Source organism: Netta rufina, assembly GCF_964035555.1.
Source record: "Netta rufina genome assembly, chromosome: 20".
Classification (NCBI taxonomy): Eukaryota; Metazoa; Chordata; class Aves; order Anseriformes; family Anatidae; genus Netta; species Netta rufina.
The window spans coordinates 7857045-7960216 of NC_140144.1; the positions used below are offsets into that span (position 1 = coordinate 7857045).

A 103172-nucleotide genomic window follows, 5' to 3' on the forward strand; every position below is an offset into this window, starting at 1 on the left:
TTAGCTGGCACAGTTTGAAACAGTTCTCCAAAATAGTGTAGCAGATAAAGTTATAGAGGAAATCTCTGTTGAACGTGTATGTTCCCTTGTACGGGCTTGAGAACAGATTGATAAACCTGGTAAGAGATGATTAATCAAAAGGCTTTGGATCAGGAAATGACAAGGAAGTCAGAGCTTGCTGCAGAGGAATGTGAAAAGATAAAGCCTCTGTAAGAGAAGAAAGTCATAGAGTGATTAGAAAAGGAACCTCAGTAGCACATGATTACCAGGGAAGGAGAGAAAGGTGAGAACAAGTGAAGTTCATGCTTGGGGTGGACATCTGCATGTGTGTTTTAGCTGTTTAGCTCGCTTGGTTTTGGTTGACTCACTGTCTCTAGAATAAAGTATGGGAGTTTCCATCTTGAGGTAGTTCCTGCAGACAAGTTAAAGTGTTTGCTGTTGGATGAATTAATCTGCCAGGTCTGCCCAGCAGGAGTGGAAGGAATAAGCAGGAGGCACAAGGAATAAAATAGGTTTTCTTGTCCAGGAAATGGCTAGTACTTGCCTTTCCCTGTCCTAATCCTTAGGCTTTATAGGCAATACTCAAGAAGGGAATCAAAACAGAAAGCCACAGTGGGGAGTGTGGATAAATGACAGTGACATGAAGGTCTGCTGCAATTCTGGAATGAGCAGCTTTGAGCTGAATGACAACGTGTGCTGTTTCTCTGATAGGTTGTGCTTCTTTTATCGGATATGCGGTTGTTAACACCTTGCCATGAAGGTGCAGTCTCTGATGAAACTCTAGAAAGGTCCTTTGGTCTTGAAATTTGCTTAAGCCCTTCCTTGCTTCAGCTTTTGCTACGTGTAATGTGGTAGTTAACAAAGGGCTCAAGAAGAAACATCATATGAGGACGGAATCAAAGAAACAGCATTTCTGTGGTTTTGTTACCAGCGAGCAGTATTCCAACAAAGCACTAGATCATTGGCATCATTTGGATGAGAAAGCTGTAAATAGCCCTGAGGTGCCATGGTCTGTTCATTCACTGAGGTTCTTTGCATGCTTCTTTCCCAGCCTTTATATTTAAAACTTACACATGATATATAGAAGCTTTAAAGGTGTCTGGGTCACATTTCAGCTTCTTTCTGGTAAGAGGAACAAGCACAAATGCACATTTTAACTCCATAACAGAACAAGTGCTATAGGAAGCTGGAGACCCAGTCCTGACTGCTCCCCACATTAAGCACATTTATGGTCTGTGAGCTGTGATCCATCAGGGAGGTGCATGACAGCTTCTAGAGAAAGCTTTCTTGGTCTCTTAAGGATTCCCGCAAGCATTATTCAGCCATCAGATTCACAGCCTCTGTATCAGCACTTACCGATGTATTTGGCTTAAGTGAAGACGAGCATATATAGAAGTCTGGCTCTGTTTAAAATAGTAGATGTGTTTGAGACAGGAGTCTGGGATCCAATATTGTGCTGTTTGAGAACAAGCAGGTTCTACCTCGCATCCAAATGTTTCGTTTGTTTGTATTTCAATCTTCAGCTTCACTCTAACCTCAGAAGGTGACTGGAATTAATTCTTCTTGTGTATAAAAATTGTACATGGAGTTTTGGAACTGGAGAGTTCCAGACCCTTGGGATAATACTTTCCATTCTTCTCCACTCCAAAAAGTGAAGGGAATATTTCCATGATGTGATGAGAATCTTCATGAGTATACAAGAGAGCATCTTCACCACAGAAGGTTATAGGAGGCTTGGGACCAGAGTGGCACTTTTCACGAAAGATCTGTCCCTTCAACACCTGAAGTTTTCCTTTACACCTGGTGTCTTGAACCCAGTTCCCGTAACACTTCGTAGGCTGAGCACAAGGAAATTGCTTTTGTATGCTGTTCCCTTCTTCTGGCAGGAAATGCCTGGTGTCCATAAGCAAATTATCTTCTAGCAGTTTATCTCACCACTTAAAAGGAAATAATTAAACAGCTTTAGAATGAAAACAGGTTTGCTTGACACTGCTCTTGTCCACTCATTTTGCATTTCTCGATGCAGTTCAGAATAGATACAGCAAGGTACCTGCAAAGAGCTTAGCCCCACACGCGATCGATATCAGAAAAGATAAATCAGCTGCAATTGACTACAGGCTGTACTGTCACTAAGTGACGATGAAAAATGATCACTACTTGAATACACTGCATTTTTATCTTTAAATCTTTCAATAGAAGCAGTGTCAATAACAGAGCACTAAATAATCTCTAGATAGAAGGAAAATCTTTTTTCTTTTTTTTTTCTTTCTTTGTTTCTTTTTTTTTTTTTTTTTTTTTTTTTAAGATGGAAGATGGACGTGACTTTTCTGGAGATCTTAAATAGTAAAGTATGGAATTAGACCTGCAAATCTGCAAATTCCAGAAGTGATTGTCTGTTTAGACAATGTCTGTCTCATTTTAGGAAGGACTGGCTTTATTCTGCTTGAAAACATAGCTCAATTCCACATAATGAATGCACCAAGGTAGCTGTAAGTGGAATATGCAGGAATAAAGTACATAAGGATTTTACTTCTCATGTTCCTTTGGGGATAATATACCTCTCTGAATTGGATACAGCTGCCAGAGATGGCCTTTCTTCACTTTAAAATGCCTCTGACCTTTTCCTGAGCTAACTGGACAGTTTACCATATTGGCCCAAGTATAAAGCAAAGTCTTTTTCAGATAACAGCCTTGGGAAAAAATCCAGCTTGCTCTGTGTCTGGTGACGGTGCCACACACGGCCCTGGTCCTTCACATGCCTGTGGATGATGTTAGCTGCCGTGTTAGTGCGGCAGGCCAGCACCTACAGTGCACACCCCTTCAGGTTGCTTTTGGGTCTGCTGCTCTTAATGGAGCAATATCCACACAGGGCAGATGTGTGCTGGGGCTGCTGGCAGCAATGTGACCTCCGCGAGTGAGTGTGTTTGTGTTTCCATCCTGAGAAAACAAAGGTAGTGTTTTATTTGAAGCCTATTTATTTCCACATCATATGGTGCCTCCACTGTTACCAAGTTTTTACCAAGTTTTGGTGTTCCTTTTATCCCATGTTCTGAGATGGCAAGAAACACTCCAGAACGCCTTGAACACCACCAATTTTTTTTTTTTCTCCTACAGGACATTTTCCATAGCGATGTCGGTGTGAGGTAGCAGCTGCTGGATAAATCCAGTCCAGTGGCGATTTGAGCAATGCCAATTGTGTCCTGCTAACACAGGGAGTGCAGCAGTGACTTTTGGATGCTCTACACAGTTTTTAGAGCTGTGCTTCCCACATGGAGCCCACTGCAGAGGAAAGGGCCTTTTGGCTGCAGACTCTGTAAATGGAGTTCAATTTAGCTGCCCTACAGATTCCAGAAGCAGAATCTTCAGGCATGCAGCAGGGCTGTAGAAAGGCTTATTGATTTAAAAGTCCCGTTGTATCTACTTAAAGTTTGGCTCTGATACTTTGTTTAATAAAGGTCAAGATGAAGCACTGAATTCCTGAAATACTGAAGTTCTGAATATCCCACAGCTTTGATTTATTCTGCCTGTTTTGTCTGGATTTCTGTTTAAAAAAAAAAAAAAAAAAAAAAAAAAGCATGGTTGTCTGTTCTTCATAATGGGTTGATGAACAATACAGCGTGGAACAGCTTGAAAGCAAATCTGATCTATGAAGTAGCTAGAACTGCTTGACTTGTCTGGAAACTGCATGTTTCCATGCTCTCATTCAGCCTTGAGCATATCTGACTACAGTTATCTTTGTTGTTGGTCTCTCTGTTATAACTGGAAAATGAAGGCATACCAGAAAAGCTAAAGAGTAAAGAATAAGACCTTGCTGCTGCAGGATGGCTGATGCTTTAAAGGGAGATCAGCCCAGTTTCATCTGTTAACAATCCTGCTGAGATTGATTGGTTTATGGAGAGGTGATTATAAAAGCCATCAAGTAGTTTAATTAGGGTGAAGAGTCAGGAGAAGTAGCTTGGCTTTTGTGAGAAGTACTGGAGCAAATGGCTCTTGGCAAGTGGCTGGTGGAATGGAGAAAGCTAAGCTCTGGAGTTAGGCAGCATGGTTCCTTGGCACACTCTGATCATATTTAGGAGGAACAAAGCTGAAGATTGCAAAACTTGTGCCTGAATCTGGTTCATATCAAGTTTTATTGTCCTTGTAGGCTTTTCTCAAGTAATATTTACTAATCAGAACCTTTAGAATGCTTTGAACTTGTCTCAGTGGTTGTTACCACGTCAGGTTTTTTAAAGAGACGGGGGAAAACCAACCTCTACTTTCTTAAGCTGCATGTTTGCCCCTGCCAAGAAGCACTACCATATATTGTACAACGAATTCCATTATATTTACTATCACAAAAGTAGATACACAGCCATTTAAAACTTTCATTTGCCTGTTCAATAAAGAGCAATAGCTCGTGGATGTGCCCAATCATGCACTGAATAAACAGCATGTTTCAAGCTTCTCCTTGCCTGTTGCAAAACCCTAACTCTGCAAGAAACTGGTAAGGAGTAGAATTGAAGCATCCAAATCTGCTGACTGCTGCTAGGCAGTGACGTTGGAATGATTGTGCCAAATCCTGGCCCTTCGTGACAAGGGAAGTGGAATTTTCCCCAGAGCAAACCAGTGTCAGAGAGAAAACCCAAGGCACAAGACAGAGCATTCAAAAATACAGCGCAGGAATAATAAAAAAAAAAAAAAAAGGCAAATAGGTTTTAACTAGTTAATTTATACAATAAAGGACCATCCCAGAATGATGTAAAAGCCTGATCTTGCAGTCCTTGAATAGGGGAAACATGTTTAACTGATTCTAATACTGCAGAATCATCAATACAAACAAGAAGCAGTAACTGGGTCATTCTGTCTCAGCCACTTGCATATTGCAGAACTACTTGTCTGTTCCTGCTACTATTTCGTTCCCTGCTAATGTCTTATTTAACCTGCTCAGGATAGTTGTCATTTTGAAAATGTGCAAAATACATTAAATTTTAACTACATAACTTATAAATACATGTACTTGTGCAGATTTTTTGAAGTGACTAGGATCTGAATGTATAGGGCAACAGAACATGACTCAAAGCCCGATTTAAAGAAAGAAGTATGTTTTGAGCAAGCATCAACAGTTAGACTGAAAAGCAAGGCAAAAGCATAGGTTTTTTTTAGATGTTGAGTGGACTAAATGCAATGTGAATTTATCTGCAAACCATCTGTGATTTCTGGTATTTTTGATGCCTTCACAGCTCTAATTTTAAGCAGTTATGTAGCCTTTAAATAATGATGGTTTCTTCCCATTCGGCTTTACATCAGACTCCATACTTGATCGCTGAATGTCTAAAGAAAAGAAGTGGCTGAGTATAATTCTCTGCAGATTGCACACATACAGAATAAAACAGCAGCCTTTTATTTTTGCAAGTAAAATTTGACATATTTTGGGACAGAATTTCCACACGCATAAAATGCACCATGAGTTTTGCTGGGTATGGTTTACTTTTTGTATTTTGCTTTACACTTCTCATGCAAATTCAGTGCTGGGATAAGGTGTTAGGTTGACTTCCCCAGAGACTGAAACTCCAGAAGCAGCTCAGCATAACAGCAAATCTCTTTGAATTATCTTAAAGCTGATATCAAGGGTGCCAGTTTCATCAGACACAAGGGAATCTGAGAGTCATAATCCATCCAGTCCTCAGTGGCTCTGCAGACAAATCTGTTCCATGCTGAATTTTTTTTGTGTGTGATGTGGACACTTTATAACCACAAACTGAAACAAAACGCTGGATAAGAAACTGAATAGCCCTCCAAAAATTGTAGTTCTTACAATTATAGTGACCCTTAAGGGGACTGGAAGGCCTCCAGGTCTGTTTTCCACATACCATGTTGTAAGGAAAGATCATTTCTAATAGGAGCCAAGTCTCCTGAGAGCCTGAAACAATACTAAGCTAACTCCATTCATCCTACAGAAAATCTGATGATAACTACATCATTGTCAGCTCAGTTCATTATTTCACTGTTTCTTCTGGCAGAAATGTTCAGATAAGGTTTTCACTCACTATTGTTGGATATAGTGGGAGATTCTGATTCAGGGAACAATAGGAAAGAAATAATACTGAAGATCAAGGCTCCCCCACATCTGAAAATGCCTTGCCATTTCAACACTGTCTAAAAGGAGGCAGGATGCATTCCCCTCTCTTGGCAGAAGCCTCACACATGAATTGATAAACCCACAGCTTCTTCTCTGTTCCAATGATGCATTGCGTAGTAAACTCTGTGGCAAACTGAAGACTGAATACCTGAAAGAAATTAATGTAAAAATAACAAGAATATTTTACTAATTGCATTGTTGAGCCTCACCGTTATTTGAACAAAAAACCCACATCAGTTTATTAGATTTATCTGAACTCTTGTCAAGATCGTAGCAATGAAGCATGAAGAAATGAAGAGGCCCTTCTGATGATTATCAGTCCAGCTTGCCACAGAATAAATATCAGCATTTATCTACTTCAGAGGAAGATGAAGATTGTTTCTTATGACGTCATTTATTGCAAATGCTGAGTCCTATCCAAGCATTTCATGAGAGATTATCTGCACTTGCTAGGAAACCCAATAGTCACCATTAGTTTTGTCTCCTGACAACAAAATTAATTTCTTTTAAATGAGAATGCATTCCTAATTGGGTACTTTCTTCCCTAACAAATTGTTTACAGTATCTCTGCAAGGATTCTGAAAGCATCCCTTTTCTTTGGTGTTACTGATTAATTACAGCCCACTTGGATCTTAGTAGCTGCAACTGGAGTACCATAACGTACTTTGCTGTGAAAGGTTCATCTTAATTACATGCTCCCCAGTCAAGTTTCTGCTTTGGGAGAGAACTGTACTTTTGTCAAGCTGCATGTGATGCCACTTTGGATTGTTACTTCTTCCCTCCCGCCTCCTCACCCTTTCACTCCAAATGAGTTCAGAGCTTATGAATGTTATGAGACTGACAGCACCCAAAATGAAATTCTGTCTTTAGCCACAAAACAGAGCCAGAATTGGCAGTTCAGTGCAGTCTTCTCTATTCCATCTCTTACTCTATCTACATGGCACAATGCAGCAGTGTGTGCAGATAACTGGGCTAGCTGAAGTGTAACCGTGTTAGCATAGTGGTCTGCCAAAGCTAATTAGCAATGCTGAGAGGCAGGGTGAATTAGTCTGGTCAGAACGCTGAACTAACAGAGCTGACTGCTTCCAGGACTGCAGCTGCTGTTTGCATCTCTACATGACACTGCGTTGTGCAATGTGGATATAACCCATATGCTTTAAATGGGATTTTTTTTTTTTTTTTTTTTTTTTTTTTTTTTTTTTGAGGGAGATCACTGGGTTCTTGAGCTTCTGGCAGAGATGTTCAAAAGATGTCAGTTCTGATGCTTTCTTAGATGTGGATATATGTCCATGTTGGGCCACCCAAATCATCTTGCAAAGCCCACTCAACAGCTGTCAGATAGTAAAGAATTTTGCATGTTTTGAACATAAGTTGGATTTTTTTTTTAATGTTTTACCAGTGATTATAAGGCTAAAAGTTTTATTTATTTATTTTTATCAGTAGTTTTTTTTACCTTGGAGATACTGTGGTTTCCTGTACCTTATATCCATAATGACAACTTAGGATATACATGTAGTGAAGACAAAACTAGCATACTGCCATGGTTTGGACAAGATGATACTTAAGGAATATTTCTCACAAGAAGATGATACTTAAGGAATATTTCTCACAAGAAAGAAGTGAGCAACTTAGGCAGGGCAATCCCTACAAATGAGCACATGAAACTATGCAGTCTTTTCCTCCTATATGTAGCAAGCAGAGGGTGGAGTAATCAGAAGAACTGCTCTCAACTTTAGCCATTACCTTTTGGTGTGGAAGTGGAGTCTTCCTTAACTCCTTGCAGAGCCAGGGGAGTTCAGGAGAACTTGGCTCCTCATTACTGCTCTGGCTGAGATAGTCCTGTCCTTTCTGCCTCTGGCTTCTGTTCCTTGATGCAGTACTTTTTTGCATAAAGAACAAACTATTCCTATCTTGTTTGCATTTGCCTTTCTAAGTGTGTTCAGTCCACTGCTGATTCTCTGCAGTACAACACTTTACATTTCACTGTTTATGTAGGCTGAACTATATTGCTTCAGACCATATTGCTTCCAGTGCTGCTTTACCTCTATGCCTAGATAGAAGAACATTATCAAGATCCGAGTAGTAGAAATGCAGCCTTTTCATTTTCCCAATCTTTATGCTAAGTAATAGGGTTTCAGTAATCAATACCTTGTATGTTGTCTGAGAACATTTATTTGATCAGATGCAATTTTCAGAATCTGCTGCATGATAGACAGAAAAGTGTCACTGAGTGGAGAGCAAAGCCTCGCTTCACTTGGCCAGTGACACATCTGCCGTTCCTTGTCATACTCATTTCCATTTTACATATTAAAAAAAGCATCCCCGAGTAAAGGATGTGTGTGAATTGTGCTTACTGAATTTAATTAATACCTGTATGAAAGAGGTGGTTATTTATTTTAGAAACTGAAAAAAAACAACAAACAAACAACAAAAACCAACCATCCCGGTGCTGCAGTTTACTCTGTGTGGAGTGACTACTGGCCTGTGCAGCGCTTCACTTATTTTAGCTTTATTTATTTTAGCTGCACTTGAAGGGTGAAAAAAGAGCTGGTGGTAGGATCAGAAACATAATCAGCTCCTACAAAATCAAACCAGTAATCCTTGGCATTATGACAGCACTTTCAAACTCCACAGTGCTTGGCAAACATTTGATAATTGAGGCTGGGTCTCACCCTGTTACAGTAACTCAGGCCCTAACCTTAAAAACTTCATTGTGCCCATGAGCGTGAGGCTTACAGAAACATTCTTGCCAGGCTAAAACTAAGCGCAGTTGTTGCAGAAGGACGGGGGGGCTTCCTTTCTATTTTAAATGATTTTATTTCTGTCGGAACGCCTGCTAAAATCCATACGGTACATCAAAAGGAGGGGAATACACCCCAGCTCCTGAGGTAGCTAGGATACTACTAGCAGCGAATGATGCAAAGCATGGGAAAATAGAAAGAGAGAGGACACCTGACTGGAAAAAAAAAAAATAACATTTTGAGGAAGGAGACAGGTATGTCGGAGCTACACACACCAGTGCTCACTTTTTTTGCCCCAGGGTCAGACAGACATTTCCTCAGTTTCTTCTTTCACACAGGGCGGGCGCGGTTTGCGAGAAGCAAACCTGCCCTTCCAGAAGAAACCCCTGACGTTACGAAGAGACGAAAATAAATAAATTAAATAAATAAAAAAAATGCTGAGGGAGGCGCCTGAGGGCAGCACGGCCCTCGGACTACATTTCCCAGGCTGCTCCGTGCCGCCGCGGCCTCGGCACGCTGCGGAGCGGAGGGAGGCCGGGCCCGGGCTAAGATGGCGGACGGGGTGCTGAGCCCCGGGGTGAACCTGGAGGCTTTCTCCCAGGCGATCGCCGCCATCCAGGCGCTGCGCTCCAGCGTGACGAGGGTCTTCGACTGCCTGAAGGATGGCATGCGGAACAAGGAGACGCTGGAAGGCCGCGAGAAGGGCTTCGTGGCCGCATTCCAGGAGAGCCTGCACTCCGTCAGCCGCGACCTGGGGTGAGCAGCCGGCCCGCCGCTCCCAGCACCCGGGCGGGGAGAGGGGTCCCCGGGTCCCCTCGGCTCCTGGAGGAGATTTGGGGCGGCTAAAGGTGAAAGCGCCCCGCTCCGTGCCTCCCTGGGTGCTGCCTCCCCGTGACATGCCCTCCTGGAGCCTCCAGAGGGATGAGCCTCGCTCAGATGTTTGGCTTGTGGATAGGTGGCTGGGGCACTGTTGTGGCCGGCTGGGTGGTTTTGGTGGCAGAGGGATTGTTCTCTGTTTTTCTGAATTTTTTTTGTTCGAAAATAATAATAATAATCGCTTTTTAGACTCTGAATCATCAGCAGCATCCAAGTGGTTGAAGCGTGTTACCAAAACTTGACAGGCTGGAAAGTTGCTTTGTGTAAATGTAGTTATTTAGGACAGGCTGGTGCACTTCACAGAGGTGAAAACAACTCTTGAGGCTGCTGCTAACTGCGGCCCTGCTCAGTCCTCTCGGGTGTGCTGGGGCCGGTGCATCCCGGTGGAGCCCGCGGTGCTGTCAGGGACGTGTCCCAGCACAGGGTGACCCCTTCCAGGGTATCCTCAGGCCTCCAGAGGTGTCCAGTCCAGGGTCTTCAGGAGGAGAAGCCCTGTGTTTTTCGGCTAATAGGTTTTGCTGATTTGTAGTTTGTAATAGTTGATGATGTATATAATCTCTTACCTGTTTGTTGCTTTCTATAAGGACAGAAGGTAAATAATCAGTTTTGGGAATGACGCTGTACGCAGCTTTATAGACCTCTGTTGTGTCCCGTTGGTTTTTATGGTTTCCAAGCCGATGAGGCTTTGTTGTTCCCAATGTGGAAGCTGTGCCATCGCTTTGGTCATCCTTCTTGTTTTCTCAATGGCTTTTTTAAGGACTCTATAGTGTAGAATAACCCGAAAGTCTCGTTTCCAAATGATAACAGATAGCAACAGCCTCTGACCTCTTTTCTCATGTGCGCTGTGATACGCTTCTTTAGGTTGCAGTTCATCATCCGTTGTTTTGGTGCTGTCAAGTTCTTCAGCAACTCTTTGCAGTTAGTCTTGTCCCTAGCACCCTACATGAGAATAGCTTCATCATAAAGCTTTACCAGTTCCTTTTTCACCCTGTTTTCCAGAACATTAACGGATATGTTGGTCAGTACTTGATGCCATTTCTTTCTTGATACCTCTAGATCATGTTTTTGATAATTTGATATAAATTTAATTTGTCTTTCTGAAAATGTAACTGCTCAAAAATAATGTAATTTATATAACATCTTAATATTAGATAATTCTGTTTTGGTTTTGGGAAGCATTGGTTTTGAGTAGTAAGTGAACACTGCAATGTGTATTGAAGTTAATGCTACCTGTGGACTTTGGCGTGAGTCATGAAAGTATTTACTGGAATCCTTGTTCAGCAAATTCTTAATTATCTTGTCTATTCACGTTTATTGTATAGTTCTGTCAACAAATGCTAAGTATGCTCATGAGTGATCAAAGCACAAGAGACTTAGTGTAGGCCATGGAAGCTTGAGGGAATAATGATTAATAGAAAAGAGTTTTGTGGTAGGAAAGCATAGAAGTTACTTAGTGGTTAGTTCCTTGGTCATTAACATTTATTTTCATAACTTTCATTAAATGCAAACAGATATTTGGGATTTTTCTTCACAGAGATTTCCATAAGTCACGCTTTAAAGGGGCTGAATCCTGCTCTTAATTTAGTGCAAGGTTTGAAGTTCAATTAGAGTAGGATTTGATGTTCATGAGTCACAAGGAGAGGCACCTGATTAGTCATGTCATTTGGAAAACTGCATTTTATATCTGTGCAAAGTAGCCAGTCTTTCTTCTCCAGCTGATTAATGCGAGTTTTTAACATTGCCTAACTCTTGTTATTATTAAATGTAGCGTTTGACAAATGAGATATGAAGTAATAATAGATCATTTTCACACTGATCGTTTCTTCATGGAAAAATGGTGCTTATTAAGCTTTAGTTGGGTATTTTGTACACGTCTACAGATGTACAGGTTGCTCATGGAAAACAGAAGATGTTTCCTTGCCCTGACAACTTGGAATGTGTTACAACAGTCACAGTCTTCGGAGGACCACCTCCAGGATTAGGACTAATGCCAGTTCATATGTATATTTACATGAGGACAGTGTTAATTTCTAGTGCATTATGGAAATTACAAGACATCTGCCTGCTTGATAATTCTCCTGTTGTCCATAGTATCGCAGCCAATGCTTCAAGTCAGAATTTTGTGGCTTCTGAGGGTGTGCTTTGCTCAGAAGATGACTTAGGTTCTGGAAATGTTTGTAAACAGGACGCGCCATAATTTGATTCTTTCCTTTCTGTCTTACAAAGACTCTTGACTTGTACTTTCTCTACTTAGAAGCAATGAGCAGTGATTAAGCTGTTTGTTTTTTAATCAAATTGGGCAGATACGTTAAGCATACAGATACTAAAATAGAGTGTAAACATGATTGCTGTTTCTGTAGGAGGACCGCACATCTTAGGTACACGTATCTCCAGATCTTCAGAAAATGCTGTTGTATTTTCTTTCAGTGAGCTGGAGCGTCTGAGCAATCTGGTTGGTAAACCCTCTGAGAACCATCCCTTGCACAACAGCGGACTGTTGAGCCTAGATCCTGTTCAGGACAAAACACCTCTTTACAGCCAACTTCTGCAAGCCTACAAATGGTCAAATAAGGTAACAACAGAGTACATTGATGGAATAGAGTTGTGTGTTCCTCCAGAAGGACTGATTTGTGGTACAGCAAACCTCTGAATATTAAAGGCTGTCAAAATTGCTGATTTTTTTTATGAAGTGGGGAGCATAATACATACCTGGAATTACTTTCAAGTGAGATGAAAAATGGTATTTCAATTGAAAGGAAACTTTCCTGCAATTTAAGTGTTTCCATGTTTTTCTAAGGGAGCGTTGACTCCAAGACGGAATAATTCTCTTTGTAATAGCTGTTCAGTATCTTGTCTTATGTAGATATTAAATAAAAGTATGTTCTGTCCTCACACCTGTCAGTAATCATTGTAGCAGAAATTGGTGGGATATTAGAGCAGAGAATCATAAGCTTATGTTATGTTGCATCTAAAACTATTTGTAGAAAAACTCGGAGGGAAGTTGTCATCATCAGGAATGCTGATGGCTTTCTGTATCATTTGCTCCTGTTAAAACCATTTCTGCCTGATTTCAGAGCTAACTCTGTATCAAACATCTTTGACATAGCTAATGTTTTTTGCATTGTATATGTTATGGAATTTTAAGTAATGCAAAAAGAAAATGCAGATAATACTATTGCTTTTTTTTTTGTATTTTTAAGAATGAATTGTTTTTGTTGTAAGAAACTTCTGATGAAAATCAACTCAATAATCTTGTGTGCTGAATATGTTTAGGGACGGAAGCTGGGTAGGTATCTTTGCCCTGGACATAGTCTACTTATGGTGGGTACATCAAAAATACCCCTTTCTTCCCATCCGATTTTATTTAATAAGTAAACATTACATTATTGCAATTAATATTAATCCCTGTGTGAGCACTGTTATGCTTCGGTTTGCCTGTTCCCATCCTGAATTTTTAGAACATGTACGTTACTTTTTATAGAAATACTGAAATGAATCAGTATTTAAAAGTTTTCTTAAGATTATTTTTGAAGTGTTTAGTGAGCTGTTGCAAAATGTAGAGGATGGATTCATTTCTGTTTTGGAACTGCTGTTAGTGAGAGATTCTGGAGTTGTGGCTCTTAACAACTGTGTACAAGACAGCAGGAGTAAGCAAGAATAATAAATCTGAAAATAGCTGGGGCATTGCAAGACAATTCCACTCTAAATTATTTATTGCAGTACATGAGCAAGGAAGACTTTCTGGCTACACGAGTACTTGGTAGGCAAATTCTTGTTATAAACTGAGCCAACCGATTTAACATTATTTGGAATTAAGATTGACTACTACAATGATTTTTGTATGAATAGCACCATAATATTTATACAGCCACTTTTCAGAATGCAAATGTGTGTTATGTCTTCTAAAATCCGTAGAATTCAGCATCAGTAGAAATTTTGGTATGATTGGAAAATGGGGGACAGGAGAGATGTTAAAGTAGAAATTTGACAGTTGAGAATTTTTTTCTTGTTTGTTTGTGTTTCTTGCTGTTATTCAAAGTGATTATCGGCACTGAAGAGGAAATAATTTGCTACTTTCAGACAAAGCCACTTACCATTTATACTTAACTGCATGACAAGTTTAGAAGTTTAAGTCTTCAGTGATTTAATTCTTTCTTTAGGATATTATCAAAGTAAACTCTGATGATAATGAAATAGTTCTGGAAGAGTTATTATATTGAAGCTTTTTATTAACTTAGAGTCTAATGGAGGTTTGAAAAACAGTTTTTTAATACTAGCTCCTGATTTCAGAAAGCAGAAAGGTTTAGCATCCTGTGCACTCACATTTCAATTTTCCTAGAGAGGGGGGGGAAAGTTTTTTTTTTTTTTTTTTTTTTTCTTCTAGCTTTGTTATCATTTTTTTTTAGCTGTAAAACAAGTCAAACATACCATTTCATTTGTATTTCAAAAATTGCTTTCTACCTAGTAGTTCTTCAGAATTTTACTACAGTCTTTTCTAGGGTTTGTAATGACCAGCAGACATGAATAGGTTGCCCCTCTTTCTAATAACAGATGTTACCTGTGCTGAGCATAGATACTACTATTAGCACCAAAGACCCTGGTGGTGCCTGTGTAGGTTGCTGCTTAATTCTTCATTGCTAAATACATTTCTGGGATAAGTATTATTTCATTACATGTTTTGGCCACCTTTTGTTTTCGTTATGTGTGCCTGGTGTTTGCTGTTGCTTGGAAGGGAGGATTTGGATGTGGTGATTTGTCAATACGCTTTATGCCTGTTCACATTTAATTTTTAATTTGTGACCCCTTTGTGGCTTGCTTGCTTGTATTTTTGATGAGCTGAGATAAGGGCATTTTCCTCTCTCTGATTGTTCATGCATTACTGATGGCCTGAATAGCCACGCTGCTGCCAGGGGAGGATAGATGGAGTAGTTTCAGAGCTTATGGTGCAATTCCGAAAGGACATTCATAAAATACAGGGGAAATGAACGCACACACAATTTCAGTTGCATGTTTCAAGGCATGCTGTTTATTTCTAAAACATGGGGAGCATGATAATAAAGTAGCTTGTAAGGCAGTTATAAGTCAGGTCGGTAATAATAGCTGGGCTATTTCATGAGAAGCAAATTGGTTTTTGCTATATCCAAGTACTGTATGTTTTTTAAAAATGGCTTTGATACATTTTTTAATTATTATTTATTTTTATCTAAAGCTGAAAGAACAATTAAAGGCCTGAAATGGTATGCTTTTAAAAAAGAAATCAGAATTTCAAAAATCGTCCTATATAATAGTCCGGATAAAAGCTGAGATATATTTTTTGATCCATTCATATCAGTATATCTGTTTTGTAATCAATCTCTGGCAGTTTTTGGAGACTGCAGTGATAGTAGTCTTCCAAATACCATAAGCCACATGAAGCTCTTTAAACCACAGTAGTACTGTCAACTTGTTAGAGTAGTTACTCCTTCAGATTAACAGCTTTATTTTTGATGCTGGGTCAAGCAAATACCCAGTCTTGGTTTGGTGATGGATGCCCAAACAAGTTTTTTGAGTTAAGTGCTGGGAAGTGTAGTGAAACTCATACTCACAGACTTTTTCCTTACAGGATTGTGTTATCTTGGCAGCTCTTGTTATTTATTAGCATCTGCTATCCTGATATTTACTTACTGCAGTTTACCCAATAGTTCTGCAGATGGTTGAAGTTGTCCATATAATAGAAGCAGCTGTTTGGGAACTCAACAGCTTGTCAAAGGCATTAATTACACACACATGCAGCTGTAAAGGAACTTTACTTTTCCAGGTGTTTAACAGAGCTTAAAAGCTAGAGCTGACATAAACATGAGAAGTTTAAATCGATCTTATTGCAAGCAAAAGCTAAGTGATTTTGTCTTTGCTTTTGCTAACTGGCTTCTTTTATAAATCAGTAGAAATCATACAGGTACAACAGTTTGACTGTGGGTGCACAGCAGCATGCAGTAGCTTTGGATCAGCATTTAGGCCGGCTTCATAGTTATTTTATTTTCTCCTATTCAATTTTATTTAAGAAAAGAGGTTTCCTTTGTTACGATTGACGTGCAGTTTCCCAGAAGGATCCTTATCTGCCCTCTAATGTAATACTGAGGATACGATATTAGATAAGACAAAAATGAGCAATCATTCGTGCGGGTAATGCGATGCAGCCGAGGTATTCCCTGCAAGTTAGGGCGCTTGCAGAAATCAGACGTAGTCCTTTTGATGCAGACCATCCCTGTGTAATAGCTGTAGTTGATTTATGTCTGAAGAGTTTCTGTGCTGTTCTGGGACTGTTCCTCAGCACTCGACCTGCAGGGTGATGCTGCCTTGCTTCTTGTCACCTGCTGCCTACTTCTTGGTGGTATTAGGAGGCGAGGAAAACTACAAGGGAAACAAAGGGTTTTGTGGGCAGGAGTGTAATTATTGATGATGCGATTAAAGCAATATAACATGGATATCTCATATATAAAGCATTTAATAAGCTTATGCTGGTATGGTTGCCTGAGCCAGCTGTAGCAGCCAGGGTAGATGCAGGTTTTTGGAGTCCAGAAATTTGAACTCATTCTTTGAGTAGGGAATTTTTTTTTTGTCTGCTGCTTTAGTGAGGTTATTTATTGCCTGTAGTGTATATTTGTTCATCCTCTTTGCCCTTGGCAGAGCATTTGTATACCCTCGCCCCGTGCATGCCCGAGGCAGTGTCTGTTAAGGTGTTCCCTTTGACTCCAGTGGAACAGAAAATACGCAGCATATTGTGTGTTCACTGAGCTAGGCAAATGCTTTCGGAGGGCAGGTTTCCCCTCTCTTAGGGGGTGCTGTCAAGTACTTCATGCCCAGCATTTGAGCTTTAATCACCACTATAGATTCTGGTAGAGGTTTTTTACTTATTTGAGTGTTGGGTTTTTTGGTTTGTTTTGTGGTGGGTTTTGTGTCTTTGTTTTTTTGTGTTCTAATTTTATTTGAAGAGAATGCACCCAGTGAATCAACTAGCAAATTCCATAGGATCACTCTTTCTGCCAGGCTTAAAAAACATTGTCTTTGTTGGACAGCAGCAACCAAGTCTTTACTGATCTGCCGGGTGACTGCAGCATTAGCAATTTCCTTGCCCAAGTGTGTTGCCTACAAGCCTTCTCTCCCTACCCCCTTTTTTTTTTTTCTTGGTAGAGTTTATTTTCAGACTTCCAAAGAATACGATTAACAGCAGCACAGATGGGAGAAATTTAGAATAATTTTGGTACTGAAAAGGTGATGTTATCTTAATTTTTTTTCCTGGACTTCAACTTCATGGAAGCACAGTGCTGTATGTTGCAGTGAGCTGGGTAAATGTGTGCTGAGTTTGTCTGTTTGCTTTTCTCAGATTCCAGCCTTTCTGTAGTTTGAATCAACGTGTGTAGGTTTGGTGGTGGTGGTATTGCTTTTTGTTGTCGTGAGATGGCATTTAACAGACATGGCAGTGGTGTGTTTGGGAAGGCTGTTAGCTACCACTTCAAGCAGAAAGCAAAAAAATCAACTTCTCAGACTTTGTGACTCTCTGGGTGAGTAGGATTTAGGTGAAATTATTTAATTTACTCATCCGTGACAAGACTATGGCAACTTCCATGGACTTTACAGTATGAGTGGTACTCATACCAAGTGAACAGAGGTGGATAGTTGCTGTCATGAGTTCGTTTAACTGGCAAATACAAACCTAAAAGAGAGATTCCTGTTGATATGCATAGTGAAATACATTAAAAATATTTCAATTTAAATTTATTACCTCATAGCTTCCTCTTGTTTTTCACATGAATTTAAAATCGAACTGTTAAGATAATCACCGTTAATGAATTAAAATGATTTTCGGTCACATGACAAAATTAAAAAAGGAATACATAGTTTTTGTATATTAAATTATCTTGATGTGTTCCCTGATAAATTGTGTAAATTGTTTGTTGTAGGTCTCAAAAAAAAATACTAATAAAAAAAATCAATAGAGCCTGTAGAGAAAGTCCAGACTTGTTAGGCTGCCCTTGGTAGCTTAGTATTGATTAGACACAAATATTGAGTTTAATGACAATAAATGCCATTAAATGTTAACCATAATGGTAGAGGAAGACCGTCAAAGCAATTTTTTCTTGTTCTTCCTGATTGTAAAATGAAGTGCTCGTTCCAAGCAACATTAATTTTCATTTTTGGATGCGCTCAAACATTTTGAATTTAATGTAGTTTTACAGTAGCATGGACAGTGTAACTGAATTATTGTGCTGGCAGTTGTCTGGAAGTGCAGGCAGCTGGCCAAGATTTTGTCCTTTCAGGACTTTATTCTGTAAGAATGCAGCGTTGTGATAGCCTGGCACACTGCTGTGTGGAGATCCAGCTGTTTTCTGCTGAGATTTCTTCCATCCTAGTTGGGGAAGGGTTTTTGTTCTCTCACATCAGTGACACACGTGTACTATCAGGACAGACTGTCCCCATACCTGGATCAGCTTCTTGCCCAGTGCTTCTGGAGGCTGCTTTGGAAGATCACCTGTGCTTGCTGGGGTAGGAGGAGGAAGGTTTGTGGTGAGTAGGAGCTCTAAAGAAGTTACTTAGGGAAAAGAGTTGAAGTTGCTAAGTCCTTTGGTTTGATTACAGAAGGGATCAAATGGAAAAAATAAGAATTGAATTGAAGCTGAATGGCTGCAAGCAGAGTGTCTGCCCCAAGAATATTTCTGTAGCGCTCTGAAGAGCACAAATTACTTTGTAGGAGCAGAAGCAGTGCTCAAAGAGGGACTGGGCTGCAAAATCTCTTCTGGATTACCAGGGGTGAACTCCTTTCCTAAGTAGATAAGCCATTGGAGTTGATATTCCTGCTGCTGGAGAAATGAATGATACACGTCCTTGTGTTTTCTTGTACACAGAGCACAAAATAGGAGCTGGGCCACTTGGTTTCTATTCTTGCCTTTCTTATTAATTTTTGTTGTAACCTTGAGCAGTATGCATGATTTCGCCGTGCCTCATTTTTATTATGGATAAAGTGGGATAATACTTAACCTACTTCTCGGGAGAGTTTCTGGTCTAAATGTGTCCCAAGTGCATTGGGTTCTTTGGATGGAAATGCATTGTAGATGCCAAGTATTGTATAGTTAGTGACTAATGTTGTTTGCCTGGCAGTCTGGAAGAACGCCCTTTAATGGGCTTTTAATTTTGTGTGATTTTAGGCAAATGTTTTGGTGAAATGCCCTTGTTATTCAGAATTACATTAATATTCCTTTCATTATTTTTTTTAAATGACAACAGGTGCTTACTACTTTGCCTGCAGCTGCCATGGATATTAATTATTGGTCAGTTGTCTGCATGGAGAATATTTAATTTTGTTATTGCAGGGTTGATTTTACTGACCAGCAAAGATGGGGTTGGAAAATGCAGGTAGTGTGCAAATTATCCTTAATATTACAGTGGTGGTGGAAGAATCACTGGAAAAGCTATGAGGAAGGAAAAAACTGCTTGTAGCTTTGACTCTCCCTAGAAGTCCTGCCCAAAGCAGCACTGGGGGCATTAGAGATGGGTAACAGCAGCTGTGTCCATCTTCTTCTTGGGAGGGTGCATCTTCCCTCCTCAGCTGGATGTCCCTGAGATTTACAGCTCTTGGGCCCCGAGTTTCATTGCCTTTTATTACTATGCCGTTCCTGAACAAAAAGCTCCAACCCAGGGCTATCCTGCCTCGTTTATTGTAACTGTGAAAATGTTTTTGACAGCTAATAATCGGAACAAAAGGAAATGAAAATTACCAGCCTCTTTTTTCTTTGCATTACTGCTAAGATGCTGCGGCAGGTGAGATTTTGCTACACTTAATTCCTTGGCAGGTCAGTTGAGGTTCATTGACATTTTAGTAGACTGAGGTTAGTTTGTTCCTTCAAGAAGAGGAGAGTGACAGTCAGTACTTTGTCACTAAAAAAAAAAGAGGGAGACATAATTAGCCTTTGATTCTGGCTTGTTATGTGGTTTTGATGTTTTATATCTGTGATCTTCCCAGAGTTATAATTGTAATAATTCACACTAGGATGTTATTGCGAGATGAGGTTATACGGGTCCAAATGGAGTTTGCCTTTCTTGCTGGGTTGTGTTAGAGTACTTCATTTCAAATCTGAAACAGCCTGAGAGGATGGTAAGGTGTTTTGCTATTGTGGTGCCTGGTGTTTGTTGTTTTTCAACAGTATTTTGTAAAGCTCCAATCCAAATAATGCTGTAAGCAGTACTGGTCTCACTTTTCCTAATTATGGGAAGTGATACATCAATACACACTGTCATAAATCACAGCCCCCTTGTCAGCTGGTGGGAATTGTTTAATGCTGTGCAACACCTCTATGGGCTAATGAGTATTTTTCTCCTGTTTCTGTGCTAAGTATTAATGCTCTAGCTGTTAGCCTATTTCAGGATGGAATTGATTGATGTCGGTCTATTTTAACCAAAACACTTCTGCCCACTCCCAGTTCTTCCTCCCCTAACGCCTTTTCTCCTCTGCAGGAACTCTTCAAACAGTTGGTGCCGGATGGCGAGTTGTGTGATGTGTAAGTCAGTGATCACGTCCCCTTCTAACCTGTGTCATGCTGTCATCAGGCCAAATTGGTTAAAACTGCATTGATAATATTAATATCAGACTTGGGATCAAGCTAAGTCATGCACACACAGAATTGCAGTATGCAGATGAATAAGTCATGGTACCGACATTAGGTTGGAATAAAATGCTTTACTTTTAGAAGCTGAGCAATACAGCAACGATACAACGTGCTGTCTAGGGATTAGTTGAAGAATATGGAATAGAAGAATGGGACTGCAGAACTACAGGAGCGTTGTCACTAACCCTCAGAGCCAGCTCTCCTCTGAAGTTTTGGTTTGTGTGCCCTCCCAGGGGCTCAGCCTGACTTGCTGCTGGTGATGAAAGCCTGCCGGTCTTCCAGTGCGTGGTGGCCACCATGAAAGCACAGAGGATTTTGTCAGAGACTCCAGTCCCTCTAATTGCCCCAGCAAAGAGTGCAGTAGAAAGAGAGCATCACCAAACCTTCATCGTCATCCGAAGAGCTTGGTATTGTAAAGCCTGTATGTGCTTAAAAAACTTGAGTTGTTTATTCATCCTCATATAAGAACCAGGCAGGGATTGTTAGCTGTGGAAAACAGCTTTCTTCTGTTTCATTGGACAGAATAAAAACCTTATTCTCTCTGGTAAATTAATACAACTTCCTGAATTCTGTGGTTGTCTGTAAACTTGTCTATGATACATAAAGACTGGGCCCTTCTGTATTATTTTAAAATTATTTTTTATGTACATGGCAACATTTCCAGAGGAAAAGAAGGTCCACCTTTATGTTAGTTTCCTTTCTGTGTGGAAGGTTGCACAAAAAATCCCAACAAGCAGACGATTTTATCATGTGTGAGATGGGGGATTGGACTAGATGATTTTTCGAGGTCCCTTCCAATTCCTAATATTCTGTGATTTTGGGGATTTCTGTCTTTTTTCCCCCCATCTCATAGTTGCCCAAACACTTTGTTTTATTTTTCTGGCTTAAATTGTCTCATAAGGCATAAACCAGAATCTTACCCAAAATAGTAAGATGTACCTGTGGTTTCACTTGAGAGAATTTCCTGAGGTCTGGCCCCCGTTATTTGTAGTTCTTCTAGACTAGGTTGTAGGGTTTTAATTGCATGGGAAAACCAAAGATGCTTCTGACATTCCCCATTGCAGCCTGCAGGTAGGAGTGATAACCGCTTTGGGGTCCTCATCTCTCAAAGGAAGCTGCGTCTCGCTTTCTTTGAAGTGAATTAAAGATGCTTGTAAAGTGTTTGGGGACCTTCATATGAAGGGTATTCAAGGAATATGAACACTAATATAAAATAACTGATAAAGCCGATAAACATCCTATTGGTATTCTTTCTGTGGAAAAGGTTTTTTTTTGTAGCTTCTGAAGGAAATCAAACAAAATGGAAATTTTAATGATGTCACCCTGATGCTCTCCGCTATTGTTGTTGTCTGATCTTGCGCTGGGTCTGTTATTCGGGTTTTATGCAGAAGTGCACTCATCTCTAATCTCGTTTGTGTTTCTTTTTTTGGAGTTACTAAAGCTGATCCCCTCAGTTTGTGGAGGGACTTGATGGTTTGAATTGCATATGAGCAATACTCAGCTCCTCCCCGTTGTATCTTGATCAGACTCTGCTAATAACTGGGCTACTAAACATGAAAGTTGCCTAAAAGCTAATAAATGTGAAGATGGTCTGGGTAAGGAGCTGTGTGTAATCAAAGTGCAGTTCAGACAACTAGTTTGGATACCGTGTCATGGAAATTTACATTTGGTAAAAATGTGACAAGGATTTTATGTTCAGGAGTGGTTAATTCTGAGCTTTGACTATTGGAGATGTGTAACCCAGAAAGTCCATGGCAATTCTTGAAATCTCTAACCTCAATACATGTGCCTGAGTGCGTACTGCTTCTGATTTTCCTCAGATAAAAAAAAAAAAAATGCCCTACCCTGCAGTAGCATTGTCATTTTGTGGCTCTGATGCTGTGACAATTGCAGAATGGGAGGAAGAAATTCCAGAGCACAACAGTGGTACCCGTGCTGTTCCCACAGATGCCTGCTTTTTAGTTGTGATACAAAGGTGTAGTGCAGAGGATGTGCAGTTGGTCTTAGATGGCCTTTGAGAGAATTTGATGCTTCCAAAATATTTCTGTTAATAAAATGAAATGGGTGATGATTTGAAGAAAGTTGTCTGTTCTCAAAGGTGTGAGATTTCACTCGTGACATTGGATAAGCCACTTAGGACGTTCACACTCTGCCGTAGATGCAGTCATTTCACATTCTCCTGGGTGTGTGTGCGTGTGGGGAGCCGTTGTTTATTTTTGCAGGTGAACTTTACTTCAGATCTGGCCAGATATCTGACCCAGCTTTTAGGGATACTTCAGTTTTGTGCAGTAGGCTTCTGTTCTGCTTTGTGAAAGAACCCTGATGGATGAATGACTCTTCTGCAGAAAACCCAGAGCTGACTTCGCTTCTGTTGTAAAGAGCTGCTGCTTGAGAGCCCTGTGTAGAAGTCTGAGTAGTGCTACAACGGGGCAGTCGGGGGACTGGGAGATGGAGAACAGAGGATAGGTGAGAATATGGGTGTTGCACTCAGAGCAGTTTTGCTGCTAACTCCTCTTGTGGTTGGTACCTGTTGTTGGTTTCAGCTTGCATTTAAAGCAGAGTTGGGCTGTCCTGGGGGCTACAGCTGAAGATGACTTATCAGTATGTGTTGTCAGCTTCTCTGCCAATCTAAGGTTAGCCCAAGTCTGAGCAGTTTATTTAATCTGGTTTTAAATGTCATGAATATAAAGCTTCCACTTGCACAAGAAACAGAACTGAATGAAGTATTTTAGCCACAGACATTTGTTCAGTTACAGTACATGCAGGAAAAGATGTCCTCTGGATTAATAGAAGAAGATGTAGTGAAAGCTGATTGATCCTACTAGGTGCTGGTCTTTTACATTTTTGATCTTTTCACAGCAAGATCAAAAGGTTTTGTACCCTGAGCAGCAGTTACCTTGTTGTGCTCTGTTGCAAGGTTCTTGGCTTAGTGCGGAGCGTGCAGTCACGCTCTGGTGCTCGCTGAATTTGCTGAGAACTGAAGTGCTCGATTTAAACACCTAAAGCTAGACCGTGTGAGTAATCTGAGTGCTGAAATGGCTCATAACTGTAGTTGCATGCTTGCCTGGTGTCTTTGCAAACTCCAGGGAATGCATTTTTAGCTTGCTTTTTTTTTTTTTTTTTTTTTTTTTTTTTTTTAATGCTCACGAATTGGCTTGTTCCCAGATAACATTTCTTCAAAGGCACACACACTGACAAGCTGATAGTAATAACTAATATACTTATTGGGTAGAATTAGTGTATATCATTATGTTATGAAAAGTAATGAACGTGTTGAAATGCTAAGAATATTTTCAAGATTACTTTAGATTGGGTTGGAGAGCGGAGTACAACGGCTACATCTTAAAATACGTAATAAAATCACAGTGGTCTTTGATGTTCAGACTTAGCCTTCAGAAGAAAGCTGTATTCAAAACCACTGCCAGGCCTGATTAATTTGCCTGTTGTGCTTGGATTTGCTAAGTAAGTTTTTATAACTGGCAGCAACGTAGTGGTATAGGTACTCTATATATTCTGTGGGATATTAGACACAAATGAATTATATCTAGATGTGACATTCTACGGTTCTAAAATAAATGTGTTTATTTCTCATTACATGAAATTGCAATTCCTGTGGAAATCGATATTGAAAATACTAAAAGCCTCCTAGGATCTGCAGGCATGCACAGAAAGGAGCCATATACATGTGCTGTTACTCGCAAGCGTTGGGTTAAAGTGACTTATTTTAATCTTTTCACGTCAACAGCAATTGAGTATATTTTCCTTGTTGCAAACATCCTGTCACTGCTACAGAAAACGAAGAGAATGGGGACTAGAGCAGAAAAAGTGCTCAGGTGTCTTTTAAACTGTTTTAAGCTGCCCATGGCTTGAAAATATTCAAGAATCTGTGATATGAGCTGTTTGACATTTTTCCTCTTCCAAACGCTCAAAGAAATAAATCTACATAAAGAGCAACTCACTTTTAAAAATGAGAAGAGGCTTTGCGACAGCGTCTGGAATCTCACAGTGTTACTTTATTTCCCTCTTTTGGCTGACCACCATGATAAAACAGCTGAATCAAATACATTCTTTTATGTATAAAATATATTTTTTGGGTCTTGACAGCTTGTTTCCAGTTTTAGTCTAATTCGGTTTGAAACAGCTGTTCCTAATCTCTGCAAAACAGTTTTTTGATGGAAATCATGACATTCTCAACTACAGCAGTGTTACAGGGCTCTCTCTCCTTGCAAAGTTGGCTTTTCTTTATGTTAAAAGAATTCTCCATTCAGAGAAAAAGCCACTTTTACATCAAATAAGCTGCATTCAAAGAATAATAGCTTTTCCCTCCCCCTGAAGTCCTCTCTCATTGAGGCTGGATGTACGTTTCTCTTCCTACGTGACTTTTAAGAAGAAAACATCCCTGTGTGTTTTCCCATTAGTGCGATTTTTATTCCCATGTTCCCTGCCTTGCCCATATGCTTTCGGTTGGGTTCTATTTAGAGTTTTCTCTGCAGTTGTCTCTGCACTCAGACTTAGCGAGTTTTCTGGCTTGCCGCATGGTTCAGTTTTACTCCGGAGTCAGATCTCGTATTTTCAGAATTTTCAATGTAGCATTTTCAGTTTGCTCAGTGCCATCATTTTTTTATTTTTTTTTTGGGGGGGTCGTCAGCTGCGTTGCTGGGTGCATCTTCCCGAGCTGTTTGTGGGAATTTCACAGATCACAGAGCTGATCCCATCTCTAAGCTCTCTTGTGCCTGAGAAGCAAAAGGTAAAATTCCTTTCCAATTTCCTGGGTCTTGTGGAAACCCTAGCGTGTAGTGTGGTGTGAAGCTAGTAACTTGCTGCAGAAAAGAGTTTGCTGTCTGGTTGACTGTGTGAACACAAGTGTGTGATGGTGCTGTGCGTGGACATCTCAAAACATTTCTGAAGGGAAGGGGAAGGCTTCAAGAGTAGCAGGATTGCCAGGTTCCTAATGGCACGGGAAGGACTTGGGAGTTGAACGTCCTCTTTCCTCTCTCCTTAGCTTGCTGGTTGAATTTCACAACTCATTCCGTTCTGCATGTCTTTGTCTTCCCACCTATACAGTGACGGTGCTGCAGGAGTACTTGGAGAAACCTGAGCGAGGCAGCGTGCGAGGAGCGGGATTGCTGGCAGTGCTGATCCTGCTTCTGAGCCCGCTATGGGCTCATACCATCCTGAAACCTCTCCAGGGTTATTTGTTAAGGCACATTTTATCAGCTGAAATAAAACCTGACATCGAACATGACACAAAAGCTTTACTACTTAAAGAGCTGTTAAATATGTGTTCGCTTCCAAATTCAATGTTTTGCCTGGCAAATACTGCGGAGCGTTTATCATTTTCCCTGAATCTTTTTTTTCCCACAGTCCAAGGAACCTGACTTGGGGTTGTGTTAGGATTAAGTGAGATTACTAGCATCTTCTCTCCATCCCTCTTGAGTACCTTGTATGAATACATCCTAATAACTATTGATATCGCATTCATCCTGCGAGAAGCTGAGACCTTTAGTGTCTGCTGATGCTGCAGTTCTGATGTTGTGTTTTTCTTGCAAGTAAAATCAATTGAGACAAATCTTAGTAACTTTTACAGCAAAATAAAACGACTGTGCCAGGCAGCCATTGAAAGTTTCTTTTTTTAAGTATGGATATGCTCTTAGATCACACGTACAGGGTTGTTCCAGCAGAATTGATTGGTTGATCCCCTAGATTTAAAGGTCAACTGTAATCACATTTCGGCAAGATTGAAGAAGATATAAAATTGCTACTACGCTTTTCTGAGTTGTATACCCTCATCTGATGCTCTTTGCTTTTCCCCTGTACATCTTAATTTACTCAGCTGGAGCATCGATACATAAAGGGCGCGAGTCAATGTGCCTGCTTGCTCCTGTCGAGGAGGGAGCTGGGCAGATGGACGTCCTCCAAGCCAACACCTTCCCTCTGGGGGATGTGAGGCGGATGGAAGGACGCCCCTACAGCCTACAGAGATGGAGGAGATGAATCTCTTTTTCTGTGAGGAGATCTGCAGCAGAGCTGGCGTGTCAGATGTTGCTCAGTTGCCAGAGTTAACGCATCCAAGAGAAGGCATTGTCCCTTCAGAGCGTGGCACAGATGGAAGGGAGACGCTGCACAGCCCTCTGACGGGGTGGACACCTTTGATAGTGGGGAATCAAAAGGAAATCTCATCACTAGTGTTTTATGTGACAGCTTGGTGTTCTGTAGTTCATAGAGACAAAGCAGTTTTGTAAACGTGGTGTTTCAAAATCATATTTCCATGTAGTAGACAACGATATCTGCATGCAGATGTGAATAAATTCCTTGATAATTTTTGCAACAACATGAATGAGCCAGCTGCTTGCCACAGCACACTGCGTGAACTAGAGGCAGGGAGGGCATCCAGGGGCTTGGGTGTAATTCATTTTTCCTGTAACAAAGAAAAAGGAATCCTGGAATGGCAAAGGGATTGGTGGAGAAAAAGGAGTTTTAGTTTAAGCTGATAAACCAGAACATGTTTATGATTCTTAGAGAATTTTCCTTCGTGACAATTTTGTTATGTTCTGGTTTTGTACAGATAACTTTACTGTTCTTCTGTCTGGGTCTTTCACAGAGCAACAGAAGAGAAAAAGTGTTTAACATGGAATTGACTTAAATGGCAGGGAACTGCTCCTGCACTGGAGGCTGCTGCGTTGCAAATGCTTTAGCTAACCTTCAAGCAAACTGCCAAGTAACTTTGTGCTGCTCTGGTGTGGTTTGCGTGTATTTGATCAGAGTGTGCCAGTGGTCACGCCATAGCAAGGGCTTTGCAGGGTTAACAGTACACAGAAGGATGACCCTTAGAGTTACTTCTTAAACATGCCTGCTGTAGGGAATGTGTAAGTTACATTATACAGATGTTATTGGTAGCAGGACTCCAGGAGTCCAAATTACCTCCCAAAGCACTATCCTTAGTGCATTTTCCTATGTGCTAACTTGCAAAATGCGCTAATTCCCAAATGCATAGAAATTGAGGGTTTGGAGCTTTTCTGTAAGCATCCTGCTTTTAAAAGACACTGACAGACAGCGCTAGTTGAGGAATGTGCTTGAGTGGACTGAGAAGACATTTATTGTGCATTTATGGAAGGTGGCCTCTTTCTGAGGCTTGCAGTGCTCCGATGGCCTTCTAACTTGGGTGTACATTTTGCTTTGTCAGCCACAACGTGAGATCGGGGAAGCTAATGTCTCATGTTCGCTACGCTTGTGGTAAATACGGAAAGAATATTTTCTAAATAAGTAATGGACCAGGCAAAATTTTCGGAGGCTTGCATGATCAAATCAGAGTAGCAGCAAATCCTCTGTGACTCTCCCAGTAGCTGATGAAGTCAAGCAGTGCCTTGACTGACTGGCTTGGGTTTTGTTTTCTCGTGAGTTGCTTAAATCTGTTTATTTCTTAACCCTTGGTGGTGTCTGTCCTCAATAAGAGGATACCTAGGCAACGAATTTTTTAAAGCACAGAAGAGGTGTGCGTAGACTGCTGGAGCTGTGATTGTTGTTTTCACGCCTGCAGTTGCATGTCCTCCTGATCAATAGATGAGAACAACACCTGAGGGCTCTTCAAAGAGCTTAAAACCAGGAATATATCGTATGGTCATGAAGCTTCCAGATTTCAGGGAAGCGTCAGGTTATAAGCGATTGTTTCTGTGTGAAAAGAAGTTTCCAAGTTTTGTTTTTTTTTCTTTAAAAAAAAAAAGCCCCCTCCCTGCCCCAGCAGGGATGTTACACTGCAGTGCTGGCTTTGTTTTTTCCTCCTATTGCTTTCTCTTCAAATCTCAGGGCTCTGTCTTGAGTTCGGTTGTCCTAACGGCAGATTGCTGTTGTGAATGAAAACATTTTAATACAGGATCCATAAGTTGCTGACATAAAATGCCTATTAGAAAAAGGAAAGAAAAATCTCTGTATTGTCAAGAGTATTTAGGGAAAGTAGGTATTTAATCAATCTTAATCATTTGTTTTCTTGAGAGGAGCAATACTGGTGGCAGCTGTCATGGAAGGCAAACACCGTGAATATACTCGCTGGTAATTATTTTGCAGGTTTTGTTCCAATTCTTGTTCCACGACATACAATCAGGCTTAAATCCAGAAGTAAAGAAATGCATTCTGAAAGCATATTCCCTAAAATGAGTTTATTGTAATGCCTGTCTTGATTATCGCTTTAGGGAGCGGTAGTGCTTGGTTGTTTACTGAGTGCAATAACAAAGTTGTGCCTTCATGCCTGTACGAGCTAAAGAGAGGGGCTGTCAGCTGTGTTCGAGCGCTGACTTGTTGCAGAGCTCTGCCCTGTCACTGGGCTTTGGAAATGCTGCAGCCCATTTATTCTGCATTTTTTTTAAACTCCACTTGTCCCCAGTTGTCTGTCTGTTACTCTCTGTGTCACATCGGTGTATTCACTTGCTGGCTTTTCTCATCTGCAACAGGATTTATCTTGGAAGTTGTCTTCTAAAAGTTGTCTCAGCCGCACAGGAAAAGTTCAGATTTTGGAGAACACGGAGAGGTAACGGTACTGCAGAAACGGTACCTGTGATCCCATTCCTGAGCCATGGGAAGTTTAGTGAGGAAAGTACTTCTCTTATTGACGACTTACCTTTCTCCTCTGATAGAAATTAACCCCGCTGGCTTTATGGCTGCTCAGGGTCCCCCGTTGTTACACTTTTATCCTCTGACTTCACTGCAGGCGGGTTGTAAGAGGTTCCTGTGGTCAGAGCACAAAGTGCTTTGGTCTTTCTGAAAAGTCACAGGCTAAACTTCTAGCTTCATAGAAGTCCTTCCACGACTGGTGCATCTCTTAGGCATGATGGCTTTGAAATGTAATACTTTAAGAAAACTGAACTGAGTTAACTCACCAAATCCTTTCCTGATCTTGGTGTATACGTGTGCTGCATGTCCCCAGGTCTGAAGTGGGACTTTGTGTGAAGTCAGTTGGCTGCTCGTCTGCTCCAGCCTGCAGTTGCAAACGTCCCTTGCCAAATGTTGGTCTTGTTCTGCCCAATTTAATAAGTTTTCCAGAAGGAAAACCAAAAGATACAGCCCCCACCCGCTGGTAATGCTGCCCCATCGCAGTCTGTACCATCTCCATGGTTTTGAGCCTTCATTATGCAGCTCTCACTCAGCACACTTTTATTTAAAGCAGAGCTAAAAGTAGAACTGAATAGCTGACGTTCCCGGCCGTGCTGTGTGATGCAGGATTACCGGGAAGGACGGGACAGGAAAAGGCAGGCTGCTAGTGCCGGGCAGTTTGTGCTCCTTTACTTGCCCAGAACTGTGCAACTTAGTCTAAAAAAAAAAAACTGAATTAAACCAAGGAATACAAGCTTGCTGAAGTCAGAAGTTCTGTTCTGTTTTACTTGCTGTTTTTTTGTTTTGTTTTTTTTTAATGCCCAGAAATGATGCGGTTCCGTTTGCTGTGGCTGTTGCCACAACCAGACAAACCATTGCTGCTACGTTCTTGCAGTGTCCTGGTGCCGATTGCTTTCCCTGAGCCATCTCCATATTGCAGAGCCATCTGTTTCCCTTACTGTCCAAGCATTAGGCTCAGTAGTATAAATTACTAACTGCTCCGTGGCTTTTGATTGTTCCCGCTTGCTTAGTGTGCCAGGAGCGAGTCTTTGGCTCTTTCAGCATCATTTATAAGTTTTACTTGCTCTTTTATTTTTTTTTTTTTAGTGCCTCAGGCAAAAACCTGCAGTTGAATGAATTGTTCATTGTTTGTATCCCTAAATCATTGGCCTTGATAAAATAAACTTTGGGAGGTATGTAGGTAGTGTCCTCATTTACAAAAGTCTTTGTAGCGAGAGTAATAGAAACATGTTAAAACATCCTGTGGACTTTTTGTTGTTTTGTTTGTTTTTTTGTTTAACAAAAATCAGAAAGTGGGATTTTTGCTTCTGCCAAGTCTCCTAAACCAGCGGGATGCTTCAGAGCTTTCCATCCCAGGATAGAGGGCCAGTTCTGATAATAAACCACACAAGGAATTGAACAGCAAGGAGGACATTTCTTCCCTCTGTGTGTTTCGGATCCAGTGCCTGACAGCTGCGAGACCTTTGGGTCCCTGGAGCAGCCGACACCTCCTGAGCTGCTGCTGCTGTTTGAGTCAGTGCACGAGGTATGGGAGTGGGGCACAGGGCTGCTGCCCTTCTGCAGGGGTCAGGCTTTTGTCAAGAGACCGAGTAATTCAAATAATTTTTTTAATCTCGATTTCACCCCCTCCCCTCCACACCGGTAATGGGGAAAAAAAAATCATAAAAATGAGAAAAAGACCAGCCATGTCTGTTTGTTCTGAGCAAGGTACCATCACAGCTTGTAGGCAGTTGTGCCTTCAGTAGAAAAGGGAGCAGTAGCTGAAATGATCACAGAAGTTGGTTGTACGGTTTGATGGAGGAAACGCAAGGCTCAGACAGGTGAAGGTGTACAGAAGATTACCTATTCCAATCCCATCTTATTATTTAGTGTATAGTGCTGCGGTCATTAGCACCCCTAATTTACCTTCCAGTAAATACTCCAAGTAAGCCACCATGGCCAGCCATGCTAAATTTCTATTCCTTTTTTTTACGATGGTCGCCTGAAGCAATACATTAATGTTTGCAATTTTTATTTCATTAATAATGAAGCCCACACAGCAGTGAGAGGGCTGTTTGCTTCCTGCCTTAAACAGGGGTGCGGAGGAGCTGTTGTTTTGTGACCCTTGGAGATTTGCTTAGTGATTAGCAGGAGGATATAGAAAGAAGGTACGTCCAGATATAGATGGAGCTGAAATGTCTGCGGGTTAGGTGGTTGACAGGTAAGGGGTAATGGTGTTATTGAAGAGTGCCTGCAGGACAGCTGAGGCGTGAAGAGTCAAATGTATGCCAAACTCTTTTGAAATCCATAAAAATTAATCATTTAGCTTTTCCTGTGGTTTTAACTCAGTCCCACAGCAACTTCAAAACGGCTCAGTCTCCAAGTTAAAGCTCTTTTGATAACACCAGTGCAAATTCCTAGCTAAACAAGGAATTTGTAGTGTTTATTGTTTCCAAAGTGCAACGTTTCAATTCTCCCGTGGCAATTAGTTCTGTGAATATCCTAGGGCTTGGAGGGGGGGCGCTTGTGCTGAATAGTAGCAGCTGCGAGTCTGCTCTTCAGAAACTTGGGGTTGGCCCCGAGTATCATCGTCTCTCCCTCCTCTCTTCCTATTTTGCATCCAGTAAAGAGAAGCATATGCTTTCTTGCATCAGACACATTGGTGTTACCTTGTGAAGCATGACAAGGTCAGGCGTTTGTATGGCAAAAGCGGAAATCTCAAATTATCTTTGAGCTATCTCAGGCCTGCTTTTTCTCTGTGATGTATGAAAGATTTCCATGATGCACACGGTTAAATTTCCATTCATGTAGGTATGCATGTGTTGATGCTACATTGCTGTTCCTGAAATTGGTACTGTTATATTATTAATATTGCAGATCATGCCAAGGAGGTGTCTTGAATTTAATATACAACATAAGAAGCCTTGCCTACAGAGTATGAAAATCTTAAATTGGAACTGAAGATGCTATAAAAATTTAAAGGCAACAAGGTCAGCCTGAAAATTGCATATTTTAAAAGCAGAAAATCATCTATTTTTAACAATAAATTTTCTTACCTGTTAGTACCTTTTCTAATAACACTTTCAGTTTTTAAACCTTGAAAATGGTTTTAAGCCTTATTTTAATTGTACAACTATTTGGTTACCATTTGTTCAAATGCCTGTTAAATCTGTGCTCTCTGGTTGAGAGACGTGAGAACTGATTAAAAGCATTTGGGTTCATGTGCTCCCTCTGTATGATCAAACCAGTTCAATTTATACCTCTCATAAAAGAAAAGGTAACGGATGAGTCGCTTGTTTTGTACCAGCATCTTTACGGGGTCGGGATGGAGGTAACAGGCTTCTTCATTTTAGCAAGGAAATGTGATATATATTTGAATATATATATTTGATATATATTTGTTTAATATTTGAGAATAGAAGTTTATTCAGACTGCAGTGATGAGGTGCTTGGTGCTCATGGTAATGAAGCACTGGAGAGAAATAGTACGAGTTTTGCCTTCCTTGGAGGACTTCAGTGGTGAGCACATCTTTTTTTCTAGCTATGTTAGCTAAATTCTAAAGACAGAAGTAGCTTAAGTTAGGTAAGAAGCAAGACCAAATGTTCACAAAGGTTCTTTTAGATTGACTTAATATTTCCTCGGAAACTTGTGCCAGAGTCAACTCCAACTGTCCAGGATCTGACCCATAGTGCAGTTCATTCTTGTCCCTGCTGGGCTCACTAACTATATGCCTTCTGATTTGAGGACTTAAAACGTGAAGGGTCAGTATCCATGAGAACATGCTGTCCTCCAAAGCATAGAACTTAACTGAGATTCTTGACTTTCAAATTTTTAACGTATTTTCAGTGTATAGGTAGCAAGATCTGCTTCAATGCTGATTAATGGCTAGCTGAGACATAAAGTAATGGTGAAATGCTGCTGACCACTCCTTTATTTCAAGTGGTAGAAGGGATGTAAAGATTCCAGTCTTGCTCACGACCCAACATAAAGACTCTTTGGGCTGCTTTGAAGAAAGAATTGCTGAGCACCTGCCCGCTGCTGTTGTCTGTAGGAACCCTACACCACTTTACTCCCAGTGTGAGTGGAGTAAGAATTCTGAAGGCAAATTTAACAATATTTATAAAATAAGATAAAGCAGGAAAACATACAGAAGACATCTGAGAAGATAAGTGTGGGCACTGTGAGGAATACTGTAAATAACATTTTGTGCATGAAAACGGGTGCTGAATAACTGCCTGTTTCACCCATGCAATCCTGCAGGCAGTGGTAACTTGAGGTCCTTTGGAAAAAAATGTGTCATCAGTCTGAATCCTCACCAGAAGCAGACTGATTTGGATTGTATGGGCGATATCAAGTTAAGCATTTCCTAGTTATTGAATGCTTCATTTGGAACCTTAATGATTTTGAATGTAACGTTCTTAGCATATATAACAATGCATGAAAAATCACTTCTCTCTTCCTGTATGTTAGCCTTTAAATATGAAACGTTTCTTGGGTCAGCACAAAAGCTCAGATCCCACTATAAAGGGTGTGCTGTAAATGCCTAGATAAATACAATAAAAACCTTTCTGGAGGGGGTTTCTTCCTTTTGGTGCCAGCGAGAGAGAGGGGTAAATAAAATAATTGACATGCCCTGTTAGCTGTCAACCAAGTTTCGTGTGGCATGTCTTTCCTTTGGCATGCATATAGCAGCAGCGCATTTTAGCACCTCGCCTACAGCATCCACCTCCTGACAGCAACACTTGCCAATAGAAAAGCATTCGGCACTTCATTATTTCTACAACCTGAGTGCATTTGCAAATTAATTGATGTGTGGGAGGAAAGGCATCTGCTATTGTAGAAGCCCTGAACTATTGCGGTGAAACTAGAAATAAACTGGTTAGCTGTAGTGAGCTGGTATGCTGTTGCAGGTGTTGAAGCCTCCACTGAAGTGGTGTCCTGACCATTTTTATTGCTGTCTTTGATATATTTTACTTCTTTTTAAAAAGAAAAACTGCTCACTGAACAATAAACATGGAAACAAATAGCATGCTAGAGATAATAGATAATACCATGTATACTTATGTAGGGGTAGTTAGCAAGTGGTTTTATATTTCTTGCTGGCTCAGCACCAAGAGAGTTTTAATTAGGCCTGTAATGAATGACTAGGAGCATTTTAAAGGCTATTAATCTTGTGGTATGATTGAGTTAATTACAATATCATTATAAGCTCCCATGAAAATAATACAAAGTGTATTCCATTTGTTTTAATCCTTAAAATCTTTGTGAGGTTCCACGAGCTTCATCTGAAATACTCCTACTGAAATCTTCTACGCTGACAGAGAAAACTGTAAAACCACTTTCTGTTGCATTCCACCAAATGTTTCTGCTCAGTGCATCATCCATCCTGTTCCCATTTTGGGGCTTTCCAAGCTGCTGCTGTACCTGCAAACTGTGGGTAACTTCTGCACTGGAGCTTGTCTCCTTTAGTTTGCATTGCACGCTGTAGTATTTCCTTGTTTTTCGGATTTCTGGTCGCTTAGCTTACCTGAGTGTGGAAGATGAGAGTGTGATCTATTTTCAGAAATAAAGATTACAGCAGCTTTTGAACTGTTACTCTTTGTGCTGCGGTTTGGGGAAAAAAAAAAAAAAAAAAAGTGAAAAGTGTAGCAAAAGAGGTGTTTTTGCAAAGCATATGGCTTTTACACTAGTTCAGACTGCAGTAAGTTTTGGATTTGGTTGTAAAACAACTCTCTGCTTTTTGCACTCTCTAGTCAGAGTGTGACATCTTCAACAGATGGACAGATAAACTTTCCATAATCCATGCCTTTCCTTTCAGAAGAGGAGATGAGATTCTCATTTGTAAAAGTTGTTGAGGAAAACCTCATCTGTATAAGTCTGTTGTGTGCTCAGATGTCAGGGTGTGAAAATTGGATGGATCCGCAGCTAAGCACTAGAGTTATTGATATTTTTGGGGCTCTTTCTGCTGCTGCAAAGTCAGCCCTGCCTTTGCATGTACTTCAAGCATTATGGATCATTTGCTTTATCTATTTTCAGAACCCTGTGCTTAATTGTGGAACACGCACGTTATTCAAATCCACTTTCTCCCCGTTTTGGCTAACCTATGGTCTTGTTTGCTTCGTGTAACCCTACGTTATCAGGATTGGTTTGGTTTTGTATTTTGAATTCTGCCATCAGGAGTCATTTCCAACCTTAATTAACCCTGCTAGGGTGGAAGAACCGCCTTTTTTCTTTCAGTAACTTTTCTGGTCACACTTCTATATATTCCATCCTCTTGACTATTACAGATTTTGTAAATAGTTTAGAAATGCCAGCCAGTGATGTATGAGCCTCTTTAACATTTCTTTGATTTATGTGCACTGTGCAAAAAAAAAAGCAGAGGAAGCATATTATTCTGGAGAAAATGTTGCCAGTCTTCAGTTTTTTCAGTCTTAGTTAAAAGCTACACTTTTATCAATCAAACCTGATAGTTTCTGTTTTCAGTCCTGAAACCATAACTTAACTCTTTGAAGTCTAAAGAAATAATTTGTCTGAGATTTTTCTAAGCACCTAGTTTTTCAATGCTCAGCTTGGAATTTCTTTTAAACTGATTTTTCAAAAGTGGAATTTTACGTGTAGTACAGTCTGATCATCTAAAAGTAGAGACATTCAAAAATCACTGAAGGTGGGGAGTTTGATTTTTTTTTTTTTTTTTTTAATAAAGTTTGGTCATATTTCAATATTTTTAATAGCGCATTGCACAAATTGATGTAGTAAAATCTATTTTGATGCCTAGTGCTAAGGAGTAAGATTTCCTTACCATGTGTACAAATGATGAGGACTGCAGGTTTATGGTTACCCAGCTTCTTGTGTCAGTGTTTAATGAAATGCAGAATGTTAATTTTGCTCAAGTCTGGTGTTTTATTTCAGATAAAATTCCTGAAAGTCCATATTGTAAGCCACAAATGGCTACTGTGAAGAATTAAAGGAAGGTTACAACTACTAGCAGATACTGTTTTAGCTGGAGAAGACTTTCAGTCAGACTCTCCAGGAGGAGGAGCACTCTGCTGCTGGTGATCACTGGAATAGCTGCATCACCCAGACAGAAGTCAATGTGAGGTTGAAAACCAGGATTCAAATCTGTGTTGTTCAGTTTTCTGTGTTCAAAAATGGAGTAAGGACAGAAAAACTCATTTTAATTACTCCACGGCAAAACCAAAACAGTTTCAGATTGTTGGCCATTACATTTCAACAGTCTGCTTGTGAGTGCCTTAGTTGTGGTCATCTCCAGGAAGATTCTAGATGTGTCCATTCTGGGTTGTGTGTGATGCTATAAAGGGGCAAAATGTGCCATTACTTTTCAACATTCATCTTCTGGAATGCAGCAGACCCAAGGCTTGCACCTGCCTATGGTGATTGTGAGGTTTGCCTGTGTGAAAATCCGTGGTGTTAGTAGTGATGGGGTGGAAATCTCAGTTATCTTTAATTGCATATAACTGACCTGGACTGGTTGTTCTTTTGTCTGAATGCTTTCTGTGGGTTAGCTTATGCTGTCTTGAAAGGAGTATAAGTTAAACTGGTCACAAATACTCTGAAGCTATTGCTGAAGTGTTCATATAGGGAAATAGGCTGCATACGCTGTTCTAAATCTTAACTGTTGCTTAAAACTTTTATTAGTTGTCCTTGCTAGCTGGCAGGAAATTGGCTTTCCCAGCAACGTTGCGTCGTGATGCCTACAAGATGTAAAGAAAGACAGGTTCGTGTTTGGCGTGCTAAGAATGAATGAGAAAACTGAGTAAAAAAAATCAAGAGGAGGGGCAGCTTTTTTCTTCTCTCCTTTTCTACTTTTCTGTATTAGCAAAAGTAACCATTTAAGCAAGAATTACCTCCTGCTTTGGCAAGTTCAGCCAGAACAGCTTAAAGAGTATTCACACAACCCCTTCTGCTGCTGTGGAAGTGTGATAATCCGCTGTAGAAGTGAGCGGTAACATCTGGCGCAGCTTTGCAGAGCGCATCCATCTGCCTGTGGCATACCTGTGTCAGGATGAACTATAAGCTGGAGTTCAGCTCTTTGAACACAACTTCCTCAGGAAGGCCACGAGAGACTGCATGAAGCCAGGTTTCAGCCTGCTGGAAGAACAAACAGTGGCTAGGCTGACAGCTGTAGGATACTCGGTATGGGGGTTTGCAAGACTAAATAAATTGTGCATTTTAATTATTGTGCGAGTGACCAAAGCTAAGGAAAGGCACTTAGCAGAAGTTAAAATAATTAACTTCGATGTATTAGGTGAGAACACATGAGTGGTGCTAGTGTAGGGTCATTTCTGCTGCCTTGCTCCATCTACTAACAGATGTCCCTCTTGTGTTCTTGGACTGTCTTCCTTCCCTTTGCCTCGTTGCGCACTTTGGGCTGGTTGGATTTGCATAAGCTGTATACTGACATAGCTGCCACCTGAGCCCCTGACACCAAAGATTTAGTCTGGGGCTTTAGAAGATAATAAGTTTAGCATCAGAGCAGTGTCTTCAGTCCAGAGTTCTGGTGGCTTTTTAAGGGATCACAGCAGCACTGGGGAAGATACAAATCGTGTCCTTGTTCAGTCCTGAGTTTTAATGTTGGCTTTTCCCTGCTGCAGATTATTTGTCCTAAGCAAAGATAGTCTTGTTGTCAAAGAAGAATTTAGGTTTTCTGTTGAATATTGGTCAAGTGCACTTCTTGGGTCTTTAGACTTCAGTGAAATCCATGAAGTGAACACACAGGTGTGAGTAGGTGTGTGCCATACAGAGTGACACCATGTCTGCACTAGTGGGTTTGACCACCACTGTACCAGTTACTGTCCTTGTACTCGGGGTTACCTGCAAGTACTGTTTGATGATGCATGAGTTTTTATCGTCATTTACAGGCAGAATGCAGTAGAATAATTTTATTCTGCTTTCTGTGATGCTCTTACGTGTCTGGGTTGTAGTTACATATCCAGTGAAATGCCAGTTTATTTCCATGTAGTTACATTTCAGGAAATAGTTATTTTCAAAGCCTTCAGAACACCTGTACTTGTTTATAAGCATCTTAAGCTTAAAATAATTCTTCTGAAGAGGTAAATGTTGTATGTAGCCCTAAATTATGATTACTCTGACAGTATCCATTTTAAATACAAAATCCCTTTGAACCTCAGAGCCTTTGGCTGTGCAGTGTCCTTTTGTGTTGACGTTATTCAAAAAGCACGAATATGTCACTGGTGTAGGTATGAAATGTATTCCAAAACACTTCTTAAAAAAATCAAACCTGAGGAGGAGGAGTGGCTTTTGCAGAGACTTGGAACAGTGCAGCTGATTTTATTGGCAGCAAGGATGCAGATGCTGAAGTTTTGACCAATTTCTTGAAGAAAGTGCCAAATTTGCGCTCTTGGCATGGTAAAAAGCCAAAGACTTGCAAGCAGTATTGGAATGAGGGAACATTGATGCAGTCATTCATCAGCAGAACTTCAATGTTTTTGGAAGAACAGTATGGGATGAACACAGTTTAAGGCTGAAATCTGACACTAATTAAAACAGTGCTGTTAGCAAAAGTATGAATCCAAAGACAATGAAATAAAAGATACAGGGAAGACAAGGCATTAAAACGGGGAAACGTATTGATGCTTTTCCTACTATTGCATCATGTATATGCATGTCACAACTTCTTTTTCAATTCCGGAGCCTCAGGTGGAGAGACCTAAGGGGGAAGCCAGCTTGCTCGTGCAGGGGCACGTGTAGGTAGGTAGATGTCCACAGAATGCTCCACGTCTGCTGCGTTCCCGGCCAGAGGAGGCACTGGCACCGTGCATCTCCCTGCAATGCAAATAAGAGCAGTTGCATGCAAGAGGCTTTTAACAGAAGTGCGAGCTCATTAGTTTCACAGTTTAGTTGGATCAGGGAATTCAGGAAAAGAGGGAATAACTTCTGTATAGGGATATAAGAAAGCACAAAATGGGGGTAGCCTTTGTTCCCATCATGGATGATCGGTATTTGTTAAAATAATCGTGTAAACTAGGAAGCGTTTGGGGGAATAAATGTTTTAAAAAATAATGAAATAGAACAAAGTATCCTAATTAAGTTGTAAACTAGAGCAAAAGCACAATGTCTAGCTTTCCTATTAATTGAAAAGCCTGCAGCCCAGTTCAACAAGAGGAAAAGCAACGCGTAAATAAATTGGAGACTCTGTTCTTTTGGTTTATTGATGCTGTTCTGGCCAAGTTAAGAATTCAGCCATCCGAAAATGATCAAACATTGTTTGGAAAAAAAAGAATTTCCAAACCAGCCTCATTATCTGAGACAAGCTTAAAAAATATCAATTAGGGTAGTGTAATTTCTCACTTGCCTACTTTAGTTTGCAGAGATTAAACTGTGGGAGTGTCCTGCTTGCTTGCTTATTGCTCTTTTCAAAAGAACCACCAGAGTTTTATCGTGATAGACAAATCCCTCGTTAGCCACGAGGGAGAAATAATATAATGATGGGGGGCAAAGAACTGTGCAACTTAAAAGGAAGCAAATGTGCATGCATTTGGCAGTATTGCAGTGAGCTCAGAAAATTCCATGATGAATCAGTATGTTGGCCACTTCTGTAAAATTCCATTTCTCCAAGTGCAAATAATTTCTTTTTAATATTACTTATATTTGAGAAAATGCCTTTCTGTTTACATGTGTGGTCTGTACATATTTAGATAAGGATCTTTGGAAAACATGTCACTGCGGGGTGCTGTGATCACAAACAAAAGTCATCCTTCTGATTTCACTTTTTTTTAAGCAAACCAACTGGTGCTTAAAAAGCTTTGAATAATGGTAATATGTAAATTTAATGTGCAACTGAGAATTGAGATGATCAATTGTAAATGCTCCAAGTGATTATTTCCCCAACCCACGCCCTAATTTCTGCAGCTTTACGTGGCCTTGTAAGTAAGTGGAGTGTAATGACTTGTTTGGTCAGCAGTCAGCGCAGGCAAAATCTCCATCCCATAAATTATGTAAGCAAAAGACCTTTAGACCAAGCATAATTCTAATAATGAAGCTTTAATTTAAAAAGCTTTGAGTTAGCACTGTGTACATGTATGTAGCTTCATGACATACACTGTAGGGTAATAATCTGTCCAGATGATGTACGTATATGTTGAATGAAGGGACCCAAATGTGTTGTGGTTTGAGCCCCTTGGCAGGTAGGCTTAGCAGAATTCTGTCTACTCCAGACTGTAAAGATGATCTGTGCAAGGTAGTGGGATCTTCTGGGGGAAGGAGGAAGTTCTTTGTTTTGGTGGTTTTAGGGGGTGAATGGCCTTGATTCTGATAAGGAAAAAATCACCAGGATAGAATAGGTAGAAGATCCTATGCGATTAACTTTTGAAAAATACACTTTTGGAAGTAAACCCAGTCTGTAATTCTCTAATAAGCTTTTTTTTTTTTTTTTTTTTTTAAAGTAGTTCATGTTAAAGCCAAAGACATGTTACGTGAACGAAGAAATTGCCCTCCTAGCATTTCAGCTGCGAGAAAAGTGACTCCTGAGTGCTTTGTTATGATATATTTGACTTTGTGAGGAAGATCGAGCACCATTAATATACGAATGGAGTTTTCATATACTCAGACACTGTGAAAATGTGACTTATGGCACCTGTAAAACATTAGTGGCAATCTTTTCTTTCTGAAAATATAGGCCATGTTGCCATTTAAGAAAAAAAGTGTGAATCTCAAAAATAATGAAAAATAATCCAAGTTCTGTTTTATTTACCTTCAGGTAAAGCTTTTGTATATATTAAAGTATTATTTTCAGTAGTTTTTTGATGTTGTTAAGAATGAGAGTCTCTTTTGATTTTTAAAATGTGGAATTCACACATCCCTGAAACCACGGTTGAAAGAAAAATATCAGCTATCATGAAACTGTACAAGTTGGCACTGGTGTATATCTTAGCTGCTAACTGATATAAATTGATTTTTTTGTTGTTGTTTTATTTCTTAGTCTTCTGAAATAGATTTTATGCTTCATCTGCATGTATTGGGGGGGAAAAAAGGATCAATCTTGGTGAAATTTTAGAGGAGTATTTCATAAGGAAGTAAAGAGTTCAGCGTTGTGTAAACCACTTGGAATTCCCCCGGGCTGAAGGATGTGGATGCTTGCCTCTGAATGCTGGGGCTTCTTCAGTGGCTGATAAAGAAACGATTGACAATACACCTACACCTAGTGCTGCACCAGTACCGGAGTTTAGTGTATATTTAGCTATTTTATGGATAAAGCTATTGCAGTTTAATGTGCTGATGGTTAAAACAGGCACAGCAGTCATAGAGCCATTAAGGTTGGAAAAGTCAAAAGCAGGTGTTGGGTAACCTCTAAGGGTTTGAGCTCATCTTGGCTTCCCTTGTATCCACGTGAGCTTTTCAGTACCCATAATATCTTCTGACAGTACGTTTTGTGTGGGTTCCCTGAGCAAAGATAGTTTGTTTGGAAATAGCATTCTCTTGTCTGTAAGCAAATATTTTGAGGGGACCGTTACGATTTTAGCTAAGATTTACTGTCGTGGGCAATGCTGGCAGAAAAGGGTATTTATTTTGCAGGAGGAAAAATGCACAGAATGGGACTTTCATTTCATGTACCATTGAATCTCCTGGTGAGGTTTTTGATGCTACCAGTGCTGCTTTGGCACTACTTTCAGCCTTGTTTCTGCTCATCAGAACAAACGATTAATAAAGAATTTCGCAGTCTTTTCAGTTAACACCCTTCTGCCCCCAAAAAGGAGTGTGTTCAGTGCAGTACAGCTTGTGATGCTTTAATTATGTATAAATCAAGCTGGACAGAAGCTGCCTGTCAGTTTTATTAACTTTGACCTTTTCTCCCATTATAAGGCTGGTTCGGTAAATATTTAATGGGCCCTTATAGATTTTGACAGTTGGATCTGCATTCTTGGAAGCAGAGGTAGATTGTGTATAAATACTTATAATTAATAAAAATGGCTTAATCACTAGGAGTCAGCCTTCAAGGACAGGATTGTTTTTTAGAATATATTTATTTTTAATTCCTATTTTTCTCGTGCCTGACCGCGAAATGTCAGGCTAGCCAGGAGGTTAGGAAATGTTTTCCAAAGGTTACATTTAAAATTCATCTATGATTAGCACCTGTGATTACGTCTGTCTTTGAGCGAGTGACCACACGATGTTATTTGCTTGGAGTACCTGTCAATGTCGTTCTGAGCAGAGGACGTAACGGGGTGGTGTCACCAGCATGAGATGGCTGAAGGAGCACTGCTGTAACGAGATGCAAGAAATAAAGGGAAGGGCACAATGCTGGAGTCAGAGGGGCCTTCTGCCAGAGCTGTCTTTCCCTTTATCTCCCCGCGTATTGCTCTCGCTGCACATTCCAGTGGTGAAGATTGAAAACTAAGCCCTTGACACTTTGAAACATCGCCTTTCAAACGTGTGCTGTCCATTGCTCTCATTGATTTTCTGCGTTCCAGAAATCTGTAGGAGAAAAACAAATTCGTGCAAAATTCATTGGCCTAAGGTGAGCTGTTGGGGCAATAAACCAGCCCTCCCCTCGGCGGCTGAGTGCCGTTCTCTTCCCGTTAGCCACGCTGTGCATCCTTGTGCCCTGCCATGACTGAGATCACATAGCAAAGCAGCCACCTAAGCCAGGGGACTGGTAGAAAGGAAGCCTTTGGGTTGCCCTAAATAATGGTGTTTGGGATTGATTCACTGGATAGCTTTGCTCATTTTAATCCCCGTTTTCAGGTAGATTGCTTTACCAAGCTGTTTCCTTCATTTTCGGTCAGTACCCCCCAGAACAGCTTTGCCCAAGACCACTTCGTTTTCTGAACGTTTGTAAGTCCCAGTTTCCTATCTAACGAGGATCATGGGATCGGTGTTGGTACTGTTAAACAGGTCACCTTCTTCAGAACAAATCTGTGGAGTGATGGAAGGGGCTGCATTTGTGTGACACTGCATCGTGAGCTTCTGCGCCCACCTTCCTGCTCCAAACGGGGAGCTGAAAGCGTGCAGAGGTGAACTTGAAACTTGTTGCACTTGAAGCTGGTTGCAGGACAGATGCAGTGTTCTGGCTGTTTTTAGATCTAAGCAGTGAGAATGTGCTCCAAAACTTGTAAATTCACGTATGTCCTTCATAAATTTGTTTTTTTATTGGCAATTAAAATAAAAGGTTAGAGGAGAAAGCTACTGAATGTGAATCTTTCTTCTGCGATGCTAGTGAAATGTGTGAGTAGGTATTTCAAAGGCTAGGTTTTTCTTTAGAGGGCAGAAACTTCTTTGTGAATGTTGCGTATTTTTGTTGAAGAAAAAAAGAAAAGAATGTTATTTTAAAAAAATGTTTATACAGTGAAAGGGTCAAACCTTTCTTCCTCTTACCTTCCTTTAGATAGTTTGGATGCTTGATCCCTTGAGAGGAGGAGCTGTCTAAACGTTTAAAAGCAAGTCCAAGATTCAGGAGAGTTAGGACTGGAGAAAGTCTTTGATTCATCATCTTATTTTCCCTGTGGCATAATTTCCTTGTAATATCTATTTTACAACAGGCTGTTTTTATATGCTTTTGTTCATATCATCTTCTATCCAAGCAATACATGAAATAGCATACATTAGCTTGCCGGCTATAATTTTAATAAAGTGGTGCAGGTTGTAGAGGTCTGACACAGAGTGCTGCATTGGTGTATATTTTAATGTTTTTCTTTTTTTTTTTTTTTTTTATTATTATCCAGTTGCAGTACCATGCAGGGCTAGCATCTGGCCTTTTGAATCAGCAGTCTTTGAAGCGGTCAGCCAACCAGATGGGAGTATCTGCAAAACGCAGACCCAAAGCCCAGCCAACGACTCTCGTCTTACCCCCTCAGTAAGTAATGGACTATTTTGAAGGGCTTGCTTGGTGGGGTTATTTTTGACTTTTTATTGTAATTATTTTTATTAAAAAATCCATAATAATGAAAATGTTGTGCTTGCATTTTTGTTTTCTTGTGGGTGGGTGGGGTACCCTATGGAAGCACTATTTTGTTTCTTCTACTTTTGGAGGCACTCTGACAACAGAAAAGTTGCAAGGATTCTTCTTCATAACAGGGCATATAAGTTTTTACAACACGAGATTGTCATTGAGGAATGATGTTCCCTTGATTAGTATGACTTGGAGCTTCAAGTAGCACTTTTCTGAAGGTCCTAAAAGGCTGAAGCCAAAAAGTCTTTGGTGTGAGTACTTTCTTGACAAATGTCTGTTCTGAGTCCATCTGTTCACCATATGTTAATTTTGCATTGGATCTAAACCTCTTTTACAGGTGACAAGCAATTATGAGGACACTTAGAAACTGTTTGAGGACATAGAGTATCAACACTTTAGGCGGTCTGTGTACTGATGCCAAAAACACAGAGCTGTCCACAACTAAACTTAAAAAATTAATAAACTGCTTGAAATATTTAGTTGCATATAAGAAAATGATTATTATGTAGAAAATGAAGTGCTAAGCAATTATTCATTGTACTGAACATATTTGTAGTGTGTGGAAGCTGCGTGTTTTTTCACAGAACAAGAGTCACTGATGTCTAAACACTATGCTACTAAAAACTTGGTCATAATGATAAAAGTCCTTGTTGTCACTGGAGTCCACAGGGCGAAGTTGATGAAGGAATCAAAAGGAGGGTAGATTTTCTTTTCTTTATATGAAATGATAACAGATCCCAGTAAACAGAACTCTCCCCTTGTATATTAACTTTAAAGGGTTGCTAATTCAGGAATCCATAAAATGTTCTGTCGCTTTACTGGTACATCAGTGGAACAGGAAAGGTTAGAAGGGCAGCTGTAGCAGAACCACAGGTTTGCAAAACAGATGCTTTTTCTGTTACGTTTGTGAAAGAACAGTGGGGGATTGTGACAAACTTTGGTTCAATAATTGTTTTCTTTGTTGGGGTGTCGAGTTTTGAGGTTAAAATTTCTCTGATTGAAGTCTGCAAACTAGAGCACTGTGATACCAGTTGTCATGAGTTTTATTCAGAGGCCTTAAAATAAAACCATATTTATCATGGCTTCCCCAGTTACTAGCGGTACTAATAATGAGTGAGAAAGAGCTGGCTTACACTTTTGCATGTAAAAGTCTGTACCTGTATATTCTATGTCATGAACAAACAACAACAAAAAAACACTGAAGAGTTTCAGCTGCATAAATCTTAATATGGGGTGTGCGGTATACAAATTGAAAAGTATTGTATGTCTTTTTATCTGCAGGTGATTTTTGCTTTTCATTCAATGCTGCCTTTATCTGCAATTTGGAGATAGAATTAAATTTGAACACCGTAACTAAAATTTGGCTAGTCTTTGAATTATATTTTAGTATATTATCACCATTTCCAGCATTATTCACAATGAAAATATGTTTGTACTGAGCTGAACCCTTTATCTATCCCTGGTTTCTTGTTCTCTGACTTCTTTGACCTTTCTGTTTTTGTTCTTATTTGCTATCACTGTGTGTCCTAAAAGAGAAAAATAGTTATATTAAGTCAAATCATATAGCTGTTGAGCTCAATACCATGTCTCTAACACAAGGCAGAGGCAGATTATGAAAAGACTTATGAAAATAGACTTATGAAAAAGTGTTCTGAAAAAAAAAAAAGGTATGGCAAATGGGATTTTAACATCTTGATTTTGCTATAGTTTCATGCAAATAATGATGAATAATTCTGTGATATTCTTTTATTCATTCTCTTTAAAATGCAAAGGAAGAAAACATTCAGGTACAGAACTACGTATCTCCTTGAAAGGGCATCTTAGGGAAAAAGGTGGACTTTTCTGACTTCAATGCAAATTTTCCCATGGCAATTCAGGAATTTTATTTTATTTTTTAAAGCTTTATTGATTAGGCAGGAAAGGGGTAACTATTTTTTGTCTCTTTTTGCTTTGATTTATGCTAATAAAATAAAGTTCAGTGACAAGTCTTCAGGCTGAGTAACAATGTGCTATGAGTCAAGCATATATTAAATGTTGTTCAGAACAACTATATTACCTAGAGCTTTTCTTAAACATAAGTAGAGAAAACTGGCTATGTACCAAGACGTCATTTTAGGATTGGAGGAAATAGCAGCACTGCAGTAATCCTTTTCAGTCAGTAAAGAAATGCAGGAAACACTCTTGCTCAGGAGGTAACAATGATTTGGACAAAGTATCTTCAAAAACCTCTTTATTTCGATGCTGATTCTGGATACGTATGCTTTGATATCTAATGGCTTTATTTTAGTCACATCAGAGAGCACGCTACTGAAGTTTTTATTTATTTTCCTGTTTCTTGAAGAAACTGCGTAGGTAACTTTTGCTTTTGGTATTCATACCTGCTGTATTCTAAATGGTAATGCAATCTGAGCAATTATCTTGCTAACCCTCTCTTTGGTCTCCGTTGTTGTGTTGAGACTTGAGTTTTATCCCCCATGCTGAGTATTGCCAAGTGGTATGTCTTGGAAGAGTGGGGATGCAAAACTTGATTTTTGTCTTGTTTCAACTCATTATTCACTTGAGGCCTTGGTTTTTCTCCTTGATCTTTTTCTTCTCCTTTCCTCTGCAAAATACCTATTAAGAAAATATATATATAACATAAAAAACTTCAGCCTGTCTTACATGCTAAGTGATTTCTTCCTACCTTCTGCTTGCAGAAGGAGCTAGAGAAGGGGTTTTGCTAGTGGCCAAACTGATGCTCAGTAGTCTTGCTCGTTTGTCCCATGTCAGTCTTAGGCCATCTTTTGATATACTCTGGTTTGGGAGTGAGAAGCTCTATGTTATCACTAGTAGATATCTGTAACAGCAGCAGCAATTTTGAATAAGGTACTTTTTAAAATGGAAGGTCTCTGTCCTATGTGACTGCTCTCAGTAAAATTTCCATTTTCTCACTGTTTTTGTAATCTGAGGGCTTCTGAGGGTGCCGGATTGAAACAGGCAGCTTAGCACATCAGGTGGCATCTCTCACCTGATTTTGCTGCATCTCGGTTTTGAAAAGAGGCCTTTTGGTGCTCCTGTTTGCTTTTCAGTATTCGTTTCCACTGGCTCTGAAAGTGCAGAATACTGGCTTGCTGTGTATCGCGTTTCTAGCCAAGTGTATCTGTATGAGAAAGTGACTAACTGCTGGCTGCTTTCTCTTCTTGCTTTGTCCCTCCTTCTGTCTTCTATTAACAAGACATCTCCCTGTACTTGCTAATAGATGCGTTCCCTCACATGCTTCTCATCTGGCTGCTGCTTCCTTCCTTCTGGTACAGAATCGCGGAGCAGCGTGTGCTGAAGTGCTGAAAGCTGTCAGCTCCTTCCAAGTGACTAGGGAAGCGTATACATGCAACACTTCGGGAAGCCAGCATGGCTTATTTTTGGGGGGTCTGAGCTGGGGGTGGAGTGGGTTTGCTTTATTTTATTTATTTTAAAAAAAAAAGGATTCTTAGGTTTATTTTGTTTGTTTGTTTGTTTGTTTTTATCCCCCTTGAAATATATTCATTGATGCGGGTAATTAATCTTGTATTATTCTACAGCAAGTGTCTGAAAAGCAAATTCCTGCTGGTGATGTCGGCTCCCCGAGCCCTGCAGGAGCTGAGCACTGTGCCCTAAGCATTCCAGGAGGGCCAGGAGCAGCGAGCCCACACAGGTCCCTGCCAGCACATGTCCCTGCCAGCTGCCACCCTGCTGAGAGCCTGGCAGGCTCGGCTGTGGCACCGTGCTGCTGAGAAATGACAGCAGCAAACCACTGCGAGGTGAGGAGGAGGAGAGAAAAGAGGAAGCGCAGGACGTTGGCTTTGTGCTCTTGCAGTTGTATTTGTTGGCACACGCACAGGAGAGTCAGTTAGTATTAATGGGAATTTTTAGGGGTCTCAGCTGAAAACCCTGGGACTCTGATAGCTCTGTGGCATGGGGTATTCGCGGTGTTCCCAAATTAATCATCTGCCTTCCCTGCCTGGAAGGAAATTGCCAGAAGAAGAACTTGCTCACCACTATAAGTACTGAGACTCTTGCCCTTTGTGGTGCCTTCTAGGGTCATTTGTTGTGACATTTGTAGTTTTGCAGAAATAAGGACACTATAAACAATAAACAATTGCAAGTCTGCTGCTTGTTTGACAACTTCAAGCTCAGTGGATAGAGAGGCTTGAGTAAAAATGAGTCCAATTTTTTGTTTTAGGACACTTCAACTTGTCTTGTAAATCTCGTGTGCTCTGATGGATTTCCTAACTTGACAGTGAAAACATTTTAATAGATTGAGTAAAAATCTTTGTGAATTTAAACTGTATTGCTAGAAGCAGACCAACAAAATTACTTTTCCTTTTTTTTTTTTTTTATTAAAAAAAAGACATGCTGCCCATAATGCTGTTGTAGATAAATGAGCAACAAAAAGCCATGAAGATAATTTTTCTTTTAGAAGGGAATAAGGACTTGAGGATAGAGTGCTGGGTAGGGACTCAGGAGGGCTGGTTTTTTAGTGGTGTAATACCAGTTTTGTATAGTCTCAAGGTGCCATATAACAAAATTCTGTTCCCACATCATGTATCCACAGAATGCAGAGTCTTAAGCACTGACTTCTTCCATCTTTCTGGTTGTGTAAGTGGCTGGATTAATAAGAAATCTTCTGTCAAGATTGCTTCCACAATTTATTGTACCCATGCCATCATCTTTTGATGGCTTCCATTCCCTTTCTTTTTCTAGAGAAGATGGATATATTCAAAAGAAGTTCATACTTGCTTTGGAGCTACTTTACTAGAAGATGCTCTTCAGTGAGCAGTCTCCTTTAGGAGCTTATTTACAGGCTCAGCAGATACGTGTTCATCTGGATGTAGAAAATAAACTTACAGATATATCAAGCTCTGTTTATTGTAGCTTGGTTCAATACTAGCATTGTCGGAAGCGTTGATTTTTCATACTATTAATGCCCTATCAGATTCAATGATTCTGCCATACAAGTGTCATTACAAGAATCAGTTTTATTTGTTAAGAGCCTTCTTCAAGACATATCAGGTGAGTCTTGAGGAAGATATGTAACTAAAAATAGTAATGTAGTAGTCAAAGAAATGCCTGACTTAAACGGTTAACTGCAAGGTATTTGTGTATATGTATATGAACTATATACTCAGTCATTAGATGTGCCAAAATAAATTATTTGGAACTCAACTTGTGTAAATTATCATTTCTACATTAAGAAAAATCCAGATGAGCCCTTTGCCAAGAATTTTTGAAGGAAAAGGTTTTTTGCAGTACTTTGTTTTATAAACAGCATCTAATTACTTCCTAGGTTCAGGAATTTCATTATGAAAGAGGCAGATCACACTACGGATAATGGCAGAGCTTGCTTAAGCCAAGAGATGCTTGTCGTCATTGTTGTTCTTAAGACCATATGTTTAAAGTCTGTTTTTAAGACCGCATGTTTAAATTACATTTATCTTGTCTGACCTTGCTGTGTTAGAGGTCTGAAATCCCAGCCTGGAATTCATACTCTGAAACCAGGAGTCTGAAGCACCAGTTAAGCATGACACCAGTATGTAAGCTGTGGGAAATGGGGTTGTTTAACATGCAAATGTTGGTACAGCAATCTCATTGAGCAGTGGGAGCTGGAATCTTAACATGTGGGCCTGTTCTTAAAAGTATTCGAGAGTGAAAGAGCAAAATGTGTGGCTGCCTTTTTTCCTTTTTGAGAAAAGTCATCAGAAGTTCTTTGTGCAGTTCTAAAATTCTTCTTTCCCCCTACTGGCAAAGCCGTATTAAGTATCAATATTCATTAAATACCACCGAGATGATAATGTAATAAAGAAATAATCCTCGGGCCCACATCCCTACTTCTCTCCAGAAGAGTTGAGGTTGAGAATATAATTAAAGATTAAAACTCTGTTTGCATTCTGGAACATGGAGATATCTTTTTGTACATGATGGGGAATTGTATTAATAAGGAGGAGATCAGTTTCCAATAACTTCGAATACTTGGAGCTCACTTAATATCCCTGTTCATGTTTAAGTTTCTCCTGCTATTCCGTTAGCTTGACTTTTAGCAAGACAGTGCAACAGGAACTGTAAAAGAACATGTTGCTACAATGTGTGACCCTTTTGCTCTGCAAATTACTCCCTTTTTATATGAGGGAAAAAGATTAAAAATTAGTTCCTTATCATGTAGACAATAGTATTTACATGAATAGGTTTAATTACTTTGTAGCCATGTACTATGTAGATCAAACATGAATTTTAGCATTCGGTATCTTGTGAACAATTTAGATCACATTTGTATTGTTTTCTTTTTGGTAATTTGATGAATGCCTGTTCTGCACAGGTTTTGTGAGGCTGTTTTAGTGTGAGTTGCAGCATATTGTCGTGCAGTGAGATTGCATTTAATCTTATACTGATTTAGTGTGTTCAGAGTTTACTTGCACATCTTGCAGGACTTCTTGTTAACAGAGCCTCCAATATTTCACTTGGTCAAAATAAATACAAAGTCTCTCTAAAACTTTCTGTATCGTACTTCATCAACTTGTTAAATAAATCTTACTGCCTCTTAAAGACTTCTAACCAATCAGTTCTTTGTCTTTTTTTCCTCTGCATGCATGTAAGTTTCTGTTGTACCTTGACAGTGTTTGTTAAGTACTTTTTAATGATTTCCTTAGTTTTGGACAGAAAATGCAAAATACTGGTGCTTTTGTCCCCCCTAGATATTGATATTTCACTACCACAACTAATCTAGCTAGGTGAAGTGTTAGTCCTTGGTGACCTCTGCTGTAAAGGATTGTGCTCATTCCGTGGGTGTTTTTGTGAGCTATATTAGCTAGATGAAAATCCATTACAAATTCTCAAAGCCATGCCATTGCTTGCAGGCGGGGGGGACCTAGTGTCCATTCTTTTTTAAATATAGTGCTGGAGAGACAGGATGTGATGATGCTCTTGCAGGTTATGTGTTCATGTCCAGTCATTCAAAGTGCAGATAGTGCTTATATAGCATTAAGTTTCTTCAACGGAGAACTACCGAATAGCATGAACTTGCTCAAACTGCCACCTACAACACTGCTTCAGAGAACAGCAAAGTCCCTAAGTGATTGTTTTCAAACCATGTAGAATATTATAAGGCGTAACAAGCAAACAGGAAAGCACTATTTTGACAGCTTTGTTACAGGAAGATAAGTGCTGAGAAATTCAGATCATAATGAATTTCAGCAGCTATTGAAAATACGATAGTTTCAAGTTATTTTAAAATACAGCCATGTTTTGTTTTGATTTTTTTTTCACGTTTCTCCTCTGCCTACCAAACAGAGATGACAACAATTGATTTGAGACAGATTGTTTTAGGGAAATGGGACAGGATCTTCTAAGGAACTAGTACACCTTCATTTTAGATTGAGCAAAACCTTTGGGTAATTCTGGTTTTGTCAAACCCAGTAAGTATTAAATTTGTATTCTAAGGCATGGGAGGAAAAGTTCAAGTGCATAATCCGAATTTCTTTATCTTTTTGACCACTTTTCCCCACCTAAGAAATGTGGCTGTCAGGATTATTGTAATGTATGTTGCCACCACAGTATTTGAAATTGTGATTTAAGATACCCTTAAACTAAATGGCAATTTTTAACAGGTGTAAACTGATCAGGTTCTTCTCAGATTCAGTAGGTGGGACGTTCAGATCCCAGAGCTGGGGAAGCAACTGCCATGATTGAGCCTGTATTGTATAACAGATTATGAGTGAAAATTCCTAGGTCATAACACATCATTAAATTGTATTGAACTGAGTTTTACCTAAAGAACAGCTGTGTGTATAGGTGTCAAGCTGATAATTCTGGTTTTCAGATGTGGTATAAGACATCCAGGTGATAAGGACTGGTTAGCTCAAAGATGAGTCGAAGCTTTTCAAAAGTCTTTTTCCTAAAGGTCCGTGTCAACAGCAGTGAGGACTGGTTCGCAGAGCTCAGCAGCCTGCTGTTCCCAGACAGAGAGGGGTGATGAGCCTGCCAAAGCCGTGTTGTCTTTCGTTTTGTGCATTTTGTTTAAATACTGGAGAAAAAAGCACTCTGCTATTAAATGTAATAGCACTCTGTTACTTTCAGTTATGTGGTATTTACTGCTCAGCACTCAGTATAATTTAACTGGGAAGAAAAAAACACAAAAGTATTGCTTAGGTTATGAAGGATTGTGTTGGACAACTCCAGTAAGGTCAAATCTGATAGCTTACTGGGGCTTTTACATTGATCAGTCATCTTATTGCTCGTAGCCAAAGACACTTTACTGAGCTGCACTCCAAAAAAGGGAGAAAAGGGTAGTCCAAGTGAACTTTCGATTTTGGTGTAAGAGGTAAATAGAGTTGTTAATTTGCTTTCTCTTCTTTGTAATCCCTGCTGTCACTAGGGTTATCTGTCGTGTTTAGCTTTGAAACCATGAATGTGCTTTGCCACGTGTTAAGGTAGCAGAGACACGAAAGGAAGGAAGGAAGATGATACAGCTTTATTTTTCATTCCTTCCCTGTTTGCTCTGTGGGGTCTTAAGGTCAGTTGTTTGTCCTTTTCTGTGCTTCGTTAAGGATGTATGTGGCTTTTCCAGTAAGGAGCAGTTTTCAGTAGTGGACCAGCACAGATTTAATTAGCATCTGAAATCTGAGGGGAAAAAAAGGAGGTAAGTGTACTGTAGTGCTCGATCCTACAGCAGGTATCTGCTGGGACTCAGAGCACACTCGTGCATCTCAGACTTCTAAGTGTTTGTACAGCATATTGTAATGCAATCTAAATCTGATGTTCTCTTGCTCTATAAATGCGATCCAACGTTACTAAACCAACATTCAGTCCGTGGGAAAAACCCTCTGACAGTGGAATATATAGGGGATTGGCGTTTAGGTTTATTTGGGCCCCAAGTTGGGTCCCAGGACATGTTCCATGAAGGAGGCACTCCCCAGCTTGGCCACTTGTGCAGCAGATGGGCCATGGAGTGACTGCTGGGGAAGCTCCCCAGTGTTGCCAGAGGTCTAGCAAACAGCTGAGTAGGCTCCCCAGGCTGGTGCTCGGGTACGACAGGACTTCATGCAGAGGTTTTTGTTTTGTACCAGCGGTCATTCTTGTGTCTTCTTGGTGATGCTTGGTACCTACTGAGTCAATAGCTCGGTGTTCTATGCAACTTCAGAAATATGATCCCTTCAAAAAACTTTAATCTTGATCTAATCTCCTAATATGTAGATATATCTGACAGCAGGGGGGTTTGTAATAATCCTTTTTATTTTGTTATACTTGATCAACAGCCTTTTTTCTTTTTTTTTTTTTTTTTTTTTGCCTGTAGTCATATGCAGAAATTCATTTCATTCTGATTAGTGCTATACAGCTGCGTATTTTCTTACAAAGTAATTACGAAAAACCAGCAGGCATTGATCAACACAGATTGTCCAAATAAAAGAATTTGACTAAAACCAAATGTTCCTCGCGATATTCATTAACAGGATAATAATTTCTGTTCGTGCCAGTACAAGAGACAGAGGTCGTGGATGTTGCTTCAGCCCCAGTAAATTACCGAGGTTTTCATTAGCGGTGTAAAATTTTGCAGTGTGTTTTAACACAGGGAAAATCTGTACTATCCATTTGCTTTTCAGCAAGTATTCTAACCAACCACTGTGGAAAGAGTGCAGGTAATTAAGATTTCATCATTTCTTTACGGCATAAAGAGCTTCTCTTACCAGTTTGCTGTGAGCTGTTCTGGCCTGATAGCCTTAGCTCGTGTGTCCTTGTAGCGAATAGCTCCATGAACACGTCTTTCTTGGAGGCATTAGCTAAAAGAGGCCTTGAGCTGATTGTTGTTCATGTTTTGGTGTCATACTCCACAAACTAATCCCGCAAATAGGATTGCTCTGGGTGTGATGCACAGCCTTGTGTGACTGAGCCCAGCGATTTGAAATAATTCCCATCTACTTTGCCAAAGATTAGCTGGAGCACTTCACAGCTGGGAGATGAAAAAGCCATATCTCACTGGAATCTGGGGGCCGTGCACCATCTTAGCTCTGCACGTTCATTTTCCAGGATGTGCACGGATCCAAAGCAGTGCGTAGCCCTTAATGAACATTAGAGTTACTGAGAATTGCAGTTCTGTTGTAAAACAGCAAAGTTCTGACTCTTTGATGTATGCTTGCCTTAGAGGTAATGTTTGGGTGAGAATTGTGCCATTAAACGGTGGCAATTAATTAAAAGTTGTTCCGGAGCACCAGCCGTTAGAAGGTGCCCTTGCAGCTTTTAGAGCAGAACACCAGTATTGCACTGTAGGGAATCCCTGTACCTTCAGAAAAAGGAAAGTTAAGGATGAAGATTTTAATGTGTAATTAAAGGCTACAAATACTAGTTTAAGTGCTTGTTTCTATGTCAAAAAAAAAAAAAAAAAAAAAAAAAAAGGAACAAGCTACTAGTGGTTGGGCTAATTAGTGAAGAACAAGCTAGATAAGAGGAAATTTTATGAACTTAATAATGATATCAAAGCTGTTGCTAAAACTGTGACTTTTATCATATGATTGCTTTAACCCCCTCTTTTTAGCTCGACTGTTCAGTGTGGAGGGGGACTAGCGGCTGCTTTGCTGCAGCAGGCGATCAATCTGAAAAGAATAAATTAAACCTGCTGCCTGCCAAAGTCAGAAATGCATTACAGCAAGTGTTTCCATATTCACTGCTTGTGTACTCCATTGTCAGAGATGACAAGCAAAAAGAGCAGAGCCCTAATAAGGTGGGGGAGAAGGTCTCTGTATTTTGATGCTTTAGCAAAACCAGCGTTATTGCATAACGTTGTGTAATACGATGCGTTGTGAATGTATTTATTAATGATGTCATTTCTGCACTTCCATGCGATTCCAAGTAACCTTTAGCTATTTCAGGGAAAAGCTAAACAGCCGTACTGTGACAGGAATAAAAGTACTTTCAAATGTGAAAAGTGATGTTAAGAAGGAAGCTCTGGATGGCTCACAGTAAGAAAACTTTGACAAATCTTACCTAAAAATAAAGACAATTAGAGAGTCATCTGTATCTTTGACAATAACTCAATAAAAAGGGAGAGGTTTCATAAGCAGTAAACTGCAGAAGGGGATTTACTGGGGGGCTAAAGTGGGAATTATGTGGGGACTGAAGTGGCTGTTCCCATCCCTGAGGACCACTGCGTGCATCATGGGCACGGCAGCGCTGCCTCGGGGCGGCTGTGTTCGTGCTGGCCAACTGACCCGGTCGGAGCTGGAGCAAGACAGGGAAATGCCCTAACTGGAAAGGATACACAGTAGGAGAACTGCTTTGCTGTGCTTTCTTTACTTGATGTTAAAAATAACTGTTATTACTTTTTTATTTCACTTCAGGGCATTGGCTGGGTATTCATGTGTTTACAAGGAACCCTATGGATGGGTTAAATGAAAAAGGCTTGGGGAGCAGGTTCTAGCTGATCACTTCAGAGTTTTCCTCTAAACGTTATCTTCATTTCTAATGATTTTAAGAATTTTGGTACAAGTATTTGCTCGTCCCAATTGCCAGTATGAAAAAATAAAATGCAACTATTTGAAATTTCACTAGGTGAAGTTATTTGGTTTCATTTAGAAGTTGCTCTACTGTTGCTTGCATTCCTAACAGTTTATTTTTGCAGAGCTCTTTGTCTTTGCTCTATAGATTTTCACCTAATAAAATCTTAGCACTGTTTTTGTAATAACTTCATTAATATTATTCACTAGTATGTGTATGTCATTTTGAAAACAATTGTGATAGTGTAACATACATTTCTAAGTGGACATAAATACATTTGCCTCAGTGTTCTAGCTGATTTCCCTGATTCTGATTTTTGCATGGGGAGTAAAATGCTGGACAAGGGAGACCTTATTAACATTAGCAGACTGTTCTGACTTTTTTTTTCCTGTGGCTTCATTTATTTGTATGATAAGATTATACAAATCTTATTTTGGGAAGGAAGGTAATACATTGGTGCAGAGATCATGATAAAATAGGGAATTAGTCATTTAACTTTTGCAGTGTTTATCTGCATACCTCAAATGAAACAAAATAAAGTTTACATTCTATGTATGATCATCATGCTTCATTACTGCCCATGGTACTTTGTTTCCATCCCTCACAAAATATAATTGTGGAATAGAGATCGGCCTTTTCATTTTCACCAACCTATGTTTAAAAGCACTTAAAGATGCAGAGTTTCCTGACTAAGTTATTGCAGAACAAATTGCTATTTTTTTGAGTTGCTGTGTGCCTCGGTTTCCCCACTTGAGCTGTATGAATTGCATCAGCTGGGAATTGTGTGCGAGGGCTGAGAGCTACTTGAGTAATACTTGTACAAAGCTGGGATAAGAGAAAGCATTAACTGTAAGGCAGATACTTTCACATAGGTCAGGAGTCTGGAATTTTGTCTTATTATCAGTTGTTCAAGCCCAGTTAATTTTTTTTAAACAAAAAAAGTCCAGGAGTGACATGAGAAGAATGAATGGCTGTATCATTCCTACCTGTGAGACCCAATAGGAAGCTCTCACTATCCACTGTCAGTATTCATTTTGATAAATGGATGGTGATGTATTATTCTGTATCTTTTGTGTTCTTGCCTTTAGGTGTTCATTTCAGTGATGGAAGACAAAGTGCAGACACATGAAATAATTACACAGCAAGCCTGGCTGGAGCCTGTCAGTCTGTGTCAAGCTCCCTAGACGTCTTGAATCTCAAAATTGTTGTGCTCTTTTGCTGATTGTTACATTTAATGTTTGGTGTTAAAATCAAATACGCTCCAGAAGTTGCAAAAAAAATATCTTACTGTTTTGATGTATTTTAAGTCAAAGTTTAACAGTTCTGTCCAAAATAGAACTATAAAACTGAGCTCCCCTCAAGCCAAAACCCGGCTTTTCTACTTGTCTTTTACATGCAGATCCTTCTATTTCATTTTGGCTTTTGTATTTTGACAGATGATGCTTTTGCTCATGACAAATCTGTATGTGCCTTGTAGACAGGTCTTATGAAAAGAGCCCTTTGTGAAGGACTGAAGTACAAATCAAACGTGGATCTGAATTTGGGGCTCATCAGCTACATGGCAGTCTCAGAGTTTGAAGAATCACAGTTACAGCTATTAGTACTTCTTGTTGCAGTTTATAATAAAGGTAGTTTGAACATTCTCTGCTTTTTAGTTTAAAAAAGAAAAGAGGGCATTAGGCTGGTTAGGCAAATGTCAGTGAGCTGTGTCGTTAGCAAATAACCAACATATTTGAAAGTTTAGGAAATAATGCCTGTTTGGTAATCATTGGTCTGGTGTTTCATTTTCTGAAGTGTGATCCTTCCACTGCCTGCACTGAGCAGAATCCCAGCTTGCATTTCCTGTGTTCTCATGTGCAGTGATTATTCAGGTACCACATCTGTTAACCCTCTACCTATTGCATTTTCTAGTCCAGTTGATGGCAGTGGAAATGTTGGCTGTGGCAGTGGGTGCTCCATGTTCCCAGCTCTTGGTTGCAGCTTGATTTCCAAGTAGAGATTGGTCTGGAGTCACCCAGTGCAGCCTGCCACACAGGGCTGGACCAGATCAGCCACCAGGTTGCATGCTTGCATGATCCTCTCTACTTCAAAAATTTCTCTGCATTTAGACAAAAGGCTACTTCAACACTTTTATTTATTTATTTTTACAGCATATTAGTTGGTAAGCAAATCTAATGCTATCTAGTCTTAGGTATTTCTGAGAAAGTGAGACTAATTTCTTGACTTGTCACAACAGTGGTGGGTTTTGTATGGCACCTGTAAAATGAGCTTGTTGACAGAAAATGCCAGGTAGAACTATTTTAACATGTGATTATGCTTTGAAAATGAAAATTTATTTTCAGTGCACAGATAGCAACTTCAACACTGCAGACAGAAAATCAATTACAATTTTTGCTAGTACAGCTAAAATACTACCTGCTGCTACTAATTTCTTTTTGTTGTTCTACAATTGCTGTCTTCCCTGTGTGTGTTGTTGTTTGTTTTTTTTATTATTATTATTTTAACGCATCGATGGAGATAGAGATTCCAATAGTGAAGCCTCTGTGGTGTAATACCTGTTTTTCTCTCTCCCAGTATGTGTTTCTGCATCTTTCTGCTGGTTTGAATCTACCATGTTTGAATCATGTTTGTATACCCACTTAATTTTTATCATGCTTTAGGCATCATTCTCCACCAGTAAGCTCTAACACAACTGAGCTACTGTTTGCTTTTGCTGTTAATTGTTTTGCTGAAGTGTCAGTGTATGCTGTATCTTAAAGATCTACATTTTGCAGATCTCTCAGACACTTCTGCTGAAGTTCTTTTCCACGTCTTAAAATGCTGGTGTAAATAAGCTACTTTAAGAGAAGCTGATTGTAGGATGGTTTTTAGTTTTCAGGTTGTTTGAAATGTTTGCTTATATCTTAACTTGTTCTGGTTGGTTGGTTCAGAGCATTTCAATAAAGAGGTTCTCTCTCTCACACAGCCTGTCCAAACAGTTGACTTCCTTTGCTTTCAAATCCTAAGTAAGTATTTCATTTCCATCTCCTGAATGTGAAGGACAGGATATATTGGGAAAACTTTAGCTCTGATTTGAGTATAGAGCCTCTCGAGAGCTGTCAGTTAGCACTGATGCAGTGTGGCATGCGAGGATGGAATGTGCTCCTTTGCTGCCTTGTGATACTGTGCAATATACACACGCATTGAAAGTACAGTTAATGTTTTACGGATTTTTTTAAGCCCTTGGAAAGAGTAATATGAGCACTCTGTTTTGTTTGCCCTTATTTTCCGTCTTTTGCTATTATGTGCTTCTTACTAGCAGCAGTTTACAAGGAAGCCTATTTTCTGTATAATGGGATGGGTTGCAGACAGACAGTCAAAGCAGCAAACCTTTGAGTAGCGCAGCTGAGGATGTAACTATAACTACATTTGACTTGTTTTCAGTCAAGCTTTCTTTTTCAGCTTTCCCATCTTCATGCTTCCTTTTCAGAGATGTTGTGCAATGTTTGTCTCATTGTGTCTTTTGCCAAGTAGTTATGTAAGCCATTGATTGCCTTGCATGGTATATTTTTTCTTAAAAAACAAACAAACAAAAAACAACAACAACAACAAAAACTATGAAGTGTTATTAAGAACATGATTGATTTATTAGATCAGTAGTTATAATTCTTTTGTATTTGGAATTTACAGAAAACGTGATTGTAAGTAGGCAAAAAATGAAGAATAATTAAATGTTTAAACAAATGCCAAATACAGAAACATATCAGTTCAGTGAGTAGTGATTTGCCAATTGGATATGAATGGAGAGCTATATGAAACATCTGCAAATTTACTGATGTTCAGAAACCTAACTGCAGGACGATCTTTGAGGTGATAGATGCCATTTGGTAATATTTCATCTGCTTCTGCAGGGCATCAGCTTCAACTGGTTGACTCTCAGTAGCTACATGTTAGCTAATTAATCTTGTAATTTGCTGCCGTGTTACTAGGTGAACTTGTGTTCTGGTAGCAGCATGAATTTGAGATAATGGTTTCCTAATGATTGAAATAGCAATAACAACCCTGGCCCACATGGTTGTCTTCAGCTTTCCTCCAGTTTTCAGAAAATAACAGGTTGCTCTTACTGGAAGTTCTGCCTGCTAATACAGATAGTTTTCAGCTGTATTTATTAATATAACTGAGTTGCACTGGCTTCTTTATGCAGTGTATATATATTAAATAATATAAATAATATATAAAACACCACAGTAAAGTAATATATTGATATATGTTATGCCTGTCTTTAATATTAAACTACTATGTAGCTTTTGCTGTGTGATGAAGCAGTTTGTTTTTAATTGGGTGTTCTTTTTGTTTGTGGCATCTTAAGACTTTTCGTAGGAAAATATAGAGCTCTCTGTTAGGTGGACTACTCTAGAAGATTTGCCTAGGGAGTTTATAATTAAATTATTGAACTTTTTTTCACAATAAACATGCAAACTTGACAGCACAACTGTATCATTTGAACAGCCATCTCCAGAAAAGGCAAAACAGAAACACTATGTTTAAAACACAAGAAAACACAACGTAACCTTGCCTTAAAATACATTATCATTTATCTCCATATTTAAAATTTTGTCTGTGTGCAGGAAGTGTCGTTAGTCAGTGTAAAAATCTAATTAAATCTTCTCATGGTAGCGATTCATGGCTGACCCCCTCTTTACTGGAGCATCATATTAGAATAATAAACCACTCCCTGCTGAGAGACACTGTCATTGACAGGCAAGCGAGACGCTTTGGCTGCTGATTAGAAAAGGTTGATCAGGCTCGTATTGTCTTCCGAGCCTGCCCAAAATCCTTTATTGGCCCTTCTGCGGCACAACTTCAGAAATGCCACTTGGCAGCCTGCGGCCTGGCGTGGGGCCGGCCGGGATCCCGGCCAGCGCCGGCTCGTGTCGGGCCAGTCACTCACATCACGGTGGGCAGCCTGTTTAATAGGGACCCTCAATGCACAGAGACTGCTCTTTTTTTTTGTAATCACTACCTATTTACTGTAAAAAAAACTATGTAGCATCTCAGAATTTCTTTGCTGTGGTAAGCACCTTGATGTTCCTTACATATTACACTCTTTCAAGCTCCATGTTCTTGAAGCTAAGCAATTTTAATACTCATGTTTTTATTTTCCTAAGGAGATTGTCATTCCTTATTTTTTTACTTAGGCAGTTTTCTCTCTTAGTATACTTACATAAATAGGTATATTTATTTTTTTTAATGGGCTGAAAATGTCTCCCTGCTAGCACTGGAGAGAACTGTCCTAAAGGAGTTCTTTTACCTCAGAAGTTTTGGGCGGGAAAGCTGGGTTGTGTTTTCCTCTTTAAGCTGTGCAGGTGAGGTAAAGAGGTGCAGATAAAAGAACATACTTGTGAATAGAGCGGTGTTTGCTTCCCATAGTAATTTTTGGCTTCCATCTGGACTTCAGCCCCACGAAGTACTTCAAGCTCTGCCCTGCCTGGTGAGCACAGTGGAGCAGCACAGGCAGAGCACAGACTCCAGCATTTAAAAAGCCACAGCGAACATAAATCCTTTCTGATCTCCGCTGTGGTTGCACACTGATCCTTGTGTGTGAGGGGAAATAACATCAGATGAGAGAGAACCTGATTACAAGAGTGGGAAGGTAGCCAAGAAGGTGCAGTGAAATTCTGGAGAGTCGCTTCGCTGAGGTGTCTGGACTGCGTTTGGCAAGCCCAAGGGTTACTGGCATGATAAGCACTTTCCTTTAGCAGACTCCATTGTTTACTTGTGCTGGTGGTGGTGGAGTTGAAAGAGAATTTCGTTTTCCAGAGTACTTAAGGGAATTAATCCTCCACCCCGCTGACTTTCAGTGGAAGCGATGCAATTCATTTCCATGTCCCCTGTAAAAATCCCAACTGAAGGAAACTTGCTGTGGAATGAGAACAGCTTGTTTAAAAAGTCACGGAGGAAAAGGTGATGAGAGGCATGTCTTCTGGAAAACAATGTTTTGAAGGGCTTCTCTCCTCCAAATGTTTGTACAAGAGAGTCTTGAATTAATAAATACCTAATTGTACTTGTTATATGCAGCTTTTGTGCTAGAGGGGTGCAGAGATGACCTTGAAGGAGACTTTGGATAAACCTCTGAGTTTTAAGAGATTTTTCATCTCTGTAGTACTGGAGGAAGATTGAAATACTTGGTCAAAGCATAATCCTGAAGTGAAAAATCAGGATTAATTATGAAAATGCCTTAAGAAAACTTAAAAAGTACATGATCATAAAACTTAAAAGAGGTTTTTGGTAAAGGTTTTTGATAAATTGATTGCACTGTGTTGCACAAGTCATCATTTGTTCTAGTATTTAATCTTTTTTTTTTTTTTTTAACCCCTCCATAGAAAATCAGTTGGAGTTTGGCTGTCTGCAGTTGTGTTTGTAAAAGGTGGAAGGTGATGATATTTGGGAAACAGATGACCGGTCAGTTCCCAACAGGCAGGAATGAGAGGGCTGCAGTTGTGCATCCATTTGGTCCTTGGTTTCCAAAGGTGGCTGTGAGTCTGGTTGACTGTGGCTTCATGGCGAGCACTGCTGGAGATGCTGTTTTATGGCTATCACAGGTAACATTCTGCCCGTTAAACAATTTGGGCTGTCCAAAGTTTGGGTGAGGGTAATGTTAACAAACAAGCTGAAGATGGGGACTCAGCTGCTCTGCTTGGCTTCGGAGGCTGTGTTAGTTCAGGTGCGCCGAGCATCCCAGCTCGTTTTTAACATGCTCAGTTCCCTGCCTTCAGAAAAACTCAGCGTCTTACAATAATGGAAGTGCCTCTGTGCTGTCTGTAATTATTCTTGCTGTCTCAGACTGAGCGTGCTGACATGAGATTGAAATTTGAAAAATCCTGCACTCCGAAGTGCTTGGGGAAGGGCTCGCTCATCAAGTTTATTTGCAGGAAATAAGACAAGGGGTTAGCGTCCTTGGATTTGTGTGCAAGCATTTGTAATGCTGATCAACACAGCTGATGGAGAACTGTTTATGAGCCACCAAACATGGGTATTTTTTTTAAAGCTTTTAATGCCTCTTCTGTATTCAAGGACTTCTCATATTTAGCTTGGCATTTGAAGAAGCAACAGGTTTTCTGTTTGTACCTTTCACCTCCCAAGGCTTTTTCCTGTTGTTGCTTTTTTGACTTTTTTAAAAATTTTTGTTTGTTTGAATAAGTATAAACAGTTAAGTATGTGAGGTGTGTACACACACACAAATATGTCTGTGTGTGACCTTTTAAAAAATGGTAGACTTCATGGCCTCACAGGCTCAGACAAAGTTGTTGGGTACAGTTAATATGACTGAATGGTTTGTGGCTGCCCATCGATACTGCATTCTTCAAAATTGTTTACTAGTTTTTGAGAAGTCATCATGAAAATGGAATCTGAGTTACTGATAATCTAAGTAACATCACACTGCATGCTGCAGTGCCATTTGTGATTCATTATTCTGATGTGTAGTGTGATTTCTTATTGTTTATTTTTCACCTTCAATTGCCTGTGTAATTAGAGAAGAATCTCAAGTGTCCTCAAAGGCTGGTATCAAGTATCCTAAGTACTCTTAGAAATAGTGCTATTAGGATTTGGCTTTTTTTTTTTTTTTTTTTTTTTTTTTTGCCGTAGTGTATCATTTTAATAAAGCACAAAGATCTTGAAGTGGACAGTCTGCTGTGTCTGCTTGGAGTCCGTTGGTGAGGCCTAAAATTTGAGTCTTTGCTTCCTGGTGCTCCCATTATGTATTCCCAAACCCTGTTCTGTAGGAATTATATAATCCTACAGGAACTAGCAATGCAGTGTGTCACGACTTCAGTGAGCCTGCAGAAGCCATGTTTTTAATGCCTTCATGTCTGTAATTTTTTTTTTTTTTTTGGGTTGTGCTTTTCCTCTTGACAAATATGCTCCTTCAGGCACTTCTGTTCATCTTCATATCCTTAGATGTTAGCACGTTTACAAGCTTTAGAAATCTGCTTCCACGATACAGCTAGAGTCCAGTACAGTTTTTAAGGTAATAGCACTAGAATAAAACTTTTCTATGAAAAAGCTGAATATCTTTGTTCTGATAGCTTCTATCAAGTCATGAAACATACGTTAGGTATGGTGGGGTGGATAACCACACAGCCCACCCTACATGCATTCATAAATGAAGGCTGAAGCTCTGATACACGTGCTGCTGCCTGCATTAGATGCTGACATGGCAGAGACAATAAACGGCTCTGTTTTTAGCCAAAACTAAAAGAAAAACATATGGTAAGGAAGAGAAATTCTACCGAGACAGATTTTCAGAGCACTGAGCCATTCTGAATGTAAAGCCTGTTTTAAAACCACGTGGTACTGCCTGCATAAGGTCAGAATGGGATTTAAGTAGGGGATACTTCGTTTAAAGCAGAAAATGTCAGGGCTTTGGTAACTAAAGTGATATAAACAAAACCTGTCTTAGGAAAGGAGAGTGCTTTTGATCATGTTTTGATACTGTTAGACATTCCCCGGAGGTTTATATCCTTGATCTTCCCTTCCTCTTACCCTGTGCAATCTTTGTTGCCTTCGGTAAGTTCTGGGACTGGGTGCACCTAACAAATGATCAGTAAGATCTCCTTCTTCCAGTAGTGCTCGTGTATGGTCAAATACAGGGCAAAAAAAAAGGTCTAATTTTGTAAAACATATCATGTTTCTTATTCACCAATCTCTCAACCCAAAAGTAAAATCTCACTAGTTTTGATATGTATAGAATACATAATAGGTATCATGCATTATCTGTTGCCTTAAATAAAAGGAGGTAAGTACTGTGATTTCTACTCTGTTGAGGGAGAAATAAAGCACAAAAAGTGCGAAGAAAATGCTGTTGAAATAATTCTTCAATAGCAGAGCTGAAAATAATGTGTTATAAAACTCTGAATTCCAGCTTTGGAAGAGGAATGACAGCATAGAATATCAGGATCCCATCACACAGCCCAAACAACTGGACCTTTGCCATCTGCAGGGAGCCCCATTTACTTTGTTTAGGATCCTGATCAGTCCTGAACAGGACTAAACATGATGCATTACTTTGAAGATTTTGTCAAAGCACTGCCTGGTGTTTACTGGTTTTACATCAGCATGTCCCAACCTACTTGTGTTTCTCTCTCCCTCACTGCCTGATTGACATGCCAGTGCAGGAAGGGTCGTTTCTCTGAATTTCTCCTGAGGACATTTGGCATGGCTTTACTGTATGGAAACTTGCGTGTGCATGCTCAAATTTAGCTTATTAGGTGGGGCACAAATTGCTTAACAAGTTAGAAATAACATAAGAACCGTTTTTGTAGATAAATGCTTATATAGCGATCCTGATTCTAATCCAGGCCTCTGAAAATTACTGTTGTTGGCATTTAGTGTTGGTTGTTGAGCAACATCTAGTTTCTCAAACAAGTGGAAATAAAAACAATATATGTATGCTGTGAAGTATTGCTTCTGCAATTCTATTATTACTGATGTTGCATAGTTAGGGAGGGCTGTTTTTCCTCTAGAGGTACATATAAAGGAGTTAATGATGTTTTTCATAAAGCATACGGTCTAGTAACAAGCTCAGACAAGATTCTGATGATGACTGTAAAGTAGATGCATGCTTATTTTGTTAACCAGCATTCACACATTGTAATATCCATATTCATCTCATGATTACTACTGTGAATTTAAGGCATTTTGAAGAATGTTCCATATAAGCACCAAGAAAGCTATTTTAACTGCGTAGAGAAATGTCTATGGGAATTTGACTGCAAGGTCTCGATTTGTAACTTGAGGCTTTCCAAATTAAAGTTATGCTATTTAAGATGGTATACTGGAATTTGATGTTGCGAAGAGAAGTCTTTTTGCTCTGTCTTAAAAAAAAAAAAAAAAAAAAAAACCTATGCACTGATTACTGCAATCTGAAAACACACTTTTTCTTATTAAGCATGTAGATGTCTGGAGACTGATGTAAGGGCAGGTTTGCATTTCATAAGCATTCAGCATGAGAACTCGTGTGCATTTGTAGTATCACTGTCAACTCATACCTTTGAGGAAGTTCCTTACGTGTTTGCACCATGTCACCTATCAGTGGATTCACAGTGGTACTGAAGAATGCAGAACTGTGTTTGTTGAATAAACAGTGTAGTATAAATAACACATTTTACCGTAAAACAATATTTCATTGCTGTAATAGAATGACACCAATGCACAGCATTCCTGTCCCATGAGGTTTGGTCCTTGCAGGGATTGTGCTGGCACACGGTGTGCACAGCCACATAGTGAGTTGAATCATGAAACCAGTTTACGTTTAATACATTTATTTTATTTTATCTATTTTTTAAGCCAGATCAGCTCTCTGATCCAGCTCTCCCAGCACAACTGAGGGGGGCTGGGATGTGTCAGTGCCTTATGTCACTATTGGTGCTGAAGACTGAAGGTTGTTGAATCACAGCCTAAGGTTTCTGAATGCCTTTGTGAGTCCAACCCTTAAACACTCTGTCTTGGCTTCTAGAGAACTGTCCAAACTACTCAGCATGCGTTCTTAAGTGCTGTACCAGTTTGGCCTTTTGTGAGTGAGAAGTGCAGATGGCTAAGTGTTTGGTACAGCTATACGTGCATATGCTTTTGAAGCAGACCACCCTGTGTTTATATGTAAACACTTTTAGACTATTTAGGCACAGAAGTTAATCTTTTGCATCCACTCAATAATGAAACGTAATTCCTTTATGACCAAAATAAGACTGCTAGCAAAGTGGAAAACAAACTATCTTGCTGGAATAAGTGGAAAGCTGCCTTTTCTGGGGTTTGGAGCTGAATCTTTCAGATTTCAGATGTATGTTGTCTCACTTCTCCATGCTGGGCTGGGGATGAATTGTGGTCCAGGATATCTTAGCAAATTTGCTCCTTCCAATCCGCACATTCTGGCTTGCTTCTTCCCACACCCGTGGAGTCACACTACCAAGACGTTCCGGTGCCAGAACTCCCTCGTGCTTGCTGTATGTTGTAGCCCCCAGCCTGAGGAGCTGTATGCAACTCGAGTTCCAAGTTTGCCTCTTCTGCCCTCAGTCTACCTCGTGGTACTTCGAAGTTTGTTAGTTGAATAAGGTAATATTTTTGCTTTACGGCGTATCATGAATAAAGATTTCACAGCAGGAACGGAGGCATTAAAGGAGAAGCGGAAGAATGAGTTAGTGCGCAGATGACAAAGGAACAGAAGGAAGCACAATGAGCTGTTGTGAGGAGCCTGGCTGAAGTCTTCCACCAACAGAAACTTTGAATTTGGATGAGAGAAGAAAGAGGAAACCACTGCAGCAGTTTGTTCAGAAAGGTCAGGAGGGCAGTGGTACGGCTGTAAGACAAGACAGCCTGGCAAGGAAGTTTATGGCTGGGGGAGAAGTTGGTCAAAACAGGCAAATGACTTTAGTACTGAGGTCAGGAAACACGAGCATTTTTAAAGAGGTTCTATACAGAAGAGCAATGGCCTGAAATAACAACAAATCAACAAAACTGTGAAATTTGGGGAAAGAAGCAGAGACTTCCAAGTTTGATGTACAGATATTACAGGTTGTGACAGCTGTCTAATCGAACGTCTTGAGACTTGAATGTGCTTTCTCAGCGTGAGAGTTGTTGAATTTCTTTTCATGCTCTTCATTGCCTATCCAAGCAGGAAGTGTCATTTCACAAAAGCTGGCAGAGGTCACTGTTTTAATAACTATTGTTAATTGATGCTGCTCAAAAGCCTTCCATCAACTTGAATTTGCTACCTGCAGAGATTTGCTCAGCAGGTAGCTGAATCAAATTAAAACTTTAATTCTGTGGTTAATAAATCACGCTAGAACTGTGACGGTATGTTTTAAAATGTAATATTTCTCTAATCAGATTTTCTGAAAGCTATTTATTCTCTCTATAAAACCTCGGATATTTAAAATCCTGCCACTGTTAAAAGCTTTCAGCTGATTATTCAGCCTAGTTCTGAAAAAAATAGTTGTGCCATTGGTCGTAGCGGAGTGGAGGCAGGCTCTTTGCACCAAAGTCTTTATTAGTGAACACTACATACACTAGCAAAAGCTTGCAGCACCAGCCCATATTTCTGAAAAATCAGTTATATAAAAAGAAGCTATTAGCTGTGATGAAAATAGTAACTAAAAGCCCTCCCCAGAATCTGGGAGCAAGTAAATACTGTGCTAGTAAGAGAGAGAATGTGTGGAGAGTTTCCCCTTTTGCTGTCCAGAATACCATGAATCACAGATTCAACAGAATTGGAGCATCTCTTCACTTCATGTGTGGGTTTTCACTGACTGTATAAGGAAAGATTAAGCTCCAAAGTATTACAAACATCTGTCTGTTTCTATCTCTATCTGAAATAATTTTACAAAATTTTCTTTTTTCTGGAAGACCTCCTCCAAAAATTATTAATACCTATATTTCTAATTTTTTAACTGTACTGTTGAGTGGAAAAAAAAAATGAACAGCATGCAAGTGAAACACTGTGTGGGATAAATGCTATTTAAATCTTGCCGAAGCTGCTAAACGTCACGCTAACGTTGGATCACTGGATCTAGTCCAGTAAAAATGAAAATAAAGAAAAAAAATAAAAAGGAGAGAGAAGGAGGTCACATTAGAGAACTAAGCCATCTGTCCAGTATGAAACTGAAAGGTATTTTATAATGAATTAGTTTTTCATATTACTGTCTTACGGAGCTTCTAGGAGGGAATCAAAGAGTGTTTATCTACAAAGATGGTTCCTGAATTATTTCTGTGTTGTCAGCCTGATGTTTTTATATTTTATAGCTGGCTTCCAAAGTTTCTTCCAGTTTTTCCAGGCATTATTCTTGTAATATGGACTAAAGGGTTCATATGCGTCCTTATTGGCAAAACTGCTGAGAAATTTTCAGAGTATCTCTTTTGCTTTATGATAGTGTTGTTTGTCTGCATGTTCGTAACAAAAACAAATGCATTTGGAGTACAGCATTTTGAATTAATTCTAGTCTTTCTGGTGTTTGTGAAGTAGATCGTTAGATTTGACTTTTGCAGTGTTACCGTAGCACGTTTGTACCAAACAGTATCCTACTACATGAAAATGAAAATAACGATTTGTAGCTTTGACAGCCTTGGAGAGCATCTGATGTTATGTCTGATCTTACTGGACAGGTTCTGTTGCACATTCAGATGCGTACCCCCGAGTGTTACTATTTATCATTTTTAAAATAAAGATTTTCTGTCAAAAATATAATTTTGAAACCTCTTTAAAAGTCATGAATCTGTGGCATGAGGGAGAGAAGGATGAAAAAATGGGAGAGGGAAGTTGTTACAAGGCAGCTATTAAAGCTTCTTTAAAAATCCTCCCTCTGACTTGTAAAATTACATTAACAAAATTGGTTTAGTGTTTGATACGATTTAATGATCGGAAGTCTCGTTGGTCTTGTCTGCTGTTCCTTACGGACTGGGCTGTGTCGCCATCTGGATTAGGGCTCAGTTACTGCTCAAGTTGCTTGAAGCTCTTTTGAATAGAATGGGACTAAGCAAGGGTCTTAAAGTTAGGTTTTTTGAGGCCTCAAGGAATAAGCAAGATGAAATTGTGTCTATAAAGAATTAAAATACTGTGCTGTAATTGAATGCATGAACTCCTGGGCATGGTCTTTTGCAGTCTGTCTTCAGACCTGTTGGAGCGTCCTTTGCATGACAGAGAAGCTGTGGGAAGGGGTTTGTCTCTCCATTGTCTCTCCAGACTCTCTTTTCAATCCTTTGCAGGTGGAACAATGCTTGTTTGAGGGCAGAAGAGGAAATTATTGCCTTATAATTTCAGTTCATTTTTAATTCTAAGAGTTCCACGTGTTTTTTTTCTTCAGATGCATATATGCCTAATATTTCAGCAAATTTATTTCCATTGGCTTTCCCCTGCTTTGTGTTACTATTTCTGTGTCTTGAAATGCCCATTCCAACCAGCATCTATTGAAGCAGGAGAAAAATGAGACACGGTAAATACATTAAAAGTTAAAGGTGCTTACTGCGGAAGTAAAACGACACTTTTCTCCATCCTTAAGTGGTATGCTTCCTGATACTATATAAGAAATCCTATAACATAAATAGGAGCCATTGTATTTTTGAGCTGTAACATACTGGATTGAGATGTGTAAATTGCGACTTGCTTATTTTGGCACAAAATTAATGTATTTCAGCTCTGCAAAATAAGTTCCAGACAGCAGCTTTTTCTCTGACCCTTTTTTCCAGACAGCCTCAGGAGTGCTCTTTATCTTGTCTTTGTCATATGTTCTTCAGTTTTCCCTAAGATCGTCACCAGCTATGCTGCTATGTTGCTGTGCTGCATCTGACTTATCATACCCATCCTTTCACAAGATGTTTTACCAGATGTCCTCTCTGAAGGGCATCTCTCTAGAAGAATTTTGCTTTAGATTAGGTTGTTTGTCATTTTATATTTGAGGCCGTCATGTAGTCAGGCTAATTTAGTAATTTTATGTGAACCTCTGAAGAATCCTTCTGTTCTGATGAGTCCTCAGGAAGCCCTGATGTCTTTTTTTTTTTTTTTTTGGTTGTTTGCTTGTGTTTTTTTTTTTTTTTTTTGGAGGGTTGGGGTTTAGGGGAGGGTGTCAACTGACCTATGAAGAGTATTACAAAATTAACAGGCTTCTAAATGCAAAGTATGTTACTAACCAGCTTTGGAAAACCTTAACATGGAATTAACACAAACAGCAGTCTTCAGAAGATTTCTAGATCTTCTAGGTTTTCCACAAGTGGTTAGCTTTATGCCTGATTTTAGTTAGGACTTTTCACAAGCATGGAATTAATTCCCTGTTCTGCCTTACACCACTCATTTCTGAAAGAAAAATGATGGCTTTTTCTTCTGCTGCTCAGGTAGCACAAGATGATTGTTGAGTTTGAGTCAAGTTTTAATGCACGCAGTCAAGAGAAGTTTTACATTTAAAAATAATCAGGTCTAAGAGTTGAAGAATTGCTTACCTCCAACCAGCCTGGATCACATTTTCAAAGGATAAATGTGCATGTCCACTGTTGTTTTTTTTCAAAAAGACGCAAGCAGATTAAATGCCCAAATCCAACTGTTTATACAATTTAAAATTACTTGAATTTTTCTTCCTTAATGTGTATCGTCTTTGTCAGCGTGCAAAGAGCCCTTGTTTTATGATGTACAACTTTTTGTATTTTCTTTGTGTTTAACTTATTATCACCCTAACCTCAGAAAATTAGAAAATGTAAATTATGCAGTAATTTGAGTTAGACTGTCCCAGGCTATGAGGCACATTTCTAACCATATACTAATTAAGAAATGCAGTATTTCTTTTTGCCTGCTTCTCAGTCACTCATCTCTATTCACACACAAGTGCTAGCTTAATTTATTTGCTAAGCCTGCAGTAATTGCATTTACAAAGTAGCATAAACTCTCATAGTGCATTAAAAAAAAAAAAAGTATGGGATTCAGTAATGTTTAAAAATAGGTGTGTGCTGTTGATGTGTAGATTATTCATTCTGAAGCATTTACATGCCTCCTCTTTCACCATGCTATGGCAGTTCTTGGCTTATGGATATTTTGAAGGCTTACTAGCAAGCAAGCTGTTAATGAGTCATTCAAATGAACAGGGAAACTTTTTTCTGCACAACTGGAAAGGCAGATTAAGGTTTTTATGCAAAATTGGCGTAACTAATTCCACTCTTTTGTTATATTTTAAAAATGGACTGATTTTACCAGCTGTGTATGTATAACTTTCTTGACTGATACATTATACATGTGTGTATGTATATTTATATATATACATATATGTATTTTCTTGGTGGTGATTTTTAATCCCTTGCAAAATAACGAACAGATAAACAGATGGTAGCACCTGACTGAGGGGCTTGGGGGGACAGGGGACTTTTTTTTTTCCCCAGGAACTAACATCAGACCTGGGTAACTTTGAAGAGCAACAATTCAAGATTTTTTGCCTTCATCTAAGCAGGTTAAAGGGAAATAATTAGATTTTTCAGTTTTATTGTGGATTTAACTAGGGCAACTAATTTTCCAAAGTCTTTTATCAGAACACATATGTGAGCTAGCATGAAAGTAGTTTGTAAATAAATGCATTCACTGTTCTGTGATCAAGCGGCAGAGTTGGTAAATACACAAGATGTTAGTGTCAGTAGTGCCCCTCCTGACTGATCTCTTACAGAGCTGGGAAGTGTGGCATCTCCCTGTTTTGAAAAGGTGTGAGAACTTTTCAGGTTTCAGAATGGCAGTTTCTTGTTGGGTTTTATCCTTCAGTGACTCCTGTGAGTAAGCTCATCTACAAACCCTTGATCTTGGTGTCCTGTAACTTTGATGGGGAAAAAATCCCATAGGGAGTTTCCCTGACAAATACTGCCAGGTGTTCTGTTCCAAACATTTGCAGACTCACCTGTTGCATAGTAAAGGATATTTGGCTCAGTTTAAGAATGTTTTGCAGAAATACTTTTCTTTTAAACAAAAACACATATTTAAATATCCAGACTCACGCTGTTTAAAATGCTGTGTATTTTTGTTTGAATATGTATGTGCAGCATCCACCTATGCTCGTAGTTCATCTGTATCTAAGGTCAGGCAAGATACCTTGTTTTTTCCTCATACAGTATTTCATTTTGTATGTATTTTGCCATCTTCCCTTCTCCCATGTACTGACAGAGCCCCGCTCCAGCTCTTCCCATGTCACATTACAGCTGCTTTACAGTGGAGCTGTCAGGGCCATTTCCCTTCTCTGTAGAGGTGTTTTTGTCTGGTCTGTGGTGGGCAGCTCTCACGGTCAGTACTGGATCGAGCACTGCAGGGTCTGCAGCCTCTCGGAGATCATTTTGTAAAGAGCTGACATCTCGGTAGGCCTCGTGGGTGCCTCCTCCTGTCCCTGCCGTTTGCTGCTTCACGTTTTGGTTCTCAGTTCTGACTCCCATGCTGGTTTCCAGAGGATGGCACATTGTTCCCCCACCTGTCTGGAAATGTGGGACAGTCTCTGAAGGTGGCATAGAGCAATACTCAGCCCTGCACTCTTGAGTGTTTCTATTAGTGGCCAAAGAGGAAGCAGAGAAACATCCCTGATACATCATGTAGGCGATGCAAGGGCAAGGGGAACTGGAAGTGGTAAAGGAGGACAGATCAGCTTACAGCACGGTATTGACTGTGTGGTAAACTTTGCTGAGGCAGGTAGTATGCATTTCAGCATGTCCAAAGGAATGGCTAAAGGACATGAGACATTCACATAAGATGGGATGCTGTGGCCTGGGAAATGAGGAGTCTGCAAGGAAGCTTTCACCGTCAGTGGGTGTGGGGTCTGCTCGCAGCACCGGGTACCCAAGGCAGATTTGTGGGCACTAGGCCGGGCCTGCCCGAACAGAGGCAGAGGGCTTATGCCCTGCAGAAGGGATGTCATCGTGCCCCTGCATGTGGTCACCCCCAGAACGTGCCAGCCAATTTCAGTCACCAGTGCTGTATAAGTGAATTGGAAAATGAATTGTAATAATAAACTGTAATTGGAAAGATTCAGGAGACAAACCACTAAGAATAGTTAGAAGACTCAAGGAGGGGGTAAGGAGGTAATAACCTATGAATTTCTATGCTGAAAGATTAATATTGATAATGTATCCTCTGACGCCCCCCTGAAGCAAAAGTATAGGAATATGATAGCAGGAATTTAAGGCTGACAGATTTGGACAAAAATCAAGCAAACACATGTTTTTAAAGGCAGAGTAATTAATTTTCAAAACAACATCGGGCTCTGGTGTGCTTCCTTTTATCAGTAAGTCTTTTAATTGCTTTTTAAAAAAATACATATGTATCAAAGAGAAATAATTTGAAGTCCTGTGGACATTATTAAAAAGGAGTAATAATCTGTGGGTCTGTGCCCAGGAGCTTGTGTGTGTTAATTATGTTGTGTTGCTTTGTTTGGTAGATACGTCGATGATGTGATCAATCGCATTGATAGGATGTTCCCTGAAATGACTATCCAGCTATCCCGGCCAAATGGGACCTCTGCAATGCTTCTGGTAAGTTGGATCATTTAATCTCTTAAAATGGATTTCTTAAGGGATTTAATTAGTGTTTCTAAAATGCAGGTTATTAAAGATTATTTTTTTCCCAGAAAAACACTGTTCTTCATTTGTGCCAGCAGCATAAGACTTTTCTTTTCTCTTAGGCAAATAGATGACAAAAAGAATTTTGCATTTAAACATCAGATCTATTACATTTTATTGTTAAATATGATTGTAGAAATATGAACGCAAACTCAAATATGTGCTGTGTTTTTCAGCAGTCTTGACAATGACTGTCTTAATCATGATAATTAAGAAGAAAAAAAGTGGGAGGAAGAGAAAGAAAAAGGAAACCAATATGATTTAAATTTGTTCAAATTGATCTTGGTTCAGTGAATTTCTGTTTTATGATGAAGTCAAGAATTTGCCTTTGAAGTAAATGAGCAGTAAAGGCCGGATTATAGATAAACAAGTCCAATACATTCGACTTATTTCTGCCTGACCAAGCAAGATTTCATTCCAGAAGAGCCTATTGTTCACATCAATTTTCATGGGCAGCTGTTGTGCTTATAGCTAGAAAGGAGTCTTTAAAGTTCCTTACTCTAGGACATCATCACAGAAGTAGAGTCTGTTGAGGTCTTAATAGCATGGCAGTTAGAAGCTGATTCTCCTCTAGTAAGATGACAGGCAGAAGTCTCATCTTTTGCAAACTTTTAAATAAAAATAGAAAATATTCTATATCCCTGTTAAGAATTGGGACCAAATCAGTCTTTTCCATCTCAGATTTTTCATGGCACTTCCTCTTACATTTTCCTTTTTTCATCCAGGCTATTACAGAAGGCTTGGGTATAATGTGTATGTAAGTATAGTTCTTGTTTCCAATTAAATGGTAACATGAATCTAAAACTCAGATATTCTGCCAAAACGGATTTGTTGAGTCAATAGATTTTATACTATTTATAGAGTTTGTTAATTTGAATGCCCTATTATTTTTAGATGTTGCCTGTATTTTTCAAGGTTTTTGTTCACTTTTCTATAGTAAGTATAACTGTGGTTTTGTTGTTCTTATTAATCAACTCTCTAACATTCCATTATTAACTTTCTTTGAACAGCCCAAAATTTGCAAGAGATTAACTGAGTCAGAGGTTAAAACAAACAGCTGGCTTCCACTGGAATTAAAACATTTAATCTGCAATTGTTGGATTCACCAAGTGGAACAACATATTCCATAAAAGAATTGAATTCATCAGTGCAGTCTTAAGAAGCTCTAAGTCATGGAAGCTTTTGCATTTGCTGCTAAGCTGACTTTATATTTAACTATTTCACTGTAGAAAGATGCTTGGTTTTTACTTCCTTGCTTGGAAACCATTTGCATTTTCTCAGGTTCCTCTTTGCACCTAGCGAGTGCCTTCCAATTCTGATGGCTTTTTGAGGTCAGAAAATATGTGATACTTCTCAAGATTTGGGCACGATTAGGAAATTATGTAAATCTTCTTGGATATAACTGGTTAGGAACAAGGTGTGTTGGAAGGGTGCTGTGAAAGAAGCACCATTTGCAATCAGTAATGACTTGCTGAATTCCATGTTACAGTTGGTATCTAAATCAAGGACATTATTGTTGCTACAAGACAGCAGCCCTGTATTGAACCAGTGGCATGCATATTTTCCTTGGATCAGAGATCAGAAAGACTGTTTTTAAAGTATTTTTGCATGTGATTGTGTGATGGGTTTATCATTTTTTCTTTTAGGCAGGTTTTCCCTCTCTCCCATCTGTCTCAGTTGATGCTGCCAATATGGCTCTTTCCATCTGGCCCTGACTGCTACAAAAGCTTTTGCTGTTTTCAGCCACAAATCATTCAGCGAAAGGTGCTGCAGGATGGGCAGTGTGAAGAGTACCTCCCCCAGAAGAAGGGAGGTTTCTTCAGTACTTGTGATTTCTCACTCTGAACTCATCCCAAGTTAGATTTGGAGTTACTCCCTTACAGCAGAGCGGTTTACCACAACACCAAAGGATTCAGATAATGCTTGTTTTGTTGAAGAATATTTCACAACCGTAGTGTTTGCTCAGAGTTAATTAAGTAACTCTGTGATCTCAACCAGTTTCATCCTTGGACTGTTCATATCATACCTGCCATTGCTTGTAAAGATCTTGGATGTAGAGGTTATCTATTTGTTATGCCAAGACGTCTTTAAATGCAGTCATTCAGTTTATGAGAAACACATGTAGTCATTGTCAAAGGCGTGGTAAACAGCGTGCATATTTTAAGAATGTGCAAATTATTGGAAGGAGGTGGGGAGGAAGAACGGTGTGCTTTTGAGATTCTTTGCAACTTAAGAATAACTGGAGGCATTGCCAAACAAATTATCTTTAGGAAAAAAAGACCTAATAAGGAAAGTTTCAGCCCAAAACTGATTGAGGTACAACTTTATGTACACATGGAAATCAATTTATGTCCTTATCTGTAGAGCTGTGACTTTAAGAGTCTTCGATTCATCCAGTGTTTCAAGAGGAATAATTATCAGTGGTGTGAGCTGCTGGTCTAAGTCTTATGGCTAGTAACCTTTGTATTAAGCTGGGCTCTCCCTAGACAGGGTACAGCTTCACATTAGCTGAGAACTTTAAGCAGAGAAAAAAGAAAAAAGAAAAAAAAAAAAAAACTATTCCTGGCAGCTCAAATGCTGTGCCTTGAAAGGTTGCTGCCTCCTAGTCCTTTGAGATTACTGTTTTCTCCAGACAATAAGGAGTTTTTTATGTTTTAGATTTATACACAGCAATTGTACCTCATTAGTCTGGATTTATGCTACACAGACCAAACACATAAATAATTGAAATCTTTCAGAGCTGTGTGAAATCCTCAACTGATTTTAAAAGCAGTTTATCATTTCAAGGTGCTGTTTAATCCCAATCTTCACTAGTGATTTTTCAATTTATCTTTTAATCACACTATGCATAAAAAAGACTAAACATGGAATTATATCAGCTTTAATAAGTGTTATGCAAAATTAATTTCCAGCAGCAGCAGAGGGAACTGAGGACTCCTTAAGGTTTTTGTGAGATTTTGTTGGTCAAATGCCAGGATCTATATAAGTAGATGAACCTCATTTCATATGTTAAGTAAACATAAATCGATTTTAATTAATGAAAAATACCTAAAAATACCTTGATTTTTGCTTGTATTAAATGGTTAGTTGTATAGGTGTATTCTTAGATAATACCTTATTTTTTCTAGTAAGATAATGTATGATTGTTTCACATACCTTGTTTCTGCTACCGAATTTTAGAATACTTTTTCAGTGTGAAGCTACCAATTTCTGAATACAATTCATTTGTTTGACATATTTTACATATTTTACAGAACAGCAAATATTAGCCCTATTTTTTCAATGACAGATATGGCTTCTTTAGGGTCACGTAGCTAGCAAGTCCTAGTCGGACACAGAAACTTATTCTCTTGTCTTGGTCTTTAAGGATCCTCTGTCTCCCCAGTGTTTGTAAAGCTATATGAAAGCAGTGCTGTACAAGTTAGGAACATTGGGTAAATATTTTTACAAATAATGAATAGTTTTCTATATTTTAAGCTGTTTCTAAAGCATAATGATATGTGTAACTAACTCAACTTGAAAAACTGTTTCTGCCAAACCAAAGCTCATTTCAGAAATCACGAGTTCTTGTTTTCATGTTATCTTGAAAACTTTCCGATGATAAATTCTATTCATACAATTGTACAGATGCCTAGATTTTTAGATCTTTCCTATAAAAATATGAAACGTTCTTCTACAAATTTTATTCATTCTTGGTAAAACCAGACACATTTGCATTTCAACTTTCAAGCCTTGTTGCAAGCATTTTAAACAGTCTGATTGTATGGAAGTGGGCTGTATTAATTGCAAATAGGCTTGACATCTGTTCGCTAAATCTGAATAATTTCTTCTGTCTGAAATTTGTTTATGAGTATTTTACATAAAGTCAGGATGATTTTCTCTGGGAAAAATGGATTCTGAAACTTATTATTTGCCCAATAAAAAGGGCCACCAAGCTGATTCTTGGTCAAGAAGCTGAAAAACCAGGGGGAAGAAGAATGCTAATTGATATGAAATTAGTATTAATGTCATACTCGACTAGGAACAATTAACGCTGTTCCTAAGACACACACTCGCTCTTTTCACCAAACTGCTCAGCAGTGTAAGCGTTTCCCTTTATCGTTGCGGTGGTTCATTAGGAAGCTAGTATTGCCTTAGGACTTGCAGAGCTCCTCCGTTTCTTTCTCGGAGGCAGCATTCGGATGCATGTGGAGCATCTGCTCCTAGTGGGCTGGTGCCTGCGCATCCCTCTGGTGACCTGAAGTTACAAGTTGTAAGATGACTGTGGTTAGTATCGTTTTCTAATTAAACTGACCTTTGTGACATCTGCGTTCCAATTAGCGATGACAGCAAACTTCTCACGTGTTAGTGGTTAAATCTCCAGGGGTTTCCAGTAGAGTGTTACTTCTGGAAGTCAGATGTCTCGTCCCTGCAGGGCACCAGAGGCTGTTGGCACTGGGGAATTGGTAACTCCAGAAATCATGGATATCCTGCATGCTTAATGCTAGCGGGGATGAAAGGTAGGCAGGTTTATGACGGGAATGTAACCACTTCTACTGGCTTAAGCTCCTCATTTTAGGCACATGTGGTGAGTCTTCATTTAGGGATTTACTCTCTTGGAGATGCTAGCTAGGTTTTAACAACGCTGCTGGGATGTTCAAGGATGCTTTATGTAACTGGGTCTTGAGGAATCTCTTCTGAACCGGTAGGGAGACTGTCGGGATTGCTGTAGCTCCACAGTTTGTTTCTTTAAGATTGAGGACCAGCATTTAGCAAGCATTTTAAAACAGCATTTGAGGTCACGTATGTGGAGGAAGAAAGTCTTCAATGTGAGCAGGGGGTGGGAATCAAGCTATAAATAGTTTTCCACTTGTCCAGTGCAAGAACCAGGAAGATGGGGAATGTTTTTTTTTGGATGGGAAAGTGAACAAAAGTAGGAAAAAGTAGAGAAAGACCAGACAGCAATGTCCTCAGCTTTGCTCTCTCCCACAGGTTTAATGCACACCAAGGTTGCTGACTAGCCCCAACAATTCGTGGGTCTGTGTTGGTGTTCTTACAGTTTTATATTCTGTAAAATCCCTGTAAAATTCCTGCTGTGCTGTAACACAGAGCACAAGAAGAGGCAGAATCCCTTTTGCCATCCATAGCGGTGCTGGATTAGTGTGACTGATCCATAAGCGTGGCTGGCCATTGGCAAAATCCAGCGTTTAACCTTTGAACAATGCAGTTTGTTCGCTTTATCAGCAGAATGTGCCATGGTACTGAGGGAGAGGATCACCAGCTCATCCTTGGTATGCCAAAATCATTTCAAGTCCTTCATTTATGCTGACGTTTTATCATGCACTCTTGCAATTAGGTTAGATTAATGAAAGGTAAATTCCAGCCCTAACATAAAAAATAAAAAATAATTTAAAAAATCCTTGTAAAGAACCTAATTAGTATGTTTGTTTATTTAGACTCTAATGGCTTAATTGCATCTTATCTTGCTATTTACAAATAGGCATCATTAAAGAATAATGAGCATGTGAGGGAAGGCGCAGCATTCACACCAGCAGCAGATGAGACACGGGGAAAAAACCAACAAACTAGTTGACGACCCGGATGGTGGATTTTAATTATTTTTTTCTTTTAATACAAAACCTTATTTTTCAGTCTATATAAATAGGATCTCCAACCATTCTAGTGATTAGTAAGATAAATGTAGAAGTGGGAGGAAAAGCTTATGGCTGATGGTATCACAAGGAGCAGGTGTCTGGCCTTCTGCTAGTAACATGTACAGCTTGGTTATATCCCTGGTTCGATGTTGCCTTGTTGTTTGCTAAGGTGAATAAAAGCTACGTACAAAGTCATCCTCCTTTTCCTACTAGCAGGGAGGTACCCATGTTAACTGAAAATCATGTTTTCTTTTTTAGCTCTGCAATGCAGAGCATCTGCAGCTCAGATCAGCAGCAAATTCCCTGGGATGCTGAGAGGAAATCTGGAGCTGTGGGAACCTTTTGCCACAAGTGTTGGAGCTCGGTGGTGTTAGCACGCTTTCTCCTAATAGCAAACTTAAATAAATCGGAAGGAAGAATGTTAATGCATTTTTAAAATCGGTTATAAAAGCACTTTTCATTTGCAGTCGGCTTCAATGAGAGGGCAAAATTAAGGGGGGGCTGTTTCAAGCTATTTCCTCCAGGCAGAATTCTGGCAGGGTAAATAAATTCTGATGCTTTTCATTTTGTAAATTAATTTTGGCCCTGGTACTGACTTATTTGGAAAGGTGCTCGCTGCTTTTCCAGTCAGTAAGTGATGTTAACTGGGAACTTTTTTAGCAGTCTTACCAGAAATTATCTAAAGCATTTTCCCTGATGATTCTGGTTCCCTCCCCCATCCTTGGCATGCACTGCCTGTCATATGCTCTTTGAGAGTTATCTTGGTGATAGACAAAATATTTTTAAAACTGGGATATTTCAGGATTTTTATTTTATATATTTTTGTCAGAAAAGCTGCATAATATTGCAGATTTCAATCAGCTGCCTGTCCTACCTTCTTCTGGAGCCTGCTGTTTTAGGAAGCAGGGGCGTTATGAATAACTTAACTGTCTGAATTTAGTACACTTGAGTTAAAAGCAAGTCAGATGTGCATTGTTATTACGCAGACCAAAACAGAAGCTACAGAGGTATTTAACTTGCAACTGTTCCGTTTTCAGCTCACAGAACTGTGGGGCATATTTTTTCATTCATATTAATTGAATTTTAAAGTGACCTTGTACACGTATTGATTTGAATTAAAATTTTCTACATCAAGGACATGTTGGCATATATCCTACAGGCGAAATATTAAAAAGCCAAGTGCTGTCTTAACAGGGTATCGACAGGAGAAGTTGAAATTTAATGGGGAAAAGTTGGCTTAGAAAGGAAATTGTTGCCTTTTTGTCACAATTGAAAGGTATCTTTTCTGTATAATGAAAGAAGCTCCTTGCAGTTGGTATCTGTGGAAGTGCAGGGGCATTTTAGTGCCCATTAAGAAGGGATCAGTCGGGTGAGCCTTGACCCCCAGAAGCAGAGACCTGCGCTACGGGTTCTCAGAGTCAAACTATTCGATTACTTTTTTTATCAGAGCCATTAGTTTTTTATTGCCTTCTTTCAGGTGATCCATAGGGACACAGTTGTATGACTGAAGGTGTAAATTATATTCCATACGTAGATCTCTTTTGAACACAGACTGTGGTTAGCCGTGTTCAGCAGGCACTGAAAGAAAATTGTTTGCTGGAAAACGTGATGTGTAAAAGATGGTTCGAGATGAACAAAAGTGTTGAGTCCTCAAAACAGTTACGAGCCTTGATTATCAGAGGAAAAGACAAAAGGTAACTCGTTTACTGTAGGCACAGAACGTGCTTTACCCAGAGGAAAGCTGTGGAGCATCCTTTTGGCTTCAATGTCTGACTGCATCCTCCAGGCCAGTGCCAGGCTGTTCGTTCTCTGTACTACTTGCCTCGTTCTTTCAGTGCTGTTAAATTGATGAACTCTAATTTCTCTGAGCGATGCTTGCTTTTTCAAAATTGCTTTTTCTGGCAGACTTAACTCACGTACTAATACTCCTTTTGATACAGTCCTGCAACGTTTGTCTGAAAGTCTTCATCTCCCAGCCACTATAAAATCTGTACAACCCCCATGCCGACACGGCAGCAACATAAAACAGAGAGGTTTTTTATTTCAATACCAGACTGCTAATTCAATGCTAATTAGGTCTGCTAATACCGGAGCTCATTCACACAGCCTGGTGCTGACCTGGTTGAAGTTGCAAAGTATTCTGTAGTTTGTATTACCACGATGTCTGGGTGCCCCTACTCCCAGCGCAGGACCCCGTAGCACAAACCATTGTGTAAGTAGTGATTCCAACACGGTGCCTTCCTCAGGGAGCCCACATCTTAAGTGGACATCGAAGGATGGTTTCACACTGCTCCTTCCAGATGTGAGGGACAGGGGAAGGCAACGTAACCCTGCTTATTTGCCATTCAAACAAAGTGGGGGATCCCCAGTTGTCCCAGACCATTTGCAGAATTGGACCTCTCATTACTGCGTGATGGCTGGGAGCTGGGTACCTGTGACACTTCCCAAAAGGGAATCACAGGAAGATGTGGAAACAGATGACATGTAAAAAGGCAATGAGCTAATACAGGAGCATTTGGAAAGGATTTGTGCAGGTAAGTCTTGTTGGGGAGGTTTGAGGCCAGCAGTAAGTATATTCAAGCAAGCTGGAGTGCCAAGCATGGGACTCTTCGGTTTGTTACGTGTGACTACTAATGCTGAGGATTTTCAGGAACATCCCACACAGGCTTCAGAGCAACTTCATCCAATATTTTTTTTTCCCTGCCTGGCAGCAATGTGAGATATCATAAATGCAAAACGTAAGGGAAGAGGAAAAAAAAATGAGCATCCACTGAAGTGTGTGAAGGCAATGAAAATAGAAAATATTATATATAAAGCTGGGTCTGGATTTTTTAGGACTGCCTTTTTGCTCCTCATTAAGAACATTTCTTTTTTTTGTTTAAAATGTCTTTTTTTTTTTTTTTCTCCTTTTAATTTTACTGTGTATGATTGCCCAGAGTCAGTTCTCTCAGTAGGGATATATCCTAGAGAGCTGCCAGGCTTACTAAGGTAGGGGAAAAAAAAATGTTAACTCTAAATGTGCTGACAACTTTTTTTCAAAGTGTCGCCATTTCCTCATCCTACACCTAATTAATCACGCCGTTATAACAAAACTGTCTTTCTGATTCCGGCAGATGATCAGCATTATAGATCAGGCACATCTGGGTCACAACTTTGTATTTTTAACTTAGTTGATGCAGTGGTAGGTGCCGAAATAACTCTGCTCCTTTCCTTGACTTGCAGGCCAGCTAGGTCTTATTGCAGAGTATCCCAGCAAGATTCTACATTTAGATCTAACTTCACAGCACTTGATAGCGTGATAGGGTTGCCTGAGAACCCCAGGTAGTTCCTATGTGTTCGTAAAATCCCAATCTGCAAGAAGAAAGGGATCAGAGTAAACTCTCCATGCTGTCGGCTTAGCTCAGGCCTTGATGCCAGTTACCCTACTTCAGCCTGTAACATCTTTCTTCAAAAATTTACCAGTTCTTCTGACCTGCTTTTCTTCTTCATGTTCTTGCAAAATCATGCCTAGCAGCCTGTCTTCTTGAAGTCTGACGCTGACTTCTTTTCCCTTTCTCCTTTCCATGTCCTGTCTGTTTCTGTCAGCTCGTTTTTGCCTGTTGCTTAGTCTTCTGCCCTGGAGCTGCTTTCTCCACACCCCGTACCAAAGGGATGTCAGCTTTTCTTTTCAGGATCTGTAACCCTGTCCTGCTATATAGTTCATCAAGGTGGAAAAGCAATATTTATAGTGGCTTGGGTAGCTGTTCTGCAAAGTCCTGTGTTCTCACCCCCTTCCTAGCACCATTTCCCCTGCCTCCACTTGCTCCTGGGGTCTTTGTACCAAATTTCCCATCCTCTTGCTTTGGGGAAAAGCTCCTCAGCACGTCAGAGCTGATTTGCTCATTAGATGTAGTCAGCATCGGGTTGAGGTTACTCCTGTTGAAGGCGGGAGGTAGGAGTCATTAGCAGAAATTAAAAGGGAAAAACGCGACAAATCGATAAAGATGCAGATTGAGTGATTTCTTGGGGCGTGGATGTGTCTGCTGAGGTTAGCAGGAAAAAGATGATTGTTACCTCATGTGTTAATGTAAACTGGATGAAAAAATTGAACATGGACAGTAGAAAACGGGCCAGTGCCAGATGGGAAACATTAAAATAAGCTTAAATATTTTTCTGATCTTAGTTTTGTGCTTTTGAGGGTAAGTGAAAACTCTGTAATAATGTCTGTGTAGCAAAACACAAAGACAAAATTCTTATTAGACACATCTTAACAATATTGAAGTGCAGGTTCATCTTTGAATTGTAAATTGATTTTTAGATTAAAATGCCTTCATTATTGTATTTTTGTCAATACTATAATTCAGGCTTATTTCTGTTATATACTGACAGATCACATGTTTTCCATGATACTAGCTTTATTCTTTGCATTTTGCCACTTCTGCAGAAGAAAATTAAACCTTTGAAAATGTAAGATTTTTACTATTGTAGCTGCAGTTGCCCCCGTCCCACTCAGTTTTCTGGGAACTAATTTTACATTTTTATCAGACCTAAAGTGTTTTACATTTAGCTAGTGGCATTCCTTTAAAAGCTAGCATTAGGAGAGTCTGATTCTTCTTTCAAACTTGTTTTTTTCTAAATGGACTTACATTGGAGAATATAAAATACATTGAAACTAATCACATTTTCTCATTGTTTTTGACAAGTTATTGAGTTGTGTTGTTAATAAAATGGAGAGAGTTTCTTGGCAGTGTCATGTCTACACAAGGGAATTCTGTGAATTCATACATTTTTGGTTGCAAATGAATGTTTGTTCTGCACTTTATCGTCTCTCTTCCTCATAATGTGCACAGTGTTTTTAGATCTTTTATTTTGTTCTGTCTATAAAATATTGAAAACCGAAATTGCATCAACTTAAGCTGTTAACTTGATGGTCTTGTGAAGTCAGACACCATTAGCTCTCCTTCAGCTTGTTTTTGTCCTTCTCTTGTTCTTGACAGGTTACCTTAGGAAAAGTGCTAAAAGTGATAGTGGTGATGCGGAGCCTCTTCATTGACCGGACAATAGTAAAAGGCTACAATGAAAACGTCTACACCGAAGATGGCAAGGTAGGTTATTGTACGTCCAGCAACGTTAAATTTTATTTTTACTTGGTATTTAAATGACAGAGAAAAGGAAACCCATCACAAGTGTGCTAGAAACGTAAAACTGTCAAAAGACTTTGCGGATGTTTTGCAAAGTGCTCAGGTTTAAATTTATCATGCTCTGCTTGGATTTTTTCATACCCAAATGTCTGACTTTTTTCTAAGCTCTGATGCCCTTGCTTGAATTTCTAATATATCACCTTAGACCCCAGTTGCCTCATTAATAGTGTCTACTGAGAAAACATTTTTCCAGTGTACCAGCACATCAATAGCCCAAGGTTCAGATTTCTCTTTTGAGAGCCATTGGGAAATCTTGGGCTAGCTTTATGTTCAAGTTGATAAGCTCAGCTATGAGGATCATTGGTAGGTAGTCCTCAGTTTGCTTGTCAGTAATAGCTCATCTTGAGCAGCAGCTGTTAAAAGCAAGAGTTACCTGTTTCCACAAGTGTTTTGTTTCATGAACATTTCGCCCTGCTTGAACCCACAAATTTCTTCCGACTGCACACGCTCCATATGGCTCTCTTTAGCGCATCAGAAGATGTTAATGGGACCTGACGGCCTTCAGCTCAGTTTGTTTCTCTTTTCAGGGTGGAATAGTCTCTTACAGAGACATCCGCCAGGACGCTTCTTTGCCAGTAACAGTACTAAACGCCTCCATGTTGCACATTTTCTCTCTGGAGCTTTCTTTTCTGATTATGAAGCCTATTAAAATACAAAGTTCATTATATCAAGATGAGTACTTGGCACCCATAGGCCATGTTATAATGAGGTGAGACTTTTTTTCCTTTCAGAAGTGATAACTGTGTTTTAGCACACAGACGCACGTTATGTACTGACCCAGAGTTCAGCAGCTCTGAGTCTGAATCTCTGTTCCCCAGAAAAGGCCAGGAGCTGATCTACTGAAGAATATAGCACAGCTGTGTTTCCCAGATGAGAGATCCTCACTCGAAGGGCAGGGGATTGACCTAGGAAGTAGTAAAATAAAAATTGCCTGGTTTTGATTTGCATTATTCAAATATACAGGTTTAAATACCGTTTTGCAGCAGCAGTTGCAGCACACTCCCTGTGCATTAGCATAGAAATGCAGAGTTACAGCACCAGCCCCTCTACCCAAAGTTCTGTTCAGAAGTGAAATGATAGTCTGCCTAAAAAGCACTGACAGTGCTTGATGGATTCCCGTGTCACATTTCATTTGGATGTGCTCCTTTTCTCTGATGAATCCAGTTTCCTTCGAAGCTCTCTTGAAATATAATAATGCTATATATGCTGAAAAGCTGAGTAAAAGAGTTCCTTTGCAAAACTCAGCATCTGGCGTTAGGCTTCTGTTCAGCTCAAGGTTAACTCTCAGGAGAGCTGTACACCTTTTCTCTGCCGTCATTCGAGAGCAGTGCTCACCAAGGATAACTTTGGGCACAGGGCACTAACCTTTGTCTGTTGTCACCGGGGAGCACTTAGCTTCTCCTGAGCATCCGTGCTAACATCTGGCTTGTTTTCTTGCTTTAAGCCAGGCTGCAGAGAGGCTGTTTTCTACCGATTCAGCTTTCAGTGTCCAACGCTAGGTTACGTGACTGCTCCCCAGAGGCTGAGTGAAGCTGTGTCTGTTCAGTGGCAGTTTGCTATTCCACTGGGCCGTCTCAAGGCTTTAGCAAACCTGAAGGTCTGCATTTTAGGTATAAATAGGAACATTTCTTCTGACTTAAGTAGATCTGGAGCTGCAGCCACTTAAATCATGAGTAAATTTGGCTTGGAAGAGTGAATAAATGCGTAGCTTGCTAGTTTTGCCAACTGGAACACATATTGACAAACAGTGGGCTCCCTTTTTTCCGCTAATTAACTACACTGGTAATTGGAGTATAAGAATAAGATTGTGCTCTTGCAATGATTCGCTTTACTTTATTGTGCCTGCTGGGAATGAGCGATTACAGTCAATTGCAAACATAGTCCATTCCAATTCCTTCTCTGTCACAACAGATGCTGCTGGGAAAGTACTCCTGTGAGGCTTCACCATACTACTCTAGCTTCTCTGCTCCCAGCCTGATGTTGGGGAGGAAGCAGTAGCATTGAGAGAGAGACAGAAGGATATGAAAAAGGAGATCAGCAAGTATCTGCTTTAAATAATAAAAATACAGAGAGCTGTCAGCATCACAATAGGAGAGGATTGTTTTTCCTGGGAGCAGTTATACACTAATTGCTGATTTGGGGGTTTGCTTATGTATTTCTAGGGAGCATTTAATAGTTGTAAACAGCAGAAATGAGATTAACTAGGAGGCATCGTACAATATGGCAATTCTGAATCTCCAGTCTTTCCTGTAAGCCACGTTGAAGAAGGGACAGTGGAGTAAGTCCTAGCATCATTGTACTTCTCTACACTTAACTTAATGATGGTCTTTTGAGTAATCCGCCTAAGTCCACAAGTCCAAAGGTCCATTGGGTAAGAAGGGTGAAATTCACTGGGAGGATTTCTCAGAGTGAAGCGGGGCTTGGGGCAGTGCTGTATATTCAGCAATATTCAACCAAAGAAGAAATGGCCATCACTGGGAGACGCAATGATCACAAACAATAAGTGAGAAAAGCGCTGCGAAGCACAGAAGAGGCCATCTGTTTGCTTGTGAGCTAGGGAGGTCATCATTTATCTCTGAAAATACAGCCATTTTAGCTAATTTCGCTTTACTGGGAAGAGAAGGGGAAAGAGGAGTCCAGATAGCAGAGATATTGATGGCCTCTGGTGCATTAGGTAGGCAAATCGAATTAAAACGTGGGAGCTTCTGGTAGTTGGGGAACTGCTCATGGTGGCATCCTGAGGCACAGCTAGCGGCTGCGCAGGAAGCTGACGTTGCATTATCCAGGGTGCTTTAGGTTGTGCTGTACTCGTGCGTTGTGCTGTCTGTGCTGACAGGTACTTATGTGGAGGCTTCACACGGTTTCTGCAGTACTGAAGTCTAGTTAAATTGGTTACTCTCTCTTTCAGATTTACATAATTTTTAAAACAAAGGTGAAAAAATAAAAGGCAGTGTTAAGCTTGCAACGAGTAAAACAAGATTCTGTATTCTGGTATTTTATTTTCAAGCTCTGCTTATACAGACAAAGCATCAGGGTGTCTCTTAAGTGCTTCATATACTTCTCTCGTGAATTATTCACAAACCCTGCAGAATATGTCTTTGCCAGGTTGCCAGCTGCATAACTTAGACAATTTTGGTGACACTTTGCAAAAACAATAGGTGAGATCTGGCAGCCTCTGTCATGTAGTCGGCTCTGCACGCTGACTGTTCTGCAGGCTTCCTTGCTTACCCTACTAACCCGTTGCATCCACCACATACTGATGCATTTTAATTAGCCCTGTAGCTTTAGCAGTGGCACTGTGCCACCCTTAATTTCAAACTTTGACATACTCATTGTGCCATGGAATTTAACCGTGGATAGTAATTAATTACTGAAGTCCTGATTCCTGAATAAATGAAGCTATGCGGCTCACTCTTGCACAGCAGGCAGATCGTCAGCTGATCTGTTAGTATCCCTCATCTGCCAATAAAAAGAAAAATGCATTGGGATTTTTTTTGGCATGATAATTCCCTGCTTTTCTTTGGATCCCTATCCCAAGAACCACCGTGACGGGGTGTATTCGGAGTGAGTACTTAACTTCACTGTCTAGCCAAATTCCTATTTTTGCATCCGTTAGATTGAAGAAACAGAAGTGTCTCTGTTGAATTATCACGTTAAGGAACTTGGGTTATGTTAATGCTATGGCTTCATTAATTACCCCATATCAATAAGAAAAGGCAGCTTTTAGCCTCCTAGCGTAAGAGAGGAAAAGAAATAGTAGTATCAAAGGAAAGCTTCAAAGACAGCCAGAGCTGTCTCTCGGGTAATTTCTGATCCCCACATTCTTTCCACTTCAAAGCTGGATGTGTGTGTGTTTGGGTGAAGGGGGGGCTGAATCCGATTTCTCTAATAAGTGTTGGCACCGGACCTGTTTGATATTAGATGCAGGGAACATTCTGATTTGTTATCGCCTTTGAAATCGTTCAGACGACCTTCAGAAAATGGCCTCTTGTTACTTATGCTGGGGGTGGGTGGGGAGAGTGGGGCGCTGGGAAAGAAAGCCCCAGTTTAATTCACATGCAGAGGATGCCCTGAAATTGTGCTTTCAGCAGTTTTTTAGTTACAAATGTGTGTCTTGATTGAAAGTGAAAAGTTGAAGAATAATAGACCTGTAACGATGCATTCTTTAATCCGCCTCTGCCTTAATCCTCTGTTTCAGGGGAAAAGGTGGGCAGTCATTTAGGATGTCTGCATGTGGTTTGGGGAGAGGGCTTGTGGCTCTTTTTTTTCTTTCTTTAAACTTGGATAACATCATGCCTATAAGAACTATTCATTACTCATGCCTATTCATTACTTTCTCAGCTTTTCAATCTCCTTGTCAACTAATGAACATTCAGAACCTGTTGGGCTCATCTTAATGCAGCATCTGAAGTGGCCTTTTTCTTTTTTTTTCCTTTTTTTTTTGGTCTTGAGTCTAACTGGAGAGGATCACACACTTGGTTTGATCACTAGAGATTAGCAAAACCATATATACATTCCAATTATAGCAACTCTGTCTGCAGTTAAAGCAAGCCTGAAATTACATGAAAACAGTTTAAAAAATATCTGCGTTAATTTTTTTTGTTTGCAAATGTAGGTTTTTGTAATAGGGAAACGAGATGCTGCCTTCCCTATAGGCACAGGTGCATTACAACTGTAAATCAAGCTCGGGTCCAAGTCCTGGCTGTGGGACCCAGAGTATGAGTGGTGTTGGTATTCAGGCAGGTTCTTGAACCCACCTTAAGAGGCAGTAAATGTAAAGTAAATGCAGAGTGCTGAAGGTACATGCCTTAGGGTACTTTTGTCTTCAGCTAGCCTGGAAAAGGCATCGAGACATCAGCTGCCTTTTGTCTCACGGCAAGGTCAGTGGTACTAAGCCATGAAACATCTACACCGAAGTGATGTTTAAAGTCTTTAACATTACCTCCTGTCCAGACTGAGGTCTGGGGACTCGAGAGTCACTTCTGTACCAGTATTCAGAAGGGAGCCACGTAACACTGGTACTCTTAAAGGAGTGGGATCTTCTAGCGTTCTCAACCTTTTTAGCTGTGTGAATTAATTACTTGGGTTCACCATCCTTCTCCCTCTAGTGTATTTCACTCATTTCTTTCATTTCAGGCTCTAACCTTTGTGCCTTTTAGAAGAGTTGTAATTTCAGCTAGCACTTACGCTCACTGTCAAAAATTGGAATTAAAATAATTAGCTGCACTTTATTGTAAAGGAGATGAGTCCAACAAAGTGTCTTTTCTTTAAAATCAATTTCTTTTAAGGTGTAAACTTAGCGGAACATACCATACCCTATTTATTCTCAGAGTTTTACAGTTAGCTTGATTTCTCTTATTTATATTTAATACAAATTTAAATACAAAAATTTAAATACAGCAGATGGAAATGTAATATGTTATTCTGTCATTCCATTAATTGTAAATGCAGGTTTTACATATGTATTTAAGTGTGTTTCTCCAAGAAAGCTAGAACCACTACATGTGTGTATTTCTCAATGATTAAAGATGAATTTGCAATTGGGAACATGTCGTGTGGTCCAGAGGGGGTTTTCTGTGCTTTGGAAGTAACCCAGCAGCAACGAATGAAGCCTGTCATTTTCCATGCCTCTCTCTTAGTGGTACTGTTCTTGGACTTTATTTTTTTTTTTTAAAGATGGGTGTTTTAGATCGCCACACTACAAAGATGTATTTCCCAATCATGAATGGTAAAAGAACAAATTAACTTTTGGTCAGCTTTGTCAGGTTTATGCGGTTGTACTTTTTGCACGTAATATTTGGACCTCTTGTGCATCTTCAAACAAATTTATTATTTCTGGTTTATATTCTTCCAAGTGGCTGACCATGAGAGGGAGATACGAATGTTCCCCTTGTGGGAAAGCATGTGTCAAACAGCATAATCCAGTACTAGAGGAGCTGTACCTGCTTCATAAATGAACTCAATTTTTCTTTCATCTAGGTTAAGATTCCTAAGGTTAATGCTGTAGCAAACACCTTTCCTGGGGGAAGTTTTGTGCACACGAAAATGTTGAGTATAGTGGAATCTGCAGACAAAAGTGATTTGCAAGTCAGGGATTGAAGGAAATTCTTGTTTCCTCCCCCTGCTTTTCTTTGACAGCGTACAAGATCCTCCACAAGGCTGGGCTAAAAGAGCACTAGCACATCAGCTGAATTTTTGTAAAGTGTGATCCCTTTGGTTGTTTAACAAGGGCAGCTTTACCTTCTGGTTTCTGGGGTCAATAACATTTATTACAATTTTGTTCTTTGAGTTCATATGCAGTTGAGCACGCATTTAAGCCATGGATGTGTGCAGTTATTTGCAGTCTTAAATCTCTGTTAGTGTGATTTTTGTCTGCAAATGTAAATGCGGTTTCCTAAGGGATGTTTTATTTAGCCCCAGTAGACCGGTGCTTTGGTTTAATGCAGCTAAATGTTCTTTGTGTCATTTGTAACTGAATCACTTATTCAGACACAAGACAAGCATCAACTTGATAAAAATGCCCTCATTTTAGAAACAAACTGAAACTGATGATTATTTGCATAGATTAGCCACGGCCCCAGACAGATGAAGATTTTGCTGTTTTTAAAGAGAGCACAGTAATTCATCAGGTCTTGTGTATATTGAGATTTTTTTTTAATGAAACTGTGGTGAACTGTGTTCATTTTTTTTGTTGCAAAACAAATGAAATCTTGTCATTATTTCTCAGATTGCAACAGGTAAAGATGATGGGTCAAATTAGTGAACTGAGAAATAAGGCTCCATAACTCTCCTTGCCCTCTCTTTGAATTTGAACAGCTACTTAAATATTTTTTCCTCAGTAATTGCATGTGGTAATATGTAACTCTTTTTCTTTTTCTCCTATTGTAGCTTGACATATGGTCCAAATCCAACTATCAGGTTTTTCAGAAGGTAAGTCCCTCGTCATCTCTCTCTACATAATGCATGTAGAAGGCAGGTGGAGTTTATTTTAAATATCTAGGGCCTTATGGAAAAGAATTCAGAATTTATTCCGTTGTCATTTGTTCTATAACTCTTATCATAACTTGCAAATAAGAGATGTAATCAGTAATCATGGAAAACGGCAAGCAGGAAACAAGGAGACCACTTCTGCTGTTGTTTCGTTTGGATTTATTTCCCATCACAATTCAGCCCGTGGCTTGGAATAGGAAGTTGGAGACTTTACTTCTGTAACTTGAAAATTTCAGGTGAATTTTTCAAGTACTCTTTTTCATTTTAAATCTTTTGTGGAGTGGGAGGATCGGGTTGTTTTGAATTTTATTTTTTTGCTTTCATTCTCTGTAGTTACCCCTCTCTCCTGGGGACTTGATTTTAATAAATTTGTAAACTCACATTCCAAAACAAGTTTGTAAATTTTTTACACTGTGCTGTTTTGGCTATTTCTCTTCTCATGATGGTTTAAGCAAAAGGAATGACTTACTTTATGGAACGGCATTCTCTTTAGTTAGGAAAGACTGAGAGTAGGAGCAATAAATATGAAACTACTAGGAAGGCAAAGATGTTTTTTGGATAGATCTGTATCTTGCTATTTTCCAGGCAGGTAGGAGAAGATTTCTCTTTGAAGGCCTCTTGTCAGAATGCTGTAAGTTCAGATTGATCCGGGGTTAAATTCCAATTTCCTTACCTTCAAGCCACAGTTCAAGGCTCCTGAGTCTCCAGTCAGCGTGCTGTCTTCCTTTCATCTACTTTTGTAGTTTATGTAACAAATATGGGTCAGGGACTCTAAAGGGCATAAAAGCAGGGGTCAAAAGTATGGTATATTGACTGCATTTGTGCATCTTTCTCCCAAGACTTCAGATTCAGTCAGAAGTGAAGATGTTTGACCTATGGTATTAGCGTGCTAGAGATCAAAGGACAGCTTTTGGGGAAGGTGGTTGCTATTCCTCTCTGCCTAGCATTAAAGCAGAATTTTGCTGTAGTTGATTCTTTACTCCAGAGATTAGTGGATTAAATATTCTTTTTTTTTTTTTTTTCTCGCTCCTCAAAAATATTTTGTCAAGTAGGGTAATCCAGAGGGAAGTAAAACAGCGTAAATCTTAGTAAATTGTTTATCGGTATGCTTTTAAGTAATTTTTGCAATAGAATAAATTTAAGACACTGTAATTAAGTGCATCATCTCAATTTCCCCATGTGTGTTTTAGGTTATACTTTCATTTGGGTTTAAGATTGTCTTCCTGGATGTTTTAGTTTTGACTAACTTGGATTTGAGATAAGTGATAATAAATCTTGAAGGTTTTGATTGCATAACTTTGTCCATACAAAAAATAAGTGTAGAGTAAATGTACAAGTTTGCTTAGGAGCCCAAGTTAAGGACTCAGGGAGCATAAGTACATAGAGTAATAATTTCTTCTTCAGCTCCAGGCAAGGGTCTTCAGATCAAAACTGAGAGAGGTCAGTAAGAAAATGTGAAATGCTTCTGTTACTGCTGCCTGTGTGGCTGCTTTTTGGATACATATGAATTTATTCTCTAGTTGTATTTAAAACACTAATTTCAATAAAATGCTTTGGATGGCAACTTAAAAATATATCAAGCAAAGATGCATTTTAATTATGGTCTGTGTACACATCTCTAAGTATATAAAATAAGTGGCTGTTCTGTTCCTAATTCTCTAAAATAAGGTGACCTGAGTACAAGTTCCTGTTTTCCAGTTCTCTCTTGCTAAATAATACCAAATACATTAATATTTCCATCACCCCCCCCGAAAAAAAAGGAAAGAAACTGCAGGAGAAAAGGTTGCCTTTAACAGGTGCAGGAGCTGCCTGTGCTTTTACAGCTTGTGTTCCCGGCTCTGTCATTGTGTTACCTTGGGCAACTTCACCTCTCTTCGGATCGGATTTCTGCATCCCTTCAGTTGGGGTAATACTTGCTGACTTCACAGGAGCTAGTGCTGAATTAGTTGCACTGTGCTCTCAGATCCTCGCATGAAAAATGGGATAAAAATGCAAGGTGATGGTACTTTCTAATCAATAGATTCGGCATTATTGAGCTGATAGTTAAATAAGTTAAAGCTAGGACTGAAGTTTTCAAACAGAAAACGCCGTGGTCCAGCATAGTAAGTTCCTCTCTGTGGTGTTGGGTTTCGTTTGATTTTCTCTTTATCCTCTGAAGCTGCACTTGTGTCCATTTATACAGCCCTGGAATAGCAGTTCAGCCGTAGCAAAATAGAGGAAATGGTTAAAACAGAGAAAATCTTATATTCTGTTAGCATTGTAGTACTGACGGATCTTCAGAACAAATGTTTTCATGCCACTAAAAATCATCAGTAGCTGTATCAGAGTATAGCTGAACATTCTTGAGCTGTTTTTCTGGTGCCAGTCAGCAGTACGGCTTTGTGGATAACGCTACGTGCGAGCGCTGTGCCCAGAAGGAAGGATATGGATGAGTTGCTCTTGCCACCGAGGAGCCCGGGCAGCCCTTTCAGCTCCGCCGCCTTTAAATGCTGCAAAATCAATCATCGCTCTGAAGGGCAGGGACGTTTCTCTTTAAAAGCCACACCAAGTTCTCAAACTCTGTCTTCAATGATAATGCAACAACATCTGGAGCTCACAAGATACCTGTCTGTGGTAGCTGCGAGCCTGTCAAAATCTCCCAGGGCTGCAGGATGACTTTCTAGGTTAAGGACTAGAGACCTCTGATCTTCAATCCAACCCTGTCAAACGATGCTAAATTTGTCCTGACTTTTGTTTGCAAACGTTGGCTGTGTCAGCAAGCCTTTTCTCTCGCTCCTTATTAGTCAGGATACCCGGGTGTGTATAATTTGATGGGGGACAGCTCCCAGAGGGCCCATTACTGTTAGCGTACGGTCATTTTCCGCGTTCCCTGGAGTCTTCTTGAGTCTGGTCGCGGGGTGAGTAAGCTTCGTAGCTATTGAATCCACCAGCAGGGTTAGATTCAGAGAATGGAGCTGAGAAATAAGAGAGGGGAGGCTGAAAGGGCAAAAGCACAAGGAGCAATGAAAAGGTTTTCAGACTGCCATATTTGTCTGACATTTAAACTCTGCAGGAATAGCAACTGTTTTCATCTTAAACCTCCTTATTCTAGCACCTTGCATGTCTTGGTCCACTGGCACAAGAGGAGGAACAAATAGGAAATCGGGAAGTATTTGGGGGCTTAAATCTTAGTGGGAGGAAAAATGTGTGTGAGGACTGCACGATTCCAGTCATTGTGCAGAAAGCTTAAATATATATATATAGATTGTGGAGAAAGGTGCACTACTTGTGAATTTGCATTCAAAAAAAAATAAATGTAGAATAGTGGAACTGCTCTGAATGGATCAAAGCTGTGTAACTGGGGAAACGGAGTCAAGCATTAATTGTTCAGTTTGTCAAGCTGCTCAGGAAGAGCAGCACAGTGTTTCTTGCTATGCAGTACGATCAGTTGGGCTGCTTGAGTCATATACATACGTCTGTTTCTTGCTGATCTCGAGTCCCTTTCTTAATTTCACCTAAGTGGTTTCTCATTTTAGCGTGCCACCGACTGCTCTCTGTTGGGACTGACACTCCTCTTCCCGAGTCACATTTTAACCTAAACTTTGAGCAGCTTTGTGCCTCCCCAGCTCTTTGTGAGACGTGCGATCCCAAACTCAGAGCACAATTTCCACCACTGCAAGGGCATATAAGTATTGTAATGTATGAAGATGTATTCTTGTCAATAATCTCAGAATAAAATCACATGCGGGATGAATGCATGCATGAGACAGCTATCGGGCTATTGATACGTCTGCTCAAGGAGAGGAGATGGGCTGGTCCAGGGTCACCTGCGGGACTGCTCCTTCGCATGGTAGCAGTTTGGCTTTGTTCAAAGACCTGCTTAGGTGGAAAAAAATCATCTCTGCTCCAGTCCAAATAAGCAGAACAAGCAAAATAAAAACTTAAACACTGGGAGCTCTGAAAACAGCTAAGAAATCCAATGCTTCAGAAAAGCCTGGTAGTGTTTTACTGAATTAGGAGTGGGGAAAGGTGTGTAAAGGATTTTTGTGGCGTTCGTCAGTGCTCGTTTGTGGAGGGACCATTTATCATCCTTCCAGAGTGCCTCCGAGGCACTGAGTGGGTTTTGTGCTCTCCTGATTCCCTCCAGAGAGACTAAAACGTGTTCCTGGAGAGAAGATTGAATAATGGGAATCCTTGGAAATGAACAAAGGCACTCGTGCAGTTTTCCACAGTATAAAAGGTCTAAACAGTAATAAAATAGTATGGTTTTTTATTCTTTTAGTGCTCTGATTATCCCCTAGAACTCATTGCCATAGGCTGACGTTAAGGTCACGAACCTAGCAGGGTTTACAAAAAAAATTAAAAAAAAAAACTTTCTGGGGATTTAGAGAATCCCTTTATATTAGATTGAGTCCTCAATGCGGTACTGGAGGAAATAAACCAATAAGTAAGTTGCGAGGAAAGTTGTGCTTCTTAGAGGAAGTTTTGCACCTCCTCTTGCAAAAGCAGAGCCAATAGCAATGAGAAAGTATTAGAACAGAGACAGCTTCTTTAGTTTAGCCATGTGATGATGTGATTCTTACTTTTCTGTTTTAGTTTTTCGGCCAGCTCTAGCTTCATACGTCTGTGGAACTCACCTAATCTACGGAGGAGAAATGCCGTACCCCAGGTCCTTGATTTTGTGCCTCTTAAGGCAATTAGAGGAAGCACTTGTTCAGCTTTCCCAGCCTGTGAATTGTAGGATATTCTTGAATGAATTTTCCCCGTTGGAGATGTATGACTAACAGCATTTGTCAAGGCCCAATAATGCCATTTTTGGACAGCTCGTTGCAGCACAGCTCCGCTAGCAAGCGGGCAGGGAAATGCTATAGAAACGTCTGGCGTGGGCTCGGTTGAGACAAATAATGGGGATTTCGCTTGCTGCCCACTGCTGTGTGCTGCTCTCCCGAGCTATTTATAACCTGGGGAGCGAGCAAGCCCAGCAGCCGGCTGCACGAGCAGGGCAGGAGCACGCGGCTTCACCACCGCCACCTCCACGGGGAGCATCTCGCAGCAAGTGCAGGGGGGGCGAGCAGGGGAGATGGCATTTGAACAAAGTCACAATAAGATTGGGTATCAGCCTGCTTTGTATTCCCTCTAGATGAGGGAGTAGAGATGGGCTTAAGGAATGCACGATTCTAATCGGCTTGGTAACAAAAATGAGAAAAATATCTCCTGACTATTAGGAAAGAACAATTCCTTGTTCCAACTGAAAGCAAGACTGTGCCTCGCTAAAGCAGAACCACTTCATACAGCCCAAAACAGCTTAGGTTTGTTTAGAGGTGAAGACCGAATTTTTTTTTTCTTGTAAATGAAGTTTTTTCCTCCATCTGACAGTGGGAGCATGCTTAGTTAAGCAACAGCTATTTTATTTAGCAAAATTGTGGCTTCAGTAGATTGCCTTTTTTCTTTTTTTTTTTCTTTTAGCAAAAATGTCAGGTGCTTTTCAATATATGAATTGTGAGATATTGAGTTTTTCTGCAGCATCACTTGAAAATCTATTTCAAGGTCCAGAGCAACAGCTATCCTAATCAATTTGTACTTTTCTGAATATGCTCCTCTATAGAGAGAGGTAGAATTAAAAAGTGACTGATAGTTTAGATAGCAGTAGGTAGGATATAGCAATGAAAGTGAGGTTAATAAAATAAAGTCCTGAAATGCACAAGATGTCATCCTACACCCAGAATAAATTCGTTTGTGATTCCAGCTTGGCTGGAAGAAAAAATGTGTCCCTTAACTGAGCTGGCACGTATGCAGTTTGTTTTGCTTTGCTTTGGTGTGAAATCATATTCTCATTACTAGAACTCAGGATCGATTTTTTTTTTTTTTTTAAAGAATTATTTTATTATTTAAAAAAAAAAAGTTGGACTATTTATGCTTTCTCTCATCATCTCTGTAATCTTGGGGGACAGAGGTTTTAATTCTTCCTTCCCTGCCAAGCACTGTCCAGTTTTGTCATTTCTCTTTTCTCTTCTCTTTGCCATCACGTTGTGTGCTGCTTTCACTGGGGGGGGGTTCGTTTCCCTACTCCTCTTCCTCAGATTTGACACCCACTTTGATCCGTTTCAGAAGCACTGTATAAGCAGTTGCTTATGGTAGAAATCGCCTCCTTTTTGTTCAGAAAACGTGATTAGTGTTCTAGTAATGCTGGTGTGGCTTTTATCTCCCTGTGGAATCTCATTAGCTTTACCTTACAATGGGAACAGCATATGTGCAACATTGCCAAAGTGGCCATTCCGTTTAAATTTGTTAATAACAGTATTTTTTTTAGCAACTTTCCACATCTTCAATGCCAAGAGAAAACAACTTTGTTGTTCAGGGGAAAAAAAATACAGTTCGTTAGAAGTAGAAATAGAGCAGAAGGAGAGCGGCTGCTCATAAATATCCTCAGAACTTTCTATTCTTTGACATGTCTGGTGTTATCCTATAAAAACAGCATCTTAAAAGAAAAAAAAAAATCACATAACTAGTAGGACTTGGATTACAGTCGTTTCTAAACACCACATGAGATGTTTGAAAGAAATGACTGGTTTGTGTTACGCTGTACTATTAATGTAGTTAATCGTGTTATTTCTGGGTTTGTGTGTGTGTGTGTGTTTGGCATATAAAGAGCTTCAGCAGGTTGAGGTCCATTTTGTGAACGTTTTCCCAGAAGTTTTACCTTGCAAATGCCAGAATCAGCTGTCCTTGCACTTGCTGGAGCTGCCTTAGGAGTGAGGCGTGTGTGTGAATGCTGGGGAGCAGAATCTGTTTCTAAAATTGCAGTGTAACTTAAAACTGCAGGATAGACTGTGTTCATCTCGTGTTCCGCGGAGGAAGTTTGTATGGTTAGAGCCTGTCTGTATGGGGATTTTCAGGAATATATCTTTTACAGATTCACCTCCCTGAATAGATTCATGCGTGAGCCTCTCTACAATGAAATTTTCAGCGCTTCAGCACAATTCACTTTGCTGAATTAGACTAAATACAGATTAGGAACAAGTGGAGTTACTTGGGAACAGCAAATGTAATTTCAGTTCACACTTTCTTACTCAGAATTTACTGTACTATGCAGACGTGCCCTGGAAAATAGAACGACAACACCTGAGAAGAACACCTCGTCTCTTTATTAATTACTGATGAGGACCATAAATAGATTTACAAGTTACGACATGAGAAAGAGCTACTGGGGTCGTGTTGTCTGAGATCTTTGTAGGTGCAGCCCAAAGAATTTTGCCAATAATTTCTGCCTGAAGCTGGTAACTTCTGTGAAGAAGCAAGCTGTTGAGTGTGATAATATTTTGGGAAGCTCTAAAAGTACAGCTGGCAGGCTGGGCACTGCTGGTGAATTTGTATCAGAGCTGTTCAGAAACTGCCCTCCTTCAGAATCATTATTAAATGGTAGTGATTTAAAAAAAAAAAAAAAAAAAAAAAAGAAGGAAAAACCAAACTATTGAACAATTTGTTAGTTGTACTGATTTTTTTTTTTTTTAATTATTGTTGTAGTTACAAATTTACATTTTATTTGTATTCTGTCTAGCTGTAATTCCCAGATGTAAGATCTTGTTATGGCTCTGTCTGGTAGATTAAAAAGCTTTCTATCAGGAATCTTTTACTAATGCAAGTAGTTATGAGCCATAATCATATTAATTGATTCCTGTTTTCAGAGGAAATGAGAGCTCGATTCCTATTTGTTCAGCGTAAGCAACCTGAAATAGAACTACAAGATTTAAATCTTTCAAGTGTTCTCATGAAATTGAAGAGGAGTGTCCTCACTCTTTCATTAAAATGCAGTTTCAAGTGAGGTTATTTTACTTTGTTTTCCTCATCCTTTTCTTTTTTCTCTTCTCTTTTCCTTTTTTTTTCCCCTCCAATAAAGAAGTCCAACCCCAAAACTTTTTTTTTTTTTTTTTACGGAAGTCTTGACCTCTGCCAGAACTATCTAATTTAGCTTCATTATTGTCATTTTTTTGTTGTTTTGTTGAGCAGTTCAACATATGTTGAAGTGAAAAATGGGAACATAGAAAAGCAAAGTGCTTTCCACTGATACTGTGTGTTCAGTGACTTTGCTTGTTTATGATTTCACAGAATACGTGGGATTTCAATCACAAAGGTATAGGTTCTGCTCTTATGCTATAGGCATTTGTAAGTTAGATGAATTACTTGCTATAGATGCTTTTAACATGGAACAGGTTCTCTTCTTGACAAGTCTGTCCTTTTAACAGCGATAGAGACACTATTAGGTTTTGTCATGTTTTTGAATTTCCACAGGCGTTCTGATCTTGCTGTGTGCATATGAAGTTAGTTATCTAGATTGCTTTAGCTGATTCTTGTATGAAGTTGGCTGCAGGAATGGAAGCTAGCTGGAGAAAGCTATCCAAAATTACTCTAAGAATGTCTTCACAGTCACGTAGTCAGTCCCTGGTTTGCTGCCTCCCCGTGGAATTTATGCTGCTTTTTCTTCACATTAGCACTTAATTTGTCAGCAATGCAGAATAAATAAGGCCTCTTCTCCTTTTGTCTGGTACAGGTGACGGATCACGCGACCACTGCTCTGCTGCACTACCAGCTGCCTCAGATGCCCGACGTGGTAGTCAGGTCTTTCATGGTAAGTGTGGTTGAAGAAACATACTACCAAACAGGCTGCAGCTTGCTGGCAGTGAATGGCACGAGGCGGTTGTGATGCATTTATAATTTCAGCTGTTTAAGTAAGCTAGACAGTAGAGATTGACTGTAATTCTTTATCTCATACCTGGACAAGGATGAAAAATCTCAATACCATGGGGTAATTGTGAAGGTTGAGCTTTATACAGTTACTCTTATCATAGCTCTCAGTATTTGCTCAGTGGTTCCTATTTACAAAGCTACTCTGGGTCATCTCTAAAGATAGCAGAAAAAAACCTTCTTAGACAAACTCTTTGTTATGGACCAGCTCTTTCACACTGCTCTTGCTGTGCGAGGAGTCAATTTCTGGACGTGAGAAGTCAGCTTCAATGCAAGCTCCTCAATAAGAGCAAACTCCCATTTAGTGTATTCCAGCTGAGCCAGCCTGCTTGTCAGTGTGCCAGTACGGCTTGTGGGGAGAGTTACTGGGTGAGTGGGGAGGCAGAGGCAGGAACGTCGTCAGGAAGAGACCATTTTGCTGCATCCACCTTCAGCCCAAACCTAGTTCCATAAGGAATTGCAACGACTTACTCAGTGTTGCAGCAGGTGGTTTTTGGAACTGAGGAAATGCTCACTGAGGTACTCCACTCTTTCCTTACTGAATAAAATTAATGAAAACTACTCTACTTTCACATGCAGTTTTAAGTTTATCACTTTAATTCTGCTTGTATTTAGGTTTTTATTTGTGAAATAAACTTGTGTACAAGCAGTCCTGTTAGAGGGTGAGAACAAGGGTTTATGATTTGGAATTCCTTCAGAATTTTGGCAAATAACGCTGTTGCTGTTCTCTCCACTGCAGTCTCCACTGCAAAGGAGGCTTTGAGGAGAGACTTTTTCTGCTCTTCAGACTTTTTAGTTCAGCTATTGCATTACCCCTTCACTTGGAGCAATGTAATTGAGACTTTGTAAAAACGAACATCTAATTTTGCCATTCACAATCTGTAGGTGTGTAAGATAGCATCGGTTCTTTTATGTCTTTCATTTCCAATGTGTGATTTCAGGTCAGATTCGCTTACCTGCTGTGCTTGTTTCTTTGTTTATTTAATAAAAAGGCCACGAAGATGAGAGATCACGGAAGTCTTTTCTCTTAGAGTGCATCTTAAAATGGGTTTTGAAAGGTGAAAACAACTCTTACTGGTCAAATTCATGTTCCAACATGTGTCTGAAAATTAATGTTTAATAGAATGGGTAGCACGTTTGTTTAAGCCATGAGCCTGCCTTATTGATTTGATAAAACAGTACTAAAAATTTTAACAAAGCAAAACCAGATGTACAACCAAAGTGTCAATAAATTAGTCCTTTCAGCTGTCAGTTGAGCAATCCACATGACAGGATGTAGTGAAGCCCTGATTTTCCAATGGCAATGGAGAAGAATTTTTTTTTTTCTTTCAACAGATGTCTTAAGCGCACAATTCAACTTCATTTACCTATTTTTGTGTCGCAGTTCAGAAAATTCGATCTCTCTGTTGTGCAAGCAGAGTCCATCCAAGCTGAAGTAAATAACAGCAATTTACTTGTAGTGTTCTGTTGCCCTTGTCCCCATATTTACTGCTAAACCCATGGAAGATCCAGTTCTTCTGGAGGAGAGTTATTGACGGCCAAAGGTTTGGTTGCTATAGAGAAGGCTCTGATGAAGATGGAAGGATTTGTTTCAATAAACTCAGCTGACCTCTTCTTCAGGGAACAATTTTCTCTTATCGATGTAATTCAATAGGACTTTAAATGACAAGATTCATGTGCATCCTTCACAGTATAAATCTGCTGGTCTAGGTATTTTTTAGTTGCGTATCTCCTTGAGTTTGGAATTGAGTTATGTAATGCTTATTGTTATGTATGACAATGGGAAAAAACACTTGAGAGGCAAGAGCTTTACCTAGAACACCTGTACTTGCTGTTTGTAGTTCAGCAGTTGCCTTTTTCTGTGTATATATTTATATCACTGAATATATATATATATATATCAGCATAATCAGATTTAAAATCATTGAGTATTTTTATGACCAGTGAGTATTGATCTTAAAATTGCATTAGGGAGGAAGTTAGTTAGCTTGCTGTGAAAGTGCTTGTATCTTCAGCTATTAAGAGTTCAGACTGTTGCAGAACGTTTGCAGTGGGGGTGTGATAGATGCTCATAGGAAGAGACAAACCAATATTCAGTTGAAGAAGGTACCCATCAAGAACAATTAAATTCCAGTAGAAATATGAGGAGCAGGAGAACATTTGCCTTCTGCAAAGATACTCTAGCTGCAAAAACCTCCTGCTCAGAGTGTGTGAATTGCTGTTAGCAAATTTGCTTAAGTGACTAAAAAGGCAAAATATTTAATAAGTGAGAATTCAGCTATATGGTGACCTTGTAATCTTCTGCATATTTCTGTTTATAAAATCACTGTGTACCTCACTGGGGCCTTGCCAAAGCACTTTCTCTGTCCTTGGGATCACTGCTTGACAAGAATGATGACATAGGGGAATGTCCACATCCAGTTTTCTTAATTTCTCTCCCTTTTTCCTTTTAGACCTGGTTAAGAAGTTACATAAAGCTGTTCCAGGCTCCGTGCCAGCGCTGCGGGAAGTTTCTGCAGGATGGCCTGCCGCCCACGTGGAGGGATTTCCGAACACTTGAAGCCTTTCATGACACTTGCAGGCAATAGTAGCACAGCCCAGCAGTTGGCATGTGGGGAGAGAACTATGTCATGGCTGGAAAGAGAGCTGCTGGTTTAATTGCTGGTTCTATTTCTGGCCCTTTCATCCTGTACTAAATACTGGGGTTGCACTAATACATTTTACTATTTAAAAGTCCTCGCATGGCAAGGCAGATGTGAGTCTGATGTATTTTGGAGAAGATGGTAAAGATCTATATGTGATTTCTTGATGCTTCTCAGCTGAAATGAATCTGTGGAGATCTGATAGTAATGATCTTTATCCTAAATGTTAAGGAAAATATCCATGTACAGTTCGTGTTTTGAAACAGAATTTACGGTGTTGAAATCTTTTGTAAGCTTGAAATAAATTTTGTATTCCAGAACTTGTGCTATTTATTTCATTATTTGATTAGCAGAATCCTTGGGTCTGGTGTGAAGTTTTTAAAGCTGAAGACAAACTGGAAACATTAAAACATGAATGCTGATATGATAGGGTTTTGTTGTTGTTGCAAGGCTGCTTATCTGTGCTGGTCTTTTTCTGGATGAGATGATGGTGTTGATTAAACATGGAATTTCAAAGGCATGTGGCAGCTTG

The 103172-nt window shown here is 39.7% G+C and overlaps 1 protein-coding gene across 1 annotated transcript; it reads left to right on the top strand.

Moving 5' to 3' along the window:
- Positions 1 to 9398: 9398 nt before the first annotated feature.
- On the top strand, positions 9399 to 102929 carry MED27 (mediator complex subunit 27). The gene is made up of 8 exons (XM_084299278.1): positions 9399 to 9615; positions 12163 to 12307; positions 43659 to 43789; positions 73294 to 73387; positions 84084 to 84191; positions 91176 to 91217; positions 99805 to 99882; positions 102452 to 102929. The coding sequence occupies exons 1-8, from the start codon at positions 9410 to 9412 to the stop codon at positions 102584 to 102586; spliced, it is 939 nt and encodes a 312-aa protein (XP_084155404.1). The 5' UTR covers positions 9399 to 9409; the 3' UTR covers positions 102587 to 102929.
- Positions 102930 to 103172: the final 243 nt, after the last annotated feature.

Bases quoted from the DNA above. Each gene is read 5' to 3' on its own strand.
- MED27 (XM_084299278.1), top strand. From the start codon at position 9,410: ATGGCGGACGGGGTGCTGAGCCCCGGGGTGAACCTGGAGGCTTTCTCC. The intron at 9,616-12,162 runs GTGAGCAGCCGG...ATTTTCTTTCAG, and splicing joins TCCGTCAGCCGCGACCTGGG to TGAGCTGGAGCGTCTGAGCA. The intron at 73,388-84,083 runs GTAAGTTGGATC...TGTTCTTGACAG, and splicing joins GGACCTCTGCAATGCTTCTG to GTTACCTTAGGAAAAGTGCT.